The sequence below is a fragment of the Diospyros lotus genome, chromosome 11 (assembly GCF_014633365.1).
Source record: "Diospyros lotus cultivar Yz01 chromosome 11, ASM1463336v1, whole genome shotgun sequence".
Taxonomy (NCBI): domain Eukaryota; kingdom Viridiplantae; phylum Streptophyta; class Magnoliopsida; order Ericales; family Ebenaceae; genus Diospyros; species Diospyros lotus.
The window spans coordinates 28,410,621-28,553,746 of NC_068348.1; the positions used below are offsets into that span (position 1 = coordinate 28,410,621).

At 37.0% G+C, this 143,126-nt stretch overlaps 12 protein-coding genes and 1 pseudogene across 17 annotated transcripts; 8 read left to right on the top strand and 5 right to left on the bottom strand.

The window, feature by feature from the left end:
* Positions 1-2,172: 2,172 nt before the first annotated feature.
* Positions 2,173-5,120, top strand: LOC127813466 (protein indeterminate-domain 11-like). 2 transcript variants are annotated; one of them, XM_052354427.1, is made up of 4 exons: positions 2,173-2,314; positions 2,424-2,915; positions 3,158-3,557; positions 4,166-5,120. In XM_052354427.1, the coding sequence occupies exons 2-4, from the start codon at positions 2,783-2,785 to the stop codon at positions 4,947-4,949; spliced, it is 1,317 nt and encodes a 438-aa protein (XP_052210387.1). In that variant the 5' UTR covers positions 2,173-2,314; positions 2,424-2,782; the 3' UTR covers positions 4,950-5,120. The 2 variants fall into 2 exon arrangements, with proteins under 2 accessions (XP_052210387.1, XP_052210388.1); XM_052354428.1 differs by having other exon boundaries at positions 2,186-2,314; positions 2,624-2,915.
* Positions 5,121-10,318: 5,198 nt separating this feature from the next.
* LOC127813091 (ATP-dependent zinc metalloprotease FTSH 4, mitochondrial) lies at positions 10,319-34,241 on the top strand. Its single transcript, XM_052353843.1, has 7 exons — positions 10,319-10,596; positions 11,413-11,476; positions 16,682-16,945; positions 17,418-17,663; positions 17,777-17,901; positions 18,284-18,760; positions 33,052-34,241. Exons 1-7 carry the CDS (start codon positions 10,570-10,572, stop codon positions 33,964-33,966), a joined length of 2,118 nt encoding a protein of 705 aa, XP_052209803.1. The 5' UTR covers positions 10,319-10,569; the 3' UTR covers positions 33,967-34,241.
* A 4,481-nt stretch (positions 34,242-38,722) lies between these two features.
* Positions 38,723-41,271, bottom strand: LOC127812515 (probable leucine-rich repeat receptor-like protein kinase At1g68400). The gene is made up of 2 exons (XM_052352922.1): positions 39,963-41,271; positions 38,723-39,575 (listed from the first exon to the last, which is right to left on the bottom strand). The coding sequence occupies exons 1-2, from the start codon at positions 41,230-41,232 to the stop codon at positions 38,899-38,901; spliced, it is 1,947 nt and encodes a 648-aa protein (XP_052208882.1). The 5' UTR covers positions 41,233-41,271; the 3' UTR covers positions 38,723-38,898.
* Positions 41,272-45,572: 4,301 nt separating this feature from the next.
* On the bottom strand, positions 45,573-46,791 carry LOC127812579 (NDR1/HIN1-like protein 6). The gene has a single exon (XM_052353009.1). The coding sequence runs from the start codon at positions 46,533-46,535 to the stop codon at positions 45,741-45,743; it is 795 nt and encodes a 264-aa protein (XP_052208969.1). The 5' UTR covers positions 46,536-46,791; the 3' UTR covers positions 45,573-45,740.
* Positions 46,792-47,724: 933 nt separating this feature from the next.
* Positions 47,725-54,308, bottom strand: LOC127812823 (uncharacterized; annotated as a pseudogene).
* Positions 54,309-61,145: 6,837 nt separating this feature from the next.
* On the bottom strand, positions 61,146-62,286 carry LOC127813764 (pathogen-associated molecular patterns-induced protein A70). The gene has a single exon (XM_052354903.1). It carries the CDS (start codon positions 62,218-62,220, stop codon positions 61,477-61,479), a length of 744 nt encoding a protein of 247 aa, XP_052210863.1. The 5' UTR covers positions 62,221-62,286; the 3' UTR covers positions 61,146-61,476.
* Positions 62,287-66,081: 3,795 nt separating this feature from the next.
* On the top strand, positions 66,082-68,696 carry LOC127813207 (zinc transporter 4, chloroplastic-like). Of its 2 annotated transcripts, XM_052354050.1 has the most exons (5): positions 66,082-66,412; positions 66,499-66,556; positions 66,924-66,999; positions 67,286-67,935; positions 68,026-68,696. In XM_052354050.1, exons 2-5 carry the CDS (start codon positions 66,500-66,502, stop codon positions 68,479-68,481), a joined length of 1,239 nt encoding a protein of 412 aa, XP_052210010.1. In that variant the 5' UTR covers positions 66,082-66,412; position 66,499; the 3' UTR covers positions 68,482-68,696. The 2 variants fall into 2 exon arrangements, with proteins under 2 accessions (XP_052210010.1, XP_052210011.1); XM_052354051.1 differs by lacking the exon at positions 66,924-66,999.
* Positions 68,697-68,945: 249 nt separating this feature from the next.
* On the top strand, positions 68,946-76,368 carry LOC127813208 (probable beta-1,3-galactosyltransferase 12). 2 transcript variants are annotated; one of them, XM_052354052.1, is made up of 7 exons: positions 68,946-69,484; positions 70,922-71,074; positions 71,149-71,231; positions 71,309-71,408; positions 71,539-71,652; positions 73,740-73,882; positions 76,025-76,364. In XM_052354052.1, exons 1-7 carry the CDS (start codon positions 69,090-69,092, stop codon positions 76,111-76,113), a joined length of 1,077 nt encoding a protein of 358 aa, XP_052210012.1. In that variant the 5' UTR covers positions 68,946-69,089; the 3' UTR covers positions 76,114-76,364. The 2 variants fall into 2 exon arrangements, with proteins under 2 accessions (XP_052210012.1, XP_052210013.1); XM_052354053.1 differs by lacking the exon at positions 71,539-71,652 and having other exon boundaries at positions 76,025-76,368.
* An 11,643-nt stretch (positions 76,369-88,011) lies between these two features.
* Positions 88,012-89,910, top strand: LOC127812648 (GATA transcription factor 21-like). The gene is made up of 3 exons (XM_052353135.1): positions 88,012-88,245; positions 88,583-88,927; positions 89,421-89,910. Exons 1-3 carry the CDS (start codon positions 88,069-88,071, stop codon positions 89,769-89,771), a joined length of 873 nt encoding a protein of 290 aa, XP_052209095.1. The 5' UTR covers positions 88,012-88,068; the 3' UTR covers positions 89,772-89,910.
* A 2,335-nt stretch (positions 89,911-92,245) lies between these two features.
* On the top strand, positions 92,246-99,429 carry LOC127813083 (glycine dehydrogenase (decarboxylating), mitochondrial). The gene is made up of 15 exons (XM_052353817.1): positions 92,246-93,623; positions 93,873-94,118; positions 94,196-94,273; positions 94,361-94,461; positions 94,543-94,738; positions 94,834-94,959; positions 95,523-95,708; positions 95,793-95,906; positions 96,838-96,990; positions 97,529-97,717; positions 97,992-98,069; positions 98,150-98,275; positions 98,359-98,457; positions 98,638-98,755; positions 99,094-99,429. Exons 1-15 carry the CDS (start codon positions 92,388-92,390, stop codon positions 99,186-99,188), a joined length of 3,141 nt encoding a protein of 1,046 aa, XP_052209777.1. The 5' UTR covers positions 92,246-92,387; the 3' UTR covers positions 99,189-99,429.
* Positions 99,430-100,608: 1,179 nt separating this feature from the next.
* Positions 100,609-103,159, top strand: LOC127812504 (protein CONSERVED IN THE GREEN LINEAGE AND DIATOMS 27, chloroplastic). The gene is made up of 4 exons (XM_052352907.1): positions 100,609-101,127; positions 101,239-101,267; positions 102,190-102,246; positions 102,790-103,159. Exons 1-4 carry the CDS (start codon positions 100,656-100,658, stop codon positions 103,006-103,008), a joined length of 777 nt encoding a protein of 258 aa, XP_052208867.1. The 5' UTR covers positions 100,609-100,655; the 3' UTR covers positions 103,009-103,159.
* A 1,542-nt stretch (positions 103,160-104,701) lies between these two features.
* LOC127813422 (protein REVERSION-TO-ETHYLENE SENSITIVITY1) lies at positions 104,702-110,351 on the top strand. Of its 2 annotated transcripts, none has more exons than XM_052354382.1 (3): positions 104,702-104,868; positions 109,078-109,462; positions 109,663-110,351. In XM_052354382.1, exons 2-3 carry the CDS (start codon positions 109,151-109,153, stop codon positions 110,083-110,085), a joined length of 735 nt encoding a protein of 244 aa, XP_052210342.1. In that variant the 5' UTR covers positions 104,702-104,868; positions 109,078-109,150; the 3' UTR covers positions 110,086-110,351. The 2 variants fall into 2 exon arrangements, with proteins under 2 accessions (XP_052210342.1, XP_052210343.1); XM_052354383.1 differs by having other exon boundaries at positions 104,711-104,868; positions 109,136-109,462.
* Positions 110,352-111,215: 864 nt separating this feature from the next.
* LOC127812510 (calcineurin B-like protein 10) lies at positions 111,216-133,481 on the bottom strand. 2 transcript variants are annotated; one of them, XM_052352917.1, is made up of 9 exons: positions 133,307-133,481; positions 133,058-133,229; positions 132,870-132,952; positions 116,271-116,330; positions 113,819-113,927; positions 113,675-113,727; positions 112,010-112,090; positions 111,682-111,794; positions 111,216-111,581 (listed from the first exon to the last, which is right to left on the bottom strand). In XM_052352917.1, the coding sequence occupies exons 1-9, from the start codon at positions 133,328-133,330 to the stop codon at positions 111,527-111,529; spliced, it is 750 nt and encodes a 249-aa protein (XP_052208877.1). In that variant the 5' UTR covers positions 133,331-133,481; the 3' UTR covers positions 111,216-111,526. The 2 variants fall into 2 exon arrangements, with proteins under 2 accessions (XP_052208877.1, XP_052208878.1); XM_052352918.1 differs by lacking the exons at positions 132,870-132,952; positions 133,058-133,229; positions 133,307-133,481 and adding an exon at positions 120,579-122,944.
* Between the last annotated feature and the right edge of the window lie 9,645 nt (positions 133,482-143,126).

Here is a 143,126-nt window from a genome sequence, read left to right on the forward strand (position 1 = left end):
AAAAAAATTACAATGTCATTTAAATAATTGAAATGCCAACAAAATTATCTTTTTAGGATAAGATAAATTAATAGTCCCTAAATTTTGTTTTTTTTTTTTTTATAAAAGTGGCAGTTATACTTTAATTTTTGTTAGTCATTAAATTTTAGTTTTTGTTACAATTTAAATTTTAATCCCACTTTTGATTTTTGATCAAATTCTATTAATGAAATTGGTATGATATATATTAATATAAAGTCAAAAATCACTTAATGTTGAAATATCAAAATTGAAACTGAATTTTAACAAAAATGAAAGTTTAGTGATTTTAGTTACAAAAATTAAAATATAGTGACTAATTTATTACAAGGTACATAAATTAAATTAAACTGAATTTTAAATTAAAATAACTAAATTAACCCCAAAATTAGAATACTAGAGGTTGCCCAAATAATAATGCGAACCCATAAAGGACAAGAATAAACAGAAAGACAGTGCAGCTCCATATATATATATAGTCCCCAGAGAACCAACTCACATTCCTTGTTTGCTAGCATTCATAATTACTGATATATAATTGGGGCACAGTGTCCCCTTATTTCAAAATGATCTTCTTTGACTTGACTTACAATCCCTTCAAATTTTTCTTTAATGATATTTTGATGGGTAAATGTCACTAATTAAGAATATTGATATTTTGTATAATATGAAGAGTACTGTACGTTTTCTCTTCTCTTCTAATTTTATATTACTATCCTTTATGTTATATAAATAAATTTTCATGTTATATAAAAGTGTTACATTTTCCATGATAAAATCATCATGGCATCTTTCAAGCAGGAGAAGCCACGTGGAAAGTGTACTCTTCGTATGAGAATTCAAATGTAATTAACTCTACATGTTACGCATATATATATATATATATATATACACGTGCAATGCAGTAATAAAATAGGGGGACCTAAATTCTTTCACAGTTTCATGAACTTATATGTGTCAGAAGATCGAATTCAATTATTCGATGGTTTATGTTCAGTTTGAGTGTACGATATCAGTAGCCTAGATTCATGAAGCCACTCTGTAAAAAGAAAAAAAAAATATGTAATTTCGTCCTGTCACAAAGTTAAATAAAATAATAGTAATATTATTTTACTTTATAGATTAATTGAGAAAATTATCGAAAAGTGTCAAAAACATCAAAATACTCTCACTCAAATTACAAATTTACAAAATCTGTTACTGTTTTGCCCACTGCTCTCTTCTCTCTCTCATTTCATGGCCGCCACTATCTTTGTCTTGCCGCCTTACCGACTGTTGCTACATCCTCGGTGGAGAGAAGATGCAGCAATAGTCAATGAGGCGAGGCGTGGTCGGCAATTGCATCAATGCCCATGAAAAAGGGAGAGAGGAGAGAGTTGAGGACAAAACAGTGGCAAATTTTGCAAGTTTACAATTTGGATGAGGATATTTTGATCGTTTTGACACCCTTCAATAACCCTCTCGATAGATTTGTCGGGTAAAGTAGATTAATTCATAAAATAAAGTTATTCATCTCGATAACATGAACTTGTTGCTTGTAGTGTTTTTACTGCCTCTTAAATTAGAAAAAAAGTAAGATTAGATGTGTAATGTAACTACTTCAATCTTGTTTAATTTGCTTAACAATTGGGTACTTTTTGGTGTGTTTATTGATATTTGGTTAGACTTTTATGACATAATCATTAATTTCTTAGTAACTTGTAAATTACGTTAGTGTGTATGATTTCACGATGATAATAAGAAAGGGGGAGACAGTCTTTTTACTTAATTAGTTACCCCACCCCCATGATGGTGTACAAATTATGCAACTCAGATCAATCATCTCTCCACTTTTGGATGGATCTTTTTTCTCATTCTCTCTGGATCTGTATAGCTAGCTTAGCTGGCTGGGCTGTGATCATGTGAACAAAATCTACTCTAATTCTCACTTTTTCTTGCTTTATTTTCTGCCTTTTTGATGGAAGCGAAAGGCGATAACAAGCAAATCCCTGAAAAGAGTGGCATTTGGATTGAAAAGACAAGATTACAAATGATAAAGCAAATACAGCAATGAAAGAGGTAATAATTGTGAGACTGAGAAGCCAACAAAGGAAAAGACAAAATATTGCAACGTCAGACCAAAGCCTGGTTGGCTTTGCTCTCTCATGGCCTGGATATGTATCACTGTTCTCACCGAATGATCACTTCTCATCCACATCTCTCTCTCTCTCTCTCTCTCTCTCTCTCTCTCTCTCTTTATATATATATAACCAGTGGTTTTTGGAGTTCAAACTTGAAGGAGATCGGTGACAGTAAGGTTTGGTTTCTGTTCTGCTCACTTTTTATACTGCTTTTTAATTTTTTGGCCCCCTTTTGTTTTCCTTTTCGTTGCTATCCTGTTCTTTTATACTATATTTTCTATCTAGGGTTTGAAATAAAGCTGAAGAGGAATAAGCCATCAAGAAGGCCGGTACCCAGTACAGGAGATAAGATATATGTACAGTAGTACTGGAGGAAATTACAAGAGAGAGAGAGAGAGAGAGAGAGACTCTATTATTAATGTTTCTTTAATGGGTATCTTCTGTTTTCACTTTTTTATTAGCCATCTGATAAGGGTTTCATTCAGATCTTGAGGATAGTACAGCTATCCTCAGCCGCTGTGCCACCAAGAGATTAAAAAGTTCATCCATGGCTCCTCAATGAATGTTTGAAAGTTTCTGTGCTCATCATCTACAAATTAATCTCAGTGAATCTAGAGAGAGAGAGAGAGAGAGAGAGAGAGAAGATGAATGGTCTGATCTTAGATGACAGCATCTCAAACTTGACGACTTCTGCAATATCATCCAATGAAGCAAGCGTATCTTCACCAAGCCAACCACCGCCGGCAAAGAAGAAGAGGAATCTCCCAGGCAATCCCGGTAAACCAAACACTAATTGCACTTTATGTTCATTAATTACTTTATAATTAACCTTAATTCTCCCAAGTTCTTCCCTTGAATTTCCTTATGGCACCCATGGCCATTAGATAAACTATAGTCCCTTGCCATATCAGACCAACCCGACGGTTTCAATTAAATGTTGGTTTGAATCAACTAGACTCAGATTCAGCTTCCATCTCGGTTGAATTACATATGTGGGTTACTTTCAATTATTGAAACAGACCCGGATGCAGAAGTGGTGGCTTTGTCGCCCAGAACCCTAATGGCGACAAACAGATTTATCTGTGAGATCTGCAACAAAGGGTTTCAGAGGGACCAGAACCTGCAGCTCCACAGAAGAGGGCACAACCTGCCATGGAAGCTGAAGCAAAGGGCGAACAAGGAATTGGTGAAGAAGAAGGTGTACGTTTGCCCGGAGCCAAGCTGCGTTCACCATGAACCTTCAAGGGCCCTGGGAGACCTCACTGGCATCAAGAAACACTTCTCTAGGAAGCATGGCGAGAAGAAATGGAAGTGTGACAAGTGCTCCAAGAGATACGCGGTTCAGTCTGACTGGAAAGCCCATTCCAAAATTTGTGGCACCAGGGAGTATAAATGTGATTGTGGAACCCTCTTCTCCAGGTAATTAATTACTTAATTAACAACTGCTTCTTCTTCTTCTTCTTCTTCTTCTTCTTCTTCTCTTTATATGTGTGCGTGTGTGTGTGAAGAAAATGCATGAATTAGTTGAGAATCATTCTGCATCGTTTTCAATCGTTGTCTTAGAAGAGTAGAAAATGCTTGAGTACACTTTCACAGTCGTAATTCCTTTTTCTTCCCAAAATGAATGAATATATATATAAATAAATAAAAACACTATACATACATATATATATTGTGCATATTTGACAAATGAGGTAAGTTTGGATTTCAAAAGATATTTATGCGCAGATAGAGTAGGGCAGTTAGGCTCGGTAAGGATCTTAACAAAATTCTCCCGTTGCACCTAAATATTGTTTATGAACCTGACAAAATATCATCTGCTAAACTAATCAATAATTCATCCTTAAACTCGCCTTAAGATTTTCTTTTTTCGTGGCTAAAGCATCTAAAATAGGAACGACCTTTGTTGAAAATACATGAAAGTGACAGGAGGGAGAGAGAGAGAGAGAGAGAGCACTTTGTCAGCATTGTTTTGAAACCTGCATTCTGATTGTTTGTTCCTTTTGTTTTAATTTGTGGTCTGACAGGAGGGACAGCTTCATCACTCACAGAGCCTTCTGCGATGCCTTAGCTGCTGAAGAGAGTTCTAGGCCAACCACAGCCAATAACCCACTTCAACCATCCTCCCATTTCACCTTCCCACCATTTCCCCTCAAAACAGAACAAGACCAGCTCCACCACCACTTCAACCCCAGACCAGCTCCACCACCATGGCTGGCCACCCAACCAGCCGCCACAACCGGTGGTGGCTCAGCTACCCATTTATTCTCTCCAAGGTTAGACCTCCCATTCATCCCCCATGAAAATCCAAACCCTAGCCCTAGCCCTAGCCCTACTCCGCCACTTCCCCCATTTCAGGCCACACCTTCCCCTCACATGTCGGCCACAGCATTGCTCCAAAAGGCAGCCCAAATGGGCGTAACCATCGCCAAACCTTGCCCATCATTGGCTGCTTCTACAGTTGCCTCTGGCATTGGCTTTTCCTCATCAAGTGAAGAGATTATGATCGGCTCTTTGCCTCCTGGAAGCGGGTTTGAAGGGCCGTCCTTTGAGGAAGCTCTGGACGGAATGTTGAATCCCAAATTGGATGGTAATTTTCAGCAAATGCTCACAAAACAGGCGATGATGAAAACCCATTTGATCAGTGGAAGCACTGAAGGCGGCGGCGGCGACGATGGCTTGACCAGAGACTTTCTGGGTCTTAGAGCGTTCTCCCATGGCGGCTTGCCGAACATGGCCGGGCTCGCTCGGATAAGCTCATCTCCTTCATTTGATCAGCGGAACCAAAATCAAGCACCGTGGCAAGGTTAGCTTAATTAATTAATTATATATATATATATATATGAGTGAAGCGTCTCTATCTTGTTCATTATTCTACATTTGTTATTCTGGACAGGAAGCCTAAGACCCTTTTTATAAGTTACATTACAACTTACGAGTGAACATTGCCCTTCAATTTCATAGTTCAATTATCTGGTATCATTTGTACATGTTTTTCTTAATGTAACTCTTCATCAGTTCTTCATAACAAGCCAGCAAGCAAATGCAGAAAGACCCCATTTCCTCCTCCACTTGGAAAGTACTCGGGTGAAAGGTGGACCCATACACCAAAGTACAAGGATTTAGCCATGTTATTTAATAATGTTAAATCTGTTCATTCCTCTTCAAAAACAATGTCACTGCAATTAGGACCTGCATTTTACAGATATATTTGGTATTTAAAACTCCCATCTCTTAATTCAAATTTTTCGAGAAAAACCTTCCCATCAACTGAAACACCACCTTGTAGTTACCAATTGCGCAAAATGTGTTGTTTTAAGGGGGAGATGAGTGTGTGGGCAGGTCATGGTGTTAAAGCTTTGGATGCTGACAGGAAAGATTCTTGAAATGGGCTTTGCTAGATATGCTAGCTGTTTATATGCAAAACAAAAAGAAGATGCTTTTTCACACCTTTTGTGGATGCAAAAGTAAATTATATATATTATAATTACCTTTTACTAATTAATTAATGAAAGTAATTTAATTTTTGGAGGATTCAAAGACTATTGGGATGATGGGATCCTCACTAAATTATTCATTAGACAGAAAAGTGGATGGCCTTTAGAAAAAATAATAGACAATAGTGTGTAAATAAATATTAATATGTAATAGTAATATATATAGGTTGTACAGAAATAGTAATTTTAAAAAAAATAAGAAACTGAAATATGAAAAAAATACGTAAATAAGAAAAAGAGAATTTTTTGTAAATATAATTTTTAATATACAAAATTAAAAAAATAATTATTTAATTTAAAAATAAACATAAATTTCATAATAAATTCAAACAAACTTAAATATAAGTTTTATTATTTATAAACTATGACTTATTAATTAAAAATAAATAATAAATTAAAAAAATCAAATATAATACAATTTATAAAAATTTTCCCATTTCATCATTCTCTTTCTCTATGGTCTTGCTAGCATCTTCATCAAAGAGTATAGTCTTAGAGAAAGAAAAAAGTCTCTAACCTAAATGTGTTTTCCAATTTAAAATACATTTATAATATTTTTTTAATATTATAGAACCATTCTTCAAACGTTTTTGAAATTATAAAAGATGATTTAAACATATTTTTTTAGTGTTTCTTTACGTTTCAGTACAAGAAACATTTTAGAAAAGCTGAAACGACATTCCAATACATTTTTGTACATTAAAACCTATTTTACCATAAAAATAACATAAGGTTCTTTGCACAGCAGTTACGGAAAAATCTGCAATTAAGTTTGATTATCCTAAAATGTTGATTGAATTTGAGTACGTACAAGCACAATAGCAACCAATTCTAAAATACTTTATAAAGAATTATACTTAAGTTAGAAAAATAATATCAACAAAATATATGCTATAAAAAAATGTTAAAGTCACTTGACCAAAAAAAAATAATGATTAAGTGACCGACCATAGAGTAGCATAAGGGAACTGGTCCAAGTTCGGATAAGGTCAAATGCGCCTATTCGATTAATAAACAGACTTAATCAACAGCCAAATCATATATGTTAATGGATCCGATCCATTATGGCAAATGGGGAAATTTTAATCAACCTGTTTGGTAGTATTGTAGGTCTCATGTTTTGTCAAATTAAAAGTCTAAATGGTTGTGAAAACCAATTAGGATGCAAGTGATTGAGCAAGATTGTTTATGGTGAGACTTAAATTTGACATTTTATTTCGATTAATATTATATTATAGTGAAATTTAGATATGATTGATATGCCTTACAAACAACAAGCATAACTCAATAAAAGACTTCACATCGATCTTTTGAATGAAGTATAAAAGCACAACTTGTTGAGCAAGTGTATAATTAAACTCGTCAATGGTTAAGGGCCACCACTCAGTCATGATCGAGTGCCCACTCAGTCATAAAGATCAAGAGCCATGAAGATGGTTCATTAATAAACAAAAAATAAAACAAATCAAGCAAAAGCCAAGGAAAAATCAATGAAGAAAGTAAGGAAAGATAAGCCAAAAGAAAAAGGGCAAATCGATCATGATTGATATTGCCCACTCGATCATGTCTCCCAAAAGGCAACTTGGCATGATAGAGTGCCCACTCGGTCATGCCTCCCAAAGGCAACTCACCATGATCGAGTGGGCTCCCAAGGACAACTCAGTATGACTGAGTGCCCACTTGGTCATGTCTTACCAAGCCCAACTGCGCCATCTTTATGATCGCATTGCTTCCAAAGTCCGATTGGGCCATCCATCACCCTCAACATCTTTCTTCGTAGCCAAAAGGCTCTCTCGGGGCGTTTCTTAAACCAAACCTAGTAGCCTCTTAGGGACCCACACGAATATTCCAATATTCTATAAAATATGCCAGGATTCAACTGAATCTTTCGAGAATATGCCAAGAATGTATTAGGAATATTTTATCCTAAAAACGTGAGATAGTTGACATGTGTCCCCCTCTCCCTTTTCTATAAATAGAAGGCTCGCCTCATCTCTCAAGTACTCTCACTCTGATAATCGAATCTCATTTTTGCATTAAAGCACTCGAAGACGAACTTAAGTATCAGAGGATTTATGCGGGAACAACCCATTGCGCCTCTCACCATTTGCTCGTTTTGACAGGTTTCTCGATCATCAAAGGTATTCTGTTCACCAGCAAACAACCACAAGCATCAGATGTCTCGTGTTCACTAGCTAGCAAGTAACCATTCATCAGTAAGACATATTTTCTCCAAGCCACTTGATTATTTTGGCCTCCTAATCACCTTTTTCACATTATAAATTTATTGTTATATTTTGATAATAATAACGGTATTTTTGAGATTTGATGTAATTATAAAAATTACCTCTAAAGTTTGAGAAAATGTAACAAGTGCCTCTGGCATTTAATGCTATGCTAAATTTTATCTCCAATGTTGATTTACTCTAATTAAAGATGAAAAAGAGTCATAATACCCTTATATATAAAAACCCTTATCTTTTCTCTCTGATCTCTTATGTCTTTTTCCTCTTGCTCTCATGGATTAACTTTGTTACCTTTTCCTTTATTGTTACCCATAGGGGTGTTAAAAAAAAAAACTATTAAATTGTGAAAATCAACCGCACTGTGTAATTTTTTTAGGGGAATGATTTGAGAAATCTATAAATCATATGGTTTGCAATTTGATAAAAATAATTTCAGTTTTTAACTGAATCGCATGACTATCAAGAATTTAACAATAATAATTGCTTGGTATTTAGATTTTAGTAATTAGTAGTAAGTTTATTATGCACAGAACTTTAATAGTTATGGCATGTTTTGAAAATATGTTTAAATCTGCATTTTAATTTTTGATTAATTAAGTTGTAGTTTGTTTAAACTATTTACTAGTTTAGTTTTTTTTTTCTTGTAAAAAAATTAATTTTAAAGTAAAAAACTCAAAATATGTTAAAACAATCAACCAAAAAAGTTTTAAACCCAATTTGTTAATCTACTTGTCGACGTTCAATTTCAGCCGACCGTGATTCGTTTTAGGCCGCGGTGAATGAATCCAAAAATATCAAGAAAAATAAAACAAAAATCCCGGATATAAGTGAACACAAGCAATTTTCACGTGGTTCGGTCAGAACGATATATATTCCACGACTGCACTCTGATTATTCTTTTTGAATGGCGGTATCTGATTATTCTCCTTACCTCCCTTATAACATTTATGACTTCTATTTATAGTGAATGGCCTTTTTAATTTGGATAAAATATAAAAATATAATAATGATACAATGGGGGACAAATAGTCCTTATCATCTGCATAAAATCGGGAGTGTGATCCTCATTTCGAGGAGTATGGTCCGTTTCAGATAAAATAAGTAGGCCCTGCTTCTAGCTGTTCAACAACTTTGTCATCTATGCGAGCTAGATGTTTTTAGCCCAACGATCTGATCGATTCAGTGAATTGGGGGTTTTATTGAGAGCTAGTAGGTCGATTGCTGAGAGCTCGCTAGGAGCTTTGCCGGAAGCTTGCAATGAGCTCGTTTTATGAGATTCGGATTTCGGTGGTGTATGAACTTACTTTTGACGAAATTGCCTGGACCTTATAGGCTTCGGGTGATTGGGTCGGCCCATTAGACTGATTCTGGCCCATAAAGAGTGATGCGAGAAATACATATAGCACTACTAAGCCCAATAGAAAGTCCACTCGAACAAATCACGAAAATCAGACCGTATTTTGTGACGTGGTTTATGAAGACTAAATCAAATTACGTAGTTTAGAGTAATATATAAAAAAATTACACATATGATTTGATGTATTGAAAATGGCTTATATCAGTCAAATCACACCGTGAACACTCCTAGTTACTCATTATTACGATAATTTATTAGAAAATTTCTCCATCTTCTTTAATGTGTATGTGTAATTTCATCAAAAATCAGATGCCTCTACTAACACACGCTTTCTCCAATAGAAACCCTAGATTTAAGTTTGTTTAATAACTAGTGATATGTTTTTAGCCACGTAAAGGGATATCTCTCGCAACTTCAAACTTAAATATAGGTTTAAGCAAAATTTATAATGTTCATTATTAGTATTAACTATGAATCCAATGAATTTCGATGGGTTTGTCATTTTTTATTTATTTTTTTCCAATCATAAGAAAAAGAAGAGAGATAAAAGGATAATTCGGTGCTTTTACTTTTTTTATTTAATAATAAAAAGGGTAATATTATTTCTAATGAGAGATGTTCTTACAATCACATTAAACTCTTATAATTTTCCTCTATTAATATTATATATTTTATTTATTATAACGTTAAATTATATTATGATGTAATAATAGCGATAACACTAATAAAATATTATCATTAATATAATGGAATTAGCCTTGAGCTCCTCAACCTATATAATTCACCTAATTAAAGATGAAGATATTGAGTTTGAGATATTAAACTCACTTTAATTTAACTCATGAATTAAAGAATTAATCTTACACTAAACACCTAAATTACTCGGACTCGCCCTTTTAACTTAATTTCAAACTCAACCACAAATCTGTCTTAGTTGTTTATTAAAGGCGGATAATGTAGCGAGAGAAAACATTTTTGTGGCCTATTTTTGTAATGGAAAGAGAAAATATAATTCCAGAATTAAGGCTAATCCAAGGCATTTGCAGTTACTCCTTTATATAAACCCATAATTAAGCCTTTCATCCTGTCCGCAAATCAGAAACACGTCACTCAAATTGGACGATTCGCACCATCTTCACCACGCCAGATATTCTTCTTCTCTCTCTCCCTCCTCTCCCTCTCATTTTCTGATCATCACCGCTGCAGTGTCGCAGAAATTTGATCGGGGTGTGTGTGTATATATATTTATATATATATATATATAACCTGTATAGGCAGATAGTTTGAGAGAGGGAAAGGGAGATCGGGCTTCGCCACCCAATCGGGAGGAAATGGCTCTGAGACGCATTCTCACGCAGGTTAGTTGAGTCCTCGATGCCAATCTTACCCCTGGATTTCATATTAACTTTTCCGTGATTGTTTCCGTAGATTAGTTGGAGACCCGTCTTTCCTTGATTCTCAAAAACCCTAGTCTGGACTTCTCTAGGGTTTTCAGATGGGAATCCTAAAAGGTTGATTTTTCTTCTGAGGCTTATAGACGTTATAACTTAATCCAGTAACTCGGGAAGATAGAGTTTTGGGATTGGGAACTTACAAGCTTTAATTTATTTATTTCTTTTTCGGAAGATTGCATATTCTTAGTGTATTTGATTAGATGCGCTGATGTAGAGGCAACCCAAACTTCAATCTTTGTGAAATGACTGCGCTTTTATGAACGAATAATCAGCTCTGACTGCTCTCTTTAGCTTGGATTTCGCTCTGTTTTTGGATGAGCCTCTTTGTTTAAAGATTGCACGTTCTTGGTGTATTTGATTAGACGTAGTGATGTGCTTTCAGTGTAAAACTGAATTTTAGTGAAATATTGCCTAATAATCAGCTTAGCAGTTTGTATTTCGCTCTATTTTTCGGATAGGCCTCTTTTGATTTTTTGTTTAGGTTTTGTGTGTGGGTGGATGAATCTGATCATGTTAATTGTGAAAGGATGATTTTCTAGCTTCTGGAATGGTGAGGTTAAGGTTACTTCGAGTTTGGCTTGGTGTATATTTACATACTATTTGCAGTTGGGTTCTGAGGGGCTTTTGTTTCATGCTTTCAGTGCATAGCATTGCTGTCATGCTCACATTCTATTGTTGTTGTTATTTTGCTTTTCTCATTGATTACATTTGTTGTTTTAGGTCATGGGGCAGCAGTTGAAAAATGTATCCCCTCGATTGAATTTCACTATCCAAAGGGTTGGAGGTAAGTGTGCTATGTATTCTCAGTTCATATATGCATGCTTTTGCTCTTTTTGCTCTCTTTGCTATTAATTTGTCTTTTCCAGGGTGAAAAAGTTGATCTTTTCACTTTGCTAAACTGTTCATATCTGAAGAATTATGTTTTCCTTACAGGTCCTTGTATTAGTTACTGAGTTAGTCATTGGATGGAGTTTCAGCCTAACCTGTACCATGCCAGGGGATGGGACACGTATATAGAAAAATGCAATAGTAATTATTTGGAGTTTATATCGATTTTAACATTATCTAAAAGTTCTTACTGGCTCTTTCAAGTTTTAGCATATGGTTGACCTAGATTGACACCTTATGGTTGTTGGCACTCAATTGTCTAGATAGGTACCGACCTAGTGGCAGGCTTGTAGCACCGAATCTGCTAGCCCTTGGTTGGGACATGTGTCTAATCTGCAATGTAACACCCTGTTTGGGGTCCATAAATGGGAGCATTTGCATGAGTTTGGGGCTTAGCTAAATTGGAATATGAGTATCTGGGAGTGTCCTACACTTACACAGTATGACCCAGCTATGATAAGTTTGCATAGGTGAGGATAAGAACTATCCTTGGAGGCAAGATGGTACGGTGTATCTGAACTGTTGGTGTAAAATGTGTATAGAATAGAGGGAAGAAGCTGATTCTTGAAGGATAATTTTATTCACTATATAGTTCTTGTTAAATAGAGCTTGAGTTTAATAGAAAATAGAAAAATCTGTTGATTACAAGGCATAAATATCAACTTCCTAATAACAAGTAAAAAATTCAAAAATAATATCGTATCTCCTAAATACTTGGTCTTCAGCCACATGTTGTTGTTGACCCATTCCTCAGCAACTGATCAGCCTAATCTTTAGGCTATATGCAGCTACTTCAGGCATTCTTTCAACACTCCTTGCCTTAATAGCTGCAGGGACCTAATTTTTAATTTTGGCATGTCTTGGTTATAGGCATATGGGCATTTTATGGTTTATGGTTGTGAGGTATAGGTATGGTTATGGGGCATAGGCATTTTTTGGGGCATAGGCATGGATATGATTTTGAGTAGAGTTAAAATAACTCCTCCTCCGGTTGGCTATTCATTGCTGCTTTGGCTTCATTTTGTTGTTGATTTTTGCATACTCTCTCCACATGACCAAGTTGACCGCATTTATTGCATTTGACATCTAGTCTCCACCAACATTTGTTCTTTGGATGATTTGTCTTTTTACAATGAGGGCAAGTAGAATGATTTCCCTCATTGTTCTTCATTGTCTTTGCTTGAAAAGCCCCTTCCACAGAGCCTTCTGTCCTCATCAATCTTCTTTGTTCTTGTGCCTGCAAGGCACTCAAAACTTTTGCTAAGGTGATCTTGGACAGATCTTTTGTGTTTTCCAAGGAGGTTATTGAAACTTCATGATTTTCTGTAACAATAAGAAGAATCTTTTGTACTATTCTTGAATCAGTAAACTCTGAACCTAACAACCTGACATCGTTGACAATATTCAGAAGTTTGTCTAAATACTCTTTTATAGTTTCAGATTCCTTCATCTTTTGCATTTCAAATTCCTTTATTAAGTTTAAGACCTATATACCTTTTATTCTTTCATTCTCAACATACTCACTTTTAAGGAAGTTCCATACTTCAAAAGTTGATTTCAAAGTCATTATCCTTGTAAAGATGGATGATGAAACTGCAGCAAAAAGAGTAGCTATGGCCTTGGACTTTTTTGACTTTCTCTCCTTATGGTTCCTCATTTGTGCCATCGTGGGATTCTTAGGTAGTGGAGGAACTACGTACTCCTCTTCAACAGCCTCCCATAGATCATTAGCCTCTAGGTGTGCTTCCATTCTTGTAGACTGAACATGGTAGTTTTTGCCACAGAAAACTGGTGGTGCAAGGGTTGTAAATGGTACTTCCGAATCCATTAATATAGAGAAGCAAGTGTTTTGTGGAATTTGTGTGTGGTTGATGTTCTTAACTTTGGCTATGGATCACAAGTCCCTTAAGAATGAGGGCTCTGATACCATTTGTTGGTTTAAAACGTGTATAGAATAGAGGGAAGAAGCTGATTCTTGAAGGATAATTTTATTCACTGCATAGTTCTTGTTAAATAGAGCTTGAGTTTAATAGAAAATAGAAAAATCTGCTGATTACAAGGCATAAATATCAACTTTCTAATAACAAGTCAAAAATTAAAAAATAATATCTTGTCTCCTAAATACTTGGTCTTCAGCCACATGTTGTTGTTGACCCATTCCTCAGCAACTGATCAGCCTAATCTTTAGGCTATATGCAGACTTTGAAATCAACTTTTGAGGTATGGAACTTCCTTAAAAGTGAGTATGGTGGGAATGAAAGAATAAAATATATGCATGTCTTAAACTTAATAAAGGAATTTGAAATGCAAAATATGAAGGAGTCTGAAACTATAAAAGAGTATTCAGACAAACTTCTGAGTATTGCCAACAATGTCAGATTGTTAGGTTCAGAGTTTACTGATTCAAGAATAGTACAAAAGATTCTTGTTACTGTTCTAAAAAATTATGAAGCTTCAATAACTTCATTGGAAAACACAAAGGATCTGTCCAAGATTTCCTTGACAAAAGTTTTGAGTGTCTAGTAAGCACAAGAACAAAGAAGATTGATGAGGACAAAGGGCTCTGTGGAAGGGGCTTTTCAAGCAAAGTCAATGAAGAACAATGAGGGAAACCATCCTACTTGCCCTCATTGTAAAAAGACAAATCATTCAAAGAACAAGTGTTGGTGGAGATCAGATGTCAAATGCAATAAATGTGGTCAACTGGGTCATGTGGAGAGAGTATGCAAAAATCAACAACAAAATGAAGCTAAAGCAGCAATGAATAGCCAACCGGAGGAGGAGTTATTTTAACTCTACTCAAAATCATATCCATGCCTATGCTCCATAACCATACCTATGCCTCATAACCATAAAATGCCTATATGCCTATATCCAAGACATGCCAAAATTAAAAGTTAGGTCTCTGCAACTATTAAGGCAAGGAGGAGTGTTGAAAGAATGCCTGAAGTAGTTGCATATAGCCTAAAGATTAGGTTGATCAGTTGCTGAGGAATGGGTCAACAACAACATGTGGCTGAAGACCAAGTATTTAGGAGACAAGATATTATTTTTGAATTTTTGACTTGTTGGTAGGAAGTTGATATTTATGCTTTGTAATCAGCAGATTTTTCTATTTTCTATTAAACTCAAACTCTATTTAACAAGAACTATACAGTGAATAAAATTATCCTTCAAGAATCAGCTTCTTCCCTCTATTCTATACACGTTTTACACCAACAAACATGAACACTTTGGGATCATACTCATATTGGGAATACTAGGGTTATGTGGCTTGAATCAAGTGTGTATTTAGGTATGCCACTCATTGGATTCACAAAATCAAGATAGGATTATCATTATCTTTTTTAGCAATAAGGTAGGGCAAGATTGAGGTTCACTGACCTCATTTCTTGGCTTGATATCCCAATGTTCATATTGTACCCTTTCTGGAGCCTCGTTTGGGTTACCCAAAAAAAAAAAAAAAAAAATCAAATTTCATCCCCATCTCCATAGGGAATGAGGATCCTATACCCATTCTGTTGTTCCTGAATTTGTCCTCAAAACTGTTTTAGTAAGATCTTAGAAACAAATGCACCAGAGATCAGCATCAAGATCTTAGAAATGAAAGATCAAACTTCAATGAATCCCGAATAAGGTCCATATAAAAGGGTATATATGTATTACTGGATGATGGGGTAGGTTTTGGGGCAGGGTCTGCATATATCAACCCTGTCCTGCTCCCAACTAGAAGTATTTGGATGATTCCTGATCTGTGCCCTAAATTGAGTCAGATAGTGGCTCAACCCAAATAGAGGTAGGGTGAGCCCCTTATGGGTTCATGAAAAAAAAAAAAAAAACTCTAACCAGACACCATCTCCTAGGTCAACTATGTTTTTTTCTCTATATATATTTAGGGCTTCCTTGGGCCTACTATGATCCACAGCATGGGAACCCCCTTGGCTTTCTCCTCCTTGTTCTCATTATTGCTCAGTCGTCCATCCCTCTTTTCCCACATTGTCTTGTTCTCATATTCTCCACTTTTTGTGCAACTAATATACCAACTCACCCACAGCGGATGCTGTGCAACTCATGGTTTATGGGGGCTAAGTTAGTTGTTTTGGTAGGCAGTGGGGTTGTTAATCAATTTTGATTGAGAAAAATAGAAGCAATAGCAACTTTGGATTCATTGAAAATTTGAAGCAGTGATATCTCCATGTTCTGTTACTAAAAAAGAAGTATATTCAATACATTAGTACAATTTTTTTCTTAGCTTATTTGTTCCAAATATCTCTCTCTGAAGAGAAATTTTTCTATGGCTGGGTATCCTTTCATGTGGCTTGCTAGATCCTATTGCTGTCCCGAAAAATGTTCTTTTGCTATGGTACCAAGATCAAGATGTAAAACAATTTGGCAAAACACCTAACTTGTCTGTTGCATTGTTGCTGGTCAGGGCATGAATCATTATGGTTTCACCATGGCTTCTACTCTTGGCATCATAGAATGCATTGTATGCAGAGTAGAGAGTAAGGTCCACTGTCCTTGCCAGTGAATCCAATATCAAATGCATTAAATGTGTGTATATGTTTCTATTGTAACAGAAGTCTATAACCATTTGATGGAGTTGTCTGACCACCGTTGAAAAAATGAAACTGGTTAGTAGGCTAATAGCTTCCAATGGCGTTTTAAATAATTTAAAGAAGCATGAAGGATGAATTGGCGCTTAGAGAAGCTGAAGGTGCTATATTTGTAAGTGGTTTTATGCTAATTGGTTCTATTTGTGATAAATAGTGACCATGCTAAACATTTCACCATATTCCAGTAGCAGGCAAGACAATATGAATTGTATCAAGACATGCACTTACTATTACTATTATTATTTTCTGTAGTTTATGTAGTCGTCTTGTTTTAATGCCTTTCAGCAACCAAGTCTTGTTGATAAACTAATATAACGGAAAAGATATGTCTGACAATTTAAACTTTAAAGTGAAGTCCTATCATTCTTTTCTTGCTCCTGTGACAACGGAGTTTGTAATGAAAATGCCTCAACCTTATGCTTTTTTGTCTTTTCTTTTTCTGAATAATGCGAGTGACAGATAATTAACTGTTACCTTTTGTCCAGGGAAAAGACTTTTGGGTGCTCAAGAAAGGTTTCAGTCAAGTTATGCTGGCAGTTTATCTCGCAGGGTACGTGATACAGATGGATCAAGTGATGCTGCATATCTCAGAGAGCTTTATCACCGAAATGATCCTGAGGCAGTCATAAGATTATTTGAGAGTCAACCTTCATTGCATTCTAACCCGTCTGCACTCTCTGAATATGTTAAAGCATTGGTTAAAGTTGATCGACTGGATGAAAGTGAGTTGCTGAAGACGCTACAGAGAGGTGACTATGATAAGGGAACTGCTTGTCATGCTTCAAATTTTTCCCATCCTATTATTTCTTTGCTTTTTTATTTTACATCTTGCATCATCAGGTGACTTTTTGACTTAAATTTAGTAGTGAGTTTAACTCTACTTTATTACATGAAGGAAGAAGTTGCTTATCATTTCCAATTTACTTCAGGAGTTGTGGATGTTATGCCTTGTGGGGCCTCAGGAAGGCTGGCCCCAAATCTGGCTTTTGTATATTGCATGATTAATTTATTTTCAGAGTTTCAGAAGTGTCAAAATGTTCTTCGAGTACATTGTTCCATCACCTCCTCTCAGAAGAATTTATGACTTGGTTTCTTGTGTTCTTTGTTTCTCCATTGTGCGGTGTATTTTGTTTTTGTTCCTTTTCATTCAAATTTCTCTTTTCCTATATGTCAATCTTCTCATATCTCAATTTTGACCAACTAAAGAAGAAAATTGTGCAGGCATTGCAGGTGCTGTTAGCTCACAAGTGCCGGAAGATAGTTTAGGGGGCTTATCAGCTTTCAGGAATGTGGGAAAACATACAAAAGATGGTGTTCTTGGAACTGCTAGTGCACCTATACATATGATGGCTGCAGAAGGAGGGCATTTCAAGGAACAATTATGGCGCACTTTTCGGACTCTTGGCATGAGCTTCCTCTTGATTTCAGGTGTAGGGGCACTAATAGAAGATAGAGGAATTAGTAAAGGTAATGCTATCTTGTGCTGTCGCAGATGCCTTTATAATCTGGATTCTGTTTCATTTAGGATTGAATGATAATTGTTCATTATTTTCTTTGCTGGTTCTGTTTACATTAATCAGGACTTGGTCTAAATGAAGAAGTGCAACCAAGCATAGAATCTAACACAAAATTTAATGACGTAAAGGGAGTTGATGAGGCAAAAGCTGAGTTGGAGGAAATTGTTCACTATCTTCGAGATCCTAAGGTAATACATCCTGGATCTTGCATTTATGCCTTGTATTTACCTGTTTACTAGGTAATTGCTCTTTTACCATGTAAGTGACCATCTCTATTTCTTGGTGCTTTTATTCCCCCTCCCCCCACCCAACATCTTTTCCCCTTTACTTTTCTTTCATTATTCATGGGCGTGGTACCACCTGTTGAACATTTTTGCATAAGGCATTCATTTTCCTTCCGTACCTCTTTTTCCCCTAAATTTGCCATGTCATTTCATTTTCCCCCAGAGGGTGCCAAAGTATGTGCAAAATTATACTGCAGAACTCTAAAGCTAATTTCTCCAGTTAATGCCCAAAATGTTCTCCAATCATGCTGACAGGTTCAAGTTTCTTATCGTGTTCTTTTCACAGAGGTTCACGCATCTTGGTGGGAAGCTTCCAAAAGGTGTTTTGCTTATTGGTCCACCAGGCACTGGGAAGACCATGTTAGCAAGGGCTATAGCAGGGGAAGCTGGGGTGCCATTTTTCTCATGCAGTGGCAGTGAGTTTGAAGAAATGTTTGTGGGTGTTGGAGCCCGAAGGGTGAGAGATCTCTTCTCTGCTGCAAAGAAACGATCACCATGTATCATATTCATTGATGAAATAGATGCCATAGGAGGAAGCCGTAACCCAAAGGATCAGCAGTACATGAGGATGACCTTGAATCAGTTGCTTGTTGAATTGGATGGGTTCAAAGAAAATACAGGGATCATTGTGATTGCAGCAACTAATTTCCCTGAATCGTTGGATAAGGCATTAGTGAGACCAGGACGATTTGATCGTCACATTGTTGTCCCAAATCCAGATGTTGAAGGACGGAAGCAGATTTTGGAATTTCACATGTCAAAGGTATTGCTACTCTTTGAGAACAAATCATTTGGTTTCTTTAATGGATGAAGCCACATTCATTATCGTGTACTTTTGCTGAGAATAGCGTAAAAAGTAGATGTTCTTGAAGTTAGAGAGTTTAAATTGTTGTGACCTAATATGCTGAATCTGAGCATGCGTATAAAAAGTTTTTTTTTTTTTCATTTCATTGTCAGGTCTTCTTTTTATCATAAAATTTTCATATTAATTAAACTCAATTTCAGAATTAGAATTTTGCTGGAAAAAGTGTTGGAACTTAAGTTTCAGTTCTATTGAGCAGTCCTTAAGTCAGTTACAGGAATAGATGTATGGCTTTACCTAAAATTCGTAGGCAGTCAATCTCCTTTAAAGAACTTTGTCCAGGCTTTTATTTCATTCCTGGCCATTTGTTTTGATTGATGATTTTTTCACTCACACATTGGAGGCCCCCATCTGGCCATTTGTTTTGATTGATGATTTTTGCACTCATAGAGTGGAGGCTCCCCATAACTCATTTTCACTTGATACCCTAAACTGAAAACATTACAAATTGAACCCCTCAACTATAATAATTCAAATTTGAGTTGAACACCATTAACAGAGGCATAAAATCACATTCTTAACCTTAACTAGTCATATTCTTTTGTGGTTTTAGCTAACTGTAAACCTGCTAAATTATGACCTTCAAATGAAGAGTTGGTTCGTAAGAGATTTTCAGTGTCTTTTTCTAAAAAGAAATATTATGTGTGTGTGTGTATATACCGGAATGGCATTTTTTTTTCTAAAAGAATTTTAATTTTTGGTTATGTTCAAGTCACATGATAAAACTTTTAAGCAACCTCCTAATGGAATGGTAAATCTGTAATTTCATAGTTGAGGGGTAAACTTGTCTGAATTTTTTAGTGGCATGGTGTTATGTAATGGTCATAATTGAGGCCATGTTAGCAATTATTGGAGATCTTTTACAAAATTTGAAAAGGAGTCAAAAGGCTTGTATTTAGAATGAAAGAAACAATCAAGGGTTTGATGGCTCATACATTCTGAATCTCCCCAAGAGTTAAGAGTGATAATTTTGGAATATCAATTCCATCCCCACTGCTAGGATATATAATTGTGATGTTAGTCTTCAATTACTTTAATTGGTACTAGTTATATACGTGCATCTATATGTGTTTCACTAACAAACACAATTTATTTGTTATGAATGAATCTACTCATGTCATTCTATTATTTGTGCTGTGTGATGAGTCCAATAGTTTAGTTTTGTTGCATTTTCATTGTGCAGTGATTCTTGTCCTCATTATTTATGCTAACAACAGGCACGCCTTAATGTCACTACATGGAGAAAACTAAATAAATTTTAGCTTTCAAACTATTTCTATCCATGGTTGTATCTTTTGCAAGCAATTCTATATCCCATGCCATGTGTTTAAGGGTGATGTAGGATAGCTCTGGAATCTGCTAATACTGACTGATTGGAGACCTAATTAGGGTTGGAAGCCTAGGGAAAATTGTAGAAAGGCCTACAGTTTTGGTATGTAACAGGTTGGTAGGCAGTTTAGAGGTAAAATATGGCTGAAAAGATGAAAATTTGGGGGCTGAATTAGGTCTGGAAATAGTTACGGAAATACGAATTTGAAATTGAAAGATTAGATAGAAAGAGAGAAATATCTTCTAAGGCGTCACACCTAAGGTTAGAATTGCATCATGCAATTCAAAGAAAGCATGATGCTGAAAGAAAACTGCAATCATTGTTCTATTCACTTTTGAAAAAAAAGAGAGATTACAATGATCTTTAATTCTTTATAGAGTTCTAGTAATCCTATTCTTACAAGTATTAGGGAATCCTTTTCCTATTAGGGAACTAAATAACTACTAAAATTTTTAATAAGACGAGGAAAGGATTATAGATAAAACAAGACTAAACACTATAAATAAATTCCTAAGACATAATTAGTTACTAAAAAGCCCTGGGAGAAATATGCAGAATGATAAAAATACCCTTGATGTATAAATTATGAAGATTTAAGCCTAACACAGCTCCTAGAAGGCCCTTCTTCATCCAAAACATCTCAAATAGGTGTCAGGAACCAGTCCTGACCTAGGGTTTGTTTAAAGATAGAAATGAGAACAAGAGAAAAATGAGGAAGAAATAGAGAGAAATTAGGGAGAGAATTGAAGAGAGAAAGGAATTCAGTCTTGTTATTCCTCAATAACCCCCAAAGCAGTCTTGAGTAGCTTGTATGGCTACTCTTTAAAGGCAGTTGTTTCAGTTACATAGTGTAACTGAAAGTGTACAGCTATCAACTAAAATAATAGAAAATTTAACAGCTGGTAACTACTACTCCTAAGAAATAAGCCTGTTGGTGGACTTTTTGCCGCAAGCCACGGCTGCACCCATCTTCGCCGGACTGAGATGTCGGCCAGAAGTGGATGAACGAACAGAGTATGCTGCTGAAGGCTCTCTTTAGTGATCCTTGACGAACTAGAATAATCCACCTATGCTGAGGCTAGAAATTCCAATGTTTGAAGGAGATAAACCCTGATGGTGGATCAGACCTTGTGAATGTTTTTTTTACCACTACCGAATAGCTAATGGGAGCAAGGTTAACATGGCAGCTGCCTCTCTTAATGATGTGGCAGATTCATGGTTTCAAGGTTGGAGTGAATAGAGAACGGAATGGAGGTGGGCCAAATTCGTAGAGGAATTTTGCGCTCATTTCGTTTCGGGGAGCAAAACCTAACTGATGTGGTGGAAGAATTTAACAAACTGAAATAGGAAGGAATAGTGGAAGAATATCAAGTAAGGTTTGAGGCTCTTAGGTCTATAATAAGACAAGCTCACCCAACTCTAGATGAACATTATTTGTGTCTAGCTTCATTAGTGGGCTGAGTGATGAACCAAGACTGATGGTCAAGATGCTACAATCTACTTCTGTAAGACAAGTGGCTGGAAAGGCCTGCTTGCATGAATTGTCATTGTACGCATTTGTTAAGAAGCACAAGATAACATCAAAGGGATATGGGGGAAGTAATTGGCTGGGCAGTGCAGGGAGAAATTTCAAGGGTAGCAACTTACCAATCACAAAAGGGACCTATGCACCCTGAGCACCCCTCAATCAAGCCCCCTTAAAGCCTCTCACAATAGAGTAGAAGCGACAAATGGGGCTGTTTTTTAGATGCGGGCAAAAGTTTGCACCCGAACATCAATGTAGAAAACAACTAATGCAGATGGAAAGGCAAGAGGAAGAAGGATAAGAGACCTGGGAGCAAGAAAAGGCAGGAAATGGAGTCGACAAAGAGGAAGGCGGACAAATATCCATACACATCCTAGAAGGTTGCCCATTGGAGAAACTAATCAAGACCAGGGGGATGGTGGGAAAGAAGAGGGTGATAATCCTCATTGACAATGGAAGCACCCATGGCTTCCTAGATGAGGACCATCCAAAGAGTTGCAATGCCTCTTGCAGGCCACCCTTCCTCTATTAGTTATAGTTGCAAATGGAAGCAAACTGATCAGTAAGTACAGGTGCAAAAACTTCACATGGAGGATGCAGGGGCATGAGTTCACCACCGATTTAAGAATTCTGCGTTTGGGAGGCTACCATATTGTGTTAGGAGTTGATTGGATGAGAATAATGAGTCCGTTGATATTTGATTTTAATACATTGGAAGTGACTTTTGGAAGGGAAAGTAAGAGATTGACATTATTGTTAACCAGTTGCTTGGAGAAGGGAGAATGTAGAGTGGTATTTGGCAGAAATTAAAAAAAAAAAAAAAAAAACTGTTCGAGCATGGAGAGGTTGCCATAGCTCAATTGCACACCTTGTATGCAATTGAGCTGGAGGAGAAACAAGGGGATATTGGGGGAATGGCGGCAGTTGATCATTCTTGGTTCAGATTGGATGCTACAGTGATCCCTTCAAGCGAGGTACAATCTTATGACTCGTTACACTCATTATTGGTTGAATTTGAGGATTTGTTTGTTGATGTCAAATCTTGAAGGATCTGACTGGGAACTCTAGAGAATTTGCGAGAATTCTGGAGAATTAGGGAGGGTGATAGAATTCGGAAGAGAGAGAGAGAGAGAATTAAGGAAGAATTTAGAATGAATTTGATTCAAACTTCAGCATGCCTGAATACAATCAAGCAGGTCCTTTATATAGAGAGGATCATGCACTTCAATTCCTGCCAAAGGGAAGTTTTATTTACTAGTACCCTCTTCTAGAAATAACTACCCAACTTCCTAACCGTTCATGTGATAGCCTCGCCAGTTGCATGTTATATTCCCTTGTCGTGACGTATACCATGACAGTTGAGCCCTCTACCTTACCTCCAAACCGATTCCTAGAACACACTATCCATTTACGACCCAATACCAAACCCGTTAATGTTAGGTCTTGCCGATATTCTCCCTTCCAAAAAAGCAGAGATTGAAAGATTGGTGAAAGACATGTTGTCCAAATCAATAATACAACCGAGCCGGAGCCCATTTGCCTCCCCTGTCCTTCCTGTAAAAAAGAATGATGGATCATGGAGATTGTGTGTCGATTATCGCTAACTAAACTCTCAAACAATTGAAAACAAATTTCTCATCCCTATCATAGAGGACCTACTTGATGAATTGTCTAGGGCCACCATATTTTCGAAACTTGATTTAAGGTCTGGGTACCACCATATTAGAATGAGCCCCAAAGACATCCCTAAAATCGCATTCAGAACCCACCAAGGCTTATATGAATTATTGGTTATGCCATTTGGCCTAACCAATGCACTCGTCACTTTCCAAACCCTAATGAATCACATCTTTGGTCCTCACCTTAGAAAGTTCATTTTTGCTTTTTTGATGACATACTCATATACAACCCTAATTTCGATCAGCACTTGAGCCACCTTTCAAGTTCACAGATCTAACCAATTGTTTGTGAAGAGGTCTATGTGTACCTTCGCAGAGAAGTAGGTGGAGTATTTGGGTCACAATCATGGGGGATGGAATCAGCACTGATCCAAGAAAAATTGCAGTCATGATGGAATGGCCAACACTGTAGATGGTGAAGGAATTGCGGGGATTCTTGGGATTGACGGGATACTACAGAAAATTTATCAAGAATTATGGGATTATCAACAAACCCTTTACGGAGTTGCTCAAGAAGAATGGTTTTGAATGGAATTCTAGGGCAGAGACATCATTTTGCACCCTCAAAGAGGCCATGACACAAGCTCCAATCCTAGCTTTGCCTGACTTCTCTATTGGAGACATATGCTTGTGAGTCGGGGGTGGGCACCGTGCTAGTACAAGAAGGAAAACCAATAGCCTTTCTCAGCCAAGCCTTGGCCCCAAAACACTTGTGGCTGAACATCTACGACAAGGAATTAATCTCAGTACTCATGGTAGTGGAGAAGTGGAGATAGTACTTGGAAGGGAGTCCATTCATGATAAAAATGGACCATGAGAGGCTCAAGTTCTTAATGCAACAAAAGTTGCACACTCAGTTACAAAAAAAAAGGAGTAACCAAGCTGTTGGGATTGGATTACCCGATACAATACAGAAAAGGAAAGGAGAATACAGTGGCTGGTGCATTGTCAAGAAAGAAGGAGGCAGGAGAATGTCGGGTAGTTTTAGCCTTGGTACCGGATTGGGTGAAAGAAGTGTCAGACAGCTATGAACAAACCCCTTAGGTAAAGGATCTTATGGCCCAATTGGCTGCTCGACAATTGAATATAAAGGATACAGCTTAAAAGCCGGACTGTTGTAATACAAAGGGAAGTCGGTTATAGGAGATGATGCTCAACTCAAAAGGAGGATTTTACATTCCTTACATGACTCCCCCATTGAAGGACATTCAAGTATGAATGTCACTTACAACAAGGTCAGACTGCTCTTTCACTGGCTGAGGATTGAAGAAGGATGTGACCGAGTTTGTGTTAAGTGTTCCATTTGCCAGCATTGTAAACACCAGCAGGTTCCTTACCTGAGCCTGCTTCAACCTCTAGACATTCTGGAGTAGGTGTGGCAGCAGATTTCCATGGATTTTGTGGAAAGATTGCCTAGATCAGAGGGAAAGAATACTGTTATCCTAGGACTATGCGGAATGACCCTTAGATGGTATATGCCTCTTTCAACACTCTCAAATCCACCCAGCGACAATAGGAATTGAAAACAGAAAATATAAGCAACCAAAAACAAAATGAAAATAAGAACAAGAAACAATCAAACCACAAGCAATAGGCGCAGATTTATCCTGGTTCGGTTTCCTTTGAGGAAGCCTACATCCAGCCTTCAAACACCCCTTCAAGCAATCTTTATTTCCAGACAAAAGATCAGTATATCACAGCCCTCATAGCCCACAAACCTTGAGTACAATACCACACTGTTTCCCCAAGAAAAAACCCCAAGACTTGTAGACAGTCTTCATTTCTTGAACAATGCCTTGCACTCATAATACAAAGGACTAGAGCACTCATAGAATAGTTGTCTCTCAGGAGGTGCCTTGCCCTCTTATTTATAGAGGAGGCAGACACACTTAGGCAACTAACTAACTTGGGGAAATTATATATTAACCCCAACAAAATGTATTAATTATACTTTAACCCCTAGCTGCCTAATTTCTTCAGCCGAGACTATCCTTCATGCTCCTTTCTGGTTCTGCTATCTTCTAGGACAAAACTCGAGGCAAACTTCAACAAATACAATATTGGTGGTAGTGGACATATTGACGAAGTTCAGCCATTTTTTAAGCATAGCTCACCCATTTATAGCCCCTGAAGTAGCTAGATTGCTGTTGGATACAGTTGTGAAGATACATGGGTTACCCCTATCAATTGTATTGGATAGGGATAAGGTGTTTACTAGCCACTTTTGGAAGGAATTGTTCAAATAGCTAGGAGTGGGGCTGCATATGTCAACGACCTATCATCAAAAAACTGATGGATAGACTGGGAGAGTCAACCAATGCGGGTTACCCCTATCAATTGTATTGGACAGGGATAAGGTGTTTACTAGCCACTTTTGGAAGGAATTGTTCAAACGGCTAGGAGTGGGGCTGCATATGTCAACGACCTATCATTCGGAAACTGATGGATAGATCAAGAGAGTCAACCTATGCCTGGAATCGTATCTCAGGTGCCTTTGCTGCTCTAAACCGAAGAGTTGGAATAGATGGCTGGCTCTGGCTCAATGGTGGTATAATTCTAATTATCATCAATCGTTAAAAAGCTCCCTGTTCGAAGTCCTCTTTGGATACAAACCCCCATTGATACTGTTAGAATCCCTATTCGTCACACATACTAGAGACGTAAAAGGGGTGGAGAAGCAAGGGCAGTTAAGGAAGAAAATGCAAGGGTAGAAGAGTCGCATTCAGTTGGAGAAGGAATATTCACTCACGTGGCTGCTACGGAATGAGGATTACGTATAAAAGGGGAGGGTTAAGGAGAGAGAAGGGGCTGGAAAAATTTGTTGAAGAAGTGGGAGAGTGAGGCCCTCTCGAATAGGCCTATTTTGTTTTCTTTCATTGTTTTCGCTACATCCATTGTTGAAGCTACTGTAATTGAGGAATTCCTACTGTTTTTGAGTTAAAGTTCAATCAATTGAGTAAGAGTTCTATTAGATACCTGTAGTCATGCAATACTCTAAGGTGGAGTTGGCTGCAGATCAATACTTATAGCAGTGATAAGAAGCATTACAAGTGATCAAGAGAGAATTGGTTGTGGCACAGAACCGGATGAAGCAACTTGCCGACAAGAAGAGGAGTGAGAGAAGCTTTGAGGTGGGTGACATGATCTACTCAAAGGTTAAGAGCTTCCAACAGCAACTATTGGCTAGACATCCTCCCACCAAGTTGAGCCTGAAATATTCCGAGTCCTTTCCGGTGGCAGCCAGAGTGGGGAAGGTAGCCTACAGATTGCAACTACCTAAAGGAGTAGGGATTCATCCTGTCTTCTGTCTCCTTGCTGAAGTGGTCAATGGGGCCCCTTGACCGCATAAGTTCAGACCTTCCTCCCTTGGAAGCAGACTTAAAAGAAAGGGAGGAACCCCTTGCAGTGTTGGACAAGAGGATGATCTATCAAAATTCTATTCCCATTACACCGGTGCTGGTGCAGGGGATCCACTATTACCTTGATCACACAACGTGGGAGTACCTACCTGACCTCCTCAAGCAATTTCCCCGAGTTGCTCAGCTTTTGTAATTTCTTGAGGATAGTAAATGTCTTCAAGGAAAGGGGTATTGTCATGGTCCTAAGGGTAGGATAGTCCAAAATTTTTGTAAGCTGCTAGAGTTGTACCTAGGCAGTTATTAGCTTGCTTCTCCTGGTGTACATTCCAGAAGTTACAGCAGCTAACGGATCATAAATACCTGTACTGTGGCTCAGCCATAAATGATGAAATGAAAAGAATCTAATTTCTCTCTCCAAATTCTGTCATACTCTCTCTCCTCCTTTCTCTCTTTCTTCTCCGAATTCCTTCAGGATTCTCTCATCAGAATCCTAAAATACCCTTGTCAGCTCTGAGAAGCTGACACGGCAGATACTCCCAAGTGGTATGATCTGGATGCAAATGGGACCATTGGACCGACACCTGTATCAGTGGTATACTATCCTTATAAGTCACCTGTCAGTCCAAGATAGCCAGGGTCTCAACCTCAACCTGATGGTCATCAGGCATAGGGGGTAAGGTAGTGCTAGATAAATCCTGAGGACCAATTGTCTTCTTGAGTAAAGAAACATAGAAGACTGGATGTATAATAGTGTTGGATGGCAGTTGCAATCTGTAAGCAACAGGACCCACTTTAGCTATTAAATTGACCCAAAGATAGACCAAATCCCCCACCAAAAACACCCATTCACTCCAGCGTCAATCTGCATACTGCTTCATTCTATTTTGTGCAGCAGCCAACTTCCTTTTAAGCAATCACAGCATTTCTTGCCTCTGCTGTAAATATTGGTCCACCATTGCAATTGTTAGTGTATAGTCCACAATGGCAGGTAGAAGTGGGGGTTTAAAACTGAAAAGTGCCTCAAAAGGAGACATCTTTAATGAGCTGTGGTAACTGGAATTGTACCACCATTGGGCAAGAGATAAGCATTTATGCCAGCTCTTTTGTTTTAGAAAACAAATACATCTCTAATAAGATTCCACACATTGGTTTACTCTTTCAGTTTGACCATCCGTTTCAGGATGATAAGCTATAGACATGCAAACCAGTTCCCAAACTTTTGAAAAGTTACTGCCAAAAATCACTGGTAAAAATCTTATCTCTATCAGAGACAATAAATTGTGGCACCCATGCAACTTAATCACTGAATCCATAAATATTCTTGCCACTTCTTGGTCCGTGAATGGGTGAGAAAGGCTCAAGAAATGAGCAAACTTGGTTAGTCTGTCCACCACCACTAGAATAGCATTCTTACCGTCAGATTTAGGCAACCCGTCAATGAAATCCATGGAAATACTTGCCCAAGCCTGTGCAGGAATGTCCAATGGCTTCAACAATCCAGGATAAGCCACCTGCTCATGCTTGCAGCATTGGCAAACTTTGCAGGCCAGCACATACTCTGTAACCATCTTCTTAAGGCTAGGCCAAAAAAACTGCTACTTAACCTTATGATAAGTAGCCCTTATACCTGAATGACCCCCCAAAGGTGAGCCGTGTAGAGACTGCATTATCTGTCTTTTAAGCTGTACATTATCACCTATAACCATTCTTCTTTTAAATCGGTTTATTCCATTAGATAAGGTATATCCAGGTTTACTGTTAGGGTTGACTGATAACTGGGCCAGAAGATCTTGGGCCCACCCTGCTACTTCATAACTAGCAGTAACTTCTCTCACTCAATTTGGAACAACTGAAGTAATAGCATTACAAATCCCTTTTTCCACCTGCCTAGACAAAGCATCAGCTGCCACATTCTCTTTTCCTTGACGGTACTGAATAACGTAATCAAGGCCTAAGAGCTGTGACATTCTCTTCCTTTGCAGCCATGTATGGAGTTTTTGTTACATGAGAAACTTAAGGCTCTCATGGTCAGTTTTGATTGCAAACTGACTACCTTCTAAACAATGTCGCCATTTTTCTGCAGCCACTAAGACAGCAATCAACTCTTTTTCATAAACACTTAGGCCTAAATGTCTAGGTGCAAGAGCCTGGCTAATGAAGGCTATTGGTTTGCCTTCTTGCATCAGGACTGCTCCTACTCCTTTATCACTGGCATCTGTCTCCAACACAAAAGGCTTTTTAAAATCCAGCAAAGCCAACACTGGAGCTTGTGTCATAATCTTTTTCAAGTGTATAAAAGCTGCCTCTGCTTGAGGATTCCATTGAAAAGAGTCTTTGTTAAGCAGTTCTGTTAATGGTTTACTGATGATCCCATAATTTTGAATGAACTGCCGATAATATCCTGTCAATCCCAAAAATCCCTCAAAGCCCTAACTGTAGTTGGTCTAGGCCATTCAACCATTGCAGCAATTTTCTTTGGATTTGTACTAACTCCTCCTGATATAACATGCCCTAAATACTCCACTTGTCATTTGGCAAAGGTACATTTGGATTGCTTTACATATAGTTGGTTGACCCTAAGGACTTCAAATGCTGTCCTAAGGTGAACAATGGGCTGATCAAAAGATTCACTATATATAAGGATATCATCAAAGAATACAAGGATGAATTCATGCAGGTAAAGACTAAAAATATGATTCATGAGGGACTGAAAAGTGGCAAGGGCATTGGTCAAACTAAAAAGCATGACTCTGGATTCATAAAGGCCTTGACGAGTACGAAAGGCTGTTTTTGGTATGTTGGCAAAATTCATTCTTATTTGATGATAACCTGCCCTTAGATCTAGTTTAGAAAAAAACAGTAGCTTCTTTAAATCATCAAGGAGATCTTCAATGATGGGTATTGGGGATTTATCCTTGATGGTAATGGCATTAAATTGACGATTGTCAACACAAAATCGCTATATCCCATCCTTCTTTTTAACAAGGAGAACAGGGGATGCAAAAGGACTGTGGCTAGGCTGTATAATATAATTAGCCAACATTTCTTTGACTAATTTTTCAATTTCAGCCTTCTCAATAGGAGGGTAACAATAGGAACGAATTTAACTGGGTTAGTGTTTGGTTTTAAGTTGATAGCATGGTCAAAAGGTCCTTGTGGAGGTAGGGTTGTAGTCTCAGCAAACAAGTCCTCAAATTCTACCAATAGTATCTGTAAAGACTAATTGTTGTACCTCTGAGGACTGTAGTGCAGCATTGCAGGCTGCCACTGAATAATCTGCTTCTCAAATCCACTACTCCAAATTTTCCATTTCTGCAAATCGTTCCACTTCCATAGCGCTTGTACAGAAAAAAACTGAGCCACTTGATTTATTTTGTTTCCGAGGAATTTCTGTAGTTTCTTTCCTGAAATCAACTTGCAATCTCCCATCTCCAAGTTGCCAACAAGAGTCAACTTCTTTTCTTTTATTTCAAATGTCACCTCAAGCTTATTGAAATCAAAGATAATGGGACTGACTGTCATCCCATCCACTCCCAACGCAATATCACAGCCCCCCAGTTTGAGAACCTGCAAATCAGCAGTAAATTCATGCCCTTGCATCTTCCAACAGAAATCCACACATCTTGACTTACTATACGTCTTGATCCCATTAGCCACTGTTACTGACAAGGGAAAATTAGTTTTCACCTTACAGTGCAGTTCTTTGGCAGTCTTTTCATCCAAAAAACTATGAGTACTGTCACTATCAATCAATACCATCAGTTTTCTATTCCCAACCAATCCTTCCACCTTAATAATCTTGTTGGTTGGGCAACCTTTAAATGCATGTAATGATATTTCTCCATCTTCAGTTTTAGGAACACTCTCAGCAGCCATTTCTACCTCTTCTTCTTCTAAATGTCTCTTACATTGATGTCCAGGGCTATACTTCTCTCCACATTTAAAGCACAAACCAAGCTGTCTTCTCTGCTCTAAAGTGGAGGATTTCACCATACTAGGTCCTTGAGGAACCCTAAGATAGAGATGTCCAGGGCTATACTTCTCTCCACATTTAAAGCACAAACCAAGCTGTCTTCTCTGCTCTAAAGTGGAGGATTTCACCATACTAGGTCCTTGAGGAACCCTAAGATAGAGATTTCCCTTAGTCACCCCTTTGATTATTAGCCCAAAATTTATTCAAAGGCTACTGATGGCCAGAATTATTTCCTTTGTATGGAATCTGATGCTTCTTAAAGATGGCTTCTACTGTTAATTCTTGCAATTTAGCCTTCTCGCCTGCCTGTCACAGGCTGCAACATTTTTACAGTAGGCCTTAATTCTTCATTCAGTCCACAAGTGAAGCTAGAAATGAAATAAGCTTCTGTTAATGTAGGATGTGCCACAATCGTCAATGATTTTAATTCTTCAAACTTGATCTGATAATCCAGTACAGATCCTCCTTGTTTCAACTTGTTAACTTCCTCAATGACATCAGTCATATTCCGATCACCAAAATTTTCACAATATTCATCGACAAATTCTCTCCATATATAATCCACCTTCAGCCATGACCAGCCTTGAAACCAAGCATCAGCCACATAATTAAGACAGGCTGAAGCTAGAAAAATTGGAAAAACTTTTGGCATCACGTAATCCACAATTTAGGATTATGACCTTCAAATATAGATATTTCTAGTTTTGGCAGAGTATGAATGTGAGTCTGAGAAGAACTAACAATTGGATTCTCAAATTCATTATCAGGATTAACCTCTGTTACAGGTAACCTAGAGGTATTAGGGAGAGATCCATTACCTGTTATGATCGGTTCACCATTATCTCTTGGTGGAAAATCCACCAGAATGCTAACCTGTGGCAGATTAGAAAACATATGTAAGAATCTATCCAATCTTTTTGCCAGACCATCCATAGATGCATCTAGCTTCTTCTCCAAAGATTGAATCACGTCTTGATTCCAACTCATTCCTTCCTGAGTCTGGCACAGTCCTGTCTACATCGTCTCTATCCTCGCCTGCAGGCTACTCATCTGCACCTCCCACTGCTTCATTCTTGTTCCTTCTGCCATTATCTCCTTCCAACAATTCCGATTCTACTCGACCTCTACAAAAGCAAACCGAGGATTGGCTGCTTTGATACCAAATTTTCAGGAACCAGTCCTGACCTAGGGTTTGTTTGAAGATAGAAATGAGAGAGAGAGAGAGAGGAATTACTCAACAACCTCCAAAGCAGTCTTGAGTAGCTTATATAGCTACTCTTTAAGGCAGTTGTTTCAGATACATATTGTAACTGAAAGTGTACAGCTATCAACTAAAATAACAGAAAAATTAACAGCTGGTAACTACTCCTGAGAAATAATCTGTTACACTTGAGATCTTGGCAATAGGTTGGGCCTTTCTACCAATTTTAAGATGCTTCTTATATGACTTTAGACATTGTTACCGGTGTCCTCCATAAAATGGTTTCCTTCTTTCTTTGGTCTTCCTCTACCTATACTGTTAAAACTTCTTCCGTTCAATCCATTTGCTCCCCAAGCACAGCTATTGGTCTTTTTCTTCATTATTGATCATAAACTGAAAAAAGAATAGGTATCATGATTGATACTAATTGGAAGATGTTAGGTTTGTTTTATTTTTATTTTGTTTGTTGATTGCTCTTCTTCTCCATCTTTTGTAGGCTCTGATTGGATCTGTTCTTCATTTACACAACACGTGATTGACATGCACACGACAAATTTTTCAAGTTGGAATTTTTTTAATGAAATTATGTATATAGAACTACAAGTTGGTTTCACAATAACTATGTTATGGAACATGACCATATCAATTCTCTTCATTCAACGCCATCTCATAAAACTCTTTTTTATATGAAGATTGTACTAAAACTTTATTTCATCATTCCTTCGCTAAAGGGTTGTGTCAGGAAGGGTATTTATTGTAAAATTTTCCCATATTGTTCTTTGTATAGATTTGTATTGTCAATGTGACTTTTAAAAGTCAATTGGCATTATGAATGTAATGCCACCAACCCTAACTTGGTTTAGATAAAGTGCTGTTGATGATGATGAAATTATGTATAAGAACTCCATTCCTATGCATAAAAGCTATATTAGTTAGAAACAATTATTTATTTTAAATGATTACAGTAGCATTTAAGAATAAGAGATTTAGTGTATCCTTACACTTCTGGACTTAGTCAACAGATTCTACATACTAGTTGAAGTACTAATATCTCATGGCAAAAATACTAAAACAAAAAGGTTTTCCGGGGCTAACTTCTTGTTTATGATTCAAAACTGACGACAGGTTCTTAAGGCAGATGATGTTGATATGATGATCATTGCCAGAGGAACTCCTGGCTTCTCAGGTGCTGATCTTGCTAACTTGGTCAATATTGCAGCTCTCAAGGCTGCAATGGATGGTGCTAAAGCTGTGAGCATGTCTGATCTAGAGTATGCAAAGGACAAGATCATGATGGGTAGTGAGCGCAAGTCAGCTTTTATATCTGACAAGACTAGGCGTATGACAGCTTACCACGAAGGTGGTCATGCTCTTGTGGCCATTTATACTGATGGTGCTCTCCCAGTGCACAAGGCTACAATTGTGCCAAGGGGAATGTCTCTCGGCATGGTTACCCAATTGCCAGAGGTCGATCAGACAAGTAGATCTCGGAAGCAGATGCTTGCCGGGCTTGATGTTTGCATGGGAGGACGAGTTGCAGAAGAGCTCATCTTCGGAGAAAGTGAAGTTACTTCAGGTCCACAATCTGATCTCCAGAAAGCAACTAATCTTGCCAGAGCTATGGTTACCAAGTATGGCATGAGCAAAGAAGTTGGAGTGGTTACTCACAACTACCATGGGAAGAGCATGAGCACCGAGACAAGGCTCCTCATCGAGAAGGAAGTCAAAGATTTCTTGGAAAGGGCTTACAACAATGCAAAAACCATTCTCACCACCCATAGCAAGGAGCTCCATGCTCTTGCCAATGCTCTGCTAGAGCATGAGACACTGACAGGAAGTCAGATAAAGGCTCTGCTTGCTCAAGTCAACTCCCAGCAGCAGCAACAGCAACAGCAACATCAAATTGTTGCACCACAGAACACTTCTCAATCCAACCCATTGCCACCTTCGACACCCAATCCAGTAGCTTCTGCTGCAGCTGCAGCAGCTGCCGCAACTGCAGCCGCCAAGGCTAAAGGAATCGCCCCTGTGGGATCTTAGCAGGTAAAATGTACTTTTAAGACATACATTAGGTGATTATTTTCCATAATTCAATGTGCATATTCTTAATTTTAAATGCAAGCCCATTTTTCTGGAGAAGAATCAACTTCAACTGCTGCCAATGTGGTTCTACTTGAGCTCGGCTGAAGGTGGTTGATGATTGATGTCAGTAACATGACCATGTTGAGTGTAGTTAGCTGTTATGTTTTAAGTTTATATGACCACTTTCGACCATTTTAATATTCTGAAGTAGTAGAGCTTCATGTTCACTTTCATTCTCAACCTCCTTTCCGCTGCTCTCGTTTGCTTTGTCTGATGGTTTAAACCTTTGTTTCTCGGGCTGAAATTGAAGCTCTGACTCCTGTTCGAATGCAAAATTAGAGTAAAATATCGCATATGAATAACTTAATAGTCTATAAATGAGAGGTCCGTCATGGAGAAAGACATTAACAAAAGGAAGAAGCGCCCCCCCCCCCCCCCCCCCCCCCCCCCCCTCTTTCCACCCACTCTGTGTGCAGTGTGTGTTGGGTTGATTTGAATTGAGTGGTAAATGTATCTCTTGGGGTGCTGAATGCTGGCTAAGTTTTGGAGAGCAGCGTCTTTTGCAGGTTCTTTAAGAGAGAAAAAAATTTTGAAGTTGTGGTTATTTTGGGAAAATTGACTACTAGTGTTTGCGTTTCTACTGACAACAGCTGTTGAATAGCATTAAGGATAATAGAAGGATCATGCATATCCAAAGATAATAGAAGATGTCTGTTTTCTCCCTCAAAACCAACCCTTGTGGCAAAGTTCTGAATCGCTTTCTTTACAAAACCCATGTGGAAATCGACATTGACTAAATCATGATGTTGTCCATTTCCCCCACCCACCCCCAAACTATGCATAAGATTTACACCCAACAAAATCATCAAAGTCCTCTGTTACACCGCACCACACCTTACTTCTCCTGCTTCTAAGTCCGTGTTCACGTGTTTGGCTAACAACACCTTAATTACTATAACGTCACGTTTGGTTTGATGATGGAGTGGTTGTGAAGGGAATGAGAATAGAATTGCTATTGCACAAATGAAATAAATATTATGTTAAGAGGACTGGCTGTTCAAATTGTTAAAATATATAGTTTATGAATTGGAAGGTTAATGTTATACAAACAAAACCACCATAAAGTGTGATAATTCATAATTGTGAGAACAATGTTCTCCTAATATTAATTAACTAAATGTGTTATCACATGCAAATAAAAACGTATAAAAATATTCATTCACTAACAACTTTATTTCACCAAAATTACTTTTGATGATTTTACATAATAATTTGGTTCACTTATGATGATTTTTCTTATATTAAAAATTTGTAGAAGTGACATAAAGTTGAGATGCCTTGTATGCACAAAAGTTCACTTCATAGTGAACATTAAGGTGATGTCCAATCATGAATGAATTATATCATGAACGTTAAACGGATATAAACCATTTGGGAAATTCTATTCATAACCCGTGTTTTTACTCTTCAAAACCCAAACCTCATAAAATTCCACATTAATTTTAAAATTCCTATTTTACCCATCCCACAACCCGCTTTCTTCTCCAATTATCAACCTCTGCCTCGTCTCTCTCTTTCTCTCTCACACACAAACATACACACACAAACACATACATATATATATACACACATTCTCTCTCTATATATATATAAACCCAGCACACACACTTATATATATATATATCACACACTCACACACACCTATATATATATATACACACTAACACATAAAACACACACACTTATATATATATCACACCTATACATATATATATATACACACACTAACACAAGCTTGGCCGCGGCTATGGCAGCCGCGGCCATGGAAACCACCCCGCACCGTGAGGTGCGGGGAATTCTCAAATCCCCGCACCTCGCGGTGCGGAGATTTTTGGAACCTCCGCACCGCGAGGTGCGGAGGATTCTCAAACCTCCGCACCGCGAGGTGCGGAGAATTCTGAATCCCCCGCACCTCGCGGTGCGGGACTCTCAGCAGCCCCCGCACCGCGAGGTGCGGGGGTCTTTTAAATTTTTTATTTTTTTATTAATGTATTTATTTTTATGTTTTTAAATTTAGGCCTTTTAAATTTTTTTACTCTTTTTTTTAAATATCATTGATTTCATATTATTCTCACACATATATTTAAAATGTGAAGTGTAAAAATATAATTAATATGAAAAATAAAAAATATAATTAAATTGCCAAAGATAAATTGTCAAATAATATAAATAAATAAATTTTAAATATTTACATTTTAAGTAATTATAATTTGACTAATTTTAAATTTTAAATCATCGTTGAATTTTTAATACTTAAAAAAATTTAAAATTAGTTAATTTATCTTATTAAATTATTTAAAGATACACATATCTGAAAATCCTACCATCATTTGAATTTTTTTTTTTTTAAATATATGTATTTTTACCTAATTCAATAAGATAAATTAATTAATTTTAATTCTTTTTAAGTATAAAAAATTCAACACCTAATTAGGATGATTTAATACTTAAATCATGTGCATCTTTAAGTAATTTAATAAGATAAATTAATTAATTTTAAATTTTGTTAAGTATTAAAAATTCAACAAGATGATTTAAAATTTAAAATTAGTTAAATTATAATTACTTAAAATACAGATATTTAAAATTTATTTATTTATATTATTTGGCAATTTATCTTTGACAATTTAATTATATTTGTTATTTTTCATATTAATTATATTTTTACACTTCATATTTTAAATATGTGTAAGAATAATATGAAATTAATTATATTTTAAAAAAAAGAGTAAAAAATTTAAAAGGTCTAAACTTAAAAACATAAAAATAAATACATTAATAAAAAAAATAAAAAATTTAAAAGACCCCCGCACCTCGCGGTGCGGGGGCTGCTGAGAGCCCCGCACCGCAAGGTGCGGGGGATTCAGAATTCTCCGCACCTCGCGGTGCGGAGGTTCCAAAAATCCCCGCATCGCGAGGTGCGGGGATTTGAGAATTCCCCGCACCTCACGGTGCGGGGGTGGTTTCCATGGCCGCGGCCAAGCTTGTGTTAGTGTGTGTATATATACATGTATAGGTGTGTGTGAGTGTGTGATATATATATATATATATATAAGTGTGTGTGTTTTATGTGTTAGTGTGTATATATATATATAGGTGTGTGTGAGTGTGTGATATATATATATAAGTGTGTGTGCTGGGTTTATATATATAGAGAGAGAGAATGTGTGTATATATATGTATGTGTTTGTGTGTGTATGTTTGTGTGCGAGAGAGAAAGAGAGAGGCGAGGCAGAGGTTGATAATTGGAGAAGAAAGTGGGTTGTGGGATGGGTAAAATAGGAATTTTAAAATTAATGTGAAATTTTATGAGGTTTGGGTTTTGAAGAGTAAAAACACGGGTTCTGAATAGAATTTCTCAAACCATTTTTTAGTGTTACAAGTATTTGTGTAATTACCCATAATACCCTTAATAGTTATAGAATGATAATTTAAAAATTAATTAGTATATATGTATAAGTTTTAAGTGTTATAAAAAAATTAATTAGTGTATAAAGAGAAAGGGAGATGGCGAGAGAGAAGAAATCTAAAAATGGATATGACGATGGAGAAGAGAGACCCTTGATTGCGTGGATAGAAGAATAATTTTTTATTAAAAATAGGGGTAAAATTATCACAAAAATGTAACTGTTTAATCAGAAGTTATAGAAACGCTACCTTCTATCCCTTCTAAAAACTAGTAGAAACTATAAGATAGAATTCAAAAAGATAAAACAAACATTACATACCTATTTTTTTTTAAAACTAAAAACTAAAAATTATACCTTTTAAACTGCAACAAACAGGCCTAATAAACTTCAACCTGCCTTCCTCGATCCACCCTAGCTTCTAGGGCACTATTCCATTACCTCTAAATCTCATGATTGTGTAACCCAGCTTCTAGGGCACTATTCCATCACCTCCAAATCTCATGATTGTGTAAGAAAAGACTAATTTACTATTTTGTTTTCACATTTTATTTTTTCACAAATCGTTGCGAACTCAGACTACGTCCCAATGATACTTAAATCAAAAGTAGCAACCACGAAAGTTGCTAGTACTTCATAGACACCCATCAAATAACAGGGCTATATGCATACTTGACTTGTACTCTTCCACTTGTTGCCTGCTTCTTTGCCAAATACCCACCCCTTTGGACCCCATGCCAGCCCATTGACACACCTTTCTTAAGGAAAAAAAAAAAAGAAAAAATAAGAAGAAAAAAGAATAATTGGCTCCCATTGAAGATTGATGGGTAACGCAAATTTCTTTTTTTTTTTTTTTTTTAAATGGCAGTTTACTTTCTGATACGCGAATCATCACTTTGTCTTTAACGACGGGGCTGCAATACAGCTGTTGTCTATCAGTCTATGAATCATCTTCACCTGCCTGCTCCACTGTAACCTAATTGATGCAGAGGATGAAGGCCTCTGCAATTTCAGCTTCGGGGATCCTTCTAGCATCAGTGCATGGACACAATTGGTATAACACCACGTGACTATTAGGTCCTCTTAGTCTGATAGTCGTCCCCTTTTAACTAAAACTCAGTGATATAATCTGTCGCATCGATCATTCAATGAGATAGCCTGAAACAGTCTAATGAGATAGTGTGACCCAATTCAGCCCCTCGTCCCATGGCCATGGGGTTGGACCACCCCTTGTTTGCTTTTAAGAATCATTTTCCTTTTTAAGTAAAATGTTGGGTTCTATATTATATCATTTCTCAAACCATAAATTACTTCACAGGACTCAACAGCGTACATGAACATGAACCTACGTACAGGTACAGACATCTCTTAATATACTGCAATTAAGATCATACAATTATCAAAAAGAAGGAGATATAACCAATCAGCTGCTGGCGAAATTGGGAATATTTTCTGACACAGAAGAAGAATCAGAGGACAGATCAACGGCAGGAGACTCATTTCCTCCGTTGCCACCTTTCTTCATGATATTTTCAATCATCTTCTCCACCCTTTCCATCTTCGGCCGATCCTTAGCCGAACCAGCCAAGCAGAGCAAAGCCACCTGCAAAAGCGCCACCATCTCCTCCTCCATCTCTCTGTACCTGAGCAGCTCGAAATCAAGCAATTCCCACAGACCCTTCTCTTCAACCACGAGCTCAACCCACTTGGCCAAGCCGGTTCCTGCTCCGCCGCCGCCGCCGCCGGCGATTTTCCCCGTCAAGATCTCCAGCAGCACTGCCCCGAAGCTGTAGACGTCGCATGCCTGCAAGAACTTGGCCTTGTGAGCGCCGCCGGCGGGGGCGCTGTGGGCCAGCTCCGGCGCTCTGTAGGCGTCGTCTGGGAAAGAGGGGGGTGGGATTGGGAAGAGATGGTGGAGGCCGGCGTCTGAGACGCAGGCGCTGCCCAAGCAGTCGACGATGATGTTGGAGGTTGTGAGATGGCCGTGGAAGAGCTTGCCGCCATTTCCGGAATGGAGAAAGGCCAGACCTCTGGCTGAGCCTGCCGCCATTTTCAACCTTGTTGTCCAATCCAATGGTGTTCTTCCTGGTCCCCTGTTTCCTGCATAAATTTAAACAGAACATGAATTAATTAAACATTAAATCATCAAGATTGAAAGGGGAAACATCCCAAAATTTGTCGAAGGTTAACAATTATAATCATCGCTAAAATTGTGAAGATGTCTAGAGTTTCTAATTTTACAAAAACTAAGTTCTCAGCCTTTTCATCTAAAACTTAACAGTTGAGTAAATTATTCTATTGTTATGATATCATGAACCCATGCATTCAAGTTTAATTAGGTTAATTTTGTGTGTGTTTTATACTCCTAATTTTAGTGTGTGATTGTGAACAAGCTATCTCAGTCCTATCTATATGCTCTCAAAAGATAATGGTAGCGACTTATTATCGAGATGACGAAAAAAAATAAAATAAAGGGAAGGGCCGAACCATGTAAGAGGAAATGGAGGCTGCCATTGGGGAGAAAATCACAGACCAAAAGCAACTCGTCCATGGAAGAACTGTAAGCTCTGAGGCTCACGACATTAGGGTGTCTCAACCCACCAATGACCCTCAAAAACCCATCAACCACCTTTGTCTTCCGCCGCCTCTCCCTCACCCGCTTCACTACCACGGCGTCGCCGCCGTCCAGCGCCACCTTGTAGGTAGTCCCGAGGGCCCCCTTCCCCAGCATCTCCGCCGAGGCCTTCAGAAGCTCATCCACCTTCGTGAAACCCTTGCACCCTTCAAAAAACACCATCTGATATTCTTCGCTCTCTCTCATCACTGCGACTCTGCTTGTACTGCGAAATTTGTCGTTTTTCTTTGCTTCTCTGTTTCCCTCTTTGTTTCTGCAGCCACGACTGCAACAGCAGCACGTGAGCGTCACGAGCGCCGCCAACACTGCCGCGGCGTCGATGCCGACGATCGTCAGCACCGCTCTACTACTTAACCCCTTTTTCTCCTTGCAGGAAGCCCTTATCTGTACGGAATCACTCTCAGCGGTGCGATTGGTGTTTATTTTGTCGTTAGGGCAATGAGACAGAAGTGGCGAGCCGCAGAGTTTCTCGTTACCGGCGAACGATGTCGCCGGGAAAGTCGACAGCCAAGCAGGGATTTTCCCTGCGAGGTCGTTGCCGGAGATATTGAAATCAGAAATGGAGGTCGTGTTCATCTGGCTTGAGTCAAGATTTCCAGTGAACGAGTTGAATTCGAGGCGGAGAGTGACGAGGTGCGGCAGCTGAGCCAACTCGGAGAGGGGGATTTCGCCGGTGAGTCTGTTGTAGGAGAGATCGAGCCGGCGGAGGCGGTGGAGATGGGAAATCCCGTCTGGGAACACATCGGCTAGGAGGTTGTGGGAGAGGTAGAGGTGCTTGAGGTTGGGCCAAGCGGCGAGGCTCCCGGTGGCGGAGGAGAGGCGGTTGTGGTGGAGGCTGAGATGGCGAAGGTGGGCGAGGGGAGTGAGTGGTTGGACCGACCCGGTGAGGTTGAGCGCGTTGAGAACGAGTTTCGTGACTCGGCGAGTCGAGGGGTTGCAGGCGACGCCCAGCCATGAACAAGGGTCGGAAGAAGAGTTGGACCAAGAAGAGAGAGAACTGGATGGGTCTGAAGCGGATTTGAAGGCCAGAAGAGCAGCCAAATCTGGGTTAGAGAGAGAAAGAGAGAGGAACGAGAAAGTGAGTGAAACACAGAGATAGAAGTGCTTCAGCTTCACTGACATTTTCCCTTTGCTTCCGGGAAAATGGAATGAATGAATGAATGAAATGGAGAAGAAAGAAAGAAGACAGAGGTTTATATATACATATTAACAAGAGGATAGGATACGGTGTTGCACTCGGGGGTCGGGGTTAACGTGCTTCCTGGTGACGTGGACGAGTTTATCGCCGTCCATCTAATGATTACGACCGTTAATGGGGGATGGGACCCACTATTTCTCCACCTCGGATTCAGGTCATGGAGTTTCAGGAAAACCTTGCTGCCTAAATAAACGGTGGTGGGTCTCAAAAGCAAGACAGAAACAGTACGTTTAAATACGTAAACTAAATAGCAAAGAGATTCTTTATTATTACTATTTATTGTCAAATCTTTTGTTACTTAATGAATAAATTTTAGAAGAAAAATGTTAAGAGTTTTTTAGTATTATTATTATTATATATAAATTTGATAGAGTGACTTGAATTATTGTCGTGATTTTTTATCGTTCACACCATCAATTTTAATAAAAAAAATAAATCACAGGTAAAGATTTTATTTCACTACGTAAAATAAAAAGTCGAACCCATAATTTATTGATATGAATTTTAACTATTTGATGGTGTCGTGAAAATAGTTTGATAAAATGATTTAATTTGATTGGTGGAACAGTAAAAAGGAAAAAAAAAACCGAAAAATGAGAGCGAATCTCTCGACTACTTTCCCTGGCGCACATCTATATAAAAAGTGACAATATATGGACAGCTTCAAGAGCAATTTACCATTTAAAAAGTGAAAAAGAAAAGGTGCTTTCAAGTACTTGACCACTGTTCCCCCAGCTAGCTTATAGCACAATATTCTGCCTTTGCTTACAAGCCTAAGCGTACGTAATTAAACAATTCGGATTTAAAATTCTTAAAGTTAATTAATTTGATAGGTTTACAAACATAGCGAAAGAAAAGAATTGTGTTCCATTTCTTGTGAAATGGGGAATCAGAAAATGCCCTACTCTTGCTCTTTTGGTCGCCTTCACCTGCAACACTCGTACAATTATTATATGCTTCTCTCTCTCACTCTCACTCTCTCTGGTCTTTTGCTAAGATCTTTCTATTTTTTAATGTGATTTCTTATGAGAGGACATATACAACTGTACTTAAACATGACAAATTATGTCACTTTAAGTTATTATTATTGCAAATTAAACTCAAAACCCACAAAGAACTAAAAAGAGAAAAAGAAATTGTAGAAACAGCATATGATATTTTAATTTTAGGGATGAATCACTGCTTAAATCAATCACTCTTGAATTGTGATATTTTTAAATCATCTATTAGAAGAAGCCTGCCTGCTTTTTTGAGTTGTGAAGACGAAGAAGTCACAAAGGCAGTCCAGTCCAGTTTAAGCTTGGATCAACCTCACTGGGCCGGCCCAAAATGAAAAAGGAAAAGGGGCCAGACTCCTGACAAGCTGACACCATATCCCAACTGCTCCGGCCTGAGTGAGCAGACCAAGGAACTGGGATGCCACGTGCTCTGCACCCTCCCTCAAGTGATCCTATATATATATATATATATATATTATTGCCTAAATTAGACGGATCGCGCGTCTCTCGCCGCTGGTATTATAACCATCCTTAGATTGAAAGGCATAGAGAGGACAGGAGGTCCAAATTCAAATGCAGTTGTCTGTGTAGAGAAGTTGTCAATGTCTTTGGGCCAATCTGACGGGTTGGTACGAATGCCTGTGCAATAAAAGCTTTGTCTCACACTACCCTTGGATTGGGTTCTTCATCATCTTCAGTTGGAGTTGGTTCAATTATTTTATAAATTTAAAATTAAATTTTAAACTCTTAGAACCCCTTCACTCAATTTCGAAACAAACAAACCCCAACTAATTTAGCTTAATTAAATTCAGATTTGATCAAACGTGGGTTCATTTTCAAAATACAACTAAAGACAAGTAGATAAATTTAGATTTATTTGCTTCCTAAATGTTAAAGTATCGACTCCAACTAAATACAAGTAGATGAGTCTAAGTTTTCTTCTATTAAAATTGTAATTATTGTGTTAGACAAATAATACATATCTTTATCATGTTTAGAGTGTATTAACACGTGACAATTTAAACAGAAAAATTTTAATTGTTTTTGCTATTTTTGGAAATCATTATCATTAAAACTGGAACTCATATGGTTTTAAAATATCCATTAATAATAAATAATAAAGAAAACTCTGAATTAAATTCTTATATTTGGTAGTAGGTGAAGCGAGGGAGCACGGAAAGCAACCATTGGTTGTTGGTGACGCTCTCCACACAAACAGGGACTAAGAGTAGCATCCAAGATATGGCTGACAGAAGCCTTTGCTGGCGTGGGAACCCCCACCCCCATCGCTACGTTCACATCAACTCAACACCCATGCGCCCATGCATAAGTGCCCTTGTCCAAAATAAATTTGGTAAAATATATATTTTAAATTCTATAATTATATATTTTTTATTTAAATAATTATTTTTTATTATTTTAAAAATACTCATAAATTATATAATTTTGAGTCAATTATATATTTAAATTCATTGTTCTTAACAAATTTATCGATGTGCATAATTGATTCGAAATTATATAATTTAGAAATATAATTAAAATAATAAAAAAATTAAAGGTATAATTATTTCAAAATTATAAGTTCAGGAATATATTTAAAATAATAAAATATTTAAATAAAAAAATGCAATTATGGATATTAGGTTATGTTTAATTGCAAACAATAAATTTACATAAAAAAAATATTTTCTAGATAATTAAATTATTTAAAATTAAATTACAGAGAAAATGTTAATTGAATGTGTTTGATTAGTTTAATTTTTTATTTAAAAATTATTTTATTTTTTTAACTTTTGATATTTAATTACGAATATACATATACAAATATACATCTCCCAATTCATTCATTCCATGGATCTCCTTTCTCTTGCTCTACTTCTCGCCATTGTACTCTCTTTTGCCCTTTTTATTTTCATCTTCAGAGACTGCTTCGATGCTGACTCTAACCAAAATTAGGGCTAAGATTTATTGCTCAGGAAAATAAGGCTCAAGTAGAGATATTGGAGGTTTTCGAGGATGGTTGCCCTTTTCTACAACAACGATGATTGGAGATTGTTGGAGTCGGTGATTTCTCCTCCTCAAATTCAACTGCCTCGTCTCTCTTTCTCTCTCTATATATATTTATGTGTGTGTATGTGTGACCGTGCGTGTGTTGTGTGAAGGTTGGGGATGATCCATTCATCTAATTTCCTTTCTCATTGCTATTGCTGTTGATGAAATAGAGAGATTGAGGAGTTTTGGGGGATGAATGAGGGTTGGGAGTGACCATGTAATTGGTTAGAAAATAATTTCTCTCCCTCCCTTTTCATAGGAATATATTTTTAGCAAAAGGGGAAAAAGAGGCTCATGTGACCACAAAGATAGAAATCATTTTGTATGAAAAATTTGAGTAAATAAACACATCAAAATTTAAAATTTGAATGAAAAATAATTATTTTTAATGAAAAATCTGACAAACAGGGTCTTAAAATATATATTTTGCCAGTAAAATTTCATTGCTAGCTCCTCCCTCAATCCTCATGTTTAAATCAAATTTAAATGTGAAAATATAGCGTACGACGTAAATCAACAAAGTGTGAAACTAATTAACCCCCAATACGAAACCTCACGTGGACCAATTATTACGACGTAAATCAACCAAATGACCAAATGTTCCAACCACATCTGTGTAATCATATAAATTATTACAAAATTAATAAATACACATCTGTGTTAAGTACACTTACATTTTTCACTCATAAAAAAGTACATTCAATAATCAAAATAACGCATTAATGATATTTTATAATTGGGTGAGATTAATTATTATCTTAAGAATAATGTTTAAAGCATAATAAACGTGCATTATTTTTAATTTTTAAATAATTCTGTTAATTAATTAAATGTCTCAAAATAGACGATGTAATATCAATTTGTACTAATAAAAAAAATAGATAAGAAATGTAGTGAAAGTAATGTGTGTGTATATATATATATATTATAACATGAATTAATTTCAATGGATTAATTATATTATTATTATTAAAATACCCATCTAAGCAAATGAAAGGCTGCATGCTTGTAGTGAGGTTAAAGTACAAAGCAGAGTCAGTGACACGTCAGGTTGATTAAAGCTCACCATCACATCACTGCCCACACCATATCTTCACTAATAAATTCTCTCCCTTTCTCTATGAATTATCATTTCTTTCTTCAGTTATTTAAGAAATTATTTCAAGATCAACGAACGTGACAAAAACTAAAAAGTTTGGGGAAACTGCAAAATCTGAATGAAGAGTTCCTTCCTTTCAAAGCAGTCTTTCTCACAACATATTAATTCTACTAACACCTTCATTTCCCAGAAATGTTTACAAAACCCAATTAAAAAAAGAAAAAAAAAAAAAAAAAAAGAAACTTGCCGACAAACAACCGAGAGTGCACGAATGGCAGATAGATCAGAAGGCCCATTTCCAGATCATGATCCTCAGATCGACCTTACACTTGGGCTCGGAAATGGAAGCAATCGCCGGAGATTTGCCCTTGGGGAGAACGCCATGGATGTCTTCGCATGTGACTCTGATGCCCACTTTCTTGCCCTTCAGTTTGTCCATCTTCACCACCACCTTCGTGTCCATCACAATTTTCAGCGGCAAACCGTTTTTCTTCTTTAGATCTGATTTTAGAGAACTCGCAGAGTCAGCGTCGATGAATTGGGAGGTGGTGGAGAGTGAAGAGCGGACCAAAGTGACGTTATTTGGGTAGCTGGTGAAGGATGGGAACGACCCGTTTGCGATTAAGACTTCGCCGGAGACGGCGGAGATGGCCATAGGGTCGTAGAAGTAGGTGAGCTTCTTGTTGGGGTTTTTGGCGGAGATGGTGAGGCTCAGGCTGGAGGTGAGGTGCGTGGTGCCGTCGGAGGGGGTGGTGGAGAGGTTGAAGCGGGAGATTCTCAGGGTTGCGACGGAGAAGGCGGGGCGGCGGGGGCTGTAAAGGACGTAGGCGACGCAGCCGGCGATGGCGGCGAGTAGGAGGAGGGCGGTGAGGAGGAGGAAGGTCCAGAAGCAGCAGAGGCAGAGGCAGCTCCGCCGGCTGCGGCGGGGGCGGGGGTGGCTGGGGCGGGGGCGGTAGGGGGGCCGGGTGGGGTTTGGGAGATGGGTTTTGGCCGGCGGGAACACCGGGGGGTTGGTGGCGCCGGCGGTGGCTACACCGTTGCCGTTGGGCTTGGCAGAGGGGTGGACTCTGTCAGTCATTTTCCCGGAATATGTGGTGGGGTTTGTGATTTGCAAAATGAGAAGAAGAAGAAGAAGAAGTGGGAGAGAAAGGAAGAAGAAGAAGATGAATGTATAGAGAGAGAGTTTGGAGAAGAAAGAACAGTAAAAGAAAAGCAGGCAGACCCTGGCTGGCTGGCTGGCTGGCCGCTGGGAAAGAAACCCTCCACCCACAAGGGATGCCTCCTCTTCACCAATATAGTCAAAACAAAATCTCCCTCTCCCTCTCCCTCTCCCTCTCCCTTCGCCTACTAGTCCATATATATACTTCACAAAATATCGAATATACAACAATTTATACGTAAACTGGTTAATTAATATTAAATCATGATTGTCAATTAAATTATTATAATCTTTTATCATTAGAGCATAAATTACTGTGTGTGTGTGTGTGAGCTTTTTGAAGGTTAAACCTTAATTACTATGGCCTCCACCTTTGAACAATACTCTCTACACCTACACATATTCTACTGGTAGAAAACTTTTTCTCTTATTTTTTATAAATAAAAGCATGATTTAGCCATGAATCTGCCAAGGATCAGAGCAAAAAGGTTGGATTGTTGGGGGAGTTGCTTGGCTTGAGACCAAAGAATATAAATGATGGCCTTGGTTTTTGGGAGGAGCTTAGGGTTGGTAAGCACTTAACTTCTATTCCAAGTGTCCATTACATAATATGATGTGTTAGTACAGTTTTATATTGATTTGACTAATGATATAAAGGTTAGCCTTTTTTGGTAAAAAATAATGGCAAATTTTCGTTAATTTGTTCATTTTTTTTTTTTGTTAATTCGGGTTTAGTTTCCTTTGATTTTAGATTTCTAAAAATTTCAGTTTCGGTTTTGACGTGGGTTTCTAAGAAATTTGTTTTTAATTGAAATAACCAAATTTTATAATTATTTAAAAAAAAAACCCACCAAATTTAGGCTATTCAAGAAAATACCCGAAAGATTAACATAAGTTGATAAATGCAAAAATACAGTAGGGTTATAAGTCTTACGATGACGGCCTAAATACTGCAAAGCAGAGTTAATGATGATTAGGAGATGAATTAGATTGAAATGCAGAGCTAATGATAGTAATAATAATAAATAATTAAGAAGAAAGAAAGATGCTTAGAGCGTCTATAAAAAAAAGCGTGCTGGATTGGGTTAGCATTTAATCCGATGCCACCGACACCTTTGAGTGAAAAAATTAATTAAAAGAGAGTAAAGGGGAAGAAGAAGGAGGTGGGCTGGCCAGGGGGCCACCATTATTCACACTTTTGGGAGCATTCAATTCATTGCAACACACAAACGCACAATGCAGAGAGTTAGGTGGATTCACGTTTGTTTGGCGGCTCGGAAAATGCGTCCATGGATCTCTCCTCATAAGGCCACGTTTGGTCCCGCGATTTCCATCCCCCAGAAAAATAAAAACTCCAGTTGCTTTAGTGTTTGTACTTTATACAGATATTTTATATAGAAAAGAGCAAGCGTCTCCTAGATAAAATAAATAAATAAGAACTTATTCTATTTTAAAAAAATATTTTTTTAATGAAAACAAAACGGGACCTTAATTTATGATAATCAACAACGCAAAGATAGTTAATTGGAAGAAACATAGAGAATAGCAAGACAAAGGGCCTAGAAGCACATGTATACAAATGATTTAAGTTTATCATCGATGAAGCATAAACACCCACAATAGAACAGTCAAAGGATCCAAGCAAAAACCCCCCGGAAGCATGTGAGAAGCCAAAACCCATCTCTCCCAAATTCAACTTCATCCAATCCACAGATGTTTTAGCCTCTGCCATCCATGTGTTCATGACCCTTCAAAATGTGCCTCCTCCTCCTCCTCCTTCCTCAATCATTGCCTTCCCAAGCCCTGTTTGCAGCTGCAATTTAATAAACTTGACATACTCACAAATCGGGCTATGGCATTTCATCGTTGATCTCTCAGCAAAAAAACAACATATCAAACTTTTATCTTATCTTACTATTTGGGATAGTTGCATGGGTTCTAGCTCACCATGTCCCAGAAAGAAACAACAAAGCAAAATCCCGGAAAAAGAAATTGGTGTGTGAACCCTCTGATGAATATTAATGTCACCTCAAAAGAACCAGTGCACGGGAATTGTGTGATGTCTGGACGGCAATGTGACTTCACTTACACTACACTATCAGATCGAACCAGGGGAAGAAAATTTTGATGACTTGTGACAATTGGTGAAGATACTACTGAATATAGTCGTCACAAGCTGACTATATTCAACAGGTAATATGTTAAATCTTTATGCTTGTTGCTTGATGTTGCAATGGAGCAAATGCATCAAGTATCCAAGGTGGTGAGCGGGCATTTTTAACAATTAATATGAGTAAATTAATCATGACATTGATATAATTTTGTTGGGTTTGTGTTTCCTAATGAGGCCCAAGGCAATAATGTTTTGGGTTAGCTTCATAGGCTTCGACCTGGAATTAAAGCAATAGTTCAACACCCTTATTGACAGTCTAAATAGAAGTCAGGCCATAAGCCCTTAACCTCTCTTTGGAGGAGAAATGGGCATTGGCCCATTTGCTCAAGAGAGGGGGAAACCCATGAAGCCCAAGTCCTTAAGCCCATTATCCTTGGCCCTAGGGTTCCCATATATAAGGGATTTGTTCCCTTATTTGTGCCCTAGGTGTGGCGGCCGATTGTGTTCTCTCCTTCCCCTATTGTGGGCCGATCATCCTTGCCTTCTTCCTTGTATGGCCGATCCTTCTTGGGTTGTTTTTCCTTCTTGGTCCGATGATCCTTTCCTTGTTGAGTGTCACGCCTTTCCTTGTTCATCTTGGACGATTTGTCAATGAGGTGTATTTATGGGGATTGATCACCCTCTTCTATAAAGAAGTGTTCTCGGCCATTGTTAAACCCATATCTTCGTGATTACTCTCTGTTCTTTGGTGGATCATACTATGTGTGGAAGCTTGAGTGACTTGGGTGAGGGTGTTGATCGGCCGAAAGGCTTGGGGGTTTGAGGGTTTCAGTTCTTGGGGGGTTTGGGCTCCTTTGTGGCTTGGTGTCCATATTCTTGGAGTTACCTAAGTGGTGTTAACGAATCCAGAACTGAGCCTTGATCCATTGTCTTTGTGACTGCCATTCATTAGCCAAAACAGGGAGTTTACTTCATGTTCTTCTTGTTGCTGCTATCGGTTTACTTTCTTTGGTTTTGGTTTTGGTTTTGTGCACTAACTTTGTTTTGTAGGTGCTTCCGCCCCAACAAATTTATGTTCAGCTTGGTCTATGTTTAATGCAACACCACAGATCCAAGCAGGAAAGTGATAGTTAAAATCAACTTTGAGGTTTCCCTCAGTAAGAAATAAGACCTTCATTGAGAGCAACAATAACAAAGCCACCAATGCAGGTAGAAACAGGTGAATCTGTCGAGAAAAATATTATCAAAATTATCATAATGAGGGGAAAAAGAAAAAGAAAAAGAAAATAAAGGATCTAGAGAATTCAAGCATGTATAAATTGAGTAGTAGGAAGAGGAGGAGAAAGAGCATGGATGAAATTAAAAAAGGACTCGACTAGACTCAACTCGATCTTGCAAAATTTCAGGTACCTAGAAGCTGCACAGAGAGAGAGAGAGAGTGCACCCGTTGGAACTTGTCTATAGCCATTGCGGACACTCTTTGAAATCGCCCAACCTGTTATCAGCTCAATTAACGGATCAATACAGGTATCAAGGCCCCAGGTAAATCAAACTGCAATCCTGCAAAAAAGAAACGAGATAGAGAACAAATAAATATTGGGCATTAATTGATTTTGAGGGCCCAATTTAAAATTTTTTTAGGACTCTTTCATTTTCTCTAGACAAATTTTCTGGTGTTGCAAAGTGTGAGGACCCTACACACAAAGGCACGCCCAACAAAGAAAAAACATTAAGGGGGGAAAAAGCACTGTGCTTCTGTCTTCTTTTTGGGCGAACATGGGAGCAGACAACCCAGGAGCAAAACCAAACTGCTAAAACATCATCCTTGTCTATAAATAATCGGATCACAAAAAAAAGTCTCCTTGTACCAGGCTCCTCATCTAAAGAGTTAGGGGAGAACCAGTTTTATAATAGTTTTCCCCTTACTTTGCAAGAAGGGGATTTCGACAACTCAAACTCAAACTTCAGGGTGCAGCCTTATTTAAGAATATTAGAGGTGTAGGAATTTTATGCTTTTTGTTTCTTTCTTTAATTTTAGATTCCTAATTTATTTGTACTAGGAATGTTTAGTATAATTCAGCTCCCCATTTTGGTAGGGATTTGGGAGTTTATAAATACCTTATGAGTATGCGGAATTTTAAGATTTGATCATTGATTATTATTAGAGATTGTTGTTATTGCACTCTCCCATTTGATTTTTCTTTTCTTCTAATCTTCCCCTGGTCTCTTCTTCACATTTGGTTCCACGCCCGTACACTACCAACATAATCATCACAGGATTCATGTGTCCTTAACCTTTGAGCTTAGATCAATGTGTCACCAATATTATGGAACTCATCCAATTTCAATTCTACAAACTTGAGCTGGATTTGTACACAATACCATCCAAGTGCCCAGTAAATGAAAAAGATCACATACCTTGGAGCTCTAATACTTCTGCACAAAAGCATAAGAGTGAGCGGAATGGGAACCATCACAGCGCGCAAGTGCCCCAGTGAATGTCCACTTATTATATAATAATTCGCGTCGTATATTCTGTTGTCAGTATAAGCTTCAAATTTTGCTAGAAGGTAAGCCCCTGTATCGAGTACATTTCTGAGTTCAAACAAACACATTTCTGAGTTCAAAGAGAAAAAAAAAAAACTCGTTGCAGTAAGGCATCACACCATAATGGAAATTGGCATACACTAACTTGCCAACAGAAAAAGGGCAGGAAAAAATAAAAAATTGAGGGGAAAGAGAAATGTGGAGGTTCATCCATCAGCATCATATACATAAAAAAAAAAAAACCTGCTCTAGATAATTTTTTTCGCATGTACATCAACACCAGATATTAAAAGACATGTTAATAATTTAGGGCATGGATGGACAACTCAAGTTCAAGGAAGCTTCAATTATTAAAATGATAGGCTAAATGGTAAGAATATAGAACATTGTATATAAACCATAATTTTGCTACTGCATGCAGAATTAGTACACTAGATCATTTACCTGAAAGCTAAGCAAATCCAAACCAAAGAATTGCTAATAAATTCAGACTTAAGCATTGAGGCTCCTCAGTTAGCAACAGATAAAATACATAAAGGTACTGGTCAACACATAACATGCTAATAATCCACTCACAGCTTTTTTAGATCCAATGTTTAATTAACATGAAGCTACAGTGCTTAATCTGTCTTGGTAATTTTTTTTCACTCTGAGCTATCAACTGCCATCAATGTGCAGGGCACAAGCAACTCTCCATAGGTTCTCTCCTTTTGGAGTTGGAGCATACCTCTATAGCCCCTTTATAGGGGATCAAGGTGTCTCCATAGTTATCTTCAGTAACAAGCTCATCTCCATTTATTGGCCAATTACAAAGCAAAGTGTTATCTTATTGATTGTACCAAGTTCAAGCACTTGTTCAACCCCTCTAGTCAGTGGCAGGATTTCTCCATCTAGTACATTGCCCACTCACCATAATGATACCAGCAATATCCCTTGGATCAGTCTCAGGAAGTCTCCACCCAAGCACTTTATGGATCACCATCTTTGAGTAAAGATCTCCACACACACTGCACAACAGGGCCAATCCTAAGGCCACATGACAAGCCACTCCATGTCTTACTCCACAAGCTACTCCACTGGTCGCTATTACTTGTCAGTCCCACATTAGCTCCTACCCCGCAGTGACTCCAAAACACCAATGGCTTTGGTAACCTACCTCAGGCATTGCCTAGGATCTCCTCACAAAACTATCACGCCACTATTAAATGGAGGCTGGGGTTGAGGTTCGTCATGTATGGATGGAGAATCATTACTTTGATTAATTTGAAGAGAGAATCTTAAGACAAACAGGCACATCCAACATGCAAACTAGAGATCTAAATATCCTAACATCAGCTTCTTGTGAGCAAAATACAATCAAAATAAACTAAATAAGAACAAAAACTAATTTTAACGAATTACAGCCAAATTATTTCCCAGTAATGGAATTTTCCGACACCAAGCCTAACAGCTATCCTTTTTCTTTTTGGTTTCAGTCTGAATATAAAGTTCAGGTTAGATGATTTTCATCCAAAAATATCTACTGCAATAATGCATACCCTCCATCAGTCTACTTAGGAGGTGAGATGCCCACCATATTTGGGATAATATATGTTCTTATTCTCCTTTAATGCTAAAAGTAAATTTTGAAAATGTTCCATTTTCTTCACCAACCGTTTTGATTTTCCTGTTGATTTGGAGCAGATACATTAACAGCAAAGAAACATCTCAATATGCAAAACAATGCATTGTAATTTACTAATAATGAGAGATTAAGAACTGACGGCAAGAAAATTACTTGCCTGTTGCCCAATGCTAGTATCTTGAATTAGTATACTTAGGAGTGTACAAGAGTGTCATACAAGGGAAAGACAAACATGGAATCAAATCAAACATCGCGCACAATCTTAGATCATTGAAGTTTCTGCAAACAGCTAGCATAGTACATTCAAAGAAAGAGTCAAATAATCTCCCAGCCTCAAAGTTTAAACTTGAACAGATTAGTACAGGAGAAAATTAACAAGTTCTGCACAACTAACCTTTCACAAGCCACACCAATGACAGCAAGGAAAACTAAGGCAACCAAACAAGTCAATCAGTCCTTGCCCGGTTGCCCCCACTCTCTCAACGATTAGACAAAAAACTAAATTCAGAAAACTATATATATATATATATATATATATTATAGACACATATTTCCTAGAAAGCACCTTAAGTTAGAAGTGCGATAAATGCCAATTGATGGAAAAATACTATTTGTATATCATTATATACACCTTGAGCTACACAGTGATGTTAAGGATAGGATTTTCTATCGGATGGAGAAAGAAGTATTTCATTGCATAAATCAGTGTGTCTTGTATCTGCTCTGAAAGCGATGGATTTGATGAGAAAGCACAGCCCTATAAGACTATGCTTAGTGCTTGGGGGAGGGACTGATACATACATTCATTGATAAGATGTGGACATTTAATATATTTCAATGAGATGTCGACATTTAATATATTTCAATTAATACATTGTGATAATACCTAATTGAGTTATATTAAATACACCTCAATTATATGCACACGCTTCATCAGTCGTAAGGTATTAATTGGGGCGTATTCAATGTTATAATTGACACACAAGTGTGTGGAAGGATTACGAACCGGCAGTGAGTCCCACCTTATTCTACTGTCATCTGGCTTTAGATGACAATATGCAGAGCCAAAAGCCACTGCTACTATTCCTGCAAACTACAACAAACGCATTTCCTCAGAAACACCCAGTAAGGTAAAAGAAAACCATAGCAATAGAGAGAGAGAGAGAGAGAGTTACAAAACATATGACAAAGAAATCGGACTAGAGGCAGAAGACGAAACTCAGAACGCTAACAATCAAGAAAGGGAAGGCTGGTGACCACACTCAAAGCGTTGGGCACTCCTGGAATGGAGAAAAAAACCAAATGACAGAAGCATAAAAACAATCAAAAAGCAATAATACAAGTACAGAGAGAGACCAAGAAAATTGCGCTTGTCGGCAAAGAGATGGTGAATGGGAGAGTGGACGATTTTGGGAGGTTGCCACCATCACAAAGAGCTGCAAGAGAAATGCTGCCCCAAACAATCTGCTTCTACTAAATTGATGCTTTATCTCTCTCTCTCTCTCTCTACTGGTATCTGCTCACTGCTTTCGTTCGTCGTCTCGCTCTTTCATCAGTCTCGTCTTTCCCCTCCCTCCCTGATTAATTGGTGTTATCTCCTCAGCTTCCACCACTGCCACTTAAACCCTCAGTACTATATAGAATATCACTTTGACCCTCCAATGCACTTGGAATGCCCGTTTTATCCTTCAACTGGGGGGAGTTCCCCGATCCATCTATAACTCTAACCCGACCCAAATATAATCGTCGGACATTTACAATATATTGATTTAAATAACTCGTGACCCATTTGTGGCCCAAAACCACACCCATATTTAGGAGGATTATTGTGTCACAAAACGAAGGCAACCTCTGGAACTTGATTCTCAGTTAGGTGACCAAACTTTGAAACTGGAGCAGGAATACAAACTTGACGCAGTTGCAATATCGTATTATAAAAAATATATTTTGTGTGCATATATATATAAATTAAACATTGAAGTTTGATAGAATGGCCATTTATAGTTATATTATTAGTGTAACAAATAAATTTAAACCTTTGATAAACGTTTATAAGCAAAAGAATAGGTTCATGCGAAAATAATATGCAAAATTTGTCGCAACGTATTACAAAAAGGTTGATTTGATTAGGAAGAGGTTAGGGTGTTGTTAAGATAGGTCTCATCACTTATTTGTCCTTTTCTTGTAGAGGTATGATATTTTATGTCCGTCCCTTTTTTTTCTTCTCTTTAATGATGACAAATTTTCAATCACTATCTTTAACATGAATAAATTTTAAGTCACCATTTTGTTTTGAGAAAAATATTTTTTTGAAAACATTTTTCTTATTTTTAGTACCAAGAAAATAACAAAATTAAAGGAAATAACTTTCTGAATCGATGAAAAATGAAAAGTTAAAATGTGAAGTATTTTGGAAAAGTGACTTCTTAACTTGAAAAGAGAAGATTATGTGTATATTTTTTATTAAATTATACACGTGAGCTTCATACGTTTAATTTCTGACATCAATAGAGATTATAAAAAAAAAAAAAAACAGAAGAGAAATAAAGAGAGGATTTCATGTAAGAGAAGCAGAGAAATCTGCTTCCCTTTATACAATTCTCACCCTCCCCAATTCTAATTTTCCTACACATCCGCCAACCACCTCCACTCTCTCAAATGATTCTCTCTCTCTCTCTCAAACAATTTCAAATTGCCCTCGTCCAATGTCAATTGCAATTGAAATTGGTCGCTTCCCCCCATCAGCAGCTCCAATAATTAAACTTTAAGTTATTGGCAATTTAGGGGCAAGGGTCAATATTTAACCAACTACTTTGAAGAGAAATTTCAAGTATACGATATCGATATCAAATATAACATTATATAGTATGATTTTTTAACTTTATTACTTGTTAGTAATCGAATAATACCAAAATTTCTTTCGATGGGTATCAATCAACCCCTTGACTCATCACCGAAACTTCTTCAAATCCTTATAACGTTTCGAGAGTTTGTAGTGAAATTTTATTTTAAGTGAACTTATTACGACTGACAATTATTGTATGTTATAATCCTTCCATCACTTAACGTCCCGACAGAACAAGAATCATAGAGTGACAAAGTCACAAACTCAATAACTATGTATCAGACCTTATCAATGTGACTAGATGACATCTCAAGAAACACCTAACTACAAATTACATAGGACGTTCATCCCATCACATACCGACGAGGGTGATGGATCATATTTTCAGCACTTGTCTCCATATTTCAACAATATGAAACCATATACATGAATGCTTCCACCTCCCAATTGGATGGTCCGAGTTATTAGCAAATCTCGCATACCAATACACAAAATAATTGTGCCGGTTCAAGTCTAAAGATCAACACACCATTGCAACCTGATGACTCGACTATCACCATGCCATGTGGTCAGTCGTTGGCGTTACATTCGGCCAATTGTTCCCCAACGACCACCTACAGGTCTATTAGCGATATCTAATGTCACATGGTGCGTGACACACCACCCTCCTATTAGTATCCCCATACCAAACGTGGTAGTAACCCCTGTGCTAGTTCATACTTGATTAATCAGAGTCACAATCCAAAGAATCTAAGAATTAGGAATAGTTTAAGAAATTCTGTTATCAGATAATCATGTCACATAGTCTCAATACTTTGAGAATAAGATTCTTATACAGAAAATTTAGAAACTCATTCATATAATTAATTGGAAAAAATATAAATGAAGAAAACCTTACTTTTTATAGATTTATATAAAAATACAATGAATGAATAACACATAACTTTTTAAGTGTCATCCAAATTTAACATTAAGACACACAACATTAACAACCAACCACTCCATTGCCACCTTGCAAAGAAAGCATTTATTTGAAAAAGTCAAAAATAGATTAATACAATTAAGAGTAGATAAATGTTATATAATCACTAACCAAAAAATAAAGATATAAGAAGAAATACCATAATTATGCCATATCAAACAATGCTAGAGACGTGCGAGTACTACATCAGAAGACCTTCCAAGGCAAAACAAATAGAAAAAACCCTATTCGAGGCAAGAAACCATCGCAACTCATTACAAATGTTATTATTGCTGATCTATTGATGTTGTTGCCTATTGGTGATGCTTCATTCTTGATTTGTAATACTTTTGATGTTCTTCTTCTTGCCTAAAAGTATTAAACTGAAACTCTTTTTAATACTTCATTGTGTAGTACAATAGTGTTGGTCTAATTTGATCAAATTTGAATAATAGTTTGTGATATTGTATCAATTTGTTTGATATAGATGGATGACCAATCTATTTGTGACATATGCAAGGGGTTGCTATAGGTATAGTTGTTGTAAATGGTTTAGTCATTGATGAGTGTAATAATAATAATATTATACCAAGAGAACCTCAAAATTGAGGCAATCTATTTCAAAAAAAATTATGTAATTAGCCTATTAAATCAAGGTGATAGACATTATTATGAACAACTTTGTATGACACCAAAATCATTTCACCAGTTGCGTGATGTTTTAGAAGCACTCAAATTTTTACAATCAACTTTAAATTTGAGTGTCATGGAGTAAATGATAATTTTCTTGCAAATAATAAGACACAATATTAAGTTTTGAGTTATTAGTGAAAAGTTCTACGAATCAATTAAAACTGTACACAATTATTTTACAATTGTTCTACGTGCAATTCTAAAATTATACAAATATGTCATCAAAGATTTTGAAAGCTCAATCCTTGCACAAATAGTTAGCAAAAGATATTATTCTTATTTTTAAGGTAAACGATTGTTTCTATACGTTTGGTTTGTCAATTTAATAATAAAAAAAAAAAGTTCTCATCAAATATTTTTTTTTTCTTAATTGAGATTGTATTGGAACATTTGATCGAACTCATGTTCAAGCATTTGTACCTTTTGAACTTCAAGAGAAATTTTGTTGTTGAAAAGATGACCACACAAAATGTGTTGGGAGTCATCTATTTTGATCTAAAATTTACCTATGTTCTAACTAGTTGGGAAGGAAGTACACATGATTTACGTGTGTCTTCAATGATGCATGATGAAGAGTCGGAGGGCTTAAGATTCTTAAAGGTATTCGTAGATTTAAAATTCATTATATTTATACACATAATCATACAAATATAGATATATTTTAGTTGTAATATATTTTGTATTAAATGTGTAGAAAAATATTATCTTGCCAATGTTGGTTATGACACCCGAAATAAAGTAATAACTTCATATCGTAGTGCTCGAGTTGCGTTTCACATAACCATATAATGTGAGTAGATTTTAATTATAATTTCATTATAAAAGAAATTTCTACATCAAGTCAAAACAATGTACAATGAATCTAATCTTTTTAAGTTAAGAAGAGAAGAACAAAGGGAATGGGTACGAAAAAAAGATAAAATAGCCTCAACTATGTGGAATTATAGAGCATATATAACATTCTTTTTTTTTATCTATAATATTTTATGATAATTGTAGGTATGAGTAAAGTAAAGGAGAATAAAGATAAAGCGAAGTATTTTAGATAGACTAAACCTATATCTCACATGCTATTTCAAATTTTAGTTGAAGAGGCTACAAAAGAGAATCAACTTTATTTTTCTTTCAAAATTCAAAATTTTCAACTTGGTGTTAGAGAAATTAATTTGAAATTTAAGATGGACTATGTTCTTGATATGTTGAAAACCATTTGAAAACATTGAAGAAGAAATGGAGAATTATAACCCAACTTAAGGAGAAAAATGGTTTCGGTTGGCATAATTCTATGAAGATAAGAACTATTGCAAAGGATGTATGTGATGAAGAAATAATTTTAACTATTTTGCTTTAATTTTTATGTACATTTTATGTGTTTGCTTCATATTAATAATTCAAGTGTAAACTTTGTTTGTGTGTTTTTTTTTGTAGGCACATCCTAATCCGAAAAGTACTAAAATAAAAAAAAAATAGAGATATGCAATGAGACGGTGCTTGTTGCAAGAAAAGAAATGATAATGAAAAGTTTTGTCAAGTTATCAATAATATCAACCTTACTGAAATCTCAAAAATTCAATCTACTCTGTTAGATTACGATGATGTTGACATGCAAGAGATACAAAAGACATATCTTTATCAAATATACCTTTTGCAAATAGAATTCATACAAGGGGAGGTTGCAACTTCTAGGATACAATTATTTCAACCTTAGCTATAGAAGTTACAAAAATAACTATGGCAATTCGAGAGCGAAGCCAATAACAACTCGATGTTGATGCTCTATTTGAAATGGTGATGAAAGTAGAAGGTTTTGACAAAGTTACTCTTATCTTTGTCTTTGATTACTTATCTAAGAATGAGAAAACTATAAAAGCTTTATTGGCTCTTTGGATGTAGGACTTTATCAAGAGATATGATGGATCGAGATCGACATCATAAGATGCCAAAATTAACAATAGTATTACTTGAATTTAAAATTTTATTTTTTATCTTATTGGTGACGCACAATTATTAATATTGTAGAATTTAAACTCAATTTTTTTTAACTTATTACTATTATTAAGATTATGTACGTAAAACTTTTAATATTGTAGAATTTATGATTATCGCTAAACTTATTTGGATGATATATGAAATTATTGTGTTTTGATTTTTATTATTATTATTATGCATTTATTATACCTTTCTATTTTTATTTTATAAATTTGATGATAAAGAAAAAAATATTATAATTATCTAAAAGTACCAACACTAGAAGTGGTTTTTCAATAACATTTTTAAATTACAGCCAAACAAGAGAGAACATATTTCAAAAAATTATTTTTTCTTAAAAAAACACTTTCCTCTGAACCAACGAAACCCTAAAGATAAGTAGTAGTCCACAAATCAGACACCATAAAAATATCTTGTTATCGAGTTCCGTTATATTTCTTGCCTTTTTAAGCCCATAAAATCACTGATATAATCATAAAATAGTCTTCTCAAGTGCATCCTAAAATAATTTCTGGCTGTGACTGATTGGAGTCATCTCAACCGTCTCTTTATGCCAACTTTATGCACCCCAAGGTGCTATCATTTTTACTGTTATTGTTTTGTTTTGTTTTTTTGCTTCCCAATTGCCATTCACCCTGGTATTTAATTCAAAGTAAGCACAAACCATCATGGAATCTACAAATAATTTCAAGAAAGCAAGGCATGAAGTTAGGAAAAGGGTAAGGTCTTAATAATGATGGCAATAATGCTGCTTGCTTCTTAAAATACAAGCACCCTTTTGGTGGGCAATAGAGTCACCCCTTGCTTACGCTTAGCCCCTATTTGATGCTTATTGGACCACCTGCCCTCTCCCACAACTTTAATTAGATGCTGACCTTTTGATTATGAAAACCCCTCCACTATATAACCCTTTCAAAGTTACCCAAATATATTTATATTTCCATGATAGTTTAGTCATTATAATAAACCCTAACATTACCCAAATAGTTTAGTCATTAGAGATTATATAATCATCAAAATTCAAATCACTTTTAAGGAAGAATATGTTCTTAACGTACACGGATTTATAAATTAATTATTAACAAGCCCGTAAGTGATAATTTGAGTGAAGTGTACACTTATAAATTTCAAGACAACAGAAGCATATGCCCCACCCACCCTTAACGAATGGTGCTTATAAAAATATCAATTTTGAGGCGGCCATGCATGTGCAGGGCCAATCAACCGGCGCCAAGGTGGGATTGTCACAAATTGTGGTTTCAAATTGAATTGACTATACACTACAAGATGCCAATCATTTTCCATAAAATAAGCTGCCTACTCCCTACTACAACTATAAGCATGCTTTAGCAACGTGACACCCAGAAGTGTCCCTTTCAATCTTTCTTCTTTTACGAAACAAATTAAAACTCCATCGTAAACCTTTAACTCGGTAGAGTCAACACAACATAACTATTTATTTATCAAGACATCATCGTCAGGATTATCTTATCTTCTTCACCCTTAAACACGAACCCCTAATTGACTATTCTGCCCTACCCTTACACGCAACTTATATCTCGATTATTTTAACTCAGTACTCGTAAATTGTATGAAAGAGGACCAACAAAACAATGGCTTTTGGCACTGAATTGAATATGACCCATCAACCGGTCTCTCTCTCCAACCCTCTTCTCCCCACATGATGTGCCAACGAGATATATCTCATATCTGGGAACAGACAACAGCACATATATACATATATATATATAAATAAATAGAGCAAATGCTGGGGGCATTTTTGTCTTTTAACAAATATAGTAAAAGGAACACAACCGAAGAAATAAACTGCGAAAAATTCAACCTTTATGCTATGTCACCGTGGACCAAGTCCTACGCTGATTAAAATGACGAGAATGACCCTTTCTACCGCGAACAGCCAGGGAATACCGTCAATGGGCATATTTGACATTTGCTTGCAAAGTTCAACCCGACCCTAACTGGTAGATCTATAGCCGATATATGAACCGACCTACTGACCGCTAGTTCAGAAAAACAAGTCCCCCATTTAACAAAAAATTGCAAAACAACCCCAGATATTAAGGAACATTACTTTGCACTCCCTCTGGCGATCATCTCCTTGTACCCCAGAATGGAGTCGAGCCTCTGCAACTTGAGCTGCTGCTTGAACTTGTTGATGAAATCGTCGGCCTTGGCGTCGACCTCGTCGTCCACCTCCGCCGCCGCCTTCCCCTCTCGCATCGTCGCCGGCCTACGAACCCCCACGATGTCCTCCTCCTCGAAGTGGGCGAACGCCGACTTGGCGCTCGCCGACTTCCGAATCTTGGCCGGGAGCCTCTCCGGCATCTTCCCCGACGCCGGCTCCGACTCCGACCGGGTCCGGTCGAAGTGGTGGCCCTCCAGCTGGCTGTAAACCTCGTCCAGACTCTTCGGCTCTTCCTCTTCCTCTTCGAAAACCAGCCGAGTCGCCGGTTCCGAGCTTTGGGGCTCGTGGGTTTGTTCGGAAACGTAATGGGTGGCTGAATCCGGGGCCGGGCTGAAGGCGGCGGCGAGTGGCGGAGATGGGTGGGGCTCCGGCGATCTGTAGGCGTAGAGGTTGATGGACTTGAGTCGTTCGAGAACGGACGGCGATCTGACCATCCGATGGTGTTGATAAGGATTCTCTTGAGCTTGCGGGTGGCTTTGCTGCTGTTTCTGGCTTACGAAGCTGGAGGTGAAGGCAATGGTGACGATCATGAGATTGAGGAGGACGAAGAGAACAGGTGGGGTGAACCAGCTGTTCATGGAGGCCCAGATCGAAGGAATGGAAGAAGATACAGAGTCTTCGAACATGGTGACGGAAAGAAGCCCCAAATGAAGCGGCCGAAGAGTACAGAGAGAGAGAGAGAGAGAGAGAGCAGAGGGATAACTCGTATATATCCCCAAACTCGTAGGTCCCTTATCTGTGTTACTGCTGGGCTGGCGGTGTGAGAAATTAGGATATTTTATTCATTTCTTTCATCTTTATTATTTCTAATTATTCTCAAAATTAATATTCCCCCTAAATTTAGCAAAGAAGTGCATGCTTAATTAATATCGTATGTGCCTACCTAGCTAAGTAGACTTAAGAATTCAAATTAAATTAATATTCATTTAAAATTATCTCTTTATTTTATAATTTATAATTTTATTTTGTCTAAGTGAAGGCAATGGAGCCGATCATAAGTATAATTTTATTCTTATTTACTTTGTTCATAATTTAATAAACTTTGTTGCTTTTAGCACTATTGGGTCCTACTAACCATAAGAAGCTTGCCCATAATTTAGTATCAAGTTTCATCTCGATTAATCCTAATTTAGTAGTATTCTTATCTTTTTAATAACGTTCAAAATCCCTGCACTTGTAATAGGTTTCAACAATTCTAACATTCTTAATCCCTCATCTTTATTTTCATCTTAGTAATATTAGGATCCTCGACTCTTGATCCTTTGATGTTCAACAATTATGTAGGGATTGAGCTCTTTTTCTTTTTCTTATTAAGCTTATTTTGTTATCGATTGAGATATGTTTTTTTAAAATTTAAAATTTTCTATTATTTTTAATCTTTATTAACTCAAGCGTTAAGAGTATTTGCGGTACAAGTCTGACCACGCAAACTGCTATGATCAAATTTGTCCTCTGGCGGACTACCACTTTGGACCAAAAAGAACAAGTATGATTATTTATGATTCATTCACATACTGTGAACTATTTCATTTCAATTATATATATATATAAAATTAAATTGTAATATTATGTCACGTCTGTAAACTAATAATGCATCATTACATTTTTTTTATATTAAATGTTTAGGATCTCGAAAGGCACGTGGCAGGCGGAGAGGAGGGAAAGGGGGGGAAGACGACAAGGGAGGAGAGAGGTGGGGTGGGTAGCGGAGAGGTTAGTGTGCGGCGCTCAAAATAAAAGGTCAAATATGTATTTGTATGAATTTTTTATTTAGAGATTTGAATTTTTTTTATTATTTTAAAAATATTATTAAATTATGTTATTTTAAATAAATTATATCTTTTAAATTTTTTATTATTTTAATTATACTATCAAATTTATTATTTTTAATAAATTAATCAAGATATATAGTTGACTCAAAATTATATAATTTAAAAGTATATATAATTAAAATAATAAAAAAAGTTAAAAGTACAATTGATTTAAAATTGTAAATTTAAAGATGTTTTAAAAATAATAAAAAATTTAATTATTTAAATAAAATATATATAATTTTAAAAATAAAAATATATATTTTGCATGATAAAAGGGAAAGGCTGAAGGGGACAGCGCAGCGGAACCAGCCTGCAAGGCTATTGGACAGTTATACGACGCCGTATGGGTGTCCTTCCGTAGATTGTTCTTGTAAGCTCTGGACTGATCTGGATTATCAGTTTTGATTTTTTTTATTTTTTTTTATTTTCTTGGTGTTTATTGCTTTAGATGAGATTACAACGGGACCGGAGAGAATAATAAAGCTGGTTTTGAGAACGCAGCAGGCTGTTTACTGGCAAATTTGTGATTAACTTGACAGCGCAGAGCTTCGAGAACCTTCCAAAGCCCGCTGGAAGATGCTTGTTTTATCTCTTTCTTATAATAATAATATGCACATTTAATTATAAATATTCTTAAAAATTTCTTATTAGTAGTTGATAATAAAATATACTATTTTTTAAAAATATTTTATTAACTAATAAATTTTTTTGAGTAATAAAAACAATATATAATTATTATATTTTATCTAAAAATTAATTAATATATTATTATATTTATAACAATACTTTAATTAAATATTAATAAACTAATACTTTAAATTCCCAAAAATAATTAACTAAAATTTACTAAAATCGAAAAGAATTATATAGAAACAGATGGGTTGGTGACCGTTGAAGACGAACATTAAATGCGAGTGCACGTGCGTATTCAACGGCGAGATAAGGCTGTTCTGAGTCCCATCATCTGTTGTTTCCCAAAATATTAATTTAATATTTAAACATGCCATCTATATGTATATATATATATTATAAAATGCAATAATGCATTATTAAATTTCCATTTAATAACATATATATTTTAATAATTAAAAAATATATATTTTTATATTTTTTAATTATTATACATCATAAACTTCAATTAAATTGTTAAATAACAATAACGACAAATGCTTTCTTTCAGGAATTCAAATTGAGCCGAATCCACGTTTTCAGATGGGCCACCCAGCCAATTAGAAACCCAGTTTAAACTGTGTTATAATTGAGGCCTATTTTTAAGCCCATAGGCCGAGCCCAGTTCGACAGGGCCTGGGCAGCCTTCCCATGCAGGCCCACTAGGCCTAACCGGCTGCTAAAACAATGATTTTTTTTATATTATTTTAAAAAGATATAATAATGATTTTCTATTTTGAATTATTATAAGATATAGGGAGGATTTAATGTTGTTGGAGCAAATTGCATAATCCAATTGGAGCAAATTTTCACTTTTAAATATTTTTTTTTTTTAGTTTTGTGCTTAGAATAATAGATGATAAGAAGTATTTAATAGAGAGAGAATTATATTAGGTCTAATTTAGTAGTATATAATAAATGCATTTTACCCAATGAAACAAAGAAAAAATTCTTGAGAGCCAGACAAGTTGACAGACAAACTTACAGAATAATGGCTAAAAGATTAAAATGCCTTCGCCTACATTACATTGCACTTTTCCAATGCAATGTAGGTGATATCATTTTAATCTTTTAACTTTCATTCTGTAAGTATGTCTGTCAATTTGTCTAGCCTTATAAAAGAACTTGAAATAAAAACATGTAAATGAGAATATTTATTTATTATCTTATTAAATGCACATCAATTAAGGGCACTTGTTTGATGTTTTGCTAACAAGTGTCATTCGTTAGTTGTTTGATGTTTTAACATTTAAGTACTTTTATTAATTAGTAAAACATTTTATAATATAATGTTTTATTACTAACCAATAAAAGTATTTTGTGTTAAAAATAAAATAATAAATTTATTTGGATAAAATCTATTCATAGAATTATTATTTTTTGTCATTTTAATTATTAATATTAGAATAATTATGTCATTTATTATTTTATTTACTAACAATACATTTTTCAGTCACACATTTTGAAATTTTTATAAAATTAAAATTATCTTTTTATTTTATTAAATATTATTAAAATATTATAAAACACCCATTAAATGACTTTCTATCTGAATAGATTTTAACCATTTAACAAAATTCAAAATAAAATATTTTAAATACAACTTAACATGCATTTATTAACAAAATCTAATATTTATTATGGTTAATGGTAATCATCGCCTTTAAAAGGATAATAGTTAAGCAACAAACGTAATTATCTAAAAGTTAAAAAAACATTATTATATCCCTTAACATTCGGGCATTGACTTTCATAAATTATCATGCTAAAACTTAAAAAAAACATCATACATAAGGTCTAAAATGCTGTCTTTTCCTCTTATCTCAATAATTGCTAAGGAAGAGATTAAAGCTATTAACAATCACTTTATTCAAACAACTAACTAATTGAAAATAAATATTTATCCAAAAAGGTTAATATATACCTTTAGGTTTAGCACCAGACAAATAAAAAAATGAAAAAGAATTATTTTGCACAAAAGTACTATAGTCCCTGTAGAGCAGAGACTAGAGCAAAGCGAATCCATGAGTCATGACCCATGAAGCGGCCGAAGCAAGCAAGCTTTCTTCGAAGAAAAGTGAATTCCAGAGGCAATAGGCGTAGTGAATGGAGAGCATCTAGCGACGAAAATGACCGCGTAGATCTTTGACTTTCTTTTCTTCCGCCATTGCCTTTTTCTCGTTGCAAGCTGTGCTCAGGACAAGGAGATTGATCATCATCATCACAAATTCATAACAGTTCATCTATTTCGAGCTCGCTTAGAGACTCGGGAGTTCCCGGCAAAACCCAGGAGGAATTTCACTCGAATTCATCGCCCATGTCGATGATCTTCGAGGTTTGTTTGTCCCTACCGCACGATTAATCAATCACTCTCTTCGTACAAGAATTTGGATTGATGAGTTGGGTTCGTCTTCTTTTCAGGATGCCTTGGCGTTTCTGGGTCCGGAAGGAATTGGAGCGAAGGCTCGAGTTTTTTCCGGTAAGAATTGAATTCCACTGTTTGGTCAACTCCCGATTTATTTAAAAGTTGAAGCTTCCAATTTCAATTTCTGAAACTAAAGTAATAGTAGTTGATGCGAGTGTGAATTGGGGAGAAATTATGCTTTCTTTCAAGACTTCTTGTTCTTTTCTTCACCCGGAAGCGGAATTTAACCCTACCATGGTCTCGGGATTTCTGTGTATGAATCCATAAACGTAGAATCTGGAGGCGCTTTCTTGCAGCTTCGTTGAGAAAAGAAAACCCATTTTACAAGCAACTTCCTGGTTTTCTCGCGCATTTTCCCTGTTACCAAACGGTCATAGAATCCCGATCAATTAAAACTTACTGGGGGCTTGTCAAAATACAGAGTATGCTGGATTTGGAGCATTCTCTTTATTGGCTAGTTTTCTCGCCAAGCGGAGGATTTGGAACCGAATGGAACGGTATATTTTGGGCAATCTGATCTCCAAGTTTGTCATTTTCTCCATTAAGCTTCGAACTTGGTATTTTCATCCATGCGAGCATAACACTCCTCTATTGTCTATTTGTCTTCTTCTATGGCTCTCATTCTTGATTATGGATTAAAGTTGTTGCTTATAAATTGATTCCTAACATAATTATTAATTGTTAAGATAATATAATTGAATTATGACAATGATATGTTTCCATTTGAATTAGAATTTTTTGTGCGTACCGGACCTAACCAGAGATGTCGGACAAAAACAACAGGGTCCATTTCGCAGATATTCTCCCAGTCCATGTCAAACAGCAGTTGCCACGGCGGCGGCGACCAGCAGTTAGAGTCGTGCCGGGACGGGCCCACCGCGTTCATCCTGAAGATGGTGGCCATCGCCGCCATCCTTGCGGCGGGGGTCGCAGGTGTCGCCATACCGTTGGTGGGAAAGAACCGCCGGTTCCTTAGCACCGATTCTAACTCCTTCTTCACGGCCAAGGCCTTCGCCGCCGGCGTCATTCTGGCCACCGGCTTCGTCCACATGCTGCCGGCCGCCACCGCTGCCCTCACCGACCCTTGCCTCCCCAAGCGGCCCTGGTCCCACTTCCCCTTCTCCGGGTTTGTCGCCATGTTTGCCGCTCTGGGAACCCTCCTCGCCGACTTCGCCGGGACTCAGTACTACAAGAGGAAGCAGGCGGGCCAGCTCGCCCGGTTTGACCCGTCCGAGTCGGACGGCCTCGTGTTTGGCGAAGGGGAAGGCGGTGGGATGCACATTGTCGGCATCCATGCGCACGCGGCGCACCATAGACAAGTCCGCCCAGTTCCCGGCGCATTTGAGAATCACGTGTCCGGGCACCAGCACAGGCATCCCCATGACTCAGACTCCGATGGAGACGCCGGAGTGAGACACGTCGTCGTTTCACAGGTAATTGTCAAGTTTTCAACCCTTCTCTCTCCTTTCTCTGTTAAGAATTAGGGTTTAATTATTTTCTTGCTTATGATTCTGAAACTGCAGGTTTTGGAGCTCGGAATCGTGTCGCATTCCATAATCATCGGCCTCTCGCTCGGCGTGTCTCAGAGCCGCTGCACAATATGGCCACTAATAGCGGCGCTGTCGTTTCACCAATTCTTCGAAGGATTTGCCCTAGGCGGCTGCATCTCCCAGGCGCAATTCAGGAACCTCCGGGCGACTCTAATGGCGTGCATTTTCGCCTTCACAACGCCGACGGGGATAGCCGTCGGAACCGGCGTCTCTGGGTTGTACAATCCCTACAGCCCGAGAGCACTCGTCGTTGAAGGCGTCTTGGATTCCGTATCGGCCGGGATTCTAGTCTACATGGCTTTGGTGGATCTGATTGCCGCCGATTTTCTAAGCAAGAGGATGAGCTGCAACTTCAAGCTCCAAGTCGCGTCGTACTTGGCCCTCTTCCTCGGCGCCGGGTTGATGTCTCTGGTAGCAATCTGGGCTTGATCGTGTTGGCGCTAAAAACCCTTTTTCTTTCACGCCATATAATTTGAGCTGGAAATGATGGCAAAGTGGCATAGATAGATAACTGTGTTCCTATTTTTCTCTTTGTACAGTGTCTCTTATACTGAGTGAAGGTCAGCCTTCCTTCCGGAAGACTCTTGTCTGGATCCTCCCCTTAAATATTTTACTAAACTTTTTTAAGTTGGATATATTTACATGTTAAATTCTGATGTCTCAAAGTGGAAACTTCATTCTTAAAACAGTAAATAAAGAAGAGAAGAGAGATAGATGTACGTAGCCCCCCCCCCCCAAATCCATCTTGCTTTACCACATTTATTCAGAATTATTTAACAAATCAGCAGTATTTTTTTTTAGACATTTATAATACTTAATGATGTCGATAACAATTTATACCAAAATTTACATATTCAATTGTTGAGATTCATCCGACTCGAAGAAATCAAGTTTGGGTAAGCCCCCAGATGTCACCTAGCTTCGGGCGTAGGGAGGCATAGCAGGACTGACTGACTCAGTTGACTGAGCCCTTTTAAGTCGGAGCCGGGTGTAATCGCCCGCCCAACCAACCATCGCTAGAATTCATCGCAAAAGAAATGCAACGGCCACACTCTCTCTCCGCGGACAATTACTCCAAATCCCTAAAGACCAAAAAGCCCCTATCCCAACCTCCCCAACCGCGCTCCTCCTTGCCCATCATCGTCTTCTCCGTCTTCTGCCTCCTCTTCGGCCTCGCCGGAACTATCTTCTCTCTCTCCGTCACGCTTCGCCCCAAGCCCGTCCCAGTGTTCCGCTGCGGCCGGACGGAGGACACGTTCCGGGGGTTCTACTCTCTGCCGATCGCCCGCCGCCTCGGCGGCGACACCGGCGCCGCCGTGGATCGGCCCAAATTCCTAGGGTTCGTTGGGATCCAGACCGGGTTTGCTTCCGCTGATCGCCGGGCTGCGCTGAGAAGTACTTGGTTCGCTTCCGATCCCGATGGCCTTCTTAGGTATGTCATTAATATTTCTTTTTCTTAGTTTAGTTAAGTTAGATCTTTAGTTTCTTCAACGGAATCATTCCGTTTTGACTTAGTTAATTTCATGCTTTTAATTGTGACTTTTATGTGTCTTTATTCAACAGTATAATTTGTGGCTCTTTACGTTTTTGAGTTACATATGTTTCAAAACAAATGATTGACGTCTGATTTCCATAAACAAAGTAAAATTTGTAGGTTTTCAAGTTATTCTAATTCATAAACGAGGCAATTAAATTGGTGGACCCGTAATTTGTGCATAATCAAGGAAGCTACAGGCCAATATTATTGATGGGTCTACTTGATGTTAAGTTTTTACAGTTTGAAAAGAACTCAATTAACAAAAATGACTGTCAACGTTGCTTCTCATTGACAATAATCGTGAGTTTCAGCAATTTACTGCTAAATTAGTGGGAAGGTCTGTCTTTCAGCGTTTGCAATTGAACCTAAGAATTGTAGGATTTTGTCAATGAAGTTGGTTTCTTTACACTTTCTGTTTTAGCAGTTATTATTGTTTTGTGGTTTAAGTAACTTGCATATCTGTATTGGTTATTGGAATATGATTTCTTTTTTTCTTTTTTATGCCAAGTAGTTAATAGAATATGATTGGCGTCTCATATACATTATTTTAGGTGGATTTGAGTTTGATTCTCAAGCAGCACTCAACGACTTCTGATAGTGGTTTATGATGTAACTGTGTGGGTCTTAGCCTAGTTTTGAGGCTGATTTTTTGTGAATCAATGAGTGTTATGTTTGATGTATCCTTGTGTTGCAAGTGTTTTCTAAAAGTCCTTTTTTTGGCTGCAACATGGTCCCCCTTTATATATTTTTGCACTTGCTGTGTATAGACTTTTGGTCAACCTGTAGATGAGTCAGAACTAGCCATTAGCGAGATTCAGGGACACATAAGAAATCTGTCAACAGATTCTCAGCATATAGCTAGAAACTGAGAGCATGTGATAAAACTGTCGAACCATATGTTTACATCTGTCGACAGTTACTCTGCATATAATAAGAAACTGAGAGCTATCAATATTTTTTTCGACCATTCTATTATAAACGGTTGACAATTTTACTTGAACTGCTTGAAAATTTTGTTTTGCTATGTTGGAACTTCAAAGCGTCTTCTGCTGCAAAAACACTTCTTTTTAAAGTGTAATTTCTCCTTAAAGAGAACTGAACAAACTTCCAATGTTACCTCAAATACAATGTTAACAAAATGGAATTACTCTTAAGGAATCCAACAAATTTTGAATTGATTTTTTATTTCTTCAAAGTCACCTCAAATAGACATTGACCTTGATATGCTATTATTTTATTTTTCATACAAATTTGTCATGAAAATTGAACAGTGTTCAAGTAAATGAACAGTCAAAGATATTACATAATTATTCAATGTCATTGGCTCTGTAGGTTGGAACAAGCTACTGGTTTAGCCTTTAGGTTTGTAATTGGCCGATCAAAAGATGCAAAGAGGATGGCGGAGCTTGAGAAAGAAATCCAGCAATACAAAGATTTTATGCTCATAGATGTTGAAGAAGAATATCTAAAGCTTCCATACAAAACGTAAGAACCAATACTCTAGGTGAACTCATTATGTAGTAGACAACTTATGCTGTAGCGTCCCATCCTGCTTGTAGGTTGGCATTTTTCAAAGCAGCCTTTGACCTTTTTGAAGCAGATTATTATGTTAAAGCTGATGATGACATTTATTTGCGCCCAGGTATTTAGCATCTCGAATATTTGTGAAGCTACTTGTCTTATATTTTGCAAATTTGAAACATTTTCTCAATTGGACAGACCGACTCGCAACACTTTTGGCTAAGGAGAGAAGCCATTCACGGACTTACATTGGATGCATGAAAAAGGGACCAGTGATCACTGACCCTAAAATGAAGTGGTACATGGAATAGTTTTTTCCCAATTTGTAAATATAATTTTGGCTTTGGTGTTGCAAATTTTCTCCTGAACGTTAGATATGGTGTGCACGTAATTTATGAGTTTTTCTTTTCAAATGCAAAAAATTTCAGGTATGAGAAATCAGGACACCTGATTGGTAGTGAATACTTCTTACATGCTTATGGTCCTATCTATGTTCTTTCTGCAGAGGTGGTGGCATCATTGGCTATTACAAGAAATGATAGGTCTGTCCATTGTCATATGGTTTTCCTTTTGATGATCAATTGCGAGGGATTCTTCTCCATTTGCTTGCTCATTTGTTTGACTTTGTTCTGGCTAGTTATGTTACCACATTTCATTTGTTTACTAAAATAGGTTACCTTTTGGATATTTACTTTCATTATACAAGTAGAATGCTTTGATGCATTGCTGATTTTGTTAAAATTGTGTGATCCAAAATATATTACTTTCCCTCTCTCCTTGCTTCTTGGGTATATTTTTGATCTCCTGATTTGGAGTTAGGTTTTCTATTTAAATGCTAAACCGCATTCTAAGGCAGTCCCCAATGCACAGAACCGATGCATACTTGTGTTATGGAAACAATATAATTTTGCTGAGTGTGTAGATTATACTTTTTCTATCATCTTTCCATTCAAGGTTAAAACAGATAGCTTTTTTCTTGAATTACATGTCAACTGAAGCTGTGGGAAATTAAACTATTATTTGCTTGAGTTCAACAACAATATAATATTTCAAGCCTTTATCCTACTTGAATTTTAGTTTGTCAACCATTTCTATCTATAGCCTTATTTCAAATAATCTCATTCTAATTTTATCTTTTCTTATATGGCCACACATCTATCATAACATCCTTATCTCCATTACTCTCATATTCTACACATGTTGGTGTTTTACTACCAAAGATTCTATGCTTTACAACATAGTTGGTCTTATAACTGTCTTAAAATTTTCCTTTTAACGTTAGTGGAATCTTACTATCATATAAAATGTTAGATGCACTTTTCCATTTTAATCATCTTGTCTTATAACTATGGGTAACATTATCATTAATGTCTCAAATCTTTTTGGTTGATTGATCCAAGATTTCTGAATTAATCTTATTTTTATATATTTGGTTTGCTGATAAGCTATTTTTATATGTAATTAAGTGTTCTTCTCAGTTTTTAGACCTGCCGTCGGCTATGATGAGCTCATATGCTGTGGCAAAATCCAAAATAGCTTTGCCCTCATTATTTCTTTCTCCAAATCCATAATCTTCATGTCCTTCTCTATGCTCATTCCCTTTTTTACCCACATGCCCATTTAAATCACCTCTTATAACAATCTTCTAAGTATTTCTTGTACCAACCCCTGAAAATCTTCTCAAAATTTTCCCTTTATCTTTTCCCCTAACCAAATTGCTGTGCATATGTACTAAGAAAATTCATGGTTTATTCTCCTAAAACAACTTCAACTGCAATAATCCTATCTCCTATTTCTTCATATTCACTGCCCTGTTCTTTAAAGCCTTATGCATGATAATCCTCACTCCATTTTTCTTGATCCTTCCATGAGTACCACAGTTTATTTCTAGATTCATCAACATTTTGGCCTTCTCTCCTGCCCATCTCATCTCTTTGAGGCACATAATATTAAAACTTTTTCTTAATAATCACATTCATCACTTACCTAGATTTCCTGTCAAAGTCCTATTCTTCCATGATCCAATCCTTAATTTATGATCTCGAACTAGCTTCTTTACGCACATTCATCCATGAAAAATGCAAGACCCTTGTAGATTTAACACTACATTTGGGCGCTCATGTAGTGGCTTCTAGCTCATTTTTCACTACACATGAGAGATGTGGCGCATTGCTACAAAGAGTTTTGCGCTAGCGATTTGTGATTACTCATTTGTAGGTTATTCCCCAACATTTTAGCCCTTTGTTTTGTAGCTGTATATTACAGCTGGTGGCCTCCATCTCCCTCTTTTTTTGATCCTTCCAACTTTATGGTTTCATTATTTTCATTACAGTTAAAGATAGGAGTACTTTTCTATTTTGCAGCACATGAAACATTGAGTAGAATTCAATTTATTCTTGTATCATCTTGTGACCTTCATACTTTCAGTTTAAATTCAGTAGTTTTGAAAACTTCTTATTGAACTGAAAGAAAGCTTAGGCCTAGCCAAAGCTCTTGTGGTTCTTGGTCCATTTATACATTCTAATAGCGTGTTTTTACTTAAGCAAATTTTCATGTTTCTGTTTGCTTCCAGTTTTAGTTATTGCTTATCTTTGGTTATTTTCTCATTGAATGGATGCAATGTTTTTAGTTTGAGGATGTTTAACAATGAGGATGTCACTATTGGGTCTTGGATGCTTGCCATGAATGTCCATCATGAAGATAACAGAGCAATTTGTGATCCTCGGTGCACGTTGACATCTATTGCTGTTTGGGATATCCCAAAATGTTCAGGTAAAGCGACTCATTAAATGAAGTACTGTTAATTGATGTGTTGTGAATGAAAGAATTATCTTTGTAATGCATTAGTGGCTTCTTTAAGGAAGCATAGCTGTTGTGGTATTCCATGTTTGCAGGCCATATATTGCACATTGGTTTTCCTTTGAGTGGTGATTATTAACACGCCCAAAAGTGTTGTTAACACAATAATGTGACTGAAAAGACACAAATACCCTCTTCACTAACACACTAGAAGTCTAGAATGGAGTGTAAAGGCCCAAATACCCTCATTTTCATTCTACATTGGTGCGATAACAATATTTTTGATTGTGTACACCCTTTCCTCTATTTTTCTTTTCTCTGGCCTGCAGTTTGGTAATACAACATGAAATATCTTGTTTTTTTCTTAGCTTCTTAGATGAGTGTTTCCCTTGGCTCAAATTCTTTATTATCATACAACATATCAAACATTTGTCCTATTATGTAAGGTTGGCTACATAAATTCTAGCTCGTTTGTCATTTGCCTAGAATCACGTTGTTTGATATGATTAGTTTTACGTTAGTTGTTGGCTTAACGCAGCTCTCCTTTTTTATTTGGGTTTGGGACCAGCTTTTGATAGAGTTATATAGGTGGAGTTCAAATCCTTTATCATAAGATAAAATTTAATAAAAAAAAAAGCCTAACTAAATGAATCTGCTGGAACTTGCTTAGCCCCCCATTCAACAATGTAGAAATTATAATTGGTCTATATGTGATGTAACTAGGAATCGATTTGCCTGTCTATTCTCCCAGTTAACATTGGAAGGTCTTGGCCCCAGCTAAGTATTTTACAGAATGATATCTTAATAATGATTGAGGCGAGTTAAAGAATCGAAAGATGCTGGTGGCAGAATTTATGATTATTTTTTTCACTGCACCAAGAAACAATTATGCCGTAGTATTAGTTAAATTGGCTTCTTAATGTGTTGGGACTGAAAACGTGAAAGGCTTCTATATTTTTGTATCCGTGTTTGTTTGATAAGACTGGAGCAACATAAGGAATCTTTTGGATGAGTAGTGGACTACATATCCCGTCACTAAACGTATCAATTAGGATTCCATTTATTGTGATTTTTTCTCTGGGTAAAGGATTGGATAAATAAGGGACCAATTATATGTGGTGGTTGGATTTTGTGCCAAGTTATTCTCACCCTCCTAGCATTGGGATTATCAATACTATCCCCACCACCTGGTCCAAATAAATCAGTAAGGGATAATTAGTCAAGTCAGGATAACGTATTCCATCAAATGTGGTACATCCATCTTGGGATTTATATTGCAGTATCTTTAATGTGATCTTGCTATGTTAAAGTAGTGGTGTTTGGTACTGATGAGACCATCATCCTGTTGATGACTTTGTATTTTTTATGGTGTCCTCTAGGATGATTATTAAGTTTTGATGTTTGATATTAGGATCTTTAGCTATTTAGATTTATTTTATTTTATGTAGATTTTTTATTTTATCTTTTATTATTCCTTTTTTTTTTTTTTTGGTCAATCGTACTTGGGTGAATTATACTTTTATTACAATAGGATTTTGTCTGATTGATAGGCTTATGATGTCATCTGAAATTAACTACTTAGATGATTCGAATACAGTTGATGATTTTCTCACCCTGATTTCTTGCTCTTCTATTCTCTCTCTCGGTTATTGCTTCTTCTTTTAACTTCCTTCCCCTAAATTATTCTCTCTCTTCAATATTTTGTAAATTTTCTACTGTTCCGGATGTGTCAGGATTGGGTTGCGCAGTTCACATGCATAAATCAAGAAAAAATATAATCAATGATTGAATTCTATCATCACTCTTGAAGCTGAATTTAATGCTTCAAGAGGCTAACTTGAATTGATCTAATGGAATGAATATGGAATTAATGAAGAAAATTATTATCACCAGCATCGACTCAACCTGATTATGCCATCGTCAAAACAAGTAAACCTAAAAGTGTCATACCCTGAGAACTGATAAAAATGATCTTAATGGGAATGTTCATTGCTAGAATTTGCCTTGAATGTAAATCTACTTCTCTGCCTCTAGGTTGCCTGCACTTGTTTTACACAGTTATATATGCTTATATCTTGATTTCTCTCTTAACTAAAGATTGACAAAAATTTCCAGGGTTATGCAACCCAGCAATTAGGATGAAGGAGCTTCACAATATGACCATGTGCTCCAAGACTCCGACACTGCCACCTGATGATAGATAGTCGACTTTGCCCACACACACTTGGAAGAGTCGGGGCAGGTCCGTTCCAAAGTGCATTAGGTTTTAGAAAAGCTCCCTCGAGGTATGGCCGCCAATTTATTCATCCTTTCAATCGTCGCTGTATAGTGGAGTGATCTAGTTCACTGTTAACCATTCTTTACTATCGCCAAAATGACCGCCTTTTTTGTACACAAACACCGGTTTCTATATGCTTGATGATAATAGATGAACATAAAGAAATTACTGACTTGAAAGTTTGTGTGGACCGAAATCCTCTCTATATATGTATGTGTTCTGCCCCATATACCAAATTCAGCTTCATCTGGCACCAACTGCATCATACTTTCCTTCCTCGTTGCTTTGGATCCGTCCATTTTGGCCAGTTCTGAGTTGGAATAGTCGATCCAAAAATAAAATAAAAAGAGACTTAAAATTGACAGAAAAAATCAGAAAGGCCCATAATGAGCATCTTCTTAGTAAAATTAGTTGGCTGATGAATGAGTGGACGGTGTATAGTAGTAGTGAGTTCAGTGATGTCTTCTCAGTGGAAGTGGCTGTGGCTGTTGCTGGCTTTTCCATTCAATGGAGGCAGCTTAAAGGTGATGTTAGAGGACAAACTTGCTCTTTGTATCTGTATTCATATTTCAAATTATAAATATGTACTATTTATTGTTAATATATAAAAATTTATAAATTAAAATAAAATTTATTTTCACCGACTGTTGTATGTTTATATAGAATCTGAAAGAGAATCACATACAAATACAATTAAATAATTGTGATAACACGAAAATTTAATGTCTCCTCCTACATCCGATGTCATGCCATCTTACACGGTGGTTATTAATTTTCGTAATTTTTAAAATTTATGATCAGAATGCATGCGTGTTTACCTTAAACTAACGTACGGACAAACTCTTTTTTGGGCTGCCCTGTCATCCGCCACGTCATCAAGACCTACCTTGCATGCCAACCTGGCACAACTATATATTGACGTCACCTCCCCTTGGAAACTCTGCTTTTCTCTCTCTCTTTTTCTCTCTGTGTGAACTCGAGCACGGAAATCATGGAAGATTCTAGGAAGTCGCCGGAATCCGAGACCGGCGGTGGAATGTCCGAGGAGCTCCGAGCATTCCTCGAAGTTTCCGACGACGAAGGCGCCGGCTCGCTGGATGCTCCGATAGAGGAAGAGTTGGTGGAGGAGATAATGCAGCAGCTTTGGGAGGAGATAAAATCTGATGAGAAAACGTCGTCGTTTCCAGCCGTGGGGAGCAACATAGAGAGCTGCGGAGCGTCGTTTTCGAACTCGGCGTCGACGGTGATGGCTGGAGTGGAGGTCAGCGGTGGCGCATACGCCGGAGGTGGTGGTGGTGGCACTTGCATGGAAGATGTGCAGGGTTGGGAGGAGAAAATGGAGGGCTGTGATGGAAAGGAGGCGGATGATGAGTGGCTCGCAAACATCCTCAGTTGGGGCGCACAGGTGCTCACTGATGATTGAATCGTATGTTTTAGGGTTTTAGTGCAGGTTTAAGATTTTAACTAATGGCTGGACTAATTGTTCACAGCAAGCCCAGATCGTATACTTAAAATAGTTTATAGAGCTATTTTGTGTTTGATCTTACCAGTTTTCTGTTCATTTTTCGTAATTAGTTTTCCTTGCTTCTACCACTGCCACCACTGCTTATATATATATACATATGGATCATGTTATTTATACACACAAAATTACAGAAAATACTACACATACCAAAATGACAGAAATATCTCTCCTTTTTTTTTCTGTAAATTTACTTCCCTCTCTTAGTAATCCATGGCCGCCTCCTCTCTCCTCTCTTTCCCCTTGCCATGGTCGATTCCAACAACTGCCCGTTGCTGTCTTTGCCTCATTATCTTGCCTCTCGCGGGTTGACCATCACTATTGGAGGTGGCCATGATAAAATTGTTTATTTGTAGTGGTAAAATAATAATAAAATTATATTTTTGTAATATAAGTTGATCAACATGAAATATTGATGAGTTTAACAAAAAAAAATTTGGAATTTATTGTACATTTCATTGTTTTAAACATTGGTTTTCATTTAATGAAAATGCAATGCATTATGCGTGAAGAGTTCACGTATATTATAAACTGACATCATAATTAAGAAATTTTCCATAAAATGCTTTCAATTTTCTCTTAAATAAGTGAATTCCATGCCTAAATTTGTTGCTATCCCATATAGGGCAGGGCATAGACATAACATTTTTGTGTGTAAGCATATTAAAATTAAAAATTTATAGATTAAAGAAACAAAGAGGAGGCTTATGTACTTTGGAGAACATGAAATACATGTAATTTAATGAAATTATTATAATTAATTAGCTTGAAAACGGTAGACATGGATGGATGGGTTTGGTTAAATCAAATTAATACAAGAAAAGCATAGTTTTAGTTAATGATGTTTGGAGATTTTCACGAATTAATGGTGTGGTTGACTGCAGAGGTTTTTTGCATTAATGGAATAGCCTGAATTGGTGTGGAGAAGATGACAGCCAAACCACAAGGTGGTTGTCCCCTCTGCCCAAAATGGGGATGGATGGCTACTTCCATTTCCTATTATTGGATGATGGGCCCCCACATTTTGCCTATTTTGGGTCACTAGGATTAGGGTCACTAGGCCATGGTCAATGCTCATCACTCTCCTCTCCTCTCTTCTTTAGGGTTCCAAATTAAGGACCCATGCAGTGGGTTACAGCCAATGTAACAGCTCAGCTACTTCATCACATCACATGAATGCACCATGCATGCCACTCTCTCACACTATCTTCTATTTTTTTTTTGTTAAATCAAAGAAAAAATTTAAGTGACTAAAAATACAAATATATTGTCCTTTTTTTTTTTTTTTTATGTTTTATGGTGTTTAGGTTTTTGACCAATTATTTCTTTAAGTCAAGAGACTAAACTTGGTAGGATTACTGTCTCACCGATAATTATTTCTTACAGCCCATTTAAAGCCCAATTGGTAAAGCCCATTTAAAGGTCACTGACGGCCCATGGATCGTTGGGTCCATCATTCCATATCATTGTCTTTCCTTCACAAGAAAATAAATACAAAAGAAATTCCTTTTTTTTTTTTTTACCTCTATTCAATTTTCAGTTACGTTTTTATGAGATATTATTTATTTTAATATAAAATTAAAAATTATATGTGAATTTAGCCTCATATTGTCTTAATATATTCGTCATGCTTTTAAGATATTACATATATTTTTTATTGCATTAAAATTATTTTTATATGTAATTTTACTTTTACCCTAAACAAACTATTTTTGGGACTCAAACGTTTGACAGGTTATATATATTATAATTAACTATTAAGTCTCACTATATAATCTCAACTTATATATGAACACTTGTCACAACGAGAGACAAGTTGCACACGTGGATTATACAATATAAAAATTAAATCTTTAATATATATATAGAGAGAGAGAGAGAGCGCCGGGGGGGATGGAATGGAAGATGGACCTTTTGCCACGTCATTTAAAACTCGAGTAGGCTATGGTCCTCTTAAAAGATATATAATCTTGAAAAATCCTGTTAATACATCATGGTTTATATTTTAAATTAAATAATATAATTAAAATATTTAAAATATTTTTTATTTAAGACGGTAATGTACATGATTAAAATATTTCTCATATAAAATAATGAGGCAGTGAGACATGAAAAATATTTTTATTATTTATGATATAATATATAATTTAAGATGTAATTCAAAAAGTATCAATAACATATATATTTATATAATAAAGTAAGAAAGTTTTTGAAAATGTCTCCGATATATTTTCATCCCATGGTTGAGATGAATTTCAATTTTAAATTCTCGCCCACTCTCACTACCTCTTGTCTTACCTCTCTTTCACACTCTCACAAACACTTACTATCTCTCTCTCTCTCTTTTTCTCTCTCATAGACTCACCCACCCACAATGGTCCCCTCTCTCTCTCTCTCTCTCTTTATAGAGAGCAAGTAGTGAAGGCCGAACAGTGGCTTGCCATGGACTGGTTGGTGGGGTCAATTGCAGAGGCGACTAACGATGGAGCAGCCAAATGTGGCGGCTCTCTCTCTCTCTTTACAGAGAGTAAGTAATGAAGGTAGAACGGTGGCCTGCCATGGGCTTGCCGATGGGGTCGATTGCAGAGGTAACCAATAATAGAGCGGCCAGAGGTGGCGGATGACGAGCTGGGCTCGCAGTGGAGAGCAGATGTAACAGTTAGGTGCGGCGGTCGGAGGCATTGCAGCTGCTTGAAGCCACGATGGTTGGCCGATGGCGATCGGATGCAGCGACGCTTGACGACCATAGATGGCGATTAGAGGCGAGCATCAACGAGAAATGGTAGGTGGCTATGTTGGATGCGATGGTGGCTAGGGGGGGCGACAAACGACAGTAGGAAAGGCCACGACGATGGTCTGCGAGGGCCTAGGCTGGCGATAAGAAACAGTTGGTGGGGGTGGTTCGGCCGTGAATGAAGAAGAAGCAAGAGGAAAACGAAGATGGGAAGGAGAAAAGAAAATAGAGAAAGAAAAGAAAAAAAAAAGGAAAAAGAAAAGAAAATAAAAAGTATGAGAAAAAAAGAAAATGGGAGGAGTGCGTAGAAAATTAAGAAAAAAATTTAAAAATTATTCTAAAACTCAAGGAGTGTGCTAGAGGCTCGAAATGACATTTTTGGTGCAAGGAAGGCAACCAAAGAGACGACGCGGGTGTGAGCGTTCAATGGGTTTCTTTTTCAGATTAGTTGATATAAAAATAATTATTTATATTATGTGAAATAATGTAGAATAAGTATTGATCTAGTTAGATTAAACCCTTGATTGGTGTTATTTTAAAATTGATGGGTGAGTTTTGTGGGTCGGACCCATTTTAGATAAAATATTCTAGAAAAATATTTTTAGATAAAATATTTAAAGTTAGAAACATTAATTGATATTTAAAAAGTAAAATTAAGAACATTACACTTATAACATTTTTAAATAAAATATTTAAAGTTAGAAACATTAATAGAAAGTAAAAATATTTATAAATAAAATTACCTTAATTGATATTTAAAATTAGAAACATTACACTTATAATTTGTGTCTACTCTACCAAGGTAAAATAAAGAGTATCATAGACTAATTTTTTTTTTTAATTTTTTTTAAAGAGTATCATTCTAAATATTCTAATTTTAAAATCATTTAATACTTAATTTTTAAGTATTTTAAATATCAATAGTGTAAGTTTTAAAATATTATGTAAATTTTAAATAAAAAAACACAAACAGTGTAAGTTTTAATGTATAAGAACTTGGCGTTTATAATTTGATATGGATGATTCAACTCTAAAAGAAATAAAATCTCTTTTTTAAATAATTGATAATTAAATGTTATTTTTAGTGTAAAACTTTGTTCAAATAATGATATCAAAGTAGAAAGCTTAATTCGAAATTTAAGTGTTGAGTTTTTAGGTGTTGAGTCTTTGATACTTAAAGAAATGTAAAATTGGTTAATCTATTCTATTGAGTTACTTAAAGATGGAAATATTCAAAAAGAATTTATTTATTTATTTTAATTATATTTTTATTTTATTAATTCTATTTTTAAGCATAATAAAATATTTTTAAATTAAAATAATATAAAAATTAAATAATTCCCAACCACGCATGGTCGGGGAACACAAGGGTTCCCAACCACTCACGGTGAGGAACCCAAGGTTCTCCGACTCTAAACCGGGGTACCCCTTGTTGATGGCAACGACAGACGACGATTGATATGTATTATTTGATATTTAATTTTTAAATTAATTTGTTCAGATCGTAGAACACTTACTGTGCTTTATTATATATATTTAGTATTTTTTTATTATAAAATGTTAATAAATATACAATAACTTTAATTTTTATTTTTTGTTTAGTATTTGTATTTTTTTTTTTACTTGCTCTTATTTTATATGTTTGTTTCTTATTTGAGTTTTGTAGAGTATTTTATACAAATCAAATTATTATAACATAATATGTATAAATTATCGTGCCTTTAGGTATGGGTATATGCTAGTATATATATAGAGGGAAAGGGAGGGGGGCATGGAATGAAAGATAAGACCTTTTGTCACGCCATTTAAAGCTTCGAGTAGGTTAAGGATTATATTTTGAATTACATAATATAATTAAAATATTTCTTATTTAAGGTGGTGACACATGATTAAAATATTTTTCATTCAAGACAATGAGGTGGCACAAGACAGTGAGACACGAAGGTATTTTTATTATTTATGATATATTATATAATTTAAAATATAATTAAAAGGTAACAATAACATAGTCCAATGACGCTTTTGCATGTTTCAATGTCTCTTTCAGTAGGTCATTAACTCTGTTCCCAGCATGTTTCTGTGTCTCTTTCACTGGGTCATTAACTTTATTCCCAGCCATGCAGAGGAGTGACTCTTAAATTGCATACGTAGCGTAGGCTGTTTCCTTATCTTGTGTTCACCACGTCTCATCTCACCACAAATTACAAAAATTTCCCTCAAATTGCCTTATCAACCAACATATATATATATATATATATTATGAAATCACGATCACTTCATGTGATTAGTTTTGGGTGGCTCAAAATTAAATCCTCTAAATTCATTTCCAATTTTTTTTTTAAATTTAAATGTCAAATCATTTAGGGTCATCATCGCATTAATTATAAAAGTATGATGCGATGCCTAAGCTAAGAAAGTCTTCTTGTGGTTTAAAATCATATTTCAACCAAACTTGATATGATGAAGAAAGTAGAGATTTCATTGCTCCCTCAAAATTTTTTTGAACAATGATATAAATGATATATATATATATATATTACCAAGTTAGAAGCCAATTTGTATTTTTACTTACCCAAAAGTCAATTTTTGTTGAAAATAAATCATTCAATATATAGGGCCATAAATATATTGTTAAATGTGTAATGCTATCTTAAGGTTTAGCCAATTCAAAGTGATCTATAAAGTTTATTTTTGGACTACTTGGTATTAAACTATCATGAAATTAATGTGTAGAAACATAAGTTATATTTCTAAATTGATGAGGGGCCAATTTAAAAATATTAGAAGTTATTATTAACTGTTATATAAAGGGGTTATGGTCTCCAATTGAAAAAATAGTTTTGATATCTCTGCATCCCCATCAACAAAGAAATTCTAAAAAACTAAAAATCAATTGGAAGATTAAAATACCCATTTTTGATCAATCATCATAATGGATACATGTACGTTTCCGTTTGTTGTTTATTTCATTCTTAGTGATTTGACATGAATGTTCTTGGAATTTGAATAATAATTTCACAATTTTTTCATCTCAAAAATGGTGAAACTTAAGTTAGAAAATAAAAAAATATTTAAATGACCCCCTCAATTTTTTTAGTTAGGCTGAGTGAGTCTAAAATTAAGTTTTGGAGTAAATAAACCCAAACCTTTTTATTTTTTTAAGGGCCAAATAAACTCAATTTGTTGCCTTCTCCCATGCGTGATTTACATGCCTGAAACTATTGATCCCTTTGTCAAAAGAATAACTCTTTTTAGGCTTAGAATAAAAACAGTCGACCTTTTAGTGAATTGTCATCATAGTATTTTCATACTTTTTATAATTTTTGTGTCAGTTCAAAACTTGTCGACCATCACTTTGACATATTGAAAGTTTTTCAAAATTATCGACTTATTTGATAAAATAGTTGATCATTTGCATGATATTGTCGACTTGCAAAATTCGTCGATTGAATTTTTAAAAAAGTCAACAATTTTTCTAAAAATATTGAAAGTTTGCCTTAATGAAACCATAAAATTCTTGATGAAATCATTCAACTATTTTTTTGAATTATTGTGTTGGCTTACTTTTCATTACATTATTAGGAAATAATTTGCAGTTTACACATGAACAATAAAGATAAAGATAATTTGATAAGAATTATATTTCACAATATATTTTATGGCATTCAAAGGACTAGTAAGTCATTTCATTACAAAACACACTTCTTAAGTGGTGTTAATACCATCACAACCACTTTCAGTTTATTATATCCAATGCTACCACAACTTTTACTTCATTTCAAGTAAAACTAAGAGTTACAAATACAAATATAATTCATGAACACAATAAATAAAAAATCAATACATAAACCCTCGGCATATATTTGTTACATTGATCTCTTTTCTCCTTCATTTTTCTTCTTAAGTTCAAAATCTTCAAATTTTTTTCAGTGTCACCTTCATCTCTCGACTTGAAGCTTGCCCTTTTATTTTCTTCATTCTCATTCTTTAGAGTTTATATCAAACCTTAGCTCATTTATCATTTCCACACACCTCATTGTAAATTTAGGATCATGCAACTCAAAAAATCGACAACATATAATCTAAAAAGAGAAATAAAAAATAAAATCAAATAATTTTTTTTCATACAAGCTTCTTATTAAATTATTGCATACAAGCTTTTTGCAAACAAATACATTGCAAGAGTAAAATCTTATGTCTGGATTGCTGATACTTAGATATCCATCTTGGTGTCTCATACCACAATGGCAATACCTAACACATTTCTCGTAGTTGAAGTTAGGTCAATTACTATTCTGATATCGTCGTGATATAGTAGAAACACTTGAACTCGATCTCGTTGGTGAATCCATCGATTATGTGATTTTTGATTTTGAGTGGAAGATGATAGAAGTTAAAGTTGCGTTTTCTTTGCATTTTTAATTTTTAATTTTGAGTTTTAAATTTATTTTTAATTTTCTATTTTGATAGTTTATTTTTAAAAAACTAAAAACGTGTTCTTTTTGTCATTTTAAAAAACTGTTTCTTAAAACAGAAAATTAGAAAACGCGTTTACTTTAGAATTTTGAGAAAAATTATTTTATAATATTTTATTCAATGAATTTGATTATTAAATGATAAAATTAACTATTTTTAATAAAATTTTACTATTAAAATAAAATAATAAATTTAATTAATAAATTACTAACATTATGAGTTAATTTATATTAAATATTATTATACATGTGTAATATACTTAATAATATATTATATGTTATCCTATATTTTTAATTATAATATAATTATACTATATTTTTTAAATTTTAAATAAATATATAATTTTATTTTTGAAATTTAAGAATTTTTTTTTTCTTTTTTGTTTTAGAGCCATGGAAAATGAATTGTATTTTTTATGTTTTGCACTTAGAGATTGTTTTGGCTGAAAACAATCAAGTTGTTTTGGGTTTCTTTTATAATTTTTTTTTCTTACTTTTGAAAATGATAAAATAAATACATTTTTATTATTTTTAAAAACTAAAAATTAAAAATAACCTAAAAATAATAAAAAGAACGTAACGTGAGGGTTTTGTTTTGGATGGATGATGAGCTACATTCAACTTTTCTTTTCTTTTATTTATTTTCCTAAGGTTAGCTGCGCTTGAAAGTAACACATGGTAACAGGCAACAAAAATTGGGTTGGGTTATGGTCCAAAACTTAATTTGTAATTAAAAAAGTTGAGGTGGCCATTTGAACTTTTTCCCGTTAAAAAAATATGAAGTAATTAAAAGATATTACTAATGTGAATAGTTTTACGTGAATAAAGTACATACAAACCATCCCAATACATAGCTGCATGCACACTCCCTTACACTTAAGCCTCAAATAGCACACATGATACTAATGGCTCACCGTAGCACAGACTTGCCCACACGTCTTGGCACACTAACAACGAGTGGAGTGCTAAAGTTTTGTGATCGATATTAATAGAATTAACCTACTTTGCCTCACCGAATTATCAAGGGACTTAACGAAGAGTGTCAAAAAGATCAAAATGTCATCGCTCAAATTACAGATTTGTAAAATATGTCATGCCTTGCCCGCTACTCTCTCCTCTCTCCATGGCTATCGATACAACCATCGACTGTCGCTATCTTCGCCATGCCGCTGTCACTTTGCCTCGTTAATAGTCATTGAGGCAATGCAATAACGATCAATGAGGCGATGACAGTAGAGTGGCAAAGTGAAGGCAACAGGAGTTAGTGGTTGCATCGGTGACCATGGAGAGAAGAGAGAGCAACGGATAAGGTAGTAGCAGATTTTAAAAATTTGCAATTTGGATGAGAGTATTTTGGTCTTTTTGACACCCTTCAGTAACTCGGTTGATATGTCAGGCAAAATGGCACTGCTAATATTAATAACATAAAATTATTAACACATTTTCTCATTTTTTTTTATTTCTAACTCATTAAATTGATTAAGATGTTTTCTTCCTTCATTTCTCTTCACCCTTCGCTCCAGTACTTCTTTCATAGATCTCTTTTTTGGGGATTCAATGACTTGGTTAATAAGTTTGTTTAGTGCATGTAATTTAAAAATGAATAATGTTGTGAGTTATGAGTAGTGTCATCAGTCATGTGGCGCCTCTTCACTGAAAGAGATTAAGGAAATTATGTGTCATTATCTCATTTACTTAGTACCTCCTCCAATAAGAATGTAACACACGTCATGACTTCTAACATTACTCTTTATAAATACACTTATATATCAGTTAGTATTTCTTTCTAACATTTATATTGAAATTCAAGATAAATTTTCTGTGGGTTTTTTGTAGTTTAAAGTTGTGGAGAGAAAGATGAATAATTGGACAAGTATTTGGTTGAAAGATAAAGTATCTCTTACTTTGTATAAAGTCCCTTTTATATCATACAGAATATTAATATCGTTCGTTCAGTACAGTATATAAAGTTTCCCATTTACAAGAACAGGTATCGAATTAAATTGCTGTAACACTTGGTGCCCAAAAACAGAAGTCTGTTCGCCATCTCGTAACAGCAGATGGGGGCAATCATGGCTTGTTCATGTGAACTGCTGACCCCAGCCTTGATTGATGCAAAACAAGGAAACCCTACAATACAAACCTCCAAAATATAGACCCGTTAAGATATATATGTACTCTCAACTTTGCTGCTTGCTCTGCAAATTCTCACACATATACATACCCAACAAAAGAATTAACCCCTATTATTATCTGTATAACTGGCTCTTCAAGTAATGCCGTAATTTTTTCAGATTTTTAAGGAAATCAACAGGGACTATACCATATATAGAGCAGAGAGAAAGCACAGCTGCACGAGTCTTGATCAGGGTCCTAAAACAAGACAAGGATATCTTGAGTGGCGTTTTTCACCTTCATAAACGATCGAATCAAAGTTATTGTTGCTAACTAAACTCGACTAGAAAGAGAGAAGGGATTGATGAGAGCAGGGGTCATGGGGCCTAATGGGGGCTGTCATTGTCCCTCGGGCTGGAGCAGCATTTGATGCATTTTGGCAATACTATAACGAGAGAAGATGCCTCTCCAATATGCAAATCCATACCCATCTCCCTCCTCCTCGTCATCTGCACAATCCCCTAAAATTCTTCTTCACCATTCTAATAAACTCTATGTTTGGGAAATCACACACTGCTGTCTAGTACATATCACATCAGTAGTAGACAGTTCTTTCAATAAAAAAAGGATCTTTTTCTGCCCTTATGAAGCAAGAAATTTCATACACTAATTAATAATATTTATTTGAATTTTATAATATATATATATATGGCTGAATGCAGATATTTATATACTTGTTCTGGGTTCTACTTACACTGTATTGCATCTGAAGGGGCGTGATGAGAGAGAGAGGTGTAATTGTGCAGATAGAATTTTGTCATATTATGGTCGAGTAGTAGCATTCTACACGTCCTTAAATTTTGTCTCTTTAGACTGCTTATGCTTGGAAGAAATGAAGTCACGTGAAGCCTTTCTAGGCCTCTCCTTTCATCTCTTCTCTTCTCTTCACCCTTTATAAGATCTTTGGCTCTTTTAGTTTTGCCCTCTTTTTGCCATTGCACATCTCTCTCTCTCTCTCTCTCTCTCTCTCTCCCCATGAGTACTCCTGTCTACCTGAACTCACCACCTTCTCCTTTTCCTTTCTTAGAATTGAAAGAAGATCATCCACAGCTCCATTTCTTCATTCCACCAAGCCAAGCTGCTGCTTCTTCTCTCTCGTCGCCTATTTTCTTCGACACAACTAGAGATCCGCAGCAAAAGAATGATCAGCAGGTCTAGATTAATTTGCAGTTTTGATCAAATTCTTCATGTTACACGATCTCATCTTGGGTTATCGAAAAGTTGTTACTTATACTGGCCTTTTGCTAATTACTTTGTCTGTGAAATAACACTTAAAAAAGCTATCAAATTCTTCGTGTTTCGCTCTCATCTTAGGTTATGATCCGTGTTATATACCTATAGATATGATATTTTCTTGATGATTATTTGTGATCTTAGGTCAACAATTATGAATACAGCGAAGAAGTACAATTTCCGCTATCTTAAGCTTAACGTAATTAGTGTTAATATATTTGATTGATCTTCAATGTCTTGTTTTTTCTTGATTCAGGCCAATTACAAGTACATTTTGCATGGTGGATCAAGCGATCATCAAGTGATCGCGTCTTCCTCAGCTCAGCCAATGGTTGGATCCTCTGAATACAGCCATGAATTCTCCTCTTGCAAGCTTGACGGGGAAGCTAACAAGCCTGCAAAATGGATGTCTTGGAAGACGAGGATGATGAACTCGGCGGCAACTGATAAACAAGAGATGATCACACCCAAGTTTCATGATCCGGAGCAGCACAAAAGTGGATCCAATTCTCCTAATAATGGTAACAACACCGTTCGTGTCTGCTCAGATTGTAGCACGACGAAAACCCCTCTTTGGAGAAGTGGCCCTCAAGGCCCCAAGGTCTGTTTTTCTCTCCCTTTTGTGCCATTCGCAATCACTATTCTTTTGAGTATGAATACTAAATTTAAAATTTCAGGAACACATTTTAGTTGAGTTCTCAATGTACCCATCTTGCACAAATCTTATTTTCCATCTACATAACCCAAACATGGAACATAATTTTTCATATTTCTCCATGAATAAGTACTGCAAAGCTTCCTTTTGGATTTTAGAAACACTACAAAAGAACACTTTTTACTTAGCGTCGACGAATTCAGCATCACAAAAAAAGCTCTTGCAACAAGCTCGTTTTCTGACACAGTTGTTTTGATCTAAATTCATCATCTGGAATTTCTTTCTTGGCATATAATATGTCGTTACAGTCACTATAATAAGAGTTATAAAACCATCACAGAAGATGGGGTTATGAAAGAAATAACCAACAACTTAGAATTCATATAATTAATCTCACCTATTGGAATTAAGACTTAGTATATTGTTGTTATTGTTGTAGTCGCTATGCAATGCCTGTGGGATCCGACAGAGGAAAGCGAGGCGAGCCATGGCAGCTGCAGCAGTGGCGGCTGCCGCCACACAAAGGATGGTCGTTGGCCCGGACAACTCATCAACAACCAGGCCTCACAAGGTGCAAAGCAAGGAAAAGAAACCACGCATGGGCCACCAGTACAAGAAGCCATTGTTCAAGCTGCCTGGGTCTCCTCAATGTGGGGAGAAGAATGCCTTGAAGGAATTTGCTTTAAGTTTGAGCAAAAATAATTCATCTTTGCAGCAATCTTTTCCTAAGGATGTAGAAGAAGCTGCCGTCCTTCTAATGGCCCTGTCCTGTGGCCTTCTTCAAAGTTGAACTAAATGTTTCATTTTTTTTTTCTCTTCTTAATTTGCTTTTGTTAATTTTGTTGGAGAGTAGAGAAACTATGTGTTGCTTCGTTAGCTATGTTCTACCCCATAATCTTGATCAATTCATAAGATAGGTATTAGTGAAATGTTTGATTTTGCAATGATCTTTCTAAACTTGCTTGATCTGTTCTTTTTCTGGAAACTTTTGGGTTTATCTAGTTACATACTTTATCCAGTTTTAGAAGAATGATTCTACAAAGCAAATATGAAATATGAGAAAAAAAAAAAGAAAAAAAAGATTTTAAGCATCTAATAATCTAGGAATTACAAGACACCCCCCCCCCCCCCCCCCCCCAAATGCATTATTACTTTGGTTGATTAACTGAAGTTAACACCTACTAAAGGGGAGAATTCTAACACATGATAGAAACTTTAAAATATCTTATGCAAACACTTTTGAGACTCCTATTAAGATTTAGTACTAAAGATTGATATTCTAATATTAGCCCTTTTCAAATTAAGATGGCAAATGAAGAAAAAACAACATAAATTCAAAAACAAGGCGTTGAGGATGACAAGGTGAGCAGTAGTTCAAATTAATGTCTATAAATAAATGAATGACTCAATAGTTAACCAAGAGATATCTTGAAAACTCACCTCAAAATATAGAATGCAAATGTACGCAATATTATATATGTGTGATACTAAACAAATGTCAATGACACATAATAACAGTAGGCACCATAGCAAGAAAGTTGACTTCGATATCATACCCATGTTAAAAAAAATATATAACAATAAAAAAAATTATTTATAATATCTAACAAACATGCCCAAAAAAATTAAGTATCCAATGGAAATATTCCCCCATACCATGTCTTGCAGTTGCATGGATTGTCACCCTGTTATATCCATCTCCCCTTATTGTCTTGATCAGGCCCATCGTCAAGGTCAAGACCCAGGGCCCATCCCAGAAATGAAGCCCTTCAGGCTAGTTTGGACTTAGCTTAAGCTCTGTCCTCGGCCCATATCTTGAGCCCATAAATATCTTCAGTTCCTGAGGGCCCCACCCCACCATTCCTTGAATATTCTCAACCTTGCAGTTCAGTTCTTCTGTTAGGTAAGATCTGGTCCGTTCATCTCCCGGGCCCACTACCAAATAATAATAATAATAATAATAATAACAATATTTGGTACACCAACCCCCGACATTTCTAAAACAAGCAGTAAATCTAATATTACCTCAGATCGAATCTTCCTTTACAATAGAGAATCTGGATAAATTCAAGTCCTATTACATGTAACTAGCCTAGACCGTTTATGACTTCACTAGACCCTGAAACCAATTCTTAAGCTAATATGCTTCACTTCGTTTGATTAAGCTAACATCATTTACTAAAAAGTAATGCTAATTATTGGTTTAATAAGCATTTTGTTTGCAAAACTCGAACCAACTTAGGTTCTAAACAGAATCAAACTCTTAAACTAATCTCACACCGTAATCCTTCATTAGCAGCAGTCATTAGTTAGGTCCTAGAACGGAATCACCAAACTTACAGCACGCCACTCGAGAGATATCCATTGTGCGGTGCAGCATACGAATTAAATTATACGCGAAGCCGTGCAGTGCAATGGATACGGTTTGGTTATTGTGAGGCGAGACATGGCGATAAGCCAGATGTGAAAGAGAATCGGCCAGCCATGAACGAATATGAATGTCTTCCAAGTTTCCTGGATATGAATCGGAGCAGCAATCTGATCCACTGAATCCCAATCCCATCTCGGGTCTTCCCTTCCATACGTTTCGCCCGACGCTGTCGTTTTGCGATCCGAAACCTATTGGCGAATGGGCGACCAACGGCCATGGCTTCTTTCCACGTACGAAGAGGCCGTCTTTTTCCGAGTTTGGTTCCCCCTTTCCTTCCGTCTTAGCCCGCGCGCCCACCAGATCCACCAATTGTTTTTGACAGATTCATAGCACCAATCTCCCCCCCGCCCCACAGACATTCAATTAGAAAATTATGCTCTGGTGCCTCAAAATATCTCAATCCCTTGGCCGCCCCTCTTGAGGCTAACTTTCATTCTTACCGTTTGTATGGTTTGTTTTTGGTAATTATAGTTATAGTTTTACTTTTGATATTTTGAAGCTTTGATAATTTACCTTCAATTTTCATAATTTAAATCCAAGATCAAAGGTAACTGATTTGGACCCATGAATTGTCTAAAAAATACGGAAATTATAGGAACCCAAAATATCATAAACAAATCACATAAAATATCTATAAAAATAACTTAAACTACGTAGAATGGAGTAGAGGTAAAACGTGGGCTTATTTTGTAATTGAAAGATAATATAATTCATTGGGCAGTCAGTAACGTTCGATTCTGGCAGTTGAAACATGCAAAGAAATAGTAGGGATTTAAATGTAATTAACCGAACTATACGGGAAGCTGGTGATAGTATATTATCCCGAACCCAACGACCCACCCACCCCCGCTGCAGAGCAATACAACACACAGAGAGGCACAGCATAGCCTTTTCAAACTTTTCTTTCTGCCTGTCGGCTCATTCGTTCCTTCTATCTCCGATTCAACATTGCCGTTGAATCTCAAGCCTTGATTCATGGACCGCGCTCGCCGGCTGGCCAACCGGGCGACTCTCCGGCGGCTACTTTCCGACGCCAAGAACTGCCGCCGCAATGAATCTCCGGCGGCATCTGGCTCCCCCGTCCTCTACTCCCCTTCCAGGTACGTCTCCTCGCTGTCTCCCTATCTGTTCCACGCCAAATCCGAGGCGTTCTCGGCGCGGAACGCGTCGCGCAATGTAGGCTCGCAGCTTCGATCCATTTCGGTCGAGGCCCTGAAGCGGAGCGACACGTTCCCGCGCCGCCACAACTCGGCCACGCCGGAGGACCAGGCCAAAATGGCCGAGCTTTGTGGATTTTCTACCCTAGATTCGCTTGTTGACGCCACCGTGCCTAAGTCGATTCGTCTCGAGACGATGAAGCTCCCTAAGTTTGATGAAGGGTTAACCGAGAGCGAAATGATTGAGCACATGAAGGATTTAGCGTCTAAGAATAAGGTTTACAAATCGTTCATTGGGATGGGGTATTACAATACTTTTGTTCCGCCTGTGATTTTGAGGAACATTATGGAAAATCCTGGCTGGTATACGCAGTATACGCCTTACCAGGCCGAGATTGCGCAGGGCCGGCTTGAATCCCTGCTTAATTTCCAGACCATGATCTCGGATCTCACTGGCCTCCCCATGTCGAATGCCTCGTTGCTCGATGAGGGAACAGCTGCAGCGGAGGCAATGGCTATGTGTAATAACATTCTAAAGGGTAAAAAGAAGACTTTTGTCATCGCCAGTAATTGCCATCCACAGACAATTGACATTTGTAAGACTAGAGCTGACGGGTTTGATCTTAAAGTGGTTGTTTCCGACCTCAAAGACATTGATTACAAATCGGGGGATGTTTGTGGGGTGCTGGTGCAGTATCCAGGGACTGAGGGTGAAGTTTTGGACTATGGGGAATTCATAAAGAATGCGCATGCGAAAGGGGTTAAGGTAGTCATGTCGACCGATCTGTTGGCCCTGACAATGTTGAAGCCTCCAGGTGAATTGGGTGCAGATATTGTTGTTGGTTCAGCCCAAAGGTTTGGTGTCCCAATGGGGTATGGAGGTCCTCATGCCGCTTTCCTGGCCACTTCGCAAGAGTACAAGAGGATGATGCCAGGAAGAATTATTGGCGTGAGTGTTGATTCCTCGGGAAAGCCTGCTCTGCGCATGGCGATGCAGACCAGGGAGCAACATATCCGGAGGGATAAGGCTACAAGCAATATCTGCACTGCTCAGGTAGGTTACTCCGATCTATCATGTGCATATTATGTTTTGTTTATAGTTTTTGTAAACTTTTTTTCATGGAAGAATGTGCTTCCTCTTTTTTTTTAGGGGGGGGGGGGGGGGGGGGGGGTGGATTGTCTGCAGAAGTTTTACTCTGAAATACTAAATCCTGTTACAGAATCTCATCGAACTTGGTTGGTGTAAATTATGAGTTTGTTGCTTTACTGGGATCTGAGTGAATGAATTTCATATGGTGTGCAGGCATTGCTCGCAAACATGGCTGCTATGTTTGCTGTTTACCATGGTCCAGAAGGCCTCAAAACCATTGCCCAAAGGGTGCACGGTCTTGCGGGGACATTTGCTGCTGGCCTGAAGAAACTAGGGACAGTAGAAGTTCAAGGACTTCCCTTCTTTGACACCGTGAAGGTTAAATGTGCTGATGCCAAGGCGATTGCAGATGCTGCCAGCAAGAGTGATATGAATCTGCGGATTGTGGACCAGAATACTGTAAGTGTACCTGAATATTCTTATAGGTTTTACAGTTGATCACTCCCAGAGATAAATATATTGTTCTTGTCTTTCAGGTCACTGTTTCTTTTGATGAAACAACCACCATAGAAGATCTGGACAAGCTCTTTAAAGTTTTTGCAAGTGGAAAGCCTGTAAGTATTGCTTATTTTCCCCCCAGGAATTAATATCAGTAATAGATTAACTTTTTACAGCATTTGGATAACAACTGTTAATTATAGGTGACGTTTACTGCTGAGTCTCTTGCACCAGAGGTTCAGAACATGATCCCTTCCAGCCTTGTTAGACATAGCCCCTATCTGACTCACCCAATTTTCAACTCGTATGACTCTTCCACTGTAATGTCAACTCCTATCATCTTAAGTCGTGTACAACTGAATTTGAGGTTTGCTTGATGTTTTAGGTGCCATACAGAACATGAGCTACTTAGGTACATTCATAAATTACAATCGAAAGATCTTTCACTATGCCATAGCATGATCCCCCTGGGTTCTTGTACAATGAAGTTGAATGCAACAACAGAAATGATGCCTGTGACGTGGCCCAGCTTCACTGAAATTCACCCTTTTGCCCCTACTGAGCAGGCTGAAGGTTATCAGGTAATAGAAATGTTTTTCTTCTGTTTAATTTTCTTTTGATTTTGAACTTTTAACTATATAGTGCATAAAAGTGCTCTTGACATTCTTTTCATCAGGAAATGTTCAATGATTTGGGTGAGTTATTGTGTGCCATCACTGGATTTGACTCTTTCTCTTTGCAACCCAATGCCGGTGCTGCTGGCGAGTATTCTGGTCTGATGGTCATCCGTGCTTATCATAAGGTATGGGAATGAATTGCACTGATAGACGATTTTTTTCCTAGAACAAAGGAGTGGTGAAATAGAATACTTGTGATGCTTCTTCTCACAGATCAGCTAGAAGTAGACATCCAGACAAACCTCATGCTTGGTGTTGTGAGGCTGGAATTTTCTACATACTAAATGCAACACATTGTAATTTTAGAAGTTGACCACAGCAGTTCATATTCTTTCATAAAAACTAAATGAAAAATTGGATGTACAGTCATGCACAGGCTAAAATATTACTTTTAAGCGCCAAGGCAATATCAATACTTTTTCACCTGTATACTAGATCAAGGATTTTACAAGGGAAACAAGATGGAAGAGCTAACTAATGCATATTTACATACTTCTATGCAATTGACTTCCATGCTATATTTATGATTTCCTATCTTTATGCATTGACGTGGGCATTGGCCTCCAATTAAAGATAATGTCTCATCGATCTATATCACAAGTCATTAGTTTTCCTTGAAATTGCTTTGAAGGTGTGAAAAGATTATTGTTGGGTTGACCATGCTAATCACTAGTTATTGACCATGTAGGCAAGAGGGGACCATCATCGCAATGTGTGCATTATTCCAGTCTCCGCACATGGGACAAATCCTGCAAGTGCTGCCATGTGTGGAATGAAAATTGTTGCTGTAGGAACTGATGCCAAGGGAAACATCAACATTGAAGAATTAAGGAAGGCTGCTGAAGCAAATAAGGAGAATCTGTCTGCTCTTATGGTATTTCAGTTTTAAATTGGGGGATTATAATTTTGCTTTTATCATTTTTATCTATTGATTATTTTTCATAATTTTAAATTTCAGGTCACATATCCTTCAACTCATGGGGTTTATGAAGAAGGTATTGACGAGATATGTAAGATAATACATGACAATGGGGGCCAAGTTTACATGGATGGCGCCAACATGAATGCCCAGGTTTGTCTGTCCCTCTATCAGCAGTCTAAATTGTAGAAATATATCAACCATCACGTATGTATTTGTGATAGTTTTTTGACAGGTTCTCTTTTCTTTTCTGTTCATTTTCAATTCTTTGGGTTTATCTAGGAGTAGGGGGTTGGTATAGGTGGTTGAATACTAAATGCGTAAAATTAAATAAAGTTGAGCAAAATATGACCACTGCAAAAGTTACTAATAATCGGAATGGAAATGTTCCCCAAGATCTCTGTCTGCTTTTATCGTCACCTTGAGCACCTTGACCAGTACCTTAGATAAGCACCTGTCCATATGTTGGAAATTTCAAATTATCGGTTTTTATTTCCCATGGATCTTAAATCCGGTGCTTCAAACATGCAGGGTTTTCCTAGATTTTCTTCTGAATGCCCAAGATATCCAAAGTTTCAGAAATCTTGGAAACTCATGATGTTCATATATGGTTTCGGAAGTTTTTATTTTGGGGGGTGAATTCTATCTGTTTGTAGCATTGGACTCTTATTCCTGGTTTTCTTAAATCCATTGACAATTAATAGGATCTTCTATGGAAAAATGAGAATCAACATCATGACAGTGGTGGAACTAAAGAGTGACCTTATTGTTTGTATAATTGCCTGATGCTTCACTATCTCTTTAGATACTTCCATTGTGGAATAAGGATGCAATTTTTGGCTCGCTGTTTGTCTGGTTCGTTTTTCCTTTTTGTTCTTTTAGTAAGCAGATTTAGAATAAGGTCTGAATTGAAATGATATGTATGGCATGAGAGGCTTGAATTCATCTTTTTCCTTTTTTTGGCTAAGGACAATTCATGAATTCATCTATTATTTTTCTTGTAATTTTTACTGATTTAGGTTATGTTTGTTTCAGTCCTTTCCTTCTTTGTTAAATGGTTTTCACTAATTCTTTCTCTGTACAGGTTGGTTTGACTAGCCCGGGTTGGATTGGTGCTGATGTTTGCCATCTCAATCTCCACAAAACATTCTGTATTCCACATGGTGGAGGTGGCCCTGGCATGGGACCCATTGGTGTGAAGAAACATTTAGCACCTTTTCTGCCATCGCATCCTGTGGTATGTCCATATTCAGTGCCAATTACTCTTATCTGGTATTATATCAAAATTTGGTCTTCTGGCTGCAAGTTGATTTTTCTGTATCTGTATCAAATGGGCATAACATGTTATCATTTTTCTTTCTCCTTTTACTCCTACAAGAAACCAAAGTATTACTGCATTCTGGGGAGAATTTTGTTTACTTCATGAAATCCTGTCAAGATACATTGTCCACTTGAAATTCTGCATTACAACTACTTACAGAAATAAACACTTGAAAGCTGGAGTCATGGAAATTAGATTTCTACTACGTCTGTTGATTTCAGTTGTTGGGGGTGATAATTGAAGAACTACTTACTGTTGAACCAAGTAAAAACCTAGTGTGGCTTATGGGCATATATTGGTTCTTTCAATGAGTTTTGTGGAACTTTGGTGGGCTGTGACGGATCTTCAAGCAATAGTTTCTGTTACATGTTAAATTTTGTTCATGTGAACAGTTGTGGCCTCTCTGTATCTTCATTGGCTAGTTAATGATTCATTTGTTGTCATAAAATTGAAGGTTCCTACTGGAGGCATACCGGCACCTGACAAGATTCAGCCACTTGGTACCATATCAGCTGCACCTTGGGGATCTGCACTTATTCTGCCCATATCTTACACGTACATTTGCATGATGGGGTCTAAGGGGCTCACAGATGCTTCAAAGATAGCTATCTTGAATGCAAACTACATGGCGAAACGTTTGGAGGTCTCTACTTCTTTAATTTATGTTTGAAAAAAAAAATTAAGAAACTGATATGTCGTCACATCGGTGTTGTTTTATGGTGACATACTGCACTTCAATCAAACTTAGGACCTGTGCCTTGCACTTGTGAATGCCTGTGTGTATATATATGTAGTATATCTTGTATTTCTAATATTCATTTTGAAGTGACCTTGAGCTTCTTCCCTTCAGATGTTGTTCTCTTTTAATCTTTGTTTACTGCCTACAACCATTAATTTTGTATACTTTTTGCTATCAGAACCACTACCCTATTCTCTTCCGTGGTGTCAATGGAACAGTTGCCCATGAGTTCATTGTAGACTTGAGGGGCTTCAAGGTATTGTCTACTTCCATTTTAAATTCCCTGTTGACTAAATGTTCATTTGTGAGATTGATTGTGAGCCATTATCATTGCAGAATACTGCTGAAATAGAGCCTGAAGATGTTGCTAAACGTCTGATGGACTATGGATTCCATGGACCAACAATGTCGTGGCCTGTTCCAGGCACATTGATGATTGAACCCACTGAAAGTGAGAGCAAGGTACACCTCAAAAGGAGGAGTTTTTCTTGTCCCGTCACCTCCCAATTTCGTGAGTTCTGAAAATGCTTTATGTCGTCATACAGGCAGAGCTAGACAGGTTTTGTGATGCTCTGATTTCCATCCGAGAAGAAATCGCAGAGATTGAGAAAGGAAAAGCTGATGTCAATAACAATGTCCTCAAGGTAAATGGAATTGTTCCAGCATCATGGCCATAGAATTTTCTTTTGTTGACATTGTATTATTTTGATGTTTTGCTCATCCTACTTTGTATGTCTCGTGCCAGTTATCTCTATTCTTCCAACTCTTATCTTGAATTCATGAAAAATATTCAGAAAATTAACGAATATAAGTGCTAACTGCAGGGAGCTCCTCATCCTCCATCACTGCTCATGGCTGATGCATGGACAAAACCTTATTCTCGGGATTACGCCGCCTTCCCTGCTCCTTGGCTCCGCTCATCCAAGTTCTGGCCTTCCACAGGTATGCATCTCTCTGCTCACCCAAATTGAATCTCTTTCATCTTATCATACTCTATGCTGCCCCCCATAAATACCGGAAGATGAACTCCATGACAGGCAATATGACAAATTTTCCATATTCGCTTTTAAAGGGATAGAAGAACCGTTGAATTTAGTTCTCCAAACAGCATTTTTGAATGTTTAGGAAGAAAATAATCATACCCTGGTGACTACAATTCCTCATGTCGTTCCATCATGTGTTTCTTTTGCCATCATCCTTCATGGTGTTCTTCTTTCCTTTTTTTTTTTTTTTTTTTTCTCTCCTGTATTTTTCGTGCTAAATTCTGCCTTTCATTTCAGGTCGTGTTAACAATGTGTATGGTGACCGGAACCTCGTCTGCACCCTTCTCCCGGCCTCGCAGTATGTGGAAGAACAAGCTGCTGCTACTGCTTAAAGCTTCCATACAACGCAGCAGCAACGTTCTCATGTGAAGGAAGAACACATTCAAGAAGTACACCAAAAAAGGGAAAAAAAAAAAAAAAATCTTCTTTTTCAACGTGTTGTATATAAAAAAACCCTACGTTTATACGTTCTGTTATGGCAGCTGACTTTTCATCTTACGATATTGATGGATGATCAGCTTCTCCAATAACAATTGTTGCTAAATGCTGTAATCATCATTGTTTCTTCCTCTAGCTGCTTTGGAATTTAATTTTAGACTTTTTAGCAGTCGTATATCAGATCCAGAAGCAAACAAGCTCTGTTATAGGGGATGAACTATGAAGCAAGAATAATCTCAAATCCTGGAGAAATTGCAGCTTTGTTTGTCATTTCCATTAAAGCATGACTCTTTGAGTTTGAAAAGAAGCTGGGTTTGATGTTTTGAGAATGGTAATTAGTCTGGAGTGAGCAACTGAATGAATTGAAATGTGCTACCCACAGAATGTTTCTAATAAAACATCCAAATTGCCATGCAGCCACCTACACAACGTTTGCCATAGGTTGCCTGCAAATGGCATTTAGTTTAGCTTTTAACATGATATCTTGCGAACAAGAAGTTTGAAAAATGAAAGAAAATGGAGGAGAAGAAAAACCTGTTATCTGAATCAAAAGGGATCCATCTCAATCCAAAGTCTATCCTAATTCATTATAAGGTTTTGTTTTTTTACATTCTCATCAAGGCCTCTTGATGGATCAATAAGCAATATATTAATAAAAACTTTACTGTGACTCAATAGTTTCATTTAATATAAAATCAAATAAATGTCTATGAAAAGTACTTTTTTATCTTATTTTTTATGCTTCACATAAAAATGACATGTTTTACTCTCTATTTGTATTAAATAATGCTATTGGTACATTTTTGTGTACACCTTGGGCTACACAAAGGTGTACCAATGACAAAAATATCTCTCATGAGGCGCATAGAAGTGCGTGAGGCGCATGATATTTTGGTCATAATATCCCTTATATAGCCCAAGATGGAAAAAATGATATACATGTAGCATGATTCATTTATACTACAATACTCTATTAATATATATTTATATACATATATATATTATTACATTGTCTTAACAATCAATTTATTAATCAAAATCATTTAGTATATTTTTACTTAAATATTATGTCAAGTCTACCAATATATAAAAGATTAGTCTACACGACTGAAATCATTTTTATGTAGCTACTTGATATTTACTTTGAAAATAATAATTATTAAATGATATAGACGTAGGCATGAAAATAGGAAGGGAAAATGGCTAATATTGAAGAACTAGAATAACCAAAAATAAAAATAAAAACTTAAGAAAAAACAATTAAATTTAATATTTTTTTGGTTGTCAGTGCAATAATTTCATAGTTGGATAAAACAGCAAGTGGCCCCCGTGCCCAAAATAAAATCAGAAAACAACCGGCCATGGCCGCCGCCGCCGCCGCCCTCCTCCTCCCTCCAAAACCCATTCTGCCACCAGTTCCCTTATCTCCCGCCACACTCCCCTTCCCAAAGACCCACCGCCACTTCCACCGCCACAGATCTTTTCCTAAGATACCCTTCTCCTCCAGCACCCCATCGGAAACAGAGTGCCCTGTCCCTGCTGACCAGCAGCCGGTGAACGAGTACCAGTCCCTTTCCACGTCCTTCCCCTTCTCTTGGGCCGCCGGCGACCTTGTCGAGTTCTCTTCTCGCTTGTTCGTCACTGGTGCTTCCTTTGCCCTCTTTGTCGGCTTGCCCGTGTCCTGGTTCGGCTCGGCTGGCTCCCAATCCGAGCCGCTGAAGCCGGCCTTGGCAGCCGTCTCTAGTGGGGTCTTCGTCGTCACTCTCGCCGTTGTGAGGATGTATTTGGGTTGGGCTTACGTCGGTAACCGTTTGCTCAGTGCCACTGTTGAATGTACAATCTCTCTCTCTCTCTCGATATATATATATATATATAGATGATTAATTCTTATTTCCGGGTATGTGATTGATGGAGTGAATTTTCTCAATCTTTCCTTTTCTGCAGATGAAGAGACTGGATGGTATGATGGTGAGGTACTTCCAATTTTCTCTGATCTTTTCATCATGTCATCGACAAGACACAAGAATCAATATTTTGATTGAATTCCTTCTTTGATTTAACATGGATGAAAGAGCATAGTTGGGAATAAATTGAGCTCTATATAGATGTATAAAAGTTTGATAATTAATTAACCAAACGACTTAATTTATGTTGGAATGTGTTATGTTGTATTTCGGGATGTTTTAATAAGTTGCCTATGGAGCTCTAGACTTGTTGCTTCTGCTAATGTTTCATTTGGCTCTCTCAGGAGTTGGAAAATATTTTACTGTTTCCACGAAAACAAATGGAAATGTTATCTTTGTTCTTGACAATTGATGTCAAATAGTGGTTGATGTTAGTTTATTAGCTTTGGTTTGTTTCTGAATGGTAAAAGATGGAGTATGATGTTACTTGAACCGTGCGATCTCTGAATTTCAAGGGACCATCTTCGAGGAAGTTTATTTTACTAGCAAAATTTCATGGATATGGTGCTGCAATGCTCCCGAAGTTGAAGTTATCATTTACTCATTTTTGTATATGATCAAGAGCTAGTAATGATGAGTGCTGGGCTGTTACCTAATATGTATATATGTATGTTTTTCTATTGAACCAACGACATATCAAGTTTTAATCCCATTAGGTGGGACTAGTTAGATGAATCCGACGAGTTTTAGCTAACTGTCAACTACTTAAAGCAACTCTTCTCCTTCATCTGTTAGGCTTGGGACCAGCTGTAAATAGTAATCATTGGCAGATTTTAATGTTCTACAAAACCATATGTAGAAAACTTGTCTGTTAATTCCAGTTTTAAGTTGTGCCGTAGCTTTTCATAACATTAATAATAGTTGCTCGTGGGAATATGCATTTCTATTAGCGGCTAATGTTGGAATTTTTTGAATTGGATTTCCTCAACAGATATGGGTGAAGACTGCTGAAGTTCTGGCACGCGACCGGCTCTTAGGTTCATTTTCTGTGAGTAATTCATAATTGGACAAAATTTCTGTACTTTCCCATCATGGTATTCCAGACCCGTCTCACTTATTTATCAAGGCACATAAATGTAGTCAAATGGGGTCATTGAGTCAGTGAATTGTTAAGGACTTGAACAGTAATGACCTCTACTGGTTATTCAAGTACTCTTCTTCTCAACAGAAGTAGAACAAGGCAAATGGTGATGTTCCAACTTCCAATTGGTCTAATTCAACTTCTTTCAAATTGCTGAAGGATTATCTCTTCCCACCCGCCTTATTGCTTTCCCTGCTTCTTGAGCATTTATGATAATACACAATCATGCTTAGCTTTAAACTGGTATGATCTTCAAGTTCATGATCATGAGACAGTGGTGGTCTTGAATTTAACTGCTTGATAAACTGGTGCAGTCTTTGTTCGAAGAATTGAAATTACCTGGCTCATATCGATCTTTTTTCAATTTTGTTTTATTTTCTTCTAAATGAGATGTGTTATCTAAGATTAGCAAAATATTTCATTGTTCGTCTTCTTCTGTTTATCTGGCAGGTGAAGCCCGTATTGAGCAGATTAAAGAACACCCTCATCGGTCTAGCAGTGTCGTTAATTGTATGTGTCGCCCTCCTCATTAATCTTGAAGACAGCCAAAAGGATAGTTACATATCGTCTGGAGAAGCTGGAGTCAGAGCCGTACCAGGAGTTTACAACGACGAGTCTGCAAGATCATTTGAACCAGACGCGTTTTGTGGGGAACCTGATCTTGAGTAAATCTCAATCCTTAACGTCTCTGTTATGTTTTAGACTTTAGTGATGCATTCACATTCACTACTTTTCTGTACAGCTTTATATAATTTTTGCCACTGTTTATATGCACACTTCATATTTGTTATGAATTGGATCAAAATAATATCAATTGGAATACATTATGAGTAATTTGCCTAAAAAATGATGTCTCATGTTCTCTTTTGACACGAGAGAGGAAAAGAAAATTCCCCTTAAAACACTAATTTTAAGCCTTTTTTTTCTTTATTAAGGTATTCCTATTGTACAAAGCTCCTGTCTTTCGAAAGAAGTATGAGTATGTTCGTTTCTGTAGGCACCATTATTTTTACTATCTGATATGCTTCCGGAATGGGCTGTTTTCTTTCTTATTCTAAGTAACTGTTTGTTGAGACTTCAATTTTCTACAAGCTCTGATGGTTATGATTATAAGAATAGCTTCGATGGCACTCTGAAACTCATCAACGAAATGCCATTACAGAAGACAAAATGGGATGGCTTTGCCCCATCAAAGGGAAGAAAACGATTTAATACTGAATATTATATCATCCTTAATGATGTAATCGGAGCGTTATTATGAACGAATATGGAGGTAATTTATTTACTTATTTACGTCGACTCAAGTGGAAGATTTTTATATGCAACTAATCTTCATATTTTATTAATAAAGACAAAAGAAACTCTTCAACGCAAAGTGAGAATCTCTTGTAATTTGATTGCCGCCTTTAGTGTTAGGTCCACGCCACACCTTCGTGCTCACTACCCATTTCATTTCAATAGAAAAAAACAATATAGGATTACTTGACAAAGGTTTGATGAACCCACATGTCACCTAACACGCACCAGAGATTTACGTTATCTTTGAATTAGAATTAGAATTAGAATTAGAATTAGAAGAGAATCAAATAATCTCAACCTATCTATATTCGGCCATCATTAATTTATTATCCCTATTATATCTGTAAGTATTAAAGTAAATGGGGCTATATTTTATTCTAATCAAATGTCAAATTATTCCCAACAAGGCAAGAGAATGAGACAAACCCATATTCTCTAATCATTTTGCCTGCCCTTGCAGTGTCGTTTATAGAACAAAGCAAGTGTTTAGGTAGTGTCGGTTGAGGTATATATTTAAAAAATAGTGAAATATGAAAAGTATTTTAGATAAAATTATTTTTTATTATATTTATTAAATTTATTTGATAACTATTATAAAAAAAAGTCATGTGATTTTTTATGTGAGTTTTTTTTAAATAAATGTATCTTTTTTATTTTTAAATAAATTTATCTTGATTCTGATAAATAAAAAAAATAATACATGTGTTCTATAGTTTATTTTAAAAAATTTTATAAAAATTTTAAAATATTTTTTTAAATTTATTTTAATTATTTTATATCTTATTTTAAAAAATATTTTAACTTTAATTTAATATAATTTTATCTTATTTATTTTAATAAAGGTTGCTTTGATGGTTAGAGAAGTCGAGTATATTTATCCACGGGCAAAGTAATTAATTTTTAATATTATTTTATTAATTATAAAAGGGGGGTGGATATGGGCTCAAATCTGAGTTATGGTGACAGGTTCATGAACCTTTCCGTTACAATAAAATAATAAATCAAAAGTATGGAAAAAAATATTATCTTATTTACCAATTTAAAAATAAGAATTAGAAATATAAATATATAAATCGGACCAGTTTGCTGTCTTGGGTACTATACTCCTCCGCTGAAGTCCATCCTTCTTCTCCACACCATGTGCCGAGCTTCTACCTCGAGATCTCTCGCACCGACTTGCTGCTCAACAACCTATTCATCAACCTGCTTCGCCGCAACCGATTCCAACAGGTTTGTGTTGATTTTCCCTTACCGTTTTCTTGCAAACGCATTATATCTTGTGAGGTGTTGTTTCTGGGTCTGGTTGGTGTCCCGGAAAGGAAAGGCTACGGGAAAAAGAGGCTGCGAGGTAACTATCTATGGTTCAGAAATTTGTGGGTTTGTGATAATTATGCTTCCTTGTGTGGGCTTTTCTTCTTCTCTCCTTTTGGCTAAAGTAGCGATTTGGTTTCTTTGTTGCTTGCTGTATTTTCCTTCGTTTTCTTAGAAACCAGACGGTGCCTTGCGTGTTTGATCATTTTACGGTGGAACTTGAACCGAGGATCACATTTTGAAGTGGTTTTCCCTGGATTTACTTGTGAAAGGCTTTGATTAGTGTCCTTGTTGTATGTGATCGGCGCTCCTTGGACATGCAATGCTAGTTGGTGTTTCATGGTTCTTAAACTTTGAGTTTAAGCTTCTGTATTTCCCCGATTGGGTTTTATGCTAGAAAAAAGTTGTTGTCGAATTAGGCTTCGCTGAGCTAATGTTTCGTTTTGAGGATTCTAATGTGACATATGAATGAACGGTTAGTTGTAGGGCTTTAGACTCTGCTGTTTTTTAAGTGTTTTCCATTTTCTTTTCCCTTTGCTTTCTAAATAAAGAAGCTGAGTTAGTGAATAAGTAGGGCAAGATGCGGGAATTGATGGCTTTTGAATTTTGTCTGTTCCTTTCTTGCCTGCCAAGTGTTTCTACCATATTACGGCTTCTGAAATAATGAGAAGTCTGTATTCTTAATGCCTGGATATTTGGGCTTTTCTGTTCTTTTTGCAAAATTTTACCAAAACATTATAACCTTTTGTATTCTTAAAGGTCAAAGGGATGCGGTGGTGGTTAGCGCGTACTTTGGATTAGTCATAGGGTAAGTTTACTTTTATTTCCCTCCCAGATAGACAGGGCCACATAAGTGATGCAGTGAGATGTGTATCATTGACGAGATCCATGCCATGCTAAGTTTAACTGCAGTTAGCTTGCCATAGAAAAGTTGACAATGAAAAAGCAAGGCAATTTTGGAATTTGGATACTCAATATGCTTATCAGCCATGTAATGTGTTCAGTTGACTATTGGGGTTTTTTGCTTTCTTGTACTTATTTCAACAAGAACACTTTAGCTTCGCATCCCACCCCAATTTTAACAATTAAATCCCTTATGCCCAAACAATGTGTTAGATAACTTCTCAAATTCATATCTGAATGAGATGGAGTCTCTTAGATAAAATCCAATCTAATTGTGAATAGATGATGGGGATAGATATTGGAGATCTAATCCAATTAGAGTTGTCACCTATAAGCAGACACACCTAGTTCAGTTACTGATTGACACCACCAATAATTTGTGAAATAATGTAGCCAAATTACTGTAGTCATATATGCAGAGTGTATGCCCATTACCAAATAAATAGAGTTACTAAAGTGAATGTGACCAACTATATAGAGTAGTTAGGATTGGGACGGTTTTAGTTTTGTCCGTGCAAAAATTTTGTCATGGGAGGGTTTGCAATTTCTCGATTCCAAACTATTTTTAGTGAATTATCCCCTTGTGAGATCGTGGGCATAGGCATTGAGGCCAAACCACATTAAATTTTCTGTGGCTTGTATTCCCTTGCTTTGTGTGTATGGTGTGTGCAATCCAATCCTAACAAGGGGAATCACTATTACCCTCACACAATGATAGCAAATTAGATATGCACCACACTTACAAACTTTGGGCCTTTTTATTTTTACCTCAAAATTTTACAAGGTAAAGTTCTTATTTTATGCCATGTCCTAATTCTTTTTCAACTGAATGGAGATGGATTTATTGTCATTAACATAGATGTACTTGTTTTTAGCTAGATTTTGAATTAAAAGTTTGATATAAGTCATGCACTACTAATACCCTTGCCCCCATAATTGTCTAAAGAGGTTGTTGTTAAGATAGTTTTTTGGTTTTGTATTTAATTAGCATACGAATGTGACTTAAAATATACTTTCCATTTCTGTGTCACATATTGATATAAATTAGGTCACTAATTATATGAAGAAAATACAACTCTCTTAATCCTGACTTAAAGTTGTATGGTAGTCATTAGCTATATGAGCTGTTCCTGTGTGGAGAAAAAGAAAACTTCTATTTTTGCTACCGAAAACTGGGCCTTCGCTGCTCTGTCCTTGCGGCTGCTGCCTCCACTGCTATATAAACTTTGGTTTGAGCAGTCACAGGCTGTGGTTGAGTCAATTTTCTTCGCAAATAGACAGATTATTAACTTGCAGCTCAAAGTGATGAGATGAGATGTGTATTTGATTTCTTCTCAAATAGGGTTGGTAGATAATCTACTTCGAAGATTTTCATTCATCATTTATGCTTAAGCAAATATTTTAGGCCTCGATCAGTCAAAGAATGGACAATTTGTTAGAAAATAGAGACAAATAAATATCTAGGTATTGCCTCTTGCAAAGGAAGTTACAGGGGATGCCATTGGCTAATCAAAATCTTTGCGGGTAAGTGCTTGATTGTTGCCTAGGTTTATAAGACTAGCCATGGCTGGGATTAGGCCATAGGGCTGCAAAGGGCAGGTTTGGGTATGGCCGCTCAAAGCTGTAAGAATAAAATAGGAGGATAGAATGCAAGGATAATGGGGGACAAATCTCCAAAAAGGGCTGATATCTGCTGGAAAAGTGAGTATTTGGGTCTGAGAAGGCTGTCGAAAGATCAAAAAGAGGATTGATGAAGCGGTTTAGTCAAGCTGAATGGAGGGGGAGAGATACATGCAGGTATAGATTTGTCTTTTGATCCTAGATCCCTTCTGACCATATAAACCCCTGTGCTGAGAGAATAATGTTTTCCTCTTCTCAAGTCTGTGAGTGCAAAGGGGAACAATGTGTTATGTGGCTGTGAGTATTAGCATTTATGTGTTGTGCTTATAGTGTGAAAAGTGTCCTTGTGTAGTGAGTATGCTTGAGTGAAGAAGGGGCACTGGTGTGTTGCAAGCTGAGTGTGGTAAGTACAGTGCTTTCCATTGTGTCAAGCTTGAGGCTGTATTGAGTTTTTTCATGGCCAGACCAGCTGCTTTCATTGAGAAGCTGATGTGCTTGTTGAGGTGGTACAAGCTTGTGTTCTTGGTATTCATTCTGCATGTTGATTTGTTAGTAAGATCACTCATTGCCTCGTGTATGTACATAGCATGAGCACGATAGTTTGCATTAAACAGAATACATTGCATTATGGTGCACAAGATGTTGTGTAGTGCATTATTATATGATTATGCAAATGGTTTTGGGCTATGTACAATCAAAGGTAACCTCTCCTATGAGTATGAAGCATTAGGACTGGAAGGTTAGACTAAGCTCTTCTACAAGCACGAGGCATTAGGCCCGGACCACCTCAAGATTGATAGGCTTTGCTGACCATTGGATGGAGGGATGGCACTTCCAGACTATATTGGGTACCTCGATTGATGAAAAATGGTCTTTGTTGCATTTTCAAGGCTTGTGTGGTCATGTTGTCTTACTGAGCTCTTGTATCTCATTCTTGAATGATTTATACTTCAAAATGGTTCAAATGCTGGAGGCCAATCCCAAGATATGTGGAGGCTCACCATATGTGAGGGTGTACAACCCCTAAAAGCATGCATTGATATTGCAAGATTGGTGTATTAACATGTTTAGCATGTATATTTTGGGAGTTGGTTTATTTGTACTTTTATCATCATATATATGTAAGGCCTAAAGAGAAAGCCATGCTGGGACTATGTTTTGGGGCATCCGGTCACTATGCATTTTGGGGTTTTGGTATATATATGTTTTCATGTGATGACTTGTGGTGAATGTGATATGGTTATTTATATTTGTGTGCATGTTGGTTGAGGTTTCATGTGTACAATGAAAGAGCAAGCATTGGAGCATGTTGAGTGCTTGTCTGTCTTGTCCGACCATGATCATAGCGTAGAACTTTTGTGCTGATGAAATCATTAAACATATCTGTCTTTCCATGTTTATTTATAAGTGTTGCTCTCATTAAATTACAATTTATGCTCTCAACACTTCTCTATGCTCTCTGTGACGTATAAATTTCAAGTATTTGTATTGTCTTGTTGCTGTCTTTTTCTGTAAGGGCCAAAACAAGAATGCAAGAATGTGTTTCTAGCAAAGAAACTAGTATGGTTAACAAAATTGATTTCTTGCCTCAAATCATTTTATCAGGAGTAAGTCCATTGTTTTTATGGGTGGATTTTGAAAAGGAAATGTTTGCCGATGCAAGATTGTACAGGGCATTATGTCCCCAAGAAAATTTTCCCCGATGGAGCTAAAACCAACTTTTTTTGGTGCTGAAGATACAAATTCTGCTGGAAGAATTCGGCATGATCTGTGGCCCCTGGGTGAAATAAACCCTAAAAAAGCAAAATTCCCTTGTTGTTTAGTTTGGACTCCCCTGCCGGTTGTCTCGTGGTTGGCTCCTTTCATTGGACATGTTGGCATAGGCAGGGAGGATGGAGTTGTTTTGGATTTCTCGGGATCCAATTTCGTGAATATTGATGATTTTGCATTTGGTGCCGTAGCCCGATACCTTCAACTTGATAGAGAGCAGGTAACCTCCCCCCACCCCAATACATGTGAATTGGTGCTCTTACGTTGTCGCTACAATGCTCACTTTTATTCTTCTTGAACTTTTCATCTCACGTTATCCTATAATCTCGAACGAACTTGTTACCATCGAAGAAAGATTAGTTGACTGCTAGAACTTTGGTTGGTTGATAATTTCTAGTGGAATTTGAAATGTTCAAACAGTGTTGCTTTCCCCGGAACCTGGCGGGGCACACATGCAAGCAGCACTACAAGCATTCAGAGTTTGGGACGGGAATCACATGGGACGATGCGATCCTAACAAGCATGCGCCACTTCGAGCACAAGTCGTATAACCTCTTTACCTGCAACTGCCACTTGTTCGTTGCAAATTGCCTGAACCGGCTCTGTTATGGTGGGACAACGGGTTGGAACATGGTGAATGTGGCGGGTCTTGTACTGTTGAAGGGGCGGTGGGTGGACACCTTGTCCATCATAAGATCCTTTCTGCCATTTGTATTGGTGCTCTGCTTGGGCATGCTCATTGTCGGCTGGGCATTCTTGATCGGGCTGCTATCATTCTCGCTCCTCCTCGTCGCCTGGTTTCTCCTCGGCACTTACTGCTTCAAGAACCTGATGGAATGTTGAATCCTCCTCGTCGAGGTGTTTGTTTGTTCGACAAAGGAGTTGGTGAAAAGAATGGTTGTAAGCAAATTTGGATTTTCGTCCTTTTTTTGTGACAATAGCTGGCATTGGAATGAAATTTTGATAATTCTTGATTCGATCTCTTCTTGTACGGATATGGGCCATGTGGCTGCTGTCTCCATGTCCAATTGGCACGGTGATAGGGTTATATGGAGACATAATGGAGTCATGGATAATATTATTTATACAGATAGAATTTTTACAGGTGACTTGAAGAGATCATTTTACCCCTTTCTTTCTTTTTTTTCAATAACCATTTTATCTCTCTCCTCCCCCCCCCCCCCCCCCCTTTCTCTCTCTCTCCCCTCTCCTTCCTCTTCAGCATCGCCCATTGCATGCCGTTGCCTCTCATTTGTTGCTTGTTGTCGCTTGCCTTGCCCTCGCCGTTTGCTGCTCACTGCCTGTTGCCTGTTGCCGCCTACTATATCCTCACCTGGCCAACAACCGATACCTTGCCTCTTACCTTTTGCCTGGCTGATTGCCATTGCGAGAGGCGAGGTGACTAGGCAAGGATGTAACGGGTGGCAAGTGAGGCAGTAGCGGGTGGTGACAGGAAGGTTGTGAGAGGCAATGTTGAAAGGGAAAAGAGAGAGAAATGTGCAGTTGCTGAAGAGGGGAGAGGAGATGAGAGAATATCGTGATAAATTTTTAATTTATCGTGAGACCATCACCTGTAAATCTCTTTGTAAAATTCTTTTGTACGAATAGCATAGCTCGTGGAGTCATAATGCAATCCCATTAATTTATTGGGGAAAACTTAGATGTGTTCTTTGGAGTTTGTTTAGCCTTAAAAATATATATATATTAATAAAAATATTTTAGGATTGTGACTACGAATTTCTATTAATAGGGAAAAAAATTATTTTTCTGCCATAATGCATGATAGACCTTTGAAATTTTTAAGATGAAGCACAAGTGAAAGCAAACAATAATTTTTTTCAAACAAAATTCCTGACGTCCAATATTTAAAATTACAATGATTACGCTTATTAAATAGTATTAAACTATTAACAACATAAACATTTTTATCAAAACCACGTCTAATAATATTAATGCTACATATATTATTTTAATTACTGATCATCAAATATATGTATAATATATACATATATAATAGCACTAAAAGGGGTGGGGCACAATTGCAGGCCACCTGGCCGCAGGACATTGATGATGGGTAAGCAAAGTCGACTTTTACATGTAAAGGAAGGGTACAGAGGAGAGAAGCTATTCACGAAGACCTCTGCCCTGCACAATACCAATAAAAGGGGTCCTTCTTCTACGTAGATTTCGCTATAAATATACACATGGACAAGATCATGATGACCCACCCATCTAACGACCACCATTCTCTTCTCTGTCATTAATGGCACCATTTCAGCATCTCTCAATCTTCAACCTCCGTATTGAAAACAAAACTTGGAAATGCAGAGGTGATGTCCCTGGTTTTGTGGCAACAAAAGATCAACGGCAAGTCATTCCAACTTGTCTTTGCTCTTTATTTATTAGGGGTAGTAGGACAAGTAGGACAAAGTGGCTTACTTAAGATAAGGAAGAGTCATGTTCTTCAAGAGGGTAGGGTTTCGATCTACAAAAGCCTTCCATTCCTCCTTGTTGATTTTGCCATCCATATCAGCATCAGCATCAACAAATGTCTATGCAGGAATAACTCAAAACTCCCATGATTATGCATTCATGAATCATATTCATAAATTCACACTATTCTTTTACGAGTAAAAAATGATACGATTTAAAATTGTAACGGTAATCTCTTTCTAAAAAAGTAAAAGGAAAGGCAAAGCATGTAAAAATGCGACCCTTTCCTCACTCCAAAAGGACAAAAGTACTTTCTTGCTAGACAAACCCTCACCTGGTCAACAATAGCCTCGAGAAATTCTTCAGGGAGCTTCAGGTCAGACTCCATCAAAATTGCAGCCACCATTTGCTTTACCTAAAAGGAATGCAGTTTTTTTATCAATAATTTATAGCAAATTATTAGGGGTAGGCCTCATTTGCCACTGCAGTGCACAAAATAGAATATACAAGTACTTCTCAAGGACCACAACGTCTTTAGAAAGCCTATTTTTCCCCCCAAAAGCCCATAATTGTAAAGCATTTAATTAGCAGCCACTGAACCCACTTGATGCAGTGCAATTAGGTTAGACCTGGCAGCGCTTGAAGTGCTTGAGAATGTGTTCTGTTGCAAGGACCCCTCACATTTCAGAAATTACACAGACCTCTCAAAGATTTTATATAAAAACATGGAGTACCCCTCATATTTCAGAAATTACACTGACCACTCATATGTTTAAAAAGTTGTATCACATTCCTCTTGCCATTAAATAACCATGAGTGAGCTTAAATAAGACATCCTAGCATGAGCAAATTATATGATAAATTTTCCCAAAATGCCCTTAAATAAGTTAATAGTCTATTACACCTTTGAGAGTTCCCCAACTTACTTACCAAAAGGCCCTAAACCTAATTAAGAGGGAGGAAGACTGTATAAAGGACATCATCCCAGATGTAGTAACCGCTAGTTGGGGGAAGAGGGTAAAAAAATAAAGCCAAAAGGAGATTGGAAAAGAGGAAGGACATGAAGGGAACCTACCATACCAAGGATAATCCTTGCAATCAAGGCAAACTTCCAGCACTCAATGCACATTGGCATCTAGTAATATAAGCAATTCTGTTGAAGATATATAGACATAGAATTTGAAACTATGGCTGACAGGCTTGCAAGTCCCACATCGGTGTTGGATGCAGGGGTTCATGTGGCACATAGGGTTCATAGGGTTCCTGGGCTCTCCTCCCACTTGGCAATTGCCTGGGTGCGAAATGTTGGTGGGACAGCTTGTGTCCACATGACCTCTATTCAACTCCCCTCGCAACTGCTTTGTGGGCTCACCTTCCCCAATTTCTTACTTAGCCAAAAAAAAATTGGTGGCCTTTGCGAGTCCCACATCAGTGTTAATGTGATGATTCGCGTGGTCATGGCTCTCTTCCCAGCCAGCAATTGCTTGAGTGCAAGAAGTTAGTGGGCTAGCCCACTGTGTCCGCATGACCTCTATTTAGCTCCTCTTGCTACCGTTCCGTGGGGGTCATCTTCGCCCTTCCCTAATCTCTTAGTTAGCAACAAAAAAAAAAAAGGAAAAATAGAACTTGAAACTGCGGAAAGAACTAAAGATCAAAATATCAAAAGTTCTTTTGGTCTACAAGATTCTAAGACACATGAAGTAGATGTGTATACTAAGAATAAAACAATGAAACAATTATGCTATATGTATGTCTAATAAATCTACTCGCACAAGATTATTGTGACAAATCCATATAATATGGGTATGGTTATATTCATATATTATGGTTGTAGCTAGCATATCGGCAGCATTTGGTTTAAAATAGCCATAGTGAATTCAAAATTGTTAAAAGGTCCCAAAGATAATTAGCATATCAGCTGCCCATGGTTTTCAGAGCATGTGAGCATTCGGGAATTGTTTGGCAACAAATATTAAGTCATTAAGTGCACCGTACTTACTTCTTCTCTTTCAATAAACCCAGTTTGCCTCAAATCATACAGCCTGAATGCAACTGCAAGACATCATGAAAATACTCACCAAAATTAAATTCATCAGACACACATTCGGATAATAAAAACTAAAAGACACATCTGATATCTTACACTCTATTTTATCTTCCATGGGCGCATGAGGGTGAAAGACGCTGAGTGAATGGACAAATTCATCAAATTCAATCACACCATTTTTCTTTTCATCAAATAGATCAAAAACCTAGGAAGTCAAAAGGAAACAATTAAGTATACCAACTTAGCTCATCACTTAATAATGCTATTAAGTATTAATTATGTCCTAATTTATTTCAGGCAATATGCAAAATCAATATTCAGATTCTGCTCATGTTCGCCAATCCATTTAATGCAACAACAGTCGTCTGCTAGGACAAGATTTGATATTGGCACCATTTATAGTTAGTGCATCAAAATCAGGAAATTACATTTTATGATCTCTGATATTGACCAAAAGACGAGTAGTTTAGATTAACATAATTGTTTTACCATTTGCACGAAAATCAAGGTTCAGTCTATAAGGATGACATTACTTGAGGTACCCATATAAACTAATTTCTGGTCTGATCTAATACCAGCAGACTCTTGCATAAACCCCATTGATGTGCCTAAAACGAAACACCTACCAACTTAAGCAGAAAATAAACAGCATATTTCTTATCCTTCCATGAAAGCAAGAGAAAATAGCAATTAAGTTCAACATCTGACTCTATATTTCCTAATGCATGTCACGGATTTTGGAACCCAGTTCAGAGATGATCAGGCGAACATCCTTGTTTGATATTTGACTAAGGCAAAAACAGGATGTCAAGTGATTGGCTCTGCTGAATTAGGTTCAAATAGCACCAACTCTAAATAGAATATCTATTTATAGTGTGATAGGATATAATGTAAAGCTATACAGGGTTGTCCAGTTCTACAAATAGTCTTGATCGAAAGAGTAAGCAAACCCTGAACCTAACTCTACATCTAAATTAGACATGGTTAAAACACAAGCAGTAAGCAACAAGCTTTTAACCCCTTGGAGGCTTTAGGTTGATAAATTCACAAAAACCTAAGGCCTTCATTATAAAATTTCACCTAGACCTGATATCTGAGACAGCCAACATCTGTTTAATTACAGGCCTTCAAAAAGAAAATGGCTGATCAAACCTTGTATTCATCCCAAGTATCACAAATACAAAGGGAACTGTTTCAAGGCTAGATCCTGTAAGATCTTAATCCTTCCCCTTCAAAATGAATGCAAATCGGGAAAACAAAGCCACAGATGCCTGCACAGGACAACCACCATTCTATCCTGTAATATGTATTAGCACAAGCTTTATGACTGCTACTCAAAATACATGCTTCGAAGACGGGAAGAGATAATTCTTAATGCTGGGTATTTGATCAAAAAGTCTCAAGTTCCATAAATAGAACAAGACTCCTTATGATGGTAGAACTGTTTTCCTGTTTAGGTGAAATGCAACAAGTAACCCAACTCCCTTATTGGCTTAGCTCAAGCTATGTTTCTTGAAGTGCTGAAGAAAATAATTTTGTATGTGAATCTCTTTAAACAACATATTTGTTCTTGCAATGATTGATTCACGATATACAAGACAGAGATGAAAGAACTCAAAACTGAACACTTTTATACAAGACACTGTTATATTATGAAACATAAAATGAGGCCCATGGCTGGGGGGTTTTTTGTGGCAACCTGGGCTGCCCCTTTGGGCTCCCACTGGAGGGCCACAAGAAGCAGCCACCTTGGGCCAGCCCAATGCTCATAACTTGTGGTTTTTTGTCGTTTTGTCTGCTGCTGTCTCTTTTGCACGACTTGATCCAGACCTTTGGCGCTGCTTTTCCTGAGGCAATCCGAGCCATTCATTTCATTTATATCACGCCTCGAGATTGCCATTTTCTGAGAGAATTGAAGACGAAATTGATTGAGGGGGTTTGCAGGGAGTCGGTCACTTTTCTAGGGTTTTTTCTTCTTGCTCTCTCTCTGTAAATGCTGTATAGATCGTCTTCTTTAAGAGTTCCTGATTTTGTTTTTGTTTAAGGTAAGCTCCTAATCTGTAAGTGATTTCGTGGCTTATAGTGTAGAAAATCAGGGTTGTTTGTTATTGTTTTTACGCTGTAATCAGATTGAATCTATTTAGTGGAGTGAGCTCTTCTCACCGGAGCTCAAGTGGAAGTAGCCCTATTTTGGGGTGAACCACTATAAAATCTCGTGCCTCCTATTTCTTGTTTATGTTTTAAATACTGTCAATATTGCTTTGCGTTTATCTTTCAGTTCCTGTGAGTTCATCTGTGGGATTTTGACGATGTGTGTGTGTTTGGAGATTTTGCTATCTCTGTTTGTTTGTAACAGACACAAAACATCTTTTTACCCCATATTGGATTTTGGAAAACGTTGAACCATCACATTTCTCCATATATTCAAAATTAGTATGGTAGTAACATTATCTCTTTTACTTTCTGTGCAGTAAAATGTAAGATTGCATATGTATGCATAATATATATATATAATAAAATTAAACAAGAGAAAAGTTATTGCTTTTACCCTATCTAGAAAAAGATTCTCCTCATTAGGAGCTCTGAGAAGTGCCAACTGAAGTTCTTCCTGCAAAAGGATAAACATCAAACAAAAGATAAGCAGCCCCCTAAGTATGTATGCAGAAGAATATATAGGACAGGTAAAATACCAATAAGAAATGTTCACAAAAGTGATCAGCCGATACCTCTTGACCAGGATGAGATGTCTCTTTGTCTAAACAAGATGATCCACAATCAAAAGAATACATTAATCTATTTCCTAACTTTATCTAGGATGGTCATATGGCCAACAAAAGTCAGCTTTTACTATAAGCTTTTGCATGAAATGATGCAAACTTGAAATGTTGGCTTAGAATAAGTCAAACATTTCATGAAATGGTTGTTAATAACGTACTGATTAGCATACCATTTTTGTTATCATTACCTACCTGTGAGGATTGGTATATCTACAAAGAATGGCAATTGAAAGAAATATATTTAAGAGCGGTTCAATTAAAACACATTTTCTCAAAAAGAACAATATAATTAAGATTTAGGAATTGAACAAATGAAAGAAAACTAAACTTATTCGAGTATCAAAGAGGGATGACTCAATAGAAAGAATCTCTGATCTATTTCTGTGATAATGAGATGTATTTATACATATTACAACACACAATATCTCTAGAAAAATAGGACTATTTTTCTCCTAAACTATAGGAACAGATTTACAAGTTTGAATTGAGAGATTTGCTGATATTATCTGCTTCACACTGCCTTATCTCTTTATCCTCTAACCAACCTTATCACTTATCTCCTTAAATCTTATACAGTTGTATTTGTGATAATGAGATCCAATCTTATACGGTTGTATTTGTGGTTGTAAGAAGTTTGTGTGCGGTGAACGAGTTCCAAGCATAAGATTGGATCTTTGTCTATTTGCTAGAAAATAATGGGTTTTATGTAAATTTTGCTCCCTTGATCTCATCATGCCTTTGTAATAGCTCTCAGATTCCAAGCATGATGCCCGACCAAGTTTCGAGTGCTCTTCACTACCTATTTTCTTTTGGGACTCGATTTCTTGGCTAGTGAAAACGGTGAAACCTGGATCCCACCCAAGGCACCCAAACCTTTAGGGGCATAGACTACTTTCAAATTCGACCAGTGGTCATGGTTGTAACCACGGATTACGGTGACACCTCGGAGGTGGGACGGCGTCACAAGTTGTTATCAGAGCATGGTTGTTATTAGAGCTTGGTTGATGTCAGAGCTTGGTTGTGAATATTGAAGCTCGATTGAGGATACCAGAGCATGGTTGAGAATGAGGTCACAAGGGGAGTCCTAGGTGCCAAAAGTTATGACTACTGCATAATGTGTTGAGTGTGCCTGGGAATTCGGGCACTATAAAAGAGGATGGGGAAATTGTAATTGCATACATGGATCGGGGTAGGTCATAAAAATGAGTGGTATGTTCCCTGGTATAGGTATGTGTTGTGATATGTGCTTGCTTAGGAAATTGGTTTACTGGAATAAGCAAGCAATGGGATGTGTGTTTTCTAGATTTGGCCTTTGAGAGGAAATTGATTCTGGTTACTGTCTTGACTTTCGGTTTCGTATGCAGATTGTTATACATCCCATCAATTATGAGAAGTTGTCTCCGATTTGATAGTTCCAAATCTTACCCCTGTTGATATAGATATTGGTGCAGTAGTAGATATACTTTGGTACACCTAGGAGCATGAGTTGGCTTTTGAATGGGAGGAAGCCAACATGTGGATGAAAATGCTATAAGTTAAATTTGTCATGTAAACTTAGTGTTCTGGGTAAGCATAGTTAATTCTATGTAGGGTCTTCCCGAAAAACAGGTCCTATTTTTAAGGAAGCATATGAATGAGTTGTTACGATGGAAGACACATGAGTCTTCGATTCCACTATGAGAATTTAATTCGGGTTGTGAACAGTAGACTACGTTGTGGGAACCATACTAGGTGTTGCCTGATGACCCAACGAGGATTGGAGTTTTGCTATAGGGATTCCATCTTAAGCGGTTGTGTGAGGACTAGATCGCCCAGTGGGGAACTGTTGGTATTAGTGCTCTTAATGCTAGATTTAGATAAATTTCAGTATGAGTATTAGGCTTAATTATATATATATATATATATAATCTTGTATGATCATATCTTCATTCATAACTCTCCATCTCATTATTATGAATGAGTCCCCAGATTTTCTGGTAGAGTTCTTACTCTCAAGAAGTTGAGATTCTGTGACATGAATCTCTATTTCAGGATTTCTTAAAAGTATTCTCAGTCCTTAGACTTATCAGAAAAGGACTATGATTTGTCAATTAATAGACTAGCACATGGGATGCTAAAGATATGGAGTAGTGAGTCATACGCCACATTGCATGAGATGCATATAGTAGATATGTGGGTGGATGTTAGCTAAACATCCACTGAATATGACCCCAATGACATATCACATAGCTTTGGGAATTAATGATCTGTTGCTGGTTCTCGATTGTGTATCTAATTCTTTGACCGGAAGTGATAGAGTTGTCTTTTGCACTGGTGTTGGAGATTTACCACTAAGCAGAACCATCTTATATGAGAGGTGGAAATGCTCTCTGTATGATCTTTGTGCAATGGTGTATGGAGGCAGATGCTCGATAATGGGATCCATTGTCCTCCATCAGATGAGGGTGAACATCCTATGCATTTTGAGTCGGTTGGTGATTGTGGGAGTCCTTAGCCAAGGCACATATGATCGGAAAGAAGTTTTTAATGTCAGAAAGAGTTCTAATATGTCATCTCGATCACACTAAACTAAATCCAACATAGTTCCCAAGTTCAGTAAGTTTAATCCAGAGAACAATAGAAGAAATCATGGAGAAATTATGAAAAATAGATATTTATGTTTTTTTGAAATAAATGTGGTATCTAAGTATGGCTCGAGATTAAGTGATATCTAAGTTCGGTATGAAAATCAAGGTCGACCACGTAAATTGAGACAGTGTAGGTTTTTTGAGGCGTTCTGAATTTTGTGCTAAAAGTGAGTGATTCTCCCCAAAAGCTTGTATATGATATGATTACTTATATTATGCATGATGCTCATGAAAGTTATGATCATTTTATCATATTTGTTTATATACTATTGCATGGAAAGTCATGATTTTCATATGGCATGATGTTATTGGCATATTGATACATGTGCATGGGATTGGGATGTCGCCCTGATAGTGTAGTCGTAATTCCCCGAGGGAATTGATGGAACAACATTAGAATTATCCTGAAAGCATGTCGGAATTCTGCCTAGGGTTTCGTGTGGGATTGATGGGCCAGAGAAGTTACACTAGGGCATATGAATGTTTATGTTATTGCATCATGCATTCATGTATCATGTTTGTAAAACCCTCATTAGAAGATTCATCTTCTAATCGGGTTATGCCCCTTGAACATTCAAACATTCCAAATAGGACTTGCAGCTTAGTCAAGGAAGTGGTGGAGATGTGACGATACGTGATGATGTGTCCGATGGACTCACCATGTGGTTTCGCTATATTGCTTCATCATGAAGAGATAGATATTCTTTTGTCTTATGTTCCGTTGAGGATTAGTCTTGTAAGATGTAAGTACGTTTTGTATTATGTATTATTATTTAAGGTATTTAGTTGTTATCTCTGATAAACGAGTCTCCATGTATTTAATTATTGATGACATGACGTTAAACTATGGTACAATTTCCCATGTTATGAATAAAGTGAATTCGGTATGTATCATATTAGGTTTCGATTATTGCTTCCGCATTTATGATTATTACATGTCTTAGCTTATTGATTCTTATTTGATATGCTGAGAATGTAGGATGGAATTGTTGGGGGATGAATTATGTTGAGTTCATATTGACAAAAAAAAAAAAAGAATCCCCAAAATTCCTAAGTTATTTAACGTTCAGGAAAAACAGGACGTTACACCACCTAATCTTCCTAGTCCAGCACAAGTTCTCTTTTAACTAAATGGTGCTTTTCATAACCCCTCCCCCCCCCCCCCCCAACTAAGGAAATGGCCTTATCACTAAGATAAACTAGGTCTCCATTATCCCCGACACTATAAACATGTCTTGACTCGTTCCTGTAGGATATTATGATGCCACAATGGTGCGTGAATGCTTAGCGGCAGATACAAGAAAACAAATCAATTTTTAAAAATATTTTCAAAAAACCATATAAATAAAAGGCAGAAGAAGATCGTTTCTTACATAACATAATGATAACAACCATATGCATATATAAAACATAACCATTCATAATAAAAATGCAATAAACAGTAAATGATACCTCAAGCTCAAAGAGCATGTTGGTTACTTTCGTTGCGCATTTGATCCGTACTCCTTGATTTCTCGGATGAGATCCCGTGATCCCATCATGTATTGGTTCACCAAACTGCTTCCCAATACGACTCATCGTCTGCTTTGATACTTGTCTTTGGCAGACCAAGCCACCCCCACAACTGTACGGGAACAAATTAGTCCACCCATTCTAGAACCCTTTGTTAAAGCCAGTGGCGGAGCCATGTATAGCCAAAGGTGGGCAGTTGCCCACCCTAAATTTTTAAAAAAATTATTATATATAATAACTTCTTCTTTTTTTCTAAATGCCTACCCTGAATTTTTAAAAAATTATGGATTTTGAGTATATTGGTCAATGAGAATAAGGGTGTTCAATGATTGCCTCTGATTGATGAAAACCACCAGCCACTTTAGCCGGTGGCAATTGCCAATGCGTTTATGCACGTTGGGTTTAACTAGAAGTTTAAGGTTAGATTTATGAAATTTAACCGTTAGATTTTATTGATTTTTGGATATGTTGGTTGATGAGATAAGGGTATTGAGTGGTTGTTTCTAATCGTTGAAAATCACAGGTCATGGTAGCTGGTGGCGACTGCCAATGCTTTTTTCAGTCTTTGCTAAAAATTAAAAATAAGACATATGAAAATTTGACCCATTTTTCTTTTGTGCATGTTAATCTCTTTTGACCGTTTCTTTAATTATGTTTTAATTAAAGGGATTAATTTTTTTTTTATTTTTTGTTACAAATTTATCAATTACATATTTGAAACTTGACAAAAAATATATTTTCTGTCATAAAATTTGTCAAGACTCACTATATAATTAAATTAGAGATTAATAATTAAACAATAGTCTATCATGAAACTTATCAAGACTCAGCTATACAATTAAATTGGAAATTAATTATTGAACGATAATTTAGTTATGTATATTTAAAAATAGATATTTAATAAAATTAATAGTGATATTATTGGACGACATTATTAAAATATAAAAATATGTCGATTGTATAATTTATTAATATATATTTTATAATATTATATTATTTTAATTTTAGATAGAATTTAGAGTTTAGAGTTTAATTTTTACTTATTCTGCCTAAAATTTCTAGCTCCGCCGTGTTAGAATTATTATCTCAACGAAGGTGAATGAGAGATAAGGAGCGTTTCTCCAAGATAGACTGTCCATCCAATGGACCTTGTAGCGGGATATAAAGGGGTTCGGGTTGTAGATTTCTCAACAGTCAGTCCATCTCATGAACTTAAAACGGAATTCTACAAAATAAGGGTAGCAAGCTGGAGAAGTATTGCCAACTACTCTTGTCGGAATAGCTGCTGGAGTTTCACAGGAAAATCCCTGCCACTGTTACAAGTTACAACCGATAACTTTTGCCGTTACAGTAGCTGGAGTTACCGGAGACCCGACTATACCGTCACTGGCTGCCTGCAACAGCGCCCCTCTGGCCACTGGAAACTCTCACGGCACCAGAGTGCTGCTTGCCGCTAGCTGCTAGTGATGGTCTCCTGCTACAGCAACGTAAACTCCTTCACCGGACTTGCTGTCCGATGGCTTCTCCAAGAAGCTGATACATCCGACATCTTCAACCAACAGATTTCAACGCTTGCAATCTTCTTCCGTCTATGATAAAGCCAAACGCACTCTTTCTCTTCCATATCCACATATAAATACATACGAAGAGAATAGACGAATGGATTACAGATTATCAGAGAATGGAAGAGCCGGGAAGAAGACGGAAGCTCCTTGGCGCACTGCTTCCATACCCACTATTAATATATACATATATCTCACATATATATACATATTTTTGAACAATTTTGCTGGACGGAAGGAGGCGACTTTAAGAAGAAGAAGATTGGGGCTGAGGCGCCGAGGAAGACCAGAGAAATTGGAAGCATTAATAAATTATTGCCCAGCGTACTTCTGGAGAGAATTAAGAGAGGGACGCCCATTGCTTCTTTTAGATTAATAAGAATAATAATAATAATATTATTCACATCCCTCTATAATTTCCTCCATGTCCCCGCCTCCCACTCTTGTCTCCGGTCACTTAAATTGTCTTTAACTTTAATGATGATATATTGGCAACATGCGCTCTCGCCTGTCTCCCGCCACTTCAATTGCCTTTTATTTTCATTTCAATTGGCTTCTAGAAGCCATCAGCAATTGCAAGCCGTGAGCCATTCTCCTATTATCAATTTGCCCTCCACAATCATCCTCTTCCAATAACATAACAACATAACTGGTTATTTGTTGTAGCTTAAAAATTGTAATTTTTAATTTTTAATTTCAAAATAGTGGGTACATAGTATTTGTTTTAGTTTTTAAAATTCTAACTTATAGTTTCTACTAACTTTTAGAAGGGGTAGAACCTAATTTTTTCAAAATTAGGTACCCCAACTTCTATAACTTCTGATTAAACAGTTATATTTTTTTGATAATTTTACCTTTATTTTTAACAAATAATTACTCTTTTGTCCACGCAATTAAAGGTCTCTATTTTTCACTGTCACTTTCATTTTTAGATCTTTTCTTTTCTCTCGCCATCTCCCTTTCTCTATATATACTAATTAATTTTTTTATAACACTTAAAACTTATATATATAAACTAATTAATTTTTAAATTATCATTCTATAACTATTAAGGATATTATGGACAATTATACAAAAATAAGTTATTTTACAGCTTATGGTATCAAACACTACAACTGTTTAACTACAACTTCTAAGAAGTTGTAACAAACAAGTTCACAACTTATTCTAAATTTTAGAAACTATAATCTAATAAGTTAGAAATTATAATTTCTTTAATTAAACTGTAACAAATGGGACCAACATAATATATATCATTATAATAATAATGGACGCAGCTTCACGTGGGTTTCCAATTGCAATTTCTCCCACCACCCTTTTACAATATCAATTAGATAATAAATTTAATTAATTAATTAAGTCTTATAATGTTATATATATGTATGAAAATTATACACAAAATATTATATCCAAATTAATTACACACTAAGAATATTTCTCAAAAATAATACTTGCTAAAAATATTATTAACTCTTAATGATATTTTTATTAACCATTAATACTTAATGATAATTTAGTTTCTGTTAACTTTTAATGGTGAAAGTACAGTCAATCAGTTTAGGTTCATTAATTTAACATATTATCTACTTAGAATGTGACCTTATAGGTTCACAGTCATATAGCAATTAAGACACATCAACCCATTGACACCGGTCGAATCCTTTGGTCTACTAAGAGAATCTCTCCAAATCCTCAAATCACCCTAAAAATCTTGAGTATCCTCTAATTAAGACTTAAGACGATTCTAATGGCAATGAAGTCAGAGTTTCTTGCAAACCTATTAGGACTCTCGATTACCATACATTATAGTCCCTCTACTACTAACATCCTAACCGAGTAAGAACCATGGATTGATCTTATTTTCTTCTCTAATATTCCAAATAAATGCTTCCTTAACTATTTTCTCAAATTTTTTTCACAACAATTCATAATATTCTAAGAGCTTTAAAAAATAATTTCAGAACTTACCCCGATACTTCGTTTGCACGCATAACGAGGCTGGTCATTGTCGAAACCGAGAAACCCGAAAGGCAAACACCAAAACTTTGAACATAAATCCCTCTAATTTTTTTTTCCTTGATTTTTTAGGATGTTTTCCAAATTTTCTAGGAAGAGATGCGCCCTCAAGCGCCCCCTTTTGATCCTCTACGTTCCCCCACTCACGGGGCTTGGATGGCGCGTGTACTGCACCCGCCAATCTTTTTCCTCGGCGAGTTTTCGAGCAACTCTAGTTTTTTGGTGATATCTCTTTTGTTTGAACTCCTTTTTGCCTCATGTTTGAACCTACGCCTTCATCTCTTCATCCTCTACAGGATTATAGTTTCAAACCCTCGATTGAAGTTATTTTTTGACTAGTCGAACCCATTTTTCGGTGAAGCCCATTTTTCCGACGAAGATTCATTTCTCAACAAAAATTACTCAAATTTTTCAGAAATGATCCTCTAGACATGGGGAACAAAAGCCGCTTATCCTTTTTCCTCAATTTTTCCTTGAACTCTCAGATCTGAGAGTTTAATTTTTGCCTTATCTCGGCCATCTATCCAAAAACCTCTATTTATAGGCGATTTCAAGCCTTCAATTGCTCATGGTTGGTCAATCTAACCTCCCCGAGGCTTCTACTTGCCCCAGATAAGTCCAAAAACACCTGAAACACAGATTCAATGCATCAAACTTTCTAACAAGAAATGGCTGGAAATCATGCAAAATTAGTCACCCTCGTGGCCAACGTCGGCCTATACTCGACCCAAAAGCATCTAAGGCTACTTTTCTCAAGTCTTTCACCATCGAATTCAGTGATGGGAGGTGGTTGTGGAAGCTTGGTCGGCCATGGCAAATTTCCCCTACGTGTAATTTTGCAAAATTGCACTTTGACCCCACTTTCTTTCCATTTTGCATTTTGGTCATTTTCTTAAAGCCTATGAGCTTTCCAATAGTGTCATTACGACCCACAAGTTCTATCTTTCCATTGCATCCCCGAAGATTCCAAAAAAAAATGCTATTTCAACCTCCCTCGGGCAAAATTAAGAAATTACACTTAAGCACGAATCTACATTTTGACCGTAAACCCTTTTGTTTCTTCCCAAAACTATTGAAGGGTTGTTCTACATACTAATATGAACCTTCTTGGGGATTTTTTGACTCCTCGGAAGTCTTCTATGACAATTCAATTTTTCAGCTTAAATCATAGTTGTATTTTAGTTGTACCGAAACTCGTTTCTAATTTAATTTCTTTTAGTGTCATAAATCATATCTCAAGATGTTCGTCAATACCATATCATTTTTATCAGACATCTTGGTTCTAGGGCACTCCCTGAAGTTAATTCGGTCACTCACAAATGTACCGAAAATTACATTATAGCCCTAGAAATTTCATTTTCACCCCAAGATAAATTACTCTTGAGCCATTTGCGAATTCTCGGGTATTACATTCACCCCTCCTTAAAGAAATTTCATCCTCAAAATTTTTATCTGACCGATCAAGTAACTAAGACAATATACAGCTTATTATCAACCACACATGCCTTTCGTATCTCATTCACCAAATCTAGTTAAATTGTCAGGCCAACGATAAAAATAGACGATCCATTTAGCACTACACTCATAACCAGCAAGTTAAAAGCCTCCAACAACTGCCATTCACGGCTATCTACCCAATCATAGTAGACATACTCCTACTCAGAGCGTCGGGCACCTCTTTGCCACACCCTGGGTGATCGAAGTAGTGTTGTCATAGTCCTCAAGGAACTCCCTCCACCGTCGCTGTCTCTCGTTCAGCTCTTTCTGCGAGAACACATACCTCAAGCTCCCCGTGATTCGTGAGCACATCAAATGTCTCACTGTACGGGTAATGTCTCTATAACCTCAAGAGCACATACCACAGATGCTAGCTCCAAGACATAGGTCGGGTAGTTCACCTTGCCTTGGCGTGATCCATACCTGATCACCCATCTATGTTGCATTAACACGCAACCAAATTTTTTGAGTTATCACGAGCTCTCCCTGCATCCAGCAGATCATTCTTACTTGACTCTTATCACGAGTCATGTTATGGACATAACTTTTTCAAAGTGTCCCATCATGATCCTCTGACAACAGTTTATCAAACATCTTATCTCGAAAACACCATAGCATTCTATTTCGAAACTTGATTTTCAAAGAATTTTATTTCGAAACCTATGTTGCTCCATGTTTCGAGATATAGGATAGAGACTATAAATACTTGAAAAGCCATGAACTCAATTTTTGCGTGTTTGAATAATTTTCTTACCAAAATCTCCGGAATATTAATAAAACACGCTTTTCCAGAATTTTTTTCCTTTTCTTTTTCTTTTTTTCTTCTTTCTTCTTCCTCCTCTCTTCTTTTCTGCCCCTCCCCTACAATGCACGAACAGCCCGCGCGCCAACCGCCACACTGTCGGTCGCTACCTTTGTTAGTCGTCTCTTGAGCCTCCGAAGATCGGCCCCACTGCAGCTATCACCGCACACCGTTAAATCTACATCGACCAACGACTGCCTTTCAGATCGCACTATAGTCCAAATTTGGAATCAGATCTAGTTCAACTCGATTAGATTTGACCCGACCATGCTAAACTAGATCCAACCCACACTCGATCCAATCAGATCCAACCTATCTGACCCATACCCAATTCGGTCAGATCCAACCAACCTTACCCATACCAGATCCAATCAGATCCAACCCATCTAAATAGATCCATCATGCCAAGAATCCGGTCTCGATGCGATGCTTGCAGAGTCTTGAGAAGACAATTTTCCAACCAGGGCTACCTAGACTAACCGTCTATCCATACTAAAGGTGGTTACGATGAGACTCTGGTATGGATAGACGATTAGTCTAGGTAGACTCTGGTTTGACTAACCGTCTAGCCATACTAGAGTCTCATCGTAACCACCTTTGGTATGGCTAGATGATTAGTCTAGGTAGCCTTGGTTGAAAAGTTGAGAGATGTATAGCTGGACAATCATTAAAGTGGTGTCAGCAAGTTATGAAAATAAGGAGCCTATGGATATATGGTACTGGTGTTTACGGTCAGTGAAAAGCTGTGAAAGAATGGAGATAGTGAGAGAAATATCAAAATGTATTCTCGGAAAATCTATCAAAATTATTTCTTAAATGATGAGTCTGAATTTGCCAAATGATAACTTGAGGTTATTTGATGCTTAATTATGTGTGGCTTGACTGAGGATGTAAATTATCAAGCTTTAAATAAGGTGATAATTAAGAATCAGTATATTTACCTTGATTTGGTGAATTATTGCAAGAGATTGGGATATTTTTAAGATTGATATGCGATCGAGGGTAAAACAAGGGAATGAGACATTAAAGTACCCAAAACATGATATTCATTCTATATATATTCAATACATTTATAAGAAATCAAACCATGAGGTAATACAATTACTCAAAAATGTTTAACCATAGAATGTCGCCAATGCTTAGTGCTGATAATGATTACTGAACACGACGAGTCCAAACTCATCGACATTGTTTTGGAATAGCCACTAGCTACTACTGGTTTCGATGGGGTATGGTAAAGAAGTAGCCTCTGAGAAACTAGGAAGCGAGGCATTTTCTGGGATGATGGGAAATTCAGAGCTTTAGATTGAAATTAGATCATCCACGGGTAATGATCCATGCGAGATAGGTCCAAAAATATCAGCAAATATAGGATCAGGTTTTGGAATAAGATCTGGGTTAGGTTGTGGGTGAAACCAATTTGGAACAGGTTGAGCATATGCAAAATAGTTTGCAAATTCCTACAATAAAGCTAGATAATCTTATAGATCACCAACTTGATGTTGAAGGGCAAGAATATGAGATATACATCCATAAACAGGATCTTGAAGTCGAGCTTGAACTTCAATAGTGAGTGTAACGACAACCCCAAGCCGGTCATTTATCGAAAGATGGGCCAAGAAGATGGAGGCATTTCTAGCATAAAAAATGTAATGGATGGCAGCAAAATGAGTAGATCATTCTTCATAGCTGAAGTAAGGGGCAAAGATGCATAGTGGGGTACATTGTCTTCACAAGACTCTACAAGCACCGCATCAAGACTAGATTCTTGGCATGATGGATCTAGTTGGATGGGTTGGATCTGACTGGATCAAGTATGGGTAAAGTAGGTTGGATTTGACGAGATCGAGTATGGGTTGGATTTAACCGAATCAGGTATGAGTCGGATTTAGTCGGGTCGGGTCGAATCTAATTGGGTCGAACCAGATCTGATTCCAGATTTGGATTGTAATGGCAATAACGGGCAGCGGCAGCGTGGCCGAATCTGGAGGCTGGTGGAGCAAGAGTTGGTGGCGTGATGGTTACGCGGCAGCAAAGAGCAACCGATGGTGGCTCTGGCAGGCGGCATGGCCGACGATTGGTGAAGGTGGCAGCTACAGGCAACGGCGATGGCGGTTTAAGCAAGCTGCAACCAATGGAGGGTCGGATCTGGGTGGCGACGACCCGATCTAGTGATGGTGGCAAGTGGTGATGTCGATCTGAGTGGCGGCGTCCTGAGTCGACGGTAGCGGCTGCTATCTGGAAGGCGATCGTCAGTCGGTGCAGATTTGACGATGCGCGGCGATGACTGCAATAGGGTCGATCGTCAGAGGCTCGGGAGACGACCGACAATGGCGGCTACCAGTGATGTAGCAATTGGCGCGCGAGTTGTTTATGCGTTGCAGGGGAGGAGCAGAGAAGAAAGGATAAGGAAGAAGAAAGAAGAAAAAGAAAGGAAAAAAAATGTGTTTTATTAATATTCTAGAGATTTTGGTAAGAAAATTATCCAAATACACCAAAATTGAGTTCATGGCTTTTCGGGTATTTATAGTCCCCACCCTATGTCTCGAAACATGGAGCAACATAGGTTTCGAAATAAAGTTCTCTAGAAATCAGGTTTCAAAATAGAATGCTATGGTGTTTTCGAAATAAGATGTTTGGAAAACTATTGTTAGAGGATCGTGATGGGACACTCTGAAAAAGTTATGTCCATGATAGGACTCATGATGAGAGTCGGGTAAGAATGATTTTCCAGATGCAGGGAGAACTTGTGATAACTCAAAAGATTGGGTTGCGTGTCAATGCAACATAGATGGGTGATTAGATATGAATCATGCCAAGGCAAGGTTGTAACACCCCGTCCCGTCGGAGGGCGTGTCACTATGTTGGGGATGCATATATATTCCCTTTTCTTATACATTTCTCATACATCAAATGCCGTATGACAAAGGGAAACCCCCCCCAGCTAATCATTAAAAATGCGAAAGCGACAATCGAAACCTGATATGGTACATACCTGAATTCACCTTATATTATATATCATAAAGAATTCGTACCATATATTACTTCATATCTTTAACAGCCTTAATACATGAAGAATCCATAATATTCTAACAAGGCTAATCATATGAAACCTCGAATACATAGCCATTTCTCAACAATTAAAATACTGGAATCTCTTGCTGAATCCATCGGCCACGCCGTCACGTGCAGTCATACCTCAACCTGCTCTTTGCCCTAACTACAAGTCTCAATTAGAACGTTGAATGTTTCAGGGGCATAACCCATTAGAAGATGAAACTTCTAGTGAGGGTCCAAAAACATATATATGAATGCATGATGCAATAACATGAACAACATTTGCCCTTAGTGTAACTTCTCTGGCCCGCAAGCCCGGCTAGGAATCCTAGGCAAATCCCGAACCTCTGCAGGATAAGCTTAACGTTATTCCCTCAACACCCTTGGAGAATTACGGCTACACTCTGGGGGCGACATCTCATTCCCATGCACAAATATCAATATGATAATAATATCGTACCATGCAAATATCACGATTTTCCATATAATATGACAAAATGAATATTGCATTCATAAAAAACATGCATATAAACAATCATATCATAAATATAAGTTCTTGTGAGAATACCACTCACTTTTGCCCAAAGATCAAGATACCTCAAAAAGCGTGCATCGCCTTGGTATGCGTGCCCAACCTTGATTCTCGTGTCAACTCTCAAAAATTACACCAATCTCATCATCTCGATTACCTCAATCATAATAATGATATTTTATTACTAAATATCTCAATATTCCATTTATTTTCTATTTTCCTTCATTTTTCCTTCTAAAAATCTCAATAAATACATCGAGACTATTTTCTTAAATCTGACTTCACAACAATTCGTAATAGACTATAAACTTCCAAGAAAAAATACTGGACTTACCTGGATTGTGCGTTTTCACGCAAAATGAGGCTCTTTGGCGCTAAAACCTAGGCCTCAAGAACTCCAAATCCAAATATTTTTGCACGGACCTCCGTAAAATAATTTTCTGGATTTTTCAGACATTTTTTCAAATTTTTGCAGCCTTTCACGCGCCTCCACGTGCATGCATGCGCCTAGGGCAAGTGGTGGCGTGTGGAAACCAGCGCGTGACCGGCACGCACCGGTCATCTTCTCCAGCCAATTTTTTCCGACGACGACGGCTGACTCCACCATCTCTTTCTCCTCTTGAAGTCGATCAACATGGCACCTCTTGTGCCTCAAAAGGACCTCGGGAAAGCCCTCAAACGACCGGCCAAAGGCTCGGCCAGACTCACCGCCTCCAACCTTCGATTTGCTTCAAAACCCACTCAAATCGACGCCAAAACACCTCCAACTCTCCTGAAACCTCCCTCAGATCATGGGCTTCAAAATCCCTATGATTTTAAGCCTTGATTCATTCGAAAACCCTCTCGATTTGAAGCTTCAAAGACGCTCAATTTCAGCCAAACCCTAACACGATACCCGACTATTTATAACCACAATTGGACCTCGAAACGCTCGGGGATGGCCGACCCAACGCCTCAAGCTTCACAACCACCTCTTGGGCGACCCAAAAACAGGGACAAACGGCCTCGATTGGCCGATTTCAGGTCGTGGCATTGCCGCGACATACCGACCAAACTGTGGTCGGTTTCCGGCCACCTCGTGCTCGTCGACGGCCCAGCCTTGCTCCCCACGCTTTCCCGACCATCCTCCTTGGGTTCCCCTCGGTCGGAGCCTCGATTGGCCACCTGCAACTTGCTGGTCAGCCATGGCAGCTCCCATATTCGCAAAATTTGCATTTTAGCCCCTATCTTTTTTGAAATTACACTTTGGCCCTTTTCTATCAAGCCCCTGATCTTTCTTTCATTACCATTAGGACCCTCATGATCCAAAACTCTTAGTTCCACTTTTGAAGATACCGAAAAATCATCTTTTTGACCTCCCTCAGGCCAATTCGCTAAATTTCAAGAAATTGTACTTTGGCCTTTAAACTTGTGGGCTATCTTATTTTGGCCATTTCGACTAAGCCCCTTAATTTTCCATTTTTTCTTTCAAGACCCTCATGTCCTAAAATATCATTTTGACCCCTGAAGATTTCAAAACAACCTTGTTTCGACTTCCCTCTTGCAATTTCCAAAAACTGCACTTAGGCCAGAATCTTCGTTTTGGCCTCAAACCCATTCGTTTTTTCTTGAAACCTCTGAAGGGTTGTTCGTCATGAAAAATCAAAGCCTCCTCAAGCTTCCGTTGACTTCCGAGAAGTCGTCTATGACAATTAGGTATTGCAGCCTAATTAGCAGCTGCCTTTTTGCTGTACCAAAAATTGTTCCCAATCTCATTTCTTTCGGCACCATAAATCCTATCTCGGGGTGCTTGCTAATGCCATATGATTTTCCTTTGGCATCTCGACTCTAGGGCACTCCCGACAGTCGATTCAGTCATTTATACAATAATAAATTACCCTTATACCCTCAATTTATCTTTAAATTCCATTTTTACCCCAAGATAAATTACCCTTGAGTCCTTTAGAATTTCTCAGGTATTACAAATGTGAACTACCTGAGGTATGTCTTGGAGCTGACAGTTGTGATATGTGCTCTTGAGATTATAGAGACATTACCGGTACGGTGGGACATTTGATGTGCTCACAAATCACGAAGAGCCTAAGGTATGTGTTCTCGTAGAAAGAGTTGAACAAGAAGCAGCGACGGTGGATGGAGTTCCTTGAGGACTATGATAGCACTACTTCGTATCACCTGGGACGTGGTAAAGTGGTGCTTGATACTTTGAGTAGAAGTATGCCTAGTATGATCGGGTGGACTGTGAGTGGTAGTTGTTGAAGGCTTTTAATCTGCTAACTGTCAGTGTAGTGCTAAGGGGATCGTCCGTTTTTTTCGTTGGTCTGACAATTTAAGATTGGATCTTTGTCTATTTGTTGAAAAATAATGGGTTTTACATAAATTTTGTCTTCATAATCTCATCATGCCTTTGTAATAGATCTGGGATTCTAATCGTGATGCCCGACCGCGTTTCAAGTGCCCTCCATTGTTTATTTTCTTTTGAAAATCAAGTTCTCAACAAGTGAATGTGGCAAAATTTGGATCCTATCCAAGATATCCAAATTTGTAGGGACATAATCGACTTTCAAATTTGATCGGTGACTATAATTGGACATAATCGACTTTCAAATTTGATCGGTGACTATAATTATAACTATGAATTACGGTAACACCTCAAAAGTGGGACTGAGGGCATCACATAAGGTTCTAGCTCCAGGAAGGGAGAAGGAACACGGTGCAATCAAATAGTTGAAAAAAAAATACAAAATCTGGTCAAATACCAAGTATACCTTGTGAATCGAACCGTCGTCAACTATTGAACTGCTTAGCTTCTTAAACAACTCATACAAAGCCTCCACCTCATTTACAGTAACTGCAAAACAGAAACAAAAAGAAACATACGAAATTCAGACCTCCGACTTGAGAATTGGAACAATAGGTTCATAACTAGACAAGTAAAAGAAACGGAACACGTTACATCGGGATTCATCGGCCAGTCGAACGAAATCTCGGTCCTCGTACAGGCTTCTCTTGGAACGGTGTCGAAAGTCAAAGCAACAGGCGACGGAGAACACCACGGCGTCGATTACGGAAATAAGAGGCAGGAGCACGGCACAGATTCGTTCTCCAATTGTCAGTGAGATCGATTCCTGCCATAAAACCAAGCATCAGAAGGCCAATTGACGAACATTATGACGAAAATTGAACAGGCGATGCGTTGAATTACCGAGGATTCGTTCGGGACATTCATTGTTACTCCTCCCCTCAATTCCTCACACACTCCTCCCCCTCCCCGCCCTAAATCTTCTCTGCTCTCTAAGCGGTGGGAAAGCAATGAAAGTCTGTTCCAGTTCCGTACTTTCGACAATGCGGCGAAACATTCATGTGGGAGTGGGTCTATTTATATACGGAATCCCCGTCGTTATCTGAAGCATGTATGGGACCATCGCCTGGGAATTTTATATTTTCTTTCTCTTCATTATTAAATTTGTTTCAATCATCTTTGTCGCCTTTCTAATCTTATGATATATATAATATTATTTGAATTTTTGTTTGCGTAAATAAATGAAACTTTTATATGATTATTTTGATGCATGGAATTTGTAACTATTATGCATCTATTGTAAACCCAATGAGTGAACTCACTTTTCACTGTCACTGTTTACTGAAACTTACTTTAATTTTTAAAAGGAACTTAGAATGATGAGTTAATATTAACTTTGAGTATTTTTATAAAATAGATCTTAACAAAGAATTGAATAATAACAGTAAGTGAAGTGATTGAATTTAGCAGTTTCGCATATAAAATTATTAACTCTAGAATGGTAATATGAAAAAGACAATACCCCATTAGATTCAAATGTTATCGGCCACTTTGATAATTCGAGTTTAAGAGGTAAGAAGGACTTGTGATGCAATACAACTATATGTGTCTAATAAGATATCGATAGATCTATGAATGGTATTTGAGTGTTAATTTACCTTATAAATCTCAAATAAGATTACCAACTATATTATGTCAATCTCATTATTAAAACATTAAATTACATATAGTATTTTTGAACATTCAACCTTACCCTTTTGATGCAGTAGGAGAATTTGCACTAGTAGAATTTGATAAATAAATATGGCAGTTGATCAAATCTCCTTTATTTTTATGCTTTTTCCTTTGAGTTAACTTAGCAGTTGGAGGAACTACTCGACTTCCAATTGACAAGAAGAAAATCCCTAAATCTCATAAACTCTTGGAGGATGTTGCAAAGACCTTCCCCAACAAATGGTTTTGCATGGCTAAAATAGTGGAAGCTCAACCTAGCAGCCCCAAAGGTTTGTTTGGTTGCTTCTCTAATTTTTAATTTTTACTATGTTCACCTATTTTTCATTATACTGAATTGCATTCCCTTTTTCAAGTATCACTACCCCAGTTTTAATTCCTCTCAATCCGAAGCATACCATTAGTGTCTAATCTCCCATCCATCCTCACCCCTAAACATGTCAAACCTCCCATCCATCCTCACCTTAAACATGTCACATCCTCAATTTCCTCAGACCTTTGTTTAATTTCTTAGAGGAAAAAGACAAAAGGAGAGATAGTCAGAGAAGCAACTACCGAGCAACCCTGACTCTCAATTGCAAATATCCTTTTTCTGGAGTCTTTGGATGAAGAATATCATGCTACTTCTCCCATGACTAAAAACTTTTCTAATGAAACCACTAATCATTCTTTTCCTTTTAGAAAAACTCTTCCCCATACTAGTAAACCTCCCCCCCCCCCCCCCCCCCCCCCCCCCTCTCCCCCCTCCCCAAAGCTACAACAATTCACACTAGAATAATGCCTTCTTGTGAGGCTACACCTGCCTCTCAGCAAGACCTTCCTACAAAGCTCTAACTATTCTAGAAAAATCCTTTTCAGGTTCTAAGAAGAGACCCCTCTCTAAAATCTCCCTAAGTTGTCACTAAGGAAAAGATCTAGAATCTCAAGCCTAAAAGGCTACCCAAACTCTCCTAACTAAGCCAGGAGTAAAGTTGAATGTTCTTTCAAAGATCCACTTCTTCCCCCTCTTTTTTTTTTTTTTTTTTTCTAGCATTGTCTATTGAGGGGAACACTGTCATTGCGAAATGGGATTTGTCCATGATGGTAGGTTTGGTCCCATTCCTCACTCTCCCTTTTTGTTTTAGGCTTAATACATATTTTAGTTCTTGAACTAATAAAAAAAATAATTTTAAGAATATTAAATAAATTATACTCACTATTCATCACTGGATAAAATAATTTATACACTTTTAGTCCCTGACTTAACCGACGTTAACTTAGACATTAATTTTGCCTCGTCGCGTTGTCACGTCACTCCTCATCACTGCCACATCACCATGACTTAATACATTTTTTAATCCCTGGACTAATAAAAAAAATGACTTTAAGAATTTCAACTAAATTGTGCTCATTATTTATCCCTGAACAAAATAATTTTATACACTTTTAGTTCCTGACTTAACCGACATTAACTGAGACGTTAACTTTGCCTTGTTACGTTGCCACGTCACTCATAATATCCACATCTGCTATCCATATTTTTATTAAAAAAAAAAAAAAACAACTTCAACACACACCCAACCATGGCTGCTGGCGGCCATGGGAAGCCCTTTTCTCCCTTCTCCCTCTCTCCTCGTTTTGAACCACTCTTGCCTCTGCACCTGTTGTCGATTCAGCCATTGCTGGTCACCTCGGAATGATTGGGGGTCGAGGACCCTAAACCCAGCAGTCAAGGAACAGCTGGGGGTCGGGGACCAAGGTTTTAGGGTTCCCCGACCCCCGACAGCTGACGACTATGGAGGCCAGTCGCCCGACCACTAGGTTCCCAGTCCCAGCCACAGTTGGGTCGAGGAACCTAGCCTCCCCATGGCCGTGGTAGCCCAACTGTGGAGACGACGTTGTTTTTTTTTTTAATAAAAATATAGACAATAGACGTGGATATTATGAGTGACGTGGCAGCGTGACAAGCCAAAATTAACGTTTTATTTAACGTCGGTTAAGTCAGGGACTAAAAGTGTATAAAATGTTTTTGTCCAGGGATGAATACTGAGCACAATTTAGTTGATATCCTTAAAGTCATTTTTTTTATTAGTCTAGAAACTAAAAAATGCATTAAGCCGTGGTGACGTAACAGTGCTGAGGAATGACATGTCGATGACGTGACAACGTAACAAGGCAAAGTTAACGTCTCAGTTAACGTTAGTTAAGTTAGGGACTAAAAGTGTATAAATTATTTTGTCCAGTGATGAATAGTGAACACAATTTAGTTGATATTCTTAAACTTATTTTTTTGATTAGTTCAGAAACTAAAATATGTATTAAGCCTTTATTTTATCTAACTATGTTCTGCCATATACTTATCCATTTTTTATACTTCTTGACAGCATATGAACAAATATTGAATTTATCAGAAGCATGATTGCATTACACTTAATTAAATATCATGTATGTTGTAACATCTCACATCGAGCGATAGGAAGAATCGGATCAACTTACCTTGATGGGTTTACTCGAATTTTTTAAGGGTCACCCATCATTAAGGTACCATAATTCAAACACGTTTAACCTAAGAGTTCTTTATCCACATTCAGCCCAAAAGATATCTAACTGATTTTATTTCCTTTCTTATTATTCTCGATATATATATTAGCTTCTCTAGAATCCCTTCTTAAACTTGATCTTAAATTATCAAGATATTACATATATATATATATATATATCTTAGAAGACATAAGAAAAGATATGAAAAAAAACATATCAAACTACTTAGAAAAAGAAATTCTAACCTTTCGGGGAAGAACGGAATAATCTTGAACAACCAAAACCTATTCCAAGCTATTCTGAATTTCCATCAACAAAAATTGAATGTCTTGAAGTCATAATTTTTCCAAGCTATTCTGAATTTCCATCGGGGCAAGAAAAATCTAGAAGGGCTTCTAGTCTAATTTACAGAACTCGAGTGAGAAGAAAAATACAACTAAAGAGCTCAAATTTTTTAAAGCATTGCTTACTGTTGAAATATAGATAAATATAAAACTATTTAACGATCGTATTTCTCTGTTTAATGAATGGTTACATGAGAAAGATTAAGAAATAAGTCATGTCTCATGAGTCAATGAATCCATGTACAACATCAAACATAGATTAAAAAAAAAAAATTAGAGACCTCTCCGCAAAGCTAGTTTCGAAAAAAAAAGAAAAAATTATGCATAAAAAAATAAGAAGCAAACAAATAAAGAAACTATGAAGATTTAGGAACTCAAGAGTCGTGGCTTCTCTCAAGCACCAAATTGAAGAGGCCTATAAAGGAGGTGCATCAGCTAGGGTTGAGCAAATGTTCGTATTAATCGTACTGAACCGACCGATTTGATTGATTTGGTTCGATTACTTTTAATAACCGATTCCGTTCGATTATTAATTTGTAAAAAAATTGGTTAACTCGATTAATCGAGTTAACCGCATGCGACACTAACCCCCCCCCAACCAAACCTCACGCAACACTACCCTCCCCTCCCCTCTAAATTCCCAAACAACCCTCTCTCTCACTCTTTGTCAACTCCTTCCTGTCACTGCCAGAAACCCATCTCCCCAAGAAACCCACCAGAAACCCACCCCCTCTCTCTCTCTCCTTCCTTTCTTCTCCATTCGGCCCTCCCTTCCCCTTCTTCTTCTCTGGTTCTCCTCTCTCTGCGACGACAACTGGCCCACTACCACACCTCCCACCATATCTCTCTTTCCCTACCCTCCTTTCCCATTCGGTCGTCCCCTTCCTTTTCCCATTCCCCTTCCCCTTCTATTCTTTATCACAAACTCTGGCACGATGGTGGAAGCGGCTACCATTACTCTCTCTGATAAAGACACCGACACCGTGGACTCCAGTTACTCCACCTCAGCTCTTCGTCATGTAAATTCTCCAGAAACTTTTTTTTTTTTTTTGTATATTTTTCACTATAAAATTAATTTTTAGATCTATAAAAAAATTAGCCTTTAGATCAACCTTATTTTTTAATATACGAGACATCGTTGTTGATAATGGTCGGTTAAATCGGTTTCGGTTAGTTCGGTTAGGTAGGTTTTGTCGATCGGTTCGGTTCGGTTACTCTCTCTTTCAAATGATTCAGTTCGATTAAAAATTTTTAAGGTTCAATTCGATTATAATCAATGATTACCCTAGCATCAACACATAAGAGAATACCTTAGCATGCAAAAGAACTTTTCAAGTAGAAGGCATAGGGTACGGAATGTTATGAGAAGACTTACTCAAGGTCTTTGGAGAAGACATAGACACTCGATCTTTTGTATTTAAAAAATCCAAACTCAAAAAAGTACTTTGCCAAGTCAAGATGAATTATGCTCATGTACATGCCTGTTGATTTGTTGTATATTATTTTTGGAGAAAATAATATTTATTTATTAAATTTAGCAATTAAATGTAGCTATTTTTTTCCCTTTTTTGAAATATATTAAGATCAAAATATTTTGCTCCATCCTAACCACTTCATGATTTTCTTAATTATGCATGCTGATTAAGAAATATTACACTAATCATCCATCTTAACATTCCTCTCTTAACGATACTCATACCAAATTAGACATATGATAATGCAATTATTATACTTGCACCAACTTAGATCCTTAATAGTAATTAAGATGGTAGTTGAGACATTAGGGCCCCCATGTTATACTTTTCATAAAAACGTACCATATACTTGTTTCCTAGTTAAAAATTTCAAGTATTATCTCTCTAGACACTTTCCTTTCACCAATAGCTTTATCAATGGCCACCACCCCAATAGAAAGAGCTAAAGAAAACCTTCACTATACCTTCCCCTGATGGGACTTCCTATTAAGAGGAATCGATGAGGGAATGAGAGAGTTTGTCCCAATTTATGACAAAAGTAGTCAAGGGTATGATCTCTCAAATAGTAGTTAACATTCATCCCTTTAATCCATTAGATCTTCAAACTCTAGTTACCTTTCTAATCTTCTAACCAAACAATGATAGATTATCGCTGCACACCATTAAGACAACAAAGAGTTTTATTCACCAACAAAATTTACTAGTCGACTAAACTATATTGATTAGTAGAGCTAGGTCTTCCTTTACATCTAATCCTCCAATTTAGTCAACACAAAGTAATAACCTCCCTCCTTGTTCAAGTCGTAGAAAGAAAGGTGTAGAAGATGAATTTTTACTTATTCCTAGTTCTCACTTGTATATTGATGTCACGTTTGTTCATTTTTTTCAACATTGGAATCCATAACATCATATTCTCTTAGACTTGTGTCCTTCTATTCTAAAACCACTATTTTTTTTGCACTTAAATTATTGTAAAATCAAATGAGCAAAATAAAATAGCTAGTTCATGTTCGCACTTTGTTGCTGTCAAAATACAACAATTAAAATTTGTGATGTGGGGTCCACTCGAGCTCGTTGTCGGGTAAGATTAGGTTGCCGTAAGAGAAGTTGCCTCAATGAGTTCGCCTTTAGGATACTCGCCGCAAGGATGTCGCCATGAGGTTCTGTCACAAGGCTTCGCTACTAGCTCCCGCGCCACAAAGCTTCACCACTAGCTCTTGCCATAAGGCTTCGCCACTAACTCTTACACAAGGCTTCGCCACTAGCTATCGCCACAAGATTTCGCCACTAGCTATCGCCACAAGGCTTCGCCACTAGCTCCCACCACAAGGCTTCACCACTAGCTCCCACCACAAGGTTTCACCACTAGCTATCGCCACAAGATTTTGCCACTAGTTATCGCCACTAGCTCCCGCCACAAGGCTTCGCCACTAGCTCCCACCACAAGGCTTCGCCACTAGCTTTTGCCACAAGACTTCGCCACTAACTCTCACCATAAGGCTTCGCCACTAGCTTCGTCGCAAGGATTTGGCTTCGTTGTTAGCTTCACCGCAAGGATTTGCCACTAGCTATCGCCACAAGGCTTCGCCACTAGCTTCGTCTTAAAGATTTGATCCTGTTGATGCTTAGAAAATAGGTTAGAAGGCCGGAGAGAATCTTCCCCCGCGAAGACCCTCTGATGCCAAAGTCAAACTCGAATCTCAATGTCTATCCACGAAAACAGTAAAGATATATTCAAAATGTCTAAATTTTATTGAAGTTCGAAGTCTTGTTCACTGTCTTCTAGTTGGGTATTTATAAGGCGTGATTTTCAAGGGTACCTGGTGCTGACACATGCCCTCTGCTGGATGGAGTTCTTGGTTTTCCCGGAAGATGCACACTGCCGCAAGTTGCCGCAAAACCTTTGAGGTCTGAGCAGTGCGGCACGAGCCGCAAGCTCACGGCAAACCCTATTGCCACGAGCCCACCTATTGGGGCTTGCAGCAGTGTGCCACGAGCTTTCGGCACATCCATTGCCGCGAGCCCACCCTTATTGGGGCTTGCGGCTCACTATCACGAGTTTTGCCTAAAATCTTTTAATTTCTTCCCCCAATTTCTTTGGCAATGTCACAATTTGAAGAATTTTTTCCTTACTTAAAAGTCAAGGAACTTTATACTAGAAGTCAAGGAAAATTCAGTTGTCATTTTTATTTGACCTTGTTTAGGACGCTGAGAAGAATTAAAATGTCATCCCTATAAAATTTGACCTTATTTTAGAAGTTGAGAGGATTTGAGTTATCGTACCTACCTATGAAGCTTCACCTTATTCAATTAAGAAGCCAAAAGGAATTGAGATATCATCCTTGTAAAGTTTGACCTTGTTTAAAAAGCTGAGAGGATTTGAGTTATTCGTCATGCGAAACTTAACCTTCTTTAAAAAGCCAAGTGGAATTGAGATATTGTCTTAATCTTGTTTAGAAAACCAAGAGGAATTGAGTTATCATCCCTAAAAAACTTGACTTTATTTATAATCTTTGTAGAGCTTGACCTTATTCAAGATGCTGAGAGAAATTGAATTGTTGTCCCTATGTAGTTTGACCTTATTTAAAAAGCCAAGGGGAATATCATCTCTACAGAGCTTGACCTTATTTAGGTAACCAAGCAAAATTGAGCGGAATTGAGATATTGTCCTTATGGAGCTTGACATTATTTAAGAAGCTCAAGGGAATTGAGTTATAGTCCCTTGTGAAGCTTAATTTTATCTAGGAAGTCAAGGGGAATTGAGTCATTTACAAAAGCTTGACCTTAATCAGGAAGCTTAGAGAAATTGGGATATCGTCCCTGTAGAGCTTGACATTTTTCAAGAAGTTAAAAGAAAATTTTGATGTTATATATTATTAAAAAGTGTGCGAATAAAAATAAATGGTTGAACCATCATAGCAAATAAGAAAGAAAAATGAGTTTAGAGATGACAATGCCATGAATTACTTCATCATTTTACTAGTAATATTTCTTTAGATTGTCCGAAGGCTATACATGAGGAAGCTTATTATTTCTATCTTATTTTTGTAAATATATATATAAAAAAAAAACTCATAGCACTTTGCTTATCCAAAAGGGTACTTAAAAAACCAATGTAATATACATCTATATAAATCTCAAAATCATTTGATATTAAAATTGACCTAAATCTTATAATAAAATATTTTTGAGATTTATATTAATATATGTCATGTTAGTTTTTTGTTAACAAAATTTAATAAAAAAAATTATAATTTAATAATTATAGTGATAAAAATTAAAATATAATAATTAATTTATCGTTATATTTAAAAATTAATAATATAATTTACGAAATATCTAAAGTATATTTGAAATTTTTTAACTTTATTTTATTCCAACCAAATAACAGTTGGGGTGGCTTTATATACACTAGGGATGTTCATGGTGTGATTTGGTCGGTCTGAACCATTTTCAGCAAGTCAAACCGCTAGTACGGTTCTCTGATCAAATTATACCGCAGTCTGATTTTGGTGCGGCCAAACCATACCAAATCAGATCGCATTTGCTGTCTAAAAAAATCGGTGTATCGCGGAAATCGGCCAAACCAAATCAAATCAAATCGAATCGGTCGATTTTTTTTTTTTTTTGCAGTCCAAAACGATTTGGTGGTTATACAAATTGCACGATTTTCAGTTTGTATGAAACCATCCAAGAAAATATAAAAAAAAAATATACACATTCCAAGTTGATAAGGACTTAGGGAATGATTACGAGGCGGATTAAAAATTGACGTATAATTGGTGTGACATTCATGCTATGGATGATTGGACGTTGGCTCTACCAAAGTTCATTGAATCATTGGATAGTAACGAATTTTCTATTATGGATTTTTCTTTAATTGGTGTGACATTTCATGCTAAGGTCGGTTGGAAGTTGGCTCCACCAAGTTCGTTGGATAGTAACGAATTTTCTATTATGGATTTTTCTTGTAACAGTGTTTTGTATCGATTAACATTTCATTTCGCATTGATTTTACATTTATATTAAATTAATTTTAATATCAAATGTAATAAATAAAATTTTTAATAAATTTTTAATTTTTTATACCAACTCGCATAATACATTAAAAAACTCAAACTGAATTAAAATATTACCAGTTTATTATTTATTTTTGAAAATTAATTGTTTTCACTTCACACTCCTTGTTAATAATTCACAATGGATAACATCTCTAGCAATAATTTATATAGGTGCAAGATGACTTATATTTGTGCCAAAATAAGTCTCTGGTAAATTTTTTATTCAAAAAATGTGAATGACTTACCAAATCATTTCTACAAAGATTGCTTAGAGGTTATTCCAAGCAAACACAGATGGTAAAATATATATTTTAATTTTTGTATTTATATATTTTTTATCTAAATATTCAAAATTTTGTATTGTTTCTCATGAACTTTCAATTTTGAGTCAATTCTATCTCTAAATTTTTTGTTATTTTAATTATATTACAAAATTTATTGTTCTCGACAAATTTATCAAAGTGTGCAATTGATTCAAAAATACATAATTCAAATAGATAATTAAAATAATAAAAAGTTAAATAGGTGTAATTAACTAAAAGTTACATAGTTTAAATGTATAATTAAAATAATAAAAAATTTAAAATTCTAA

Bases quoted from the DNA above. Each gene is read 5' to 3' on its own strand.
- LOC127813466 (XM_052354427.1), top strand. From the start codon at position 2,783: ATGAATGGTCTGATCTTAGATGACAGCATCTCAAACTTGACGACTTCT. The intron at 2,916-3,157 runs GTAAACCAAACA...TTATTGAAACAG, and splicing joins GAATCTCCCAGGCAATCCCG to ACCCGGATGCAGAAGTGGTG. The intron at 3,558-4,165 runs GTAATTAATTAC...GTGGTCTGACAG, and splicing joins TGTGGAACCCTCTTCTCCAG to GAGGGACAGCTTCATCACTC.
- LOC127813091 (XM_052353843.1), top strand. From the start codon at position 10,570: ATGGCTCTGAGACGCATTCTCACGCAG. The intron at 11,477-16,681 runs GTAAGTGTGCTA...CCTTTTGTCCAG, and splicing joins CACTATCCAAAGGGTTGGAG to GGAAAAGACTTTTGGGTGCT. The intron at 17,902-18,283 runs GTAATACATCCT...TTCTTTTCACAG, and splicing joins ACTATCTTCGAGATCCTAAG to AGGTTCACGCATCTTGGTGG.
- LOC127812515 (XM_052352922.1), bottom strand. From the start codon at position 41,232: ATGTCAGTGAAGCTGAAGCACTTCTATCTCTGTGTTTCACTCACTTTC. The intron at 39,576-39,962 runs GTTCGGCCCTTC...AAATTTATGCAG, and splicing joins CCTCCATTTCCTCTTACATG to GAAACAGGGGACCAGGAAGA.
- LOC127812579 (XM_052353009.1), bottom strand. From the start codon at position 46,535: ATGACTGACAGAGTCCACCCCTCTGCCAAGCCCAACGGCAACGGTGTA.
- LOC127813764 (XM_052354903.1), bottom strand. From the start codon at position 62,220: ATGTTCGAAGACTCTGTATCTTCTTCCATTCCTTCGATCTGGGCCTCC.
- LOC127813207 (XM_052354050.1), top strand. From the start codon at position 66,500: ATGCCTTGGCGTTTCTGGGTCCGGAAGGAATTGGAGCGAAGGCTCGAG. The intron at 66,557-66,923 runs GTAAGAATTGAA...GTCAAAATACAG, and splicing joins GAAGGCTCGAGTTTTTTCCG to AGTATGCTGGATTTGGAGCA. The intron at 67,000-67,285 runs GTATATTTTGGG...CAAAAACAACAG, and splicing joins ATTTGGAACCGAATGGAACG to GGTCCATTTCGCAGATATTC.
- LOC127813208 (XM_052354052.1), top strand. From the start codon at position 69,090: ATGCAACGGCCACACTCTCTCTCCGCGGACAATTACTCCAAATCCCTA. The intron at 69,485-70,921 runs GTATGTCATTAA...TTGGCTCTGTAG, and splicing joins GATCCCGATGGCCTTCTTAG to GTTGGAACAAGCTACTGGTT. The intron at 71,653-73,739 runs GTCTGTCCATTG...CAATGTTTTTAG, and splicing joins GCTATTACAAGAAATGATAG to TTTGAGGATGTTTAACAATG.
- LOC127812648 (XM_052353135.1), top strand. From the start codon at position 88,069: ATGAGTACTCCTGTCTACCTGAACTCACCACCTTCTCCTTTTCCTTTC. The intron at 88,246-88,582 runs GTCTAGATTAAT...TTCTTGATTCAG, and splicing joins AGCAAAAGAATGATCAGCAG to GCCAATTACAAGTACATTTT. The intron at 88,928-89,420 runs GTCTGTTTTTCT...TTATTGTTGTAG, and splicing joins GTGGCCCTCAAGGCCCCAAG to TCGCTATGCAATGCCTGTGG.
- LOC127813083 (XM_052353817.1), top strand. From the start codon at position 92,388: ATGGACCGCGCTCGCCGGCTGGCCAACCGGGCGACTCTCCGGCGGCTA. The intron at 94,462-94,542 runs GTATGACTCTTC...TTGATGTTTTAG, and splicing joins ACTCACCCAATTTTCAACTC to GTGCCATACAGAACATGAGC. The intron at 95,907-96,837 runs GTTTGTCTGTCC...TTCTCTGTACAG, and splicing joins GCGCCAACATGAATGCCCAG to GTTGGTTTGACTAGCCCGGG.
- LOC127812504 (XM_052352907.1), top strand. From the start codon at position 100,656: ATGGCCGCCGCCGCCGCCGCCCTCCTCCTCCCTCCAAAACCCATTCTG. The intron at 101,128-101,238 runs GTACAATCTCTC...CCTTTTCTGCAG, and splicing joins GCTCAGTGCCACTGTTGAAT to ATGAAGAGACTGGATGGTAT. The intron at 101,268-102,189 runs GTACTTCCAATT...TTTCCTCAACAG, and splicing joins CTGGATGGTATGATGGTGAG to ATATGGGTGAAGACTGCTGA.
- LOC127813422 (XM_052354382.1), top strand. From the start codon at position 109,151: ATGTCCCCAAGAAAATTTTCCCCGATGGAGCTAAAACCAACTTTTTTT. The intron at 109,463-109,662 runs GTAACCTCCCCC...ATGTTCAAACAG, and splicing joins TTCAACTTGATAGAGAGCAG to TGTTGCTTTCCCCGGAACCT.
- LOC127812510 (XM_052352917.1), bottom strand. From the start codon at position 133,330: ATGAATGTCCCGAACGAATCCTCG. The intron at 113,728-113,818 runs GTAAGATATCAG...GATGTCTTGCAG, and splicing joins CATGGAAGATAAAATAGAGT to TTGCATTCAGGCTGTATGAT. The intron at 111,582-111,681 runs GTAAGCCACTTT...CCACAAAACCAG, and splicing joins ATGACTCTTCCTTATCTTAA to GGACATCACCTCTGCATTTC.